Source organism: Mytilus galloprovincialis, chromosome 1 (assembly GCF_965363235.1).
Source record: "Mytilus galloprovincialis chromosome 1, xbMytGall1.hap1.1, whole genome shotgun sequence".
NCBI lineage: Eukaryota > Metazoa > Mollusca > Bivalvia > Mytilida > Mytilidae > Mytilus > Mytilus galloprovincialis.
In genome coordinates this window covers 8979429-9085140 of record NC_134838.1, presented here as the reverse complement: position 1 = coordinate 9085140, position 105712 = coordinate 8979429, and the positions used below count along the sequence as shown (strand labels likewise).

The window sequence follows — 105712 nt, the reverse complement described above, 5'->3', positions numbered from 1 at the left end:
TTGCTATTTTACTTTTACTTTCTAATACAAATCTCTAGAATTGTTTTTTTTTTTTTTTTCTATACGTCCACAACATTCTGAAAAGCACTCATGTTGTATTCCTTATCCATAACGATGAAAACTGTGTGTAGACTTGTTTCTTTGGGGAAATGTGTTAAAAGTACATTTATGAATCAACATCTTCCAGGCTGCAGTCACACCTAATCACGGTGTAGATACTTTTGATGATTGTTTCTGTATGCAGAATATTCACCTAACCAGTCCCTGATTCCTGGTAATTTGATCTTAGGTGGACATGAAGAGGTTTTTCCATCCCTTCACAGTCCGGGGGGTTACTGACTGTCCTTTCGAGTATAACTGTGCCGACATCACTTGCCAAAACATACCCTGTTCTAACCTGAAAACATTGAAAAACACCCTGTTCTAAACAGAAATATTGAAAAACTTACCCTGTTCTAGACACGCTCAGAAAATTTATACCCTGTTCTTGGCCGTATAAAATAGATGCTGTTCTATACCCGGGTTCTAGACTGTATCTTAAACAGTTAAATAAGTGATCCTCTTCTAGACAAATACTTTGTTTAAAAAAGACCCTGTTATCACCAGCAGGGCAAGAAAAAGCGACACTGTCCTAACCAGCTGGACATTAAAAGGGGACCCTGTTCTTACCAGCAGGGCATTTTAAAGACACTCGTACTTCTAAAAATAAAGAAAGTAACCCCCGTCCCGGTCTCACAGTAGCAACGATATCAGTTCTTACTGCCACTTTATTATCCGTTTCATTTGTATAGCTACCAATCATAAGTTATCACTGCTCCAGTTGCTTGATGACCTTGAAGATGTGTGTGTTTTTTTCATTAACATTGGTCTTTGCGATTTTAAAAATGTCCTATATCAATTAGAAAATCTTTTTAAGGAATACTTCAATAAACTTTCTATGCGTATTTCTTTTGCTAGAAGACAGGGCTACTTCAATTCTTTCTATAGAAATGGGAAGATGATGTTGATGTAAAGATGAAACCAGTCATTCTGCAGCTTCGGGAGAAAGAAGTTGGTTCTTTTTTGGTAGAGTAAAATGAGGTCTCATCTGCTTCGCAAGCATCAACCAATGCCATTGACAAATTTATTCAGTTCGACCATCTCTTTGGGATGGATCTTAAAGTAATACTACAATTGATGAAACTTCTTCTTTATGGATGATGTTAGGAATAAACTTTTTTGCTTCACCTTCTTAGCCTGAGACGTTATCATCTACTAATAAGGCTTCGTGTGGATTTCCATTTCCACAGCATCTGACATTTCTCATAATTCTTATCCGTACTTTAATAACATGACAGATGCTCTGCAAACTATCAATGCTAGCATAAGTTATTTTGATTTCAGAAAATGAGACCAACAAGCCAACAGCTAGGTTTGGCATCCCTTCGTTTACGAAAACAATCGTAAAATGTTACGTTCAGGGCAATGTTCGTTTAATAGTTAGTCTTGCTTATTTTTACTGGTTTGAACGACACGTATTCAATCAGTGAGTTGGATATGATAAACATAATTTCAGGGGATATTTTCCGTTACATTTATCAATTTATCAATGACTAATGTGACAATATGATGGGCTTCAAAATATATATATATATATATCTATAAGTACGTCTGAGTCATATATACATATTTATATTCTTAATATGTTTAATAAAATTCATTGAATAAAATAACACAGGGAAATATCTATCAAGTAAATTATACAAATAAGTTTTAGACTGATGGTTTTAATTCAAGGTCAAAACTACATGTCAATACAAGTACATGTGCACATTGAGGCCAAATGCTGACTAGTTACAATAACAATTAATTAAGGACTTGGACGCGTATTCTACAACTATAAATTGTCCAGATTGGTAAAAACATGTCAATTAAAATCAGCTTGATAGATATTCATATGTGTATCTTTAGAGTAAAAACTATTAGTGTCAAAGTAATAGAAATTTTGATAATCTGTTATACTAGCTAAACCTCTCACTTGTATGACAGTCGCACCAAATTCCAAAATATATGGAAAAAAGATGTGTGAACAAACACAAACAGACATAATAGGTAAAAATGTCAAACACATGGGCATGGCAGTCAATATTGTTTTATTATCTATAAATCACTATAATAAAGGTAATAGTAGTATACCGCTGTTCGAAACTCATAAATCGATAGAAAAAAAACATTCCGGGTTACAAACTAAAACTGAGGGAAACGCAATAAATATAAGAGGAGAACGACACAGCAGAAACACAACGTTAAAATGTAACACACACAGAAACGAACTATAATATAACAATGGCTATTTTCCTGACTTGGCACAGGACATTTTTGAGAGGAAAAAAAATGGTGGGTTGAACCTGGTTTTGTGGCATGCCAAACCTCCCGCTTTAAAGGCAATGTTAAATATAACATTAGAATGACAACATAACATTACAGGACTACAATTCAAATAAATAGGTGGACATATAGGACAGAGAAACACGAATAATAGCTAGCAAAAAGCACCAGGTAAATATTAAATACGCCCACAAAAGACTAATCATTGACGATTAGATGAAAAAAGTTCGAAAGCCAAAAGCAAGTACAAAGTTGAACAGCACTGAGGACCAAAAGTTCAAAAAAGTTGTGCCCAATACGGCTAGGGTTTTCTGCTTGGGATAAGACAAACAAATATGTAACAAAGACACACAAAAAGGCATACCACATTTTCTTTTTTTATATAAAGACAAAGCACATCATCAAAACTGGAAGACAAGAATACACAAATTCACTAAAGCACAATAACAAAATAACGGGATGTATACAGAGCCACGTCATATGTATCAAGGGAACCACAAAAAGGAATATAGATAAAGCACATTCGCAAAAATGAAAGACAAGCATACAAAATGTATCACAGAACATTAACACAATCACGGGATGTATAAGCACAGAGTCACGTCATATTTATCAAAGAAACAAAACATACCAGTATTATGATATACATGACCTTAAAAATATATGCTGGTAAAAAAAATATGGAATTCAAAATTCAACAACTGGAAGACTTATAATTTAAAAGAAGATATCGACGGACACAACTGTCAACGTCATCACACAAAGTTCGTTCACCAAACAGTCGAGATTAGACCAACTATAAATAATCTGTGACTGTACAAACACCAAATTATGCCACCAGATATACATAAATAATGAGATCAGGTTCTCCAAAACGTTAAGCGCCTTTTTTTATGGAAAAATATATATATTTTTGTGCACATATTCCTTGGCTTTATGAAGATTTTTTCCCAATAAAACACATTTTATAAACTTATATTGATTTTAATAAGCATGTATAAATCTTCCGAAAATAAAAGTCCTATAATAAATTTTATTAACACATATATTTCACTTTTAAAATTACACATTTATTTTATATAAACTAAAATAAATACTTTTGTTTTTTTAAAAGAACATTGCAATTTTTACGCGCTTCACTTATTTGTTTTTTTATAATTTTTTTTTTATTTATCATGGATTAACAGGCATTTACATAAATTATCTATAGTGGCACATAATAAAGCAAGCAAGAAAAATAAGTATAATTAAGCAAATAAGAGTAAACAACAAAAAATACTAATAATACGATATGATATAACGGAATATGGATGAAGTATAACATTTTCATCAAAAAATATATAGTGATAAAGGAAATTACATTTCAAGCACATCTATACATAATAATTCACTATTAAATTAATTAATGACTTTGGATCCTCAATGCTCTTCAACTTTGTACTTGTTTGGCTTTATAAATATTTTGATATGAGCGTCACTGATGAGTCTTATGTAGACGAAACGCGCGTCTGGCGTACTAAATTATAATCCTGGTACCTTTGATAACTATTTGTCCCAGGGGTTCCAGTACATGTTATAATCTTTCACACTCATATTTTTTGAGGAAATATGTTTTTCTAAAATTTAATTTTCTTTGATATAGTTTTTAAGTCCCTCTATATGAGGTTTTTCCTCTTGCATCTTTGATCTGTATAAAAATTACTAGTAAAATGACTTTATTTTTTATAAAATTTAGTTTATAGTTATCATAAAGTCCAAACATGACTATATCTACATTTAGTGGAATTTCAATATGTGTTGTTTCAAAAATCCAGGCATTCAGATGGTGCCAAATGTCTGCTACAATATGACAGCCCCACAATAAGTGCTCTATGCTTTCTGGTTCTTCCTTGCAAAATGTACATAAATTACACTGTACACGGTTCATCTTTAAAAGTAAAGTATTAGTACCTGAAATACTGTGAATAATTCGGTATTGAAACCAACAGAGCTTGGTATTTTTTGAAATTTTAGTGACACAGTTATGGATTTTTTTCCAATCTCCTACAACGTTATTCAATATACCCTCCCATTTTCGCTCAGCTGCTATTACAACTGGTATCACACATTGATTTAATATATTATACATGTCTTTTGAACCTTTGTTTGACTTGAAAAAAATGTTAATATTAAAAGGTAGCAAAGCTTGTTGTTGTTTTCCCCTTTCAGTGTTGATTCTCATAGATTGTAACCATTTTTTAAATGCTACTTTAATACCATAAAATTGTAAAAATGTGGGTTTAAAAGTATATATCCGTTCAAAATCTTGATAAGACAATATATTTCCTTGCTTATCTAGAAGGTCATTCACAGTCCATACCCCGTTTTGTGCCCAACTTCTATAATAAACACTGACGTTATCAATTTTAATGTTCTCATTATTCCATATAGATGCAGATATGACTTCCTCAAAATAGCGAGGATGTCGGAATCTCGACATGTTTTTCCAGGCACAAATAACTTCTTTCCAAAAAACGTTATCTAAATTTTTAGTTGTTCCAAAATAAGCCAACTCTGTAAAATTTATATTTTGTGTAGTAGTAAATAATTTGATCCACTTTGAATTTGAATTAAATAATCTTCTAACCCAGGTCAATTTTAGCCCTTGTATAAAATTTCTCAAATTAATCATTTTTAAACCACCTCTGCAGTATTTTTGACATAAGAGCTCCCGATTTACCTTGTCGGGTTTACCATCCCAAATGAAAGCATAAATTTTACTATTGAGTTGTTGTAGTACATTTTCATCTGGACTTGGGATGGATAAGAACAGATGATTCAATTTTGATATAATTAAAGATTTTATAATAGTTATTGTACCAAACGGAGTAAGCGACTGTTTTGACCATTTTTGTATAATACTTTCTATTTCATGAATTCGAGGAGCATAATTTAGATTTAACATTCTATTCAAATCAACACAAAAAGTGATACCCAATAATTTGAAGGTACTGGAACCCCATTTCAATCCTCACTTTACGCATATTTTATCTTGTCTATGTTTTTTACTTCCTATCCATATAACATATGTTTTATCTAAGTTAATTTTCAGTCCTGATATCTCAGAATAGAATTGTAAGATACGGAGGGATGTATCTAAAGAGGAAGGAGATCCATCTAAAATAAGTGATGTATCATCAGCATATTGAGACAATATAAACTCTGTATCATCTATCGTAATATCTTTAATATCATTACTTCTGACTAAAATGCCAAGTATTTCTGAACATAGCAAGAAAAGGTAAGGAGACAAAGGATCTCCTTGTCTACAGCCTCTTTCCACACGAAAAAAATCTGACAGACAACAGTTTTGAGTTACTGTTGAAGAAATATTATTATAAAATGTTTTTATCCAGTTCATGATGGATTCTACAAAATTAAAATATTTAAGTGTCTCAAATAAAAATGACCAGGAGATAGAGTCGAATGCTTTTTCAAAATCAATCAAGAGTAATATACCAGGGATGTCATTTTCCTCCGTGAAATGTTAAATATCGTATATTAGTCTACAGTTTTCCCCAATAAATCTCCCCGGAATAAAGCCTGTTTGGTCAGAATTAATTAGTTTGTTAAGAACTGACTTTATTCTCTCTGCTATACAGTTAGATACTAATTTAAAAGTTGAGTTTAAAAGGGTAATTGGACGCCAATTTTTTAAAAATTGTCTTGATTTACCTTCCTTTGGGATACATGTGATTACTCCCTGCTTCTGTGTGACAGACATTTCCCCTATTTCATATGCATCATTTATTGACCTGAAGACAAATTTTCCAATATCTATCCAAAAAACTTTAAAAAATTCTGCTGTGAAGCCATCTGAACCAGGGCTTTTATTTTTTTTCATCCTTTTTAATGCTTGTGTTAGCTCACTAAAGGTAATATTACCTTCTAAAGAATCTTTTTCATTATCTTTTAATTTAGGTGTTTGAAATGGTAATTCCCTTGATAGATTGACATCTTTTATACACTCTTGTCTTCTGTAAAGCTTCTCATAAAATAATTTTGTTTGCGTCAATATATCTTTTTGATTTTCTACTACAGTGTTATCATTAATTTTTTTAATAGTTTTATTTATAAAATTTTGGGTTTCTAGGTTACAAAAATAATTAGTTGGTCTCTCTCCTTCTTCAATCCACTGGGTTCTTGACCTAACATATTAACCTTTAATCTTGTTTTGTCGCAAAATTCTAAGTTCACATTTTTTAATCTCTATTACATTTATATTGTCCTCAGTGATTGTGTTTTGTTCTAGTTTTTGTATTTCCTCTGTAAGTTTTTTTCCTGTTTTACCCTTTCCCTTTTTATATATGTCGAATAAGAAATAGTCTTACCTCTGATCTCATTGAGAAGTGTTTCAAAAAATAATTGGTCACTGATTGTAAATTGTATATCAAAATCATCAATAATACTGTTTAAAGCATCTCTGCTATAACCTAGCACTGCATATTGCTCAACTGTGCTAATAATTGTTTTTTTAATTAATTTTACATATTCAGTATCTTGAAGGAGAGAGTTGTTGAATTTCCAGAGGCCCCTGCCTTTAATAAACTCATTTATCTTTAAAGTCAAAATTACTGGTGAATGGTCTGATCTGTAGCTATTGTCAATGTTTATATCACATATGTCATCTATAAGGCTTTCAGAGATCAAAAAGAAATCTAACCGTGATTGTTTAAATGGAATTTTTTTTCTCCATGTAAATCTTTTAAGATCGGGGTATCTCTCTCTAAATGGATCCACAAGAGTCTTATATTTTATAATTTCTAAAATTTTATCCCTTGATTTTGGATTATTTATATGTTTATAGTTATGGGTATCTAGGTCAAAAATCTGAACAAGATTAAAGTCCCCACAGATCAGACACAGTTGATTATCAAAAAAGTCTATGATTTCTGTTAGTTTGTCATAGAAGCAAGGATTATCAGTATTCGGCCCATACACATTTATCAGAGTAAATCTCTTGTCTTCAATATTAATATCCAATCCCAACAAATTGCCATCCTCATATTTTTTAACTTGGTGTATTTTATATTCAAAATTATTTTTAAACAGGATAGCAACTCCTTGTTGATTAGATGCGTAAGAATTGAAAATACATTGACCTTTCCACTGGTTTCTTATCAGGGTTTCATCTTGTTCTACAAAGTGTGTGTCTTGAAGACAATATATATCAAAATCTTTTGAATGCAAATAATTAAAAATGTCCCCCCTTTTTCTCTCGTTTGAAGTCCTTGACAATTCATGAGACATTATTTTAATAGTTTTACCCTCCATTACAATAATAAATCTTCAAAGAATTGAAAGTGGATAACTGCCAACACAAAGGAATGAAAGGTTTAGTTGAGATATCAGGACTGTTTACATAATGCTCTATTTGCTTCAAAAATATACCATACATGTGCCAAGTAACAAAATTCCATATTTTATATAAAATATATACATGAAATAAACAAAAACAAGTTAAAGGGAAACACATTTAAAAGACTAAGATATTTCATATTCTAATACAGATTTACACTTGTGGTCAAGGGGAGATAACTTAAATTTGTTTTAGTATATTTAAGCTTCAATGTATATTGATCTACATCATTATTTGTAATACATGTCACTTTCTTGACATCTTTATCATAAAATATTTATTCAAATTGGTAAACTATATTATACATTGAATAATGAACAGGATCAATATGGCAAAAGAGAAGAGATCATACAAGAAGCACGTTACCACAAAATGTCCATTGTTTTGTGCTCTCTCATCTGATCTGGTCAAACTTGCCTAAAATTTATATCACCATCAGTACTGCATGATGTCATCTGCAATTCACATCTTAATGTAAGCTTACACAAGGCATTATAAAGATAGTCAAGAGAGATCTAAGAATCACCAACATATAATACAGCTCACTTAAACTGACAGTGATTTCCTCTAAAAATTCATGCTTGATGTATAGTTTAAATCCAAAGTTTTTGTTTTGAAAATGTAGAGTTAAGTGGTAATGATATATGAATAAAGGATATATACTTCATTATATTTTACTTGTTACTATCAATGTTCTGACCGTTACACTGTTGAGATGTAAAAAGATTTATATCTTGCGTCAAAAAAATTAAAATCATGAATTTCAGTACTAATTTTATTGGACTGTTTAAGAAAATTTTGTCTTACATTTCTGTAATTGTGTATGTACAAGTTTTAACCATAATGCTGCCCATTGACTAAGCTATACCTCAAGCATACATTTAATTAATATAAAATGAACCAAGCAAAACTAAATCAACAAATTTAGCATATAATATTACATATTGTAGCATATCTATAAGTATCTAGAACAAGCTATGACATGCATTTACTAAACATATGAAAAAAGCAAAACTAAAACAACAGATTAAGCATTCATAAACATGTAGCATATAACTATATATAACAAGCTAAGGCATGCATTTATGCGACAAAAAGGGAAAGCAAAACTAAGATTGCAAAGTAAGCAGATTAAACTATTCCGCTAAAAGTTAAGCAAAGTCAAAAAGCTAAATAAAAAGAAGAAACCAAAATGAACACAAAAACCTTTTTTTTTCTTTTTTTCTATACTTACTTCAAATGTTCATATCAAAGCCTGCAAAAAGAGATCTAACATTACAGCATCATTGATTTACTTAAATTATAGTACTTTTTTTTTAATAAAGATTAATGTAAGAAAATATATGTACTGTAAACACAAAGATAAATTAATTATTAAATTTTGTATTTATAAACTTTGTTTTTCTTAGTGTATAAATGTTACAGACAATGAACAGTTATTCCCATAACGACCATTTTTCTGTGTTGTTTTTACGGGTTTCTAAAGTCATATGGGCCCCTTTTGCTCTAATACGTGTTTGCACTTTGTCCCTTTTTCTAATTGTGAATGCGTTATGAGATAACAAGAATCTTTCCTCCTTCATAGAAACTGGAAGGTCATCTAGTAGGCGAATCTTTGTTCCCTTCAAGTTATAGGCTTTGGACATTACAAGTTGTTTATCCCCAAAATGTACAAAACGAACAAGAATAGGCTTTGGGCCCTTCCCATGTGTTGGAACTCTATGCGCGTTAGCAAGCGGCATGGAATTGGCTTGTGGAGCATCTCTAAGCAACTTTTCAGAGAAAATCAATTTTTTGTTTGAATAGCTTTTCATTTTCTAATTCTTGAAGCTGTAAATCCATACCTTGGACACCTCTTTCTACTTATTTGTGTTATATTTATATATAAAATAAACGGAGTCCAATGGTGAAGTGCAAATGCACCGCAACTATAATATGTAATACTTTAGTTTCAACGATTCTACTTAATGCAATAAGGAAGAACATGGTTTGTCATATGAAAGGAAATACATACTTGACATTGAAAAACGTATATAACACATACAAAGGCAGAATATTATTTTAGAAGCATTATCTACTGAATTTAAGCTTATTGTTCTTCATTATGATATCATTGATTTATTTTCAATAATTATCTTGATCCTCTCTTCGAATAATTTAAAATGATTTTTTCAAACAAAAACATTTTGTATAATAGAAATACATGAAAATATCTTGTTAAAAATTATTTGTTTGTTCCTAACATTTTGTACATCAAAAGACATTGCTATAAATGATTTGTTCAGGAGCAAGAGGGGACAACTGGTACGACAATTAATAGATAAGGAAGCTCCTTGCTAAACTGGAAAACAAAGCATGGAGTTCTTTATAATGTATTGATAGTTTGATACCCATAAGTTTGTAAACGTAGTGTAACGGGAATGGAGTTTCCCCTGGCTTCGTTTTCTCGTTGTCTACCCAAGTTCTGGGATATTGGACAACTATAAAACCACGTAAATATAAACAAGATGTTTATTAAGATAAATACGTTATGGTTGAGTATAAGTTACATACAAGAATAATCAAATATACGGTGGTGACGAGTCTACTTGTCATTGTAGAGTTAGTTACGATATTGTTATCAGGTCATTAAAGATTGCATATTTTGGCTTTAATATTGATTCACTTATAGGGTCTTTGCATCGGAACTAATCACATTTATTTAAAAACAGTTGTTGGCATGCATGGGTTATGTTCTTCTCATATATTTTATGATAATATGATACTAAACCCCTCACGGGAGGGATTGTGCCTGATATTCATATGATGAAGACCTAATCTTTCAATCAGTTTAATTGAGGTCTGGAGCTGGCATGTCAGTTAACTGCTAGTAGTCTGTTGTTACTTATGTATTATTGTCATTTTATTTATTTTCTTTTGTTACATCTTATGACATCGAACTCGGACTTCTCTTGAACTGAATTTTAATGTGCGTATTGTTATGCGTCTACTTTTCTACATTGGCTGGAGGTATAGGGGGAGGGTTGAGATCTCATAAACATGCTAAACCCAGTCACAATTTTGCGCCTGTCCCAAGTCAGGAGCCTCTGGCCTTTGTTAGTCTTGAATGATGTTTAATTTTAGTTTCTTGTGTATAATTCGGAGTTTAGTATGACGTCCATTATCACTGTACTAGTATACATATTTTTTAAGGGGCCAGCTGAAGGACGCTTACGGGTGCGGGAGTTTCTCGTTACATTGAAGACCCATTGTTGGCCTTCGTTTGTTGTCTGCTCTATGGTATGGTTGTTGTCGCTTTGACACATTCCCCGTTTCCTTTCTCAATTTTATTCCATATTTGCAAGCCAAACGGTATGAGTGTAGACTGCCCTGAACCCGGTGAATGACGTCATACTTATAGTTCCTAAGAATAACGAGCCCGGCCGGGCCGGAAGTCAGGCACGTGCAAGAAGCAGGTAGTCCCGACAAGAATAATTACATGGACGGTCTCGGGAGAAAGAGTTATGGAACAATAAATAATACTAACATTAACCAATTTTCCCGAATAAATAGAATAGAAAAGTAAACAAAGTGACCACAGTTACACTAGTATCTAGTTATCGTAGAGTTTTTATTTTTCCTTACGATAACAATATTATTATTTTATGAATTTAGATGAGTTTTTACATCATTTCCTTCTATAACCGTAATTATGAACTGTTTCTACAAATTTTAAAAAAAAGCTTCATCACATCAAATTATGTGTATGAATATTAAGCACATCATGTTTTAAAATTAAAAAAAAAACGTTTGAAGAAGATTCGTTTAGTTACAGGAAATACACACTTAGTAATCAGATCAAACAATATGTTTAATTGCGTTCCATCAACGCTCACTTCCATATTTCAACATGTGACAGTCCATCGACATAACATCAAAAGGTCAATAGGACCATGTACATTGTACGTATAAGTCTTTCTATCACATGTGTTGGGAAAAAACAACAAACACTGATAACATAAATGAATAATTCAGGAACAGTTTAATTTGTTTTACGCAGATGTACTGAAATTGACTACTTTTCCTATTTTGGTGGCTATTGGAGGAGTACTTAATTTGCAGTTTTTAAATTATTATAAAATCAATACCACCTGCAGTACAAGGACACGATTATTTATTCATATTTTTTATATTGTTCATATGTTGCCGTAATAACAAAAATGGACTTTCAATTCCTGCAATCGTTTTTATTAAACATGGATGAAATGATAACATTTGCCATCATTGGAAAAGAGGGACATTGTGTTTTCTCCGATGGGATATTATGTACTGAACAAAAGTTATTGGATAAAATAACTTACAGCATGGAAAGTTCAGTTTTAAGCAAAATACCAATGTTCACGTTAATTGTAGAAGACGGTGAAATATTTCGCTGTATCAAAACCGGACAAACAGGGTTCTTAGGAAAAGGTGACACAGGAAAAGTGTTAATTGCTCAAATATCAGAATCAGTTTCTATTATTTTCCTTGGTGAAGCGAACTATAATGGATCCTTCTTATATAAGATTACACGTGCATTGAAAACCCATGAATTATTGAACAACGGGAATATTGATCAAATGAATGTGACAAGTAATAGTCCTAGTAATGTTAGATTACAAGGATAATATTGTTTTCCCTAAAAGTATGGATACTTATTGTTATATTAACAATTGTAAATTAATTATATAGTGTTACGTCAAGTAAGCATAAGTCGTATCTTCTGACTGATTGCGTACACGAATGGCGGGTGCTGTATGCAAAGCAGAAGACGTAAATCATTTCGACGCAAATGATCTCGCTTCTGTTAAAGTTTGTGCGATTTCATCAGTTTGATTGTTACCTATTGTATTTTTAAAAGTTGGGTGACATTTTTACATCGTTAAAATACTGTTGCCTAAATTTATCTAATATTCATATTGACTTTAAATATACAATGTCTCATTACCATTCGTACCACATCTTTTTATAGCCATTACCAAACTTTATTTATCTATTACCGTATAGGGGATACATTTTTGTATCGACTTGTGAAGCTCAATCGTTCGATTTCACCCTCTCTGACCCTTATCCTGAACCCGTATATTCTAATCGTAGGTCTGTTCAGTGTCCCTTTGGAATTTCATTCAATGATGACAACCTGGATCTCCCTTCACTGCATTGTAAACCTAAATTACATAGTGTCCTCACAAACACCTTTAAAATTAAAACGATCGGTCAGAGTACATACCATGTAAGTCTCATTCCTCTTGCAATAGTATTAAAACGATTGGCTTTTCTACCATTAACAAAAATTTCTCAATTGCAAACTAAAAAACAAATCGAAAGAATCGAGCCTATAGAATGGTCAACGTCGATACAAGTATCTTGTTTGGGGGGGATAAATAACTCTGATTCAAACCAAATATTCTCAAACTTACATTATCATGATGCTATATTTCTTATTTGACATCATATATTTTTCCTGACTTAGTACAGGCATTTTCCGAAGAAAGTTTGGGTTAAATTTGCTTTTAAAGCTATTTTTATGACACTTATTTATAGTTTCGTCATATTGACAAAGATTGGTGAGCATGAGAAATTGTACACAAAAATATTTATTCCTTATAACATTAATCAGTTAAAGCCTTATTTTGTTTTATGTTCACAAACATGTTTCGTGCATTTTACCTTTTAACTTTGTGTTCTATGCGATGAAATCATACTTTTATGTTCGAAGGAAAATTGTTGAGCGCCTTTATTAAAAAAAAAACCAAGATGTTAGATGATTTAAAAAGAGAAAAATATTCACCCGATTTCAAATGAAGTGGATATATGGACGTATATGAAAACGTACGACCTTTTGTCTTATATATAAAAGTGTGTGCATGAATAAAAAAATAACATATAAACTGAACACTGCATTGATTATACGACAAAACAACTGAATAGCTGATAAACTGTTAGCTTGTAGTAAGATAAAGCAGTTGCAAAACATAAGTCGGTTGACATATATATTATTATCCTTGTTATTGAAGTACTCGTTTGGTCACATCCCTGGAAAGGGAACCAATGTCTTATTGTTTCAGCTTAATATAAATTTAGCCAACTGTGGCATAAATGACAGTGAAGTTCGTGAAAACCAGATTTTTTTTTTAGAATTTTGCTTAAGTAATAAAATCAAAACTAAAACTTAACAGTAAAACTTTGCACACAAATATTTTTGTTAAAATATTCATAATCATATTTTTTAACAAAAAATTAATGGGGCGAGGGATGGCGCCACATACAAGTTCATGCAAACAAGTCGAAAATGTTGAAAATCTTTAGGATAATGGCCGAAAATAGAATCTAATTTATGCGACTGTCATACAAGTGAGAGGTTTTTCTTCGGAGTTCAGTATTTTTGTGATTTTATTTTTTCCTGTTTTAAACTGTTTTTATGAATATGAAGCAGATATACAGTTGTTCATACTGTACTTAAAAGTATTTTGCATTTGACAATACAGGCACATTAGATTTACTAATGTTACTGGCGTACTAATTTGTTTTGAAAAAGTTATAGCAAAAAAGTGCTGACGAGATTATATAAAATTGTGTATTGCATTTAATACCAGTTTCTTCTTTTGTCATCATGAATAAACGATTGGTTGATGTCATCTGACTCATTGCAACAAGGGTAAATGCTGGTTATACAATTGCACTATCCATAGGCTTCCTGCATCTCTTTGAAGAATGCAGATTCTTTTGCATCATTCCCACTTCTTGAGTTCGTTTCCACTGTATTGCGGAAGGTATTTGTAATGTTCGGCCACTTCTGTTCACACTGCAGATATGTGAAATTGTTTGTCAGATTGTTTATCTTTTCTGTTATATTTTACCATATAACCTTTTTTTCACTATCTTGGTTGTTACATTTTTCATTTCAACTGATTTCCACAGCTTCCCCGAACTTTATGACAGAGTTACATCAGAGTTACACATCTTCTCCTGTTGTGCCAGGTTTAGGCTGTGCTTCCCCGGATGTTCCAGATTTAGACCTTGTTGTACCAGATGTTTCTGCTATTTATGTACTGCTAAAATAAAGGACATTTTAACCAAAACCAAAATTATTACGGAAGTATTTCCCTATATATACTATCAGATACGTGTACAAACTAATCCATGTATGTTACATAATTATTTTTTAGTATTGGTTTAAACAGTTATATCTAGCGCTGAATACCATTTTAAAAAAAAAGGTGATAATATTTAAGCACACTTTTAATTTTTTAATTCCATTTACAAATATAATAGCCTTCTGATTTTAACCGTGTGAGTGAAACAAATATCTGGTAAAAAGAACGGAAAAGTTGGGATACGGGTATCATTTGGTCTAGTGATCTCTAGTTTTAAATTAAATTTGAATTTTTAAGATAGCAGGACTTTTTTAGAATTAGACAACGTGTAAATTAATACTAGTTTTATGACAAAAAAGATGCAGGAAATAAATGTGAATTTATTTGAAAACAGATCATCGCGCGGAATAAATGACCTGACCTACCAACAGATAAAATAAGTTTTTCATATATGCCTATAACTGTGGAGGGATAATTCTTGAAGTTTGACCTTTCAATTTTTAATCAGTTTTATGCAATAATTACGTTCGATGTTTGCTTTTACGTAAATCCTATTTCTAAAGTTTGTAAATTTATGATATTATTAAACATGATTACGATAAACAAGTCAAAACTTTACAGATAAGTATACATGCTTGTTTCATGACATCAGTTGTTAAAATATAGATAGCATATGATCTAGTTATTATAATAAAGTATGCAATCATGTTCTGTGTAAAAAAAAGTTCAGTAGAATGTTATTTCTACCTAAAAAAAAAGTGATAAGTTAAATTAATGGTCTGCAGATCTTGAAATAGAAGGACATTTTGATTATTTTGCGTTGCGATTACTTACATTTAATATGTGGACACCACATCATATTTCTGAAAGTCATATTTAGCATCATATTTAGCATCAATAATCAAAAATTGATTTTAATTGATGTGAATTTCTTTATAACAATATGTGACACTCTAGCGACAAGGACATTATATCTCGGTTTTATATTAAATGGGATGTTGTAATGTACACTGATTTAATATTGGAGGAAGGAGAATACACTATTCTGAAATAAACTGAATATCGAATATTATAACAATTATTGGAGAAATATACTTGGAAAAGAAGCATATATTGAACGTTCGCAGTGGTATAATAACATAAAATATAGCCTTGTTGTATTATTGAAAATTTGCAAAATCAAAAACATGGACAACCAATTTCTACAATCGTTTTTAGTAAACATGGATAGTATGACATCATTTGCAATATTTGGAAAGGTGGAAGGATGCGTTTTGTGTGAGGGGAAGCTCAGCTATAATGAAATATTGTGTAATCAATTGGTATGTACCATGGAAAGATCAATTTGCAGCAAAATACCAATTTTCAAATTAACTGGAGTAGATGGAAATATATTTCAGTGTAATAAAACCGGACAAACAGGATTCATTGGTCAGGATGCTAAAGGAGAAATATTAGTGGCTCAAAAATCAGAATCAGTTTCTATTATTTTTATAGGAAAATCCAACTATAACGGATCGTTCTTGTATAATATTACACGTGCATTACGGCAACATGAATCGTTGAACAATGGAAATATTGATCAAATGAATATCGCGATCAATAACAACAGTGTTAGGTTAAAAGGATAGAAATATTGGTTGCTATAGAAATATGAATATTTTTGAATTTTAATGTACTTTACAACAGGTGACAACAGATGTTGGTAACATTATTAATCTTGTATATAAACATAGTAATGATTTTTATGTGTCATAACTGCTTTTATATTTTTGTAAGTTCATGATGTCGCTGCTGTTTATGTTCATTTTTATATAAAATATAAGTGTTATCATAGAATTGTTTATTTTATGTGATTGTTTTACTTAACCTTAAACAATTATAAATGAAGCTTTACTGTATGGAACAATTTTATTCGTCAACAAGTGTTTTCTTGAAATGTTCCAATATAACAATGAACTATAAATTAATTCAATCTTATATACTTATTGTGATTCAAAGGTCAATGGGACAGCAACATAATGCCACGAATAATCAAATGAAATCAAGAGATTATGATACCAGGGTCTACACATTATGGCATCTCGATCGTCCCGAGTCAATAAATCCGACAAAACCTACCACATATATATAATATAGCAAGACCTTGTTGAGAAATATTCCGTATTAACTTCACAAATAATACATGGTGGTCTTGGTGATTAGATTCTGCTTACTGACGTTGTTAATTATATTAATAACGTGTTATATTGTTCTTTTATTTGCCTTTATTAATATAACTTTTTGGTTTGGTCTGTTTTTGGTGATATCCATTTAACGTGGCTCGGTACTTATGCATCCCGTCAATGTGTTGTTTTTATAATCTTGCATTTTTGCTAGTATGCGTTGTCCGTGTGACTTATTGTGTTTCTTTACATATGACGTGGCTCTGTACTTTTAATCATCCCGCCATTATCTCTACCTGTGTGACGTTTGCATTCTGACGTCAAACACGCAATTCTACGCCAGAGTTGATGGTTATCTAGCCATTCGGTCACAGGACTTAAAATATTTCAATTCTTTATGGGTTGATTTAACATACATAAAAAAACTACAAAAATAAGTAAGCAATGAACGTGATTGTTAAATTTGATATATGCTTTTTTGTGCTTCTTTGTTAAATATTTGTTTGATTTCGTTCTGATTGAGACTGTGACACGATGATGACTGATGTACCTCTATTTTGACAATTTTACCTATTATGTCTGTTATGGTCACGCATCGTTATAAATATAATGGAATTTGATGCGACTGTCATACAAGTGAGAGGTTTAGCGCTATAAAACCAGGTTCAATACACCATTTTCTACATAAGAAAACGTCTGTACCAATTCAGGAATATGACAGTTGATGTCCATTCGTTTGGTGTGTTTTATCTTTTGATTTTGCCATTTGATTAGGGACTTTCAGATTTGAATTTCCCTAGCAGTTCAGTGATTTTGTGATTAATTTTGTATACACAGTTAAAAAAAGTATTCAGATATGACTTGAGACAACCACTCACAAATCCTTTGTTTCGCCGTAAAAGCTCACGAATATTTGGCAGGAGTTAAAAGTATTTAAGATATCGACCCTCACAATTTATTTTTGTTCAGTGGTCCTGTTGCTGGTAGCTGTTCAGTGTGAGTTGGTTTAATCTACCTCAACCTTTACGCGATATGGTCGTAAGAAGGCAAAAAGGAGGGTGTTTTAATCTGTGTAAACCCGATCACATTGTTTTCCTATACCAAGCCGTCTATCTGGGCCAGTTTTTGTTCGTTATTTTTTACTTGTCTTTTCATGAGTAGTCAAATGTTGGAGGTTTGTGTTGTCTGTTGTATCGTCAAATATACTAGTTATTTCTGGTGTATTATATTATGTATTAAGAAAATGTACACGAGAGATTTTAAAGTTAAAAAAGTACAGGAAAGTCACGCAACTCTTAGATAACGGTATAACATATATAACAAATTAAACAAAACGATTATAAACAATGCAGTATCGCTTAAAAACTCGGAGTAGATGAGAGCAAACTACTAACCAACTGATATTAAAACATACTGATATGTTCACTAGTATCGGTGGCTGTACTCCTAGAAGATTTTATACAACAAAGTCATTAACAAAACAAGAAAACAGGATCTTTTGCAATTCACGTTTCCGTGTAATGGGGATTAATTCATTAAAAAAAGGTGGATTTTCGAGCTTTCATGCAACATCTCTTAAATATTTTCACCAATTTGCAAGAAACTTTGGTGAATTATTTATGTCTATTGATGTGAGCTCCTTTTTAATTTTATGAATTTTCGAATTTATATTTCCGAATTATGAGGTATCTATTAGAAGGGGGGATTCCAGCTTTCGGACTAAAACTCAAAAGAGCTTTGAGCAGCTCTCGTGAAACTTACGTGAATTGTTAATGTCTATTGACGTAAAATCACTTTCAATTTTTGTAAATTTTAGATTTTAAGTTTTTTAATTATTATTTTTTAATTAAAAAAGGGGTGATTTTTCAATTTTCATACATTTTTTCAAAGTGCTTTGAAAGGTTTTCCTGAAACTATGCTAACTGGTTTATGTCTATTAAAATGACCTCCCTTTATTTATTTTTTTTAATTTCTGATACACATTAAGGTGTTTTAGAACTTTGTTTTTTTGAAAAAGCGAAGTGCATATCATGTGCCCATGGTGCATCTCTTTATCCTGAATCGCTGGGAAATTGATTTGATACAGTTTTGATCCCATGGTAATTATTTTTACAAAAAATTCCATTCAAGCTATTTTTCACCTAGTCAATTCAAAATGTAATTAAAATCTGTACCTACATATTTTGAAATTTTATTCTGATTGTGGTGTTCCTGCTGGTAGCTGCACTGCAGGTTTATATGTTCAAGTGTTTACAACATACATAGGCAATGGATGATTTTTTTGTAACTGGAGCAAATCAGACTATCTGATAAGTACATTGTTCGTTGTTATATGGCTTCCTTTTATTTCTGCATTTTCGATTGAACTTGGTGTTTTGGGTTTATGTGGCCTGTTGCACTAGTATATTTTGTCGATCCCTGTGAATTGTTCTTTTTCGAGAATTATAGATTGTTTACAAATAAACTGTATATAGTGTGCAAGCAGTTCATGTTTGTGTTTCTTATGTTGTTTTGTTGGGTCTTTTAAAAGTTTTGTCATAAACTGTAGTTCATAAAAGTAAAGGAATAAATATGCAAAAAAGAGGGGCACAGATAGTTCTCATCAGAAAACCAATCACTAGGCAGAACCTTCGTCTACAAAACGATCATAAATATTATCCAACAAGAGCACACACGCTGAATGTCAACATGGTTATCATGATTGAATTTCATACCATATACTATTATTGCATAAAGTATCAGAGAAAGAGTCCTAAATACAAACAATTAGCAATGGACTAATAAACATTGACAATGAGATTATTTTCAGATGAACCCTGTCATGCAAACATGTTCACCTAACAATAAATCCAGAAACCAATCTTGAAGCTGAAGCCAGATTTCAATAATCAGGTGTAAATAGAGAAACAACCATTAAACATCATCACTGCAGAGATTAGTTTCCAGTAATTAATCATTTATCTTACCTGGAAAATCTTTCTTAACATATCAGTTTCTGTTAATTTCTATTTATGCCAACTTTACAAATTAAGATGGGTGACATTTGTGTTCAATAAGTCACAAAACTGCCAAGTAAATTGTAATATATTCTATTTAAAGTTATGACTAGATTTAGCACAAAAGTGATATACATGTAATTTGGAAACTTGTACCTTTGGAATGATTACAAATATTTTATTGATGTGATTCATTTTCTGTAAATTTGCTATTCCGAAATTGTTTAAATCATTCCAAAAAACTTTAGGTTTTTCACCCACATAAAATTTGTATAACTAGTTGGAATTTTTGGTTTTCAATGCATTTAAACTTCAATACTCATTTTGACATTCAGCTGTTTTGATTTGAGCACTACTGATAGTCTAAATCATATAGTCGAAATATGTACTTATTTAGGTTCACCCTTAGTTACACGTTTGATCTATTTGACGACTTTTACTGTCTAAGTGGGTATTCTTTATTGTACCCATAAATAGATTTCACACACTTCAGAGTATGTAACCACTTCTCATAACTACATATCAAACAAAAAAACTTAATACATTTTTATTGCAAAAATAAGGTTATATTATAACAGTATTACATTAATTAAAAATGTATTGATTATCAATGTATAATAAAAATCACAAATATACCAAACAACTTTTGAAGATGCAGTATGTCAGCCTTATACTGGTAATTATATAATAAAATATTATTTGGAAGAAACTGCAGATATTAACACTTCAAATGATGAAAAAAAAATTGTTATTTATAAAGAGAATCATTACTTTTAAAAGTAAAACTTACTAATTTTTTGTTTTACAGTGTAGGAAAATTGCACATTAAATGTCTTCTTTCAGACAGGAATGTTAGTGTATTGTTAAAGTAAACTTATTAATTATTATAAAACTAGCTCTATAGGTTAAATAACTACAGATACTTTAAATATTAATTTAATTACAGCCTCTACCCTAAGAAAACGTTTTTTGGCTCTAGTACAAAATCCTTTTAAGTTCCAAAAATAATGTAAACTAAAGAGTATGTGACTACTGATCTTGTTTATTACTGAAATAAGCTTAGTGACTAACCACTTCAAGTAGCAGGTCCAGATAAAGCAAAAAACAAAAAACGATGAAAATTCCTAATTTTTGTGCAAAAAGACCTTCTTTAGACTACCATACTTAGATCAGGATCACTCCAAACTCAGCTCTTTTTAAATTATCCTGTTGTTCACTGAGGTCCACTTTACATGCAGACTACAATGATATACATCTATCAGGTCTAGTTAGGGTGAAAAATGAACATTTTTAAACCTGACAACTTACTTTGCAGAATCAACTCAGATTTTATTCTTGTAAGGTTTACAAAGAAAAGTCAAAAGATGAGATCTATTACAATGGTAAGGCAAACATTAATGTTCATTTCAATGAGTTACAAATACTTAAAGGTGTTTTTATTAGAAGTCCAATGGCATGGTCATTTTTTCCTCTTGTCAAAAGAAAATCAGAGAACAGAGAGAAAATTTAACATTATATTGATAATTTGAAATATGACCAACTGAAAACAACATATTTTTAACAGTCAAAGAAAGTTCAAATTCATTTTTTTGTGTTAAGATTGTGTTACATCAACTGATGAAATCGTGTCTTTTAGTCATCTGTCACCCCTTATATGAACGTGTAATGAATTATTATAACCACAAATATAAATTGCCCCTAACTATTGCAAATTGTGTATAACAAAGTATAACTTCAAAAACATTAATTTGATAGTTGAATTTATACAATGATCAATAATTGTTTATGGTCGTATTATTTCTACAGGTTGTTACATATAAACAAATTTGTACATCTATAAGTCAAATATATCACAGATATTTTATAACAAAACAATATAAATGCATATATCAAATTCAACATGACCAGCATGTTATGTTAACAAATAAAAAAAGTTTGCTGTTATTTGTTTCAGAAAAGATTCAAGGTGACCTTAAAAGTTTTCCAGCTGCCTTGTTCATCTGTTCTCTGATCACCAATCACATCTTCATTCCTAAAATAGTAATAAAAAGATTAAACCATCATCTACATCTATGTTAATAAATATTCTAGGTAAACATTAACTGTTTTAATTTTATCAAATGTCTATAAAATTGTAAGGTATTTAAAATGTCATTTCTTCGGTGTACCTGAATCAAGATGCTAATAATATAAGTAATATTGAAGAATCTAACTTGATTGTTTTTGTTGCTTTTGATACATGTATATCATACTGCTTGTTTACAGGGTGTGTGGGCTTATCATTATAAAGACAGCATCAACACAAAACAATTCTATAATTCTAAAAAAAATCAACAAAATTCAAAGAGCTACCCTTCATATTGTCTACACAACGATAACTTTATTCAAACAGAGGAAGTTTTTTATATGTATACCTTTTATTTTACAAGTAGCTAGCTTTATTCAGATTATAACATTACATTATTGATAAACATAGCTGTTGAAATCCTACGCTAAAGCAGAACTAAGGTATATCTAAGGTATATATTTTATCTTAGTAATTCCAGTATACTCTTGTAATTTGTGGCTTTTTACAGTCAATGCTCTTTTAAAACTTCTACAGGGATCTTAACCCTTTCCTCCATAATGACGCTTTTTGACGCCACCCCCTTTACTCCATAATGACGCCTTTTGACGCCTGTGTAGTACCTCATTTGAAACGCTTTGACTACAAAATGTCTGCATCAGACTTAAAAACATTGTATCCAATATGAAAAGGATATTCATGAGGATATCTGATTTGAATTTCATTGATGAAATATTCATTTTCACAATGCATTAATACTTTAAACCCGATGATTTTTTTTATATTAAAAAAATCCTATGCAAATCAAGTATGTAAGAAAATAAATTCCATGGAGGAAAGGGTTAATAAAATTGAGCACTTTAATGAACTAGTGTATTGATGGAATGCATTGTGTTGCATTTGAAGGAGAGCCACTAATAAGAGGGTCTTATCCTATTATCTAAATTTATTTGATGCATATACTTAAAGTACTTGTAGCGTAAGTAGTTTTGTTTGTCAAAGGTTAATGAATATCTATTGATGTGGTCTTGTGATACTTTGGCATAATGGTTTTAAGGTTCAAATATTAACTACTTTTGCAGTATCAAAAAAAATGTCCAAAGTCTCCAACCAGTAAATAAAAACAGTATTTTTTATTTATGAATATGAATCCCAGGTTGGTGTTTAATTTCTTGCTGTGATTATAATTTGAAATGAACCCAGAGAACAATGCTTCCTCCTTAAACAATCTTAACAAATCTTAGACTCCTCAACTTTATCTTGGACTCAACAATATGTTGAGATATGACATCTAACCAATTTTGCTCTTACCTCAATAATTCCTTATTACACACAATATAAATATCAGCTGCACTTCGAAGAATTTTTAATGCTATCTTTCTTTTGACATCTTGGGCTGAATCAGTATCTGTTAATGTTACACTATAAAACACAAACATTGTAATCATAAATATGTTTTAATTATTTTTCAATTACATTTATCGAAGCAATAAGATGTAATTGATTAGTATGTATATTTAATTCTTTCTTTCTTTGTAAGAAAAGGTGTTGCATTCCTTGATGCTTTATGACTGGGTTGTCTTTGGCAGAAAGACCTATGCAGATTTTCACCTCTCTTTATCCCATTGGTAGGGTTCAATACTAGCTGGCATAACTAACAAATACAGGTGCAATTAATCTGCTGATATATGGTTAAGTTTGTCACTTATGGATTAAAATTATGGGATTTTCCTTAATACTTACCAGGTAGTTTTCCTCCATAAAAACAGTGGCATAGTAATAATATAAGTGTCTAAAATAATCATGGTATACTCCGTCAAATTGAACAAGGGATGTCTTTTAGCACAGTTATTGTTCATGCAATTTACTTTTTTCTATATTTTATAAGTTATTTAAATTAAGGATTAGTGGTAGGATTGAAAATGAGACAGCTACATTGTATCCAGTCCAAAGGATGTATTCTGCTATGCTAAATAAAGTATTATTGTAATTTTTGACAATCTTAAACATTCCTTCGTATTTTCAAATAAAAAAAAAAACCTACTGTATCTGACTTTTGTTTGGTGTAGATGAGAGTTCTTCTGCCAGTCTTTCTTCTTCACTCATTTCTGGTAAATCTATATCTACAAATATGCAAAACTTATTTCATGAAAATGAAACTTGATGTAATGTACTAAACATTCAATTAACCCTTTCATGTGTAATATTATCATGTTTATTGTTACAACAATCAGATCTGGTCAAACATTGATTTATCTCCCTTTTCCTAATACATCCTCAGAAATATTGTTTTCTAAAGTGGGGTTTTTAAAAGATAAAAATGTACAAAAAGTGGGAAGAATTAAAATAAAGAACAATATTTGAAAATTGTTTCAACAGTTGTTCTAAGAATCCTTCATTTACTACTACATGTAATACAATAACAATTTTATCATTTTAGGCACATCAAAAGCAAAATTATTCTCACTTAAATGTGCGTTTGGAAATTGAATTATAATGGTTTACTTTTACAAATTGTGACTTGGATTGAGATTTGTCTCATTAGCACCCATACCACATTTTTCGCATATCTAAAACAAACCTTGTTGGTTAAAAACCAAGTTATAGTAACAAGTGTTAGGTTTTCTCATCTGAGGCCAAGAATAATCATCGCCTTCTTCCTTTGTCATGGTGGGTAAAGTTTTCTTTCCATCTATAGCATTCCATCCACGACCATAGACATAAAATAACTTCTTATTTTTACAGGAAGCTGGTCCTTTTGTGACATGAAGGAATTTGAAATCCTCTTCTTTTGATGGATCAGCATCTGCAATACAGGAAGAGCATATTATCATTTTATGTATAATTTCATTTGAAATGTTATAACAATGAATAAGTTGTAACCATCAAGAGAAAAAAATTTAAGTATCCATACCAACTCACAGTCAGATTGTTTAATGCATGATACTAAGAAACATGCTGTCAAAGCAAAAAGCAAACATCTTAACTTGGGTTAACATGGCTAAACTAGACAATTTCATTGGATAATTTAAATAGGTTTAAATGCTTTTCTGAAAATGGAACATTGCATTTGTTCACAATAGAATAAATGGAATAAATACATAACTGATGTGTTTTTCTTAAATTGAAATTGAATTTTCCATCATTTTTATAAAAGTCCAGATTGTACTTGCAATTGCTAAATATGTGACAATTTTTTTCTGGATTTTATATAATTGACATCCCTCTAACAAATTTAACCCCGCCACATTATTTATGTATGTGCCTGTCCCAAGTCAGGAGCCTGTAACTCAGTGGTTGTCTTTTATTATGTGTTACATATTTGTTTTTCGTTCTTTTTTTTTATATAAATAAGGCCATTCGTTTTCTCATTTTTGAGTTGTTTTACATTGTCATATCAGGGACTTTTATAGCTGACTATACGGTATTGGCTTTGCTCATTGTTGAAGGCTGTACGGTGACCTATAGTTGTTAATGTCTGTGACATTTTGGTCTCTTGTGGACAGTTGTCTCATTGGCAATCATACCACATCTTCTTTTTATATATTAAAAAATGTACCTTTTCTAAAGTCATTTAATCGAGGATGGTAGAAATAATTTTTCTTATCAACTTTCAAATCTCCTTCAAATGGCCTCTCTATACGGCTAGATTTATTTTTAGGTTCTCCTTCATAGCTTCCATATCTGTATCTCACAGAACCATGTTGTACATCTATCAAGACTGGTACATCTATCCTCTGTGTCTATGTAAAAAGAAATGAAAAGTGTAATTAGGCATTGCAAAGTATAATCCATTACATTGTATATCCATTACATTGTATATCTTTATCAGCGGTACCTAGAGCTTGGTTATTGTTATCAATTTTTTTTACATATATATAAGCATTACCTTTTCTGTCTTTTGGTTGGGTTGTTGTCTCTTTGAGACACATTCCCCCATTTCCATTCTAAATTGTATTACCTATATATACCGGTAGTAAAAGCGCTTCATACAAAATGTACTTCGGTCAATACATTTACACCCCAATGAATAAAACTGAGAAAGGAAATGGGGAATGTGTCAAAGCAACAACAACCCGACTATAGAGTAGACAACAGCCAAAGGCCACCAATGGGTCTTAAATGTAGCGAGAAACTCCCGCACCCAGAGGTGTCCTTCAGCTGGCCCCTTAAAAAATATGTATACTAGTACAGTGATAATGGACGTCATACTAAACTCCGAATTATACACAAGAAACTAAAATTAAAAATCATACAAGACTAACAAAGGCCATAGGCTCCTGTTATTGGACAGGCTCAAAATTACGGCGGAGTTAAACATGTTTATGAGATCTCAACCCTCCCCTATACCTGTAGCCAATGTAGAAAAGTAAACGCATAACAATATGCAAATTAAAATTCAGTTCAAGAAAAGTCCGAGTCTGATGTCAGAAGATGAAACAAAATAAAATAAATAAAATGACAATAATACATAAATAACAACAGACTACTAGCAGTTAACTGACATGCCAGCTCCAGACCTCAATTAAACTGATTCAAAGATTATATATTCATCATACATGTATGCATATCAGGCACAATCCCTCCCATTAGGGGTTTAGTATCATACTATCATTAAATATATGAGAAGAACATAACCAGTGTCATGCCAACAACTGTTTTAAAAAATAAAAATTAAATGTGTTTAGTTCCAATGCAAAGACCCTATAAGTGAATCAATATTAAAGCCAAAATATGCAATCTTTAATGACCTGACAACAGTATCATAACTATATCCCTTCTTAATAAGTCAGTTTAAAGGTTTTGTAAGCTTTTGAGGTGAATACTGACATTTTTGTGCTTTGAAAAGAATATTACCATAAAAGATTGGATGTGAAATACCTGAACGTATAAGATGTCAGTGATATTGTTTGCCTTAATTATATAAATTAATGGAGAATAAAGGCTTTTTCCGCTGGAGAAGAATCCCAATTTGAAAAAAAAGGCTTAAATTTATTCCCAAAAAGACAATTTCTTTCTCAAACAGTGCAGTCTCAGTAGTAATTGTGCATAAATACAAACTGAAAAACACTTATTTATACATTTTTCATGCCTAACATGACTATATGTGCAGGTTTGAGGGTCTATTTATGTATCATTACTGACAAAAAGGGGTCTTATTTCAAAGCAGGGTTTGAATCTTGAAAGGGGGTCTATCAATTGAAGTTTCAGTCAAATTCATGGTTTATTCTTAATTTTCCAATTTGATGAAAATTACACATATTTTCCCAATAAAAAATGTGTAAGGGTTCCGCGGAACCCAGTGTCTCGCCTACTTTTGCTGTTAATCACAGGCTCAACAAAAATGAGGATAAAATCAATAAAAATATTCATCTAGATACATGTACTAGATTTTGATCATAAACAAGCTTCTGTATAAGAAAGTTATTAAAGTTTTTAAAACTTTAACCACAAATTGAAAGTGTTGTTAACTTGAGGAAAATATAAGTTCATTTAAAAGTAAAATACGGAAAAAATAATTTTTTTTACAAAATTTACTTCTGGATACAAGTCTTATGATCATAAACAAACTTCTGTCCAAGTTTGGTATAAACCCAGGATAGTTTAAGAAAGTTATTAAAATTTTAAAAAACTTTAACCACAGAGTGTAACACATATAATGATCGAATAACACTTGAAATTTTAATGTTAGCACATATTTGTGACTTTTAAACATTGATTATTAAATAATAATATATTATCGATGTATTTTATAACTTACAAATGATTTTCTGAAAGCAGATAAGTTCATAAAAAACTTTTAAAATTTAGTGTGTACATCGAACATGGCGGCCACGGAAATCACAATGGCCGCCATGTACGATGTACACACTAAATTTAAAATGATCTTTATGAACTGTTTTGCTTTCTGTAAATCATTTTTAAGTTATAAAATACATCGATAATATATTATTATTTAATGATCAATGTTTAAAAGTCACAAATATGTGCTAATATTAAAATTTCAAGTGTTATTCGGTCGTTTGTTATTTTTAACTTGGTGTGTACTGGTTAACACACGCGCACAGTATATTTGCGTTATGGAATTTCCGACTGCAGATTAACCACATAGAAGTAGAAAAAGTAGAAGATTACAAGTGTTATTCGGATAATAACAGTGTTATTCGGTCATTCGTGTTACCCGTTAATTAGGGATGTGAATTTTTGTATTGTTACAAAAAGAAGCATTCAATTCTTAAAATAAAAATTCACAAAAAATAACGAATTACAAATTATCCATAAAAAGTCGATTCGACTGTAAATATGTGGACAGTTCGACACAATTGGGCTAGATCGACATGAAAGCCGAAGAAATGGGGGGAGGGAGAAGATGAACCCTTGAATATAAGGCAGCAACCATTTGATTTTCTGGGGGGGGGCTATGGGTTTTTTTTCTGGACAAATTTTTTTCTCGACAAGTCGAAAACTATTTTTTTCTTTCAATTTTAGCATTACATATAGTGGCAGCTGAGGGTGAAACAAACAATTTTTTTTTCTCAGAATCAAAAACAAATTATTTTTTTCTCCAAAAACTGGAAACAAACTTTTTTTTCCAAAAAAAACCATAGCCCCCCCCCCCCCCCAGAAAATCAAATGGTTGCTGCCTAAGCTGTACTCAAGTTCATAATTACTTTTTTCTCTTTTTTAGAAAGCTGATCTGAATAAAGAACTCTCGGATTTGCAGTTACTCCAACTGTTTGGTTAGAACTGGCTCCTGCTCCCATGTTTTTTAGACTCAATTCATTTTTTATGTAGAAAATGGCGTCTTTGACAACACAGAAACGGAAACTCAAGAGTTGTCTCCCATCGGGCACTTGTACTTTTAAGCGCGGGAATTTTAAAACTGAAACTATGTCTTAATTGGTGTCCAGGAATTATACCTTAAAATTTGTTTACCTGTTACTTTTAGAAGTCCCCTTTTTAATCAAAGAATACGACTGACTTAGTCTTAACCTTAAGGATGATTGCGGTACACACATAAATGGCCATCCTTGACCTGTTTACTCTCAGACTGCCGCAGTAAATTCCTAAAAGTGATGCATTCGTTTTGCTGTGAGGCCGGGATGTTTAAACTTTATAAATGCATTGTGCAGGGGCGGATCCAGGAATTTTGAAAGGGGGGGCGAAAAATTTTAACTTCGCCGAGCGGAGCGAGGCGAACAATTTTTGGGACCTTTTGGGGGCCATGTAAAAAAACATAAAATAAGTGTAAAATGCACATTTTAAACGGTTCCTAATTTGAGCATGTATATTTTATAGTTGCTGTAAAGTGTAAGGGTTGGACATTTTTCATGCTGTATTCTCTCTATTAATTGTCTATCATATAATTATAGTATGGACCCAAAGCTATGTACTGCTATATTACATGAGGGACTTGTTAGTAAAAAATAGACATGAAAAAATCTCGTTTGTTGTATGTTAAGTTAGAATAACCTCACAGATTTCTTTTTGTAAACCAGATATACGCCGGGCTATTCAATGAAATTTACAATACGACCGACACGATTTAAGAAAGACAAACAAGTACTTTTTATCCAAATGTTTGGTTGATATGTTTCACCCAACAAAATTAAGGGAAGTGAGGGGTTTCAAATTGACCAAAGGCTCGAATGAGTCTAAAATGACAAAGAGTTTATGAATGACGGTCGACAAATAGAGACATAAAGGCCACACCCAGCAGCCGGTTGCAGTTTGGTCTTGAAAAAAGTATTAAATATAACAGTTCGCAACTTCAGCGAAACAACATTCCAGTCACACATGCAAACCCCCGCCCCCAAAAAATTACGCTCGTTTTTTTATTCATCATTTTAATGCTAAGTAATTCTGTTGGAAATTTTCGTTTCAGCAAAAAGGTGGACAAGATTATTGTTTTCAATCCAGATACGTCCAGAATTTTTGTTTTTAAAAGGCAAAAACCAGAGTCAGATTTTTTCTTTCAAATATATATCTCGCACTGCCTTCTCAAACAAATAGTTCGTTCCTTAGACTTTAAATCTATCTAGAGCTTATACTGACTGGGGATCATCATTCAGCTATGTTATTTCTAGTGAAAATAGGCTGGGGCGTTTGGGGTTACACATGTTTTCGTAGGTAAACACTATTGCTGTGGAACTTTTTATCATGAAAGTGTAATAGAGTATAACTTTCTGTCTCGTGGAATTGTGAAATAGAAGTCAATACGTTCTTGATCAATCCTGTTTCGCTTTGAAGATGTCATGATTGTCATCCTCAGTCTATCCATGTGTTACTGTAATTTGAATTTCAAAACGACTGAGCGACGTTTTTACGGCGAACTGGTCAACTCCACCATAGCAAATCACATGAGTTTGACATAATCAGTAAATAACAGCAAAAAATATCATTATAAATAAAGAATTTCGCATAAAAAACAAATACACGGGAAATGGCAAAGTTATCGAAGTCTTGTCTGATTAATCAGTTTACAAAAAAAAGGGTCCAAGCAAAGGGGGGGTGGGGGGGCGTACGCCCTCTACGCCCCCCTCTGGATCCGCCACTGCTGTGTATATCGGTACTATGTTCTCTGCAATTTTAAGAACCATTGCACAATCTAAACGAGGGGACTTTTACACACAATCTAAACGAGGGGCCTTTTACAAAGCGAAATTTCTCCCCATTCAGCATTCCCTCATTTCCAGGGACCGTCCTATAAGTAACCACCATTCATTCCGGTCTACTGTTTTTGTTTGCCTTTTGTCCTTAATATTCGTAAAATATTTGCCACTGGTTGTTAAAGTTAATCGATTATCTGAAATGAATTAAAGGGAACATTCGAGAGTTTTTTCCTAATCATCTAATTACAGTACAATATTGGGAATGGTTTATTTCTCCCACAAGCTAATTCGCTGATCAGTCTATCCGAAGAGAAGTTACTTTATTTTTTCAAATAAGCTTTTGGGGGAGTATAAGGGTATGGACAGTGGCATACTGAGTTTATAACAAAGTATTTACAAATGTTCATACTTGTACATGTACAATGGCGGATCCAGGGGGGGTCCGGGGGTTGGAACCCCCTTTTTTGGACGATCAATGCATTTGAATTGGAGCATATAGTTGGACCCCTCCCCCCACCTTTACTCTGGGTTGGGACCCCCCTTTTTAAAATGGCTGGATCCGCCACTGATGTATGTAGATTGCACTGAATTTTCTTATATCGTTCACCATTTCAACAATCCCAATTATGTATGATTAATAGTGTTCCCTCTTTCTTCAGATTTCTGCCGTCACGTAAAATATGACGAAAACTAGCTATAGGCTAGATACAACTTTCCTTTTGAGTTCTTACCTAGAGCCCGTGACCACCGCACCTTGCTGACTTCTGTAGTTAAACAGATAATCAGACAATTGGTATCTATGTCTCTGGTATCACATTATTGTACACAACTCCAGTTTATTTCACATCTTTTGCTATCTTTAGTTGATTTTTAGTCATTACAAACATTTTTTTTGGATAATTAAAAAATAAAAACAAACGACTTTCTTGGAACATTTTTTTTTGTTCTTTTTATATAGCAGCTTAGTTATAATTTTTTTTTTTCCAAGGAAATGTCCAAGGGAGATTTAAAAGTATAAGTAACACAGTTCAGTTGCGAAGGGAATACGGAAGAGCACATGTACACGGATAAAAACAGACTAGATATAGGAAGATGTAGTATGAGTGCCTATGAGACAACTCTCCATCCAAATAACTTTTATTTTAAGTAAACCATTATAGGTCAAGGTACGGCCTTCAACACGGAGACTGTTTATATATAGTTACGATATTGTTATATTCATTACTGCTCCAATAAACAATGTTGTATTTATTCTTAATCATTATCGACCTTAATAGGCAAATCCATAATAGTTTGACACCATTGCTGAAGGGCAGAACTTCTTTATCTGATTTTCTATATCTAGTTTCTTTAAAAACAAGTTGATTTAATAGTAAAAAAAAATTAAGACCGATTTGTAAAACAAAAATTAACCAGATTAATTTATTCGTCTTATCCTTTCATTAAACATGACCTCGCAAGTTCTTATTTTCATATTCATAAGGGGATATTTATTTTACCATGGTTGATTTATTCACAATACCTTCATAGTTCAATTGATGTCACGTGCTTGGATAACTAGACTATAATCCTAAATATATCTGGTCAGTACGAATCAGAAAGTTGTTAGTGTGAGAAAACTCAGCAAACAAAACAACTAGTTTTATATGTATATTTTACCTTAAAGGCTTCTCTTTTGGATATTTGTTGTACTTTTTGTAAAGCGTGCTGTCTTTTGATAGTTTACAAAATGGTAACTGGAATAACTTCATTGATTATTTTATGTACATTGTCGGGTGTTGCAGGACACATTGCTTTGAAATTTCCACCAGCACGGAAATATGCTTTTGATTTCATGGATAATATCAGGACTATAGCACCATGTGGAATTCCAAAAGGTAAATAATGTATTATTCTTGTAATTATATTATACAGTATTGAAAGGAATGCCAACTCCTTTATTGTAATAGAGAAACGGGTATTTAAATTCTATATTTAAACCGTTGTTTTCAAAACAAAAACAGTTTGTCTGACTATGAATAACTTGTCTAACAAGTTATTATAACAAGCTTTTAATCCATAATTTTCCATTATTAAAATTGTTACATGACATTATATCATATTCAATTAGAATGAATAAATAAAACAAATTGCACGTTACCAAATTTAAAAGTGTTGTATGCCTTATAATGGTAAAACGTGTCCTACGTATATGAAAATATATATAAATTAATGTTTGATTTTTTTCTATTTCTTAACAAAAATCATATCGTGTGAATCGGTTTTGAACGAATAACATGATAAGACTCGGACATATATAGTTTGTGTATACATTATGTCGCTGACATGATGGTCTGCTGGCAGACATGAAAGACCATTATTAATATAGAATTTTGAACAGACTTGAAAGACCATTATTAATATAGAATTTTGAACTTTAACAGATTTAAAAAAAAAATCATGGACTACGGTTAATCTAAGGATATATTGCAATGGAAGATCGTGTTTCTTCACAGTTCATAAAACAGACAGTATGACTATATAACATTGTTCATGCATGTATGCATATATTCTAACAGCATGCTGAGAGTCATCTTCACTAGCCAAGGGTTACGATCTATTCCACTCCCCTTCTTTGGCTAGTGAAGATGGTTGAGAGTATTTGCTTTAATTATTGCTATTGTGTTATAAGATGTTTATTATGTAGATACTTTTGTGCAATATATAAATAATAATGTGTTATGTTTTACAATCAACAGGTCTTGGACCCGTAACGGATCTATTGACTGAAGAGACAATCAATATCCAGTGGCATACACCTTATCCACACAAGGTTTGTTGAGTATTTCTCGATCAATGTCCAATGGCATACACCTTATCTACACAAGGTATAATTTCTCATTTTGTTCTGGTGTCATAATTGATGGCCAGGAGTCGATTTCACAAAAAACTTACGACTAAGATTGGTTTTAAGTCATGAATAAATCAGTTTACTTACGATCAATCTTAGTTGTAAGTTATTTTTTGTGGTGTTATATGCAGGATATTTCCAACGACTTTGCTATCATTTATTTTTTTTTTATTTTTTGCGGTCTACATGTAAATTCCGTTCAGTGTAAACTTTTTTCTGCTATTAAGTTTTCACGTGTCATCTTTTTATCTGAAGCCGTTAAGCTAAAACAATCCACACTTTTGCAAAACAATCAACGGAAGAACTTTTTCATTAAGGCTTCAGTTATAAAAAAAAAAAAAAAAACATGACATCATGAAGCCACCAGTTTTATGCACAATAATCAATGGTATAGGTCCCTAAAATCGTCTCAGTTTTCCAATCAGACGGGAAAATACCCAAAACGAGATTATGAGGATTCAACATTCTTTTTATGTCCCTTTTTCGTATTAGAATGTCTTTTTATCTCCCTTTTACGTATTAGAATGTCTTTCTATCTCCATTTTACGTATTATAATGTCTTTTTATGTCCCTTTTACGTATTATAATGTCTTTTTATGTCCCTCTTACGTATTAGAATGTCTTTTTATCTCCCTTTTACGTATTAGAATGTCTTTTTATCTCCCTTTTACGTATTATAATGTCTTTTTGTGTCCTTTTTACGTATTAGAATGTCTTTTTATGCATATAAAAAAGAAGATGTGGTATGATTGCCAATGAGACAACTATCCACAAAAGACCAAATGTCCCTTTTACGTATTAGAATGTCTTTTTATGTCCCTTTTACGTATTAGAATGTCTTTTTGTGTCCCTTTTACGTATTAGAATGTGTTTTTATGTCCCTTTTACGTATTAGAATGTCTTTTTATGTCCCTTTTACGTATTACAATGTCTTTTTATGTCCCTTTTTCGTAGTAGAATGTCTTTTTGGGAAAAAATGGAAATAGTATATAGAATACAGATATAGTTATTTTTAGTAAAATATCCAAACCAGTTATTCAAACGAAGTTGATAAATGTTTTTAAACGCTAATGGAATCTGAATATAAAAAAAAACTTTAATGATTTACTCTAGATTTACTTGAAAGAGCGTTAACAATTATACACATATCAATAAAACCAAAACGATTTCAACACTAGTCTATACATTGCTTTTGAAGACAATTTTATTTGATTTTTATTTTGTGAAATTGTTGAGCCTATCTCGACATAGGGATAGCGATCCGGCGGCGGCGATGATAGCTGACTTCTTAAAATAGCTTTATATGTTAGAAGGTGGAAGACCTGGATGCTTCTTACTTTGTATATAGATGCCTTAACGTTACGAAGTTTCCGTCTGTCACATGTCCATTGTCCTTGATCCCATTTTCATGGTTCAGTGACTACTTGAAATATGTTAACTATGTTTGTTGTATGGAAGGATTGCAAGCTGTACATGTCTTCGGATGTTCCTGGCAATGGTTCATCAGACCTTGACCTCATTTTCATGGTTCATTGGTCAATGTTTAGTTTTCTTGGTTAAGTCTGTTTCTTAGAAACTATTTAAGCAATAGGTCAATTATATTTAGTGTATTGAATCAATGATTGCAAAGTCTGTATGTATTTCTCATTTGGTTTATATGACCTTGCCCTCATTCTATTGGATCATGTTAAGTTTATGTATTATAGGTGTAGTAAAGCTTTCTACTAAGAACAATCAACATAATATGAATGGCTAGTAAAGAAGGCGAGATATTTCAGCGTGTGCACTCTTGTTCAAAGTATTTGTAAGACTAGTTTGTAAATGATTTTGTAATCAGGCATACGAAAACCATCGTACGAGCAATATTGTCTCCACACACTTTGATTAAACACTCGGGATAAATACATGTAGTTTTGTGAATTAATGATTTTGATCTTAGATTTTTTTTTTGTAAAATAAGCACCATGACTTGCAGTTAAGATATTGCATGATAATCGGAGATTTACTAACTGTTAAATATATAATTTAAATTTACATGGCCATTAAACTGGGCCTGGTAATTATTTATTCTGCGATGGATTGTTAACCAAACTACCCTTAAAAAAAACTCATGGAGAGTGGAGACTGTCCCTGAAAAAAACTTGTAAAATCTGTAATCACGGAACATGGTTCACTGAGAACAACTTTGGTGCATGCTTTTGTATTCAGCTATTATTCAATATTTGAATTCTCCCAAAATAGACGAGCATGCAGTAGTGCAAAAAGTGCCCGGGCAACATAATTTCAAATCATATTTCTTGTGAATTCTGGGGTCAGTCAGCTTTCCAGCCTTCCTTGGTCACCACCTGGGATAATATTACTAGTCCAACTCTTCATTGATCATAACAACTTTATCTCCGACGAAATGATAACTTGGACAACAATTTCCTCAATTACTCATACGAGATTAATGATCATTTTATAACCCCATCAGTTCTACACACCGTTTTATCAAATTAATATGAAATATAGATAAGTGCATCTGGAAAGTAACTACCCTTTTTATTTTAAAATTAGTAAATATATTTCCGGTCTACTATGTGTCATCGTCATACTCAAAAGTCTAAGACTGGAGCCCAATAGACCAACTACTTAAGTATTTACAACAATTGAATGCAAGACATCGCCGTATAGATAGATATATACACTTTACATTGTGGCTTGTGTATTAAATCTTTATTTTGCCTGACACTATTAACGACAAGAAACGACCCCGTCCCCTGTCATGATAGGAAGAGACAGAACTTTAGAAAACAGATGGTCCACTAAACCAGTAGTCCTGTGCTATAGCTGAGACTACAAAGACACTTGTTTCTATTCATTGGTAGAAGCATGTGCCTGTGTGAGACTACTATAATTTTTATAGCCATGTCAAGGTCTCCTCATGCTTCCCCAAAGTGACGTGTCTTTTTTATAAACTTATAAATCACAAATGATAGTCCACACTAAAATAACTGCTTGAGATAGAACATCAGTAAAACCCTCATTCAAATCTACTAACAGTGTTAACCATTTCAAGGAAATATCAACTTTTATTAATTACATGTATTACTTTATATTAATTTTTTCCATGATTTTTTGGCATCTGACATCAATGTTGAATATTTTTTTTTTATGTTATGGTATTCATTTTTAGTAAATAATATATTTTGATCATTCCCATCTGGGAACAGTATATCTGTGTTCCTGTTCTTGTTCCCATACTATGACTTCGTAGGCGGACCAGGTGGGCCTGGGGGTCTGAGGCCCCCTTTTGTGGGAAAAATTTGGTCGAGTACACAGGGAATCACTGAAGCATGTTTGGAGTGGGGCCCCTTTAGGTCAGTCAGTGGGCCTCCTCTTATACAAAAGTCTGGATCTGCCACTGCTTTTTGTAAGATATTAAATCATTGATAAGTTATAATAGTTTAGTCAGTCAGTTGAATTAAAACTTCAAATTTTCAGTTTTACTATGAATGAAATGATAAATAAGTTACTGGTATTTATGTTAGATATATAAGTTACTGGTATTTATGTTAGATAAATAAGTTACTGGTATTTATGTTAGATAAATAAGTTACTGGTATTTATGTTAGAAAGGAGGCCCTACTCCAAACATGCTTCAGTGATTCCCTGTGTACTCGATCAAATGATAAATAAGTTACTGGTATTTATGTTAGAAAATGTCAGTAAGTATGTTTCATATGAACTGCAGAGGAAAAGACAGCTAAACATTCTTTATACCATAGCTTAGAAAATTGAGGAAGAATGGTAACCTTTACATGATTTGAATATTGAAGATGTAAATAGTGCAGGGTGGATCCAAACATTTTTTAAAGGGGTGTTCCAACCCCTGGAACCCCTGGATCTGCCAATGTAGCTAAGCTTGATAGCCTACCATGGCCACCATTTTGTTCCCAATACAAGAACTTCTACATTTATTTATAAAAATAACTTTACTTACATTATAAATGTATTAAAGGGAAACTTCGCAAAAAAATCAAAAATTGATATTATGTCCATTCTGTATAAAAATTCTCAAATTTATATATATTAAAGTTTTATTTCGCTAGATAAGAGATAACCATCGATTTTAAATTTTGAGTATCAATTCTCTGCGTTCCGCCATTTTGTCATCTTCTACAATAAAAAATCATGATATGTCTATAAACCACAAAGGACCAAAACTACAGTAACCGATGTAGTCGTAATTGCGTATCGATATCTTGTCAATCGTACAGTTGTTTTATCTGACTAACTAACTTGATACGGAAAATGTTCTTATTTTTTTTAAATAACCATAGTCTGTTATTTTTAAAACTGTTAATATTGGAATTAGTTAAAAAGTCAAAGTTCAAAACTTAAATAAGTGTTCCGTGAAAATTGTTTTCGAAAATCTAATTCGTTCATAATTCTTTAAAGTAATAAACTTTATTCAAGTAAATTCGGATCTTCCCTCATCTTATCACCAGCATGGCTAAAGGTATTACTCCCAAAGGTATTGTGAGGGGTGAGGTGACACGTCCAGGTATTCAAGCGATTTCCTGTCGGGCTTGCAAGTTCATGCATCGTTTCACTTCTGTAGGTATTGATCAGTGTACACGGCCGATAACTTATAACTTTCCATTTTGAACTATCAGGTGTATAATATACATCTCTATCTTGCGTGTCCGAAAGTGATATAATATACTAGTCGTTACTTAACTCATACGCTTGTTTATAAATAACATTTCTGGTGTAAAGAATATTATTTATAAAAATATAAATAATACCCCCAAAAAAAAAGATTTGAAGAAATAAAAATCTATTTACATATTTTTTCCAAGGGTTAATTTGGGAAAATGTAATATATACTCGTTGTCAATAGTAAAGGACAGATTGTATACATTGAACATAAGATAGAAACATACATTTTGTGCAAATTGGGGTAAAAGCTTTGTAAATAGACTAGTCCACGTATGCCAACAGTATGTAATCAACGAATTCGATAGACTATAGTAACCCAAAAGAAGAAGAAGACGAAGAAGAGAACCAATTTGATTTAAATACAGGTCGATATGTAACTTGCTTTGGTTCATCGAAGTTATGAACATAGTAAAATCACAGATTTATATATCAATTAGATTGTTCTCGAATAAAGGAAGAAATTCGTCATCATCACAATTCCGACATTAATGTAATATACATGCAACTGGACGTACACTAATAATCCCCAAGGGATGTGAATATTTTCTAGGAAAACTATTGAGTATTAAAGTTTCAAATCAATTTCGGGATTTATTTTCTTTCTTGATATTCAATGACAGCAATTTAAAGAATAAACTGCTCGTCCGCTTTAGGGGTATTCTTGCCAGTTGAACAGACTTATCATTACATTCAAAAATAGGGAAAGATGACATTAAATTCGTTGTCTTTTGTTTTTTTAACATCGTTGGTCAAATAGCTAAAGTATTATACGTTAATAAGGACGTTCCCCATTATGAATAAATTTGGTTGACGTTTTTCACACTTGAAAAGAATATCAATTCGTAATTTTTCGATTCCATTCCAAGAAGATCCTTAAATTTCCTGTCAATTTTTTTAAATATCTTTTTTTTTCAAATAGCTGAAGTATTCATGCGTTGTGAGATTTAAAATATTTTGATGAGAACAATAATTCCTAAATAGTTAAATAAAGATCGCTTTGGATGGACTAAATTATACGATCATCCATTACCGCAAAGTCAGCTAATTGACAATGTAAAACAATTCAAACGAAAAAATGAACGAAAAACAAATAGGTAACACATTAATAAACGACAACCACTGAATTACAGACCACTGACTTGGAACAGGCACATACATAGATAATGTGGCGCGTTAAACATGTTAGTGGGATCCCAACCCTACCATAACCTTGGACAGTGGTGTCACAGTACAACATATGCACGAACTATACAAATCATTTGAAAAAGACTTAACTCATCAGATGGATAAAAATACAAATACTATAAATACAAGTGGAAGTTTTCGTTTTTGCAATTTGAGAGTAAATGATGTATCAAACGTCCAAGAATATGCATGTAATATGTGTCACTGGATATAAAAAAAAATCATCCTCAACACATAAATCAAGGACAAGGGGTGTATATCATTTCATTCTAACACATGAATTCAGTTTCCTGTCTTTAACCGAAAATTGTTTATTTCTTAGTAAATTAATTTATTTGGATTCAAATAAATAATAACACCAAATATAATTAAATAATTCCACGGCGATCTATTTTCATTTGTCACCAACTTGAATATGTATTTCAAATGTGTGTATTAAATGCTCCCTTGTTTTATAATCCACTGATCCGAATAGACAGTCACACCTGGCAAGGTGTGCCCTAGAGGCGTGGTTAAATACCGAAGTGCAAATAACAATTTACCTTTCAACAAGCCATCTACGAGTATTGCCACAGAACCGTGAATACACACATCGTATAAACCTAGTCATAGCAGAGACAGAAAAAGGTCAATAAGAGTAAACCAACATATTGTCTTTACAGATTATTGTACTTTAATTTGTTCACATTATCAGTCCAAAATGCATTAATTAAAAATGAATTTATAACTTTTGTGTTGTCTAAAAAATTATTCGAATATATACGTTTAACATAAAAAAAATTTATCTCATGAATGTGTACAATTGCACGTCTGTGCGTTTTATCTTCTTATTATCGGCTGGTTATTAGATAAAGCATAAGTCATCGGCGCGCTTACGATTACGTTAAAATGTGATTAAAAACCAAGACTTTTAATGATTGTATTTTAAATCCCGGCATGCAAAAACCAGGAGAAAACGTCACGACCTACAGGAAGTTGTTAATATTTTTCCATTAATTATTGAATTTCTCCTTTATTACTGTACATATAGCGATAAAACTTTGTGAATATATATATTATGTCATAATGAACATATTTAAACCATAAGTAAAAAATCGCGAATTTTCCCTTTAATATAAGTACATGCAGTGATGCAGAACATTTTATGTAACCACATATTTGTTCATGCTGTTTGTTTTCCCTGACAAACTGGTTTTGTAATTAGCCTTGTCTATATACTTAATGTTTGCTCATAAATCTATAATCTAATTAAAAAATATTTACTTTAAAAGAGAGAAAACAAAAATTATCAGAAATCAGTCATGACAGTTTAAAGAATTATTTTAGCTGGTTTTGTTTTTAAATTTGATCAGAAAAGCTTCAACATGCTCTTCATAAATCGAAAAATATTATTGGGAATTTCATACATTGATATATATTACCTATATAAATGTAGTCCTATACATTATTTACACATTTTTTTGTTTCTATATAACAGTTTTTAAGGAAAATGATGTTGCACAATATCTGCTGAAAAATAAGAATATATGACATGAGTAACATAATAAATGATTATAAACAACCTTACAAAAATCTTTATGATCATTTCGTGAAGCTTTTTTCACTGGGCTTATTGGAAGGTTTAACATTTGCTTAAAAGAAGAGGCCAAAATTGAAATCTAATAACTAAATTTAATATCTAGTGATATCCAATTCTTACTCTTGGTGAAACTACAGCAAATATTGTATGTTAATTGTTAAAAGATATCTATATTTTTCCTTAATAGGGAGGTTACAGAATAGCTTTGTTGGACCATAATGAACAAGAGATCCAGGTGTTTACACCGACACAAAATGGACAACGTTATACTGGTGCAAATGATCCAACGTAAGTTAATGTATGTTATTAAGGTTGAAGGGTAAAGACTACTTCATACAGTTCTTTAACATGTTTAATGTTGATGTACTGTTATGAGATATATAGCATTTCAACATACCTGCCAACTGTCACTATTTGTGGGGGATTTCCCCCATGGAGGCTCCCAAATTGAAATTTTGAAAGAGCAATTTTGTCCACAATTTCAAACAAAACAATTAATTCACAATGACTTTAGGCTAATAGAAGTATGAAGAAGCCAAAAAACAACATAAAAATGTATTTGAAGGCCCCCTAGAAGGTTTTTTAGGACTATAACAGCCATATTGCACGCAAAACCCCCATGGGGATTTAGAAAAGTTGGCAGGTATGTTTCAATGTAGTCCTGTTAAAAGTGTAAACCTACTGGCTGTTGAATGTGTAAACCTACTGGCTGTTGAATGTGTAAACCTACTGGCTGTTGAATGTGTAAACCTACTGGCTATAATAATGCAAAATGTTACTGTTATATGCTTGTAAATATACTAGCAAGAAATTTTAATGTAATTGTAGAGCATATATTCCTTCCACCTGACCATCTGGAAATCAACAGTGGCGGATCCATAAATTTTCAGAAGAGGGGGTCCACTGGCGGCCTAAGAGGGGGGCAACGCTTGTCATGCTTGAGTGATTCCATATATAACCAACCAACCGGACCCCCTGAAAAACTCTCTAAATCCGCCCCTGATCAAACCAGGACTCAAGGCACAATAAACGGTTCCTCTACCAATGAAGCTAACAAAGTTCTCAAAAAACAATTTATTAAAAACTATAAAGTCAAGAGAAGCACCATTACATTGTAATGATACATATATATATATATATATTCACTTATTATTTTATCACAGAATCATGCATGCAGTAGCTCTGATTCTTATCACAGAATAATTATAAAAGCATTGAATAACAATTTATTATATATCGCTTTTTTTGTCAAACAAAATGTTGTGTTATACTAAATATAAGACAGTAACCTAACAGTATATGTATACTGATTTTTATTAACCAAACTATTTGACAATGTTGACTGCTGACATATTTTTGACTTTTTTCACCTATTATGACTATATTTGTTTTGTTCACGCAACATTGTCAAAATAATGGAATTTGATGCGACTATCATACAAGTGAGAGGTTTAGCTAGCTATAAAACCAGATTCAATCCACCATTTTCTACATTAGAAAATGCCTGTACCAAGTCAGGAATATGACAGTTGTTATCCATTCATTTGATGTGTTTGAGCTTTTAGTTTTGCCATTTGATTATGGACTTTCCGTTTTGAATTTTCCTCAGAGTTCAGTTTTTTTGCGATTTTACTTTTTTTATGTAATTTATATAGGGTGAAAATGATAGGTTGTAGACTTCTAAATAAGATAAAGTTGAAATGGTGATTTACCAGTCAAGACTTTCTACTTCTGTATTAAATGTGTGAATCAACATTGCTTACAAAAAAGTTTTTGATTTGTTTAAGACAGTTTTACACTTTTTTGTTTGCAGAACTTTGAGTCATCAAATAACCTTACCAAATACAGAATGTCGGAATTGTTCGCTTCAGCTGATACGTCAAGCTGGAGAATGGTCAGCTGGGAACTGTGGAGATTACATATTCTATTCCTGTGCAGACGTCAATATACTACCATGTAAGTTGTCTCTCCTTACCAATTTCTTCTTAAACTCTTTCTAAAATTGGAGTAAATTTGAAAAATCAAATTACTCATTGCCTATACTTAATTAAGTGAATTTAAATAGAATATCTTAAGATCCAACCTTTTTCTTTGTTTTACTTGAACCATATATTATACCATTTCAAATGGCTTCCTTTTATGGTACAAAAATAGGACATTTCTGATTTTGAAAAGGAAACAGTATTCACATGTGTTGGGATGGTTACAATTGTTGTTAGATTTTTGTTGAAATTGCAGTCTGACTTAAAACAATTTGACCAAATCATTATTCAAGATTGTTTATATATATACAATATTAGGTCAATGTCAGGAAAATATAAACTTTTTTGTATGAGACTGAGAAACTGGGGAAGGACAAGATTCTACTGAGCCCTTCCCCAGTTCTGTGCGAATTACAAAAAAAAATATATTTTTATGACATTGACCTAATATTGTTTTTATAATGCAACTTTTATTAATACATTGATAGCTTTTTAAATTGTAACAAAAATGCCAAACTTATTTTAATTCCATAATGGACCATTGACTGTTGAGAAAGTGTTCCATGATGAAATTGACATTATACAAAATATAGCTATGTTACTATATTTAGGAAATAAACACAGGTGGTTGCAGTATAAAATTGTAGTGAATAACATAATTGTCTTTAAAAATGTTCATTCTCCAGTTTATTTCATTGTTAATACATATCAATAACTTCAGATAAAGAAAAGACTAATTATGAGCTTGTGGATGTAAAAGCCATTGTTTTGTAATAATCATCCTCAAATCAAGAATACAAAAATGATTGATTGTGTAATTTGCACTAAAGGCACACCTCTATAGACTAGTTAATTTTGACGGACGTATTATGGTATACAAATGTCCGGTGTCCATCTGTCTGTCCAGCGTCCACATGTCACACCGTAACTTGAGAACCACTTATCCAAATTTCATGATACTTAACATAGTTGTTTCTTATGATGTTCAAACGATCTGTATACTTTTTGGTGAAAACAAGATTTTAAACTTTTTGAGTTACAGGACTTTATCACTAAAACAGGGGTGTGTTTTTATCACATGTTGCATTGTATCTCAAAAACGATTTATGATTGTTGCTAAAAGTTTTACATGCTTCTTAGTTATATTAATCTAAAGATCTGTATACTTTTTGGTGATGATTTAAAATTTTATTTTAAAGTTATTGAGTATTTTGTAAAAAAAAAAAAAGGGGACGTTTTCACATGTTGCACCGTATCTCAAAAAACATAAATGATTCATGCTTTAAAAAACTTTACACACTTCTTAGTTATATCTACAAACGTTTTGTCATGATTCAAAATTTTATTTAAGAGTTATTGAGTGTTTTTGTAAACAAAAAAGGATGTTTTCACATAAAACTTCAAACAGAAGACTACAGGCTTATGTCAGGCTTGTGGTGCAGCTGTTTATTTTGCTCTAGTTTGATTGGGCATACCTCAATAGTTATTTTATAGCTCTAGTTTGAGGGGGCATACCTCTATAGTTCTTATATAGCTCTAGTTTCTCTCTCAAAACTATTTCCACAACTTTTTATTACATTTCTCTAACCAACAAAGTGCGTTTAGGATAATTTGTATTTATTGGATGCTTGATTTCATGATTTAGACAAATTCTTCATATTGTCAGAAATTCATATTTTGTTAAACACTAGAATTTGTTGTCTTATACTCAGGAAATCAATCTGTACATAATTTCTATAAAGGATTGAATTAAAGAATATTTTGATAATGTTTTAAACTTATCAATCAATATCAATTTCAAAAATATTTTTAAGACAGTGACACATGTGTTGTTTTACTGAATTATTTTTACATTGATTGGTAAAGTCTTTTGATTTCAATTGGAATGATTTTATAATAAGGGAAAAAAGTGTTAATTTTTTTTTCATTAAATATATATTTTATGAGAAATCAAGGTCTTTATATGGACAACAATTACGTTTTTGCTTTATCGTTCTGAAAAGAATATCAGGGAACATTGGAACATTATTAATTTTAGTACAAATGTACTATTTATTTATTTACATATGAAACGAATAATCTAAAGTATTTGTTAGCCTTACATTTTTTTTTCCAGATCATTCATGTACTGTAAATTGACACAAACTTTGTACAAAAGATTACACAATTTTTTTTTCTGCATCATCTGGGTTTTTTAAATTTAAATCACGATTTTCTCTGTTCTTAATGGCTGCAAATCGTGACAGCTACCAACAAAAATTTCAATAAAAATTTCTTTTATTTAAGTTAAAATATTATTCTCAGTGATTATTGTACCGTGCCTTTTTTAAATGGATCAAATTCTTTTTGCTGACTATTGTCCTTAAAAAAGAACTTATGAATTAAATGATATATTGGGTATACATTACTGAGCAACTTATTGACACAGTGACATTGAGAGGTCACCATACAACCTTCAGAAAAAGGCAAATGAGTATGGTATTAGCTCCAAAAAGCTCCAACTGTAAATAAATTTAAAGAGATGCTCCCAATTTAGTGCTCTTAACATTGTAAGAATAAAATATATAAAATAAATGCATAAGCCCAGGTAAAAGTGATACTGCATTTGCAATTGTAATTTTCATGCAGCTATCAGTACTTTCTGGAAATATTACCAGAACTTTTACTAGAAGATAAGGAAAAACATAAGAAAAAAAATCAACCAAGAGTTTTCTTATATTTATCTAATGGTTGCTATAACAATTAAAATATAATCACACTTTCTTCAATTTGGCAAAACTACTTTTACTTTTGTGAATAGAAATAAAAATTATAATATAAAAAAAGGCTTTATTTTCACATAATTTTATGTTTATGACTGCAGAAATAATGTATCAAAGTTTTGACTCATTTTAATCACTTTTTAAAAAGTTATATGCAATAGAAATTTTCATTCCAAGGAAATTGGTTCATTTCTTTTGTTGTTTAGTATACTATAAAGTAGCACAGATTGTAAAATTTCCTTCAGTGATTAGAATAGTTAAAAGATGTTATATTCATGAAATTGGGATAAAGATGAAGTTGCTAATGTAAATTTTTCTGGCATCTCAGAATTAGACAATAGTCAACACAAAAAGTAGAACTTCTTGGGTAGTTGTGTTGTAAATCAAACTGTCCAAGTTGAGGGTATGTCATATGGGTTTCTTCGTTGGAATCTTTAACAGATTATAAAATATGTTTTCTTCTACTTGAGTATTTATAAATTTTATGTGGATAAGTCTAGAATAAATATGCCTATACATAATATACTTTGATACATTGTAAATAACTGCAATGATTTATTTCAGCAAATGTACCAAACAGGAGATGTGGCAGTCATACGAACATGGGTAGTATGTGTATGTGTAATAGGACTTACTTCGGAGAACAATGTACTTTTAAAGGTCAGTAGTTATAAACCAACTGTGAGGTTAATCGTTTATCCTACCCTATTTATTTTCTTTCAGTATATGCTTGAAACAAGTGTATATATTTGATCTCTGTTACTATTATTCATAGAGGTTCATTTGAGACAACCATTGAGTTTATACCCGGCTTGAATAAGTATATATATGTTTGGTCTGATCACTTTTATTATTATTTATAGAGAATTCTTGGACAAACTAAGATTGTTTGACCAATAAAGACTGTCACAACCATATAGTTTGTACTTGACTGGAAACAAGTACATGTATATATATATATATGTTTGTTTTTGCCTAATCTCTTTTTAATTGTTTTTTTTTGTAGAGGATTGTTTGACCAATGAAGACTGTCACAGCCATGGAGTGTGTACTCAACTAGAAACTACATTTTATCCCAGACAACAATGTTTCTGTGATAGAGGATGGCATGGCAGACATTGTCAGCATAGTAAGTTCTGAAAGGCTGTTTTTATATTATGTCTTACTTTTGCATTTGATCAATTAACATTTAAGTTGTGTCTTGTTAGTAGATTCACATTCATGACTTATCATCCTGAGAGAAAGCTCTCTAAAGTATCAAATATAAACATTTGGTCAATTAACATTTAAGTTGTGTCTTGTTAGTAGATTCACATCCATGACTTATCAGCCTGAGAGAAAGCTATCTAAAGTATCAAATATAAACATTTGGTCAATTAACATTTAAGTTGTGTCTTGTTAGTAGATTCACATCCATGACTTATCAGCCTGAGAGAAAGCTATCTAAAGTATCAAATATAAACATTTGGTCAATTAACATTTAAGTTGTGTCTTGTTAGTAGATTCACATCCATGACTTATCAGCCTGAGAGAAAGCTCTCTAAAGTATCAAATATAAACAAAATACTAAAAAGAAATTAAATTGAGAATGGAAATGGGAAATGTGTCACAGTGACAACAACCAGAGTATATTTGTTAAGTTAAAACATAGAATGATAAGTCCTGGTAGGATTGTTTTTTTTTGCTTCATGTCCAGTGGCAAATATGTCTAATACATATTCAGGATGGATTGCAACTTTGTTTAATATCATTTTACTCTTACTGAAATACAAATTGGTGAGAAGTTAAAATACTGTATTCATGCAAACAAAGCTTCACATGTAGTTTAGTTGGACAATGAATTATTTCTAGTCATAGACCAATATCACAGTAAACCATTTTGACTTATTTAGATCAACAATAATTTCAGAGTCATCAAAAGATTCAGAACAAAATGTCTACTTTTAAAAAAAAATGATACTTTATTTAGGATCTGCTGTTGCTGGGAGGATTACAGATTTCTCAAGTTATAAAATGACAGAGCTTTCACCAGAATTCAATCTCTACCATAAAATTCTTCCAGTAAGTACAACATAATTCAGGGATTGGGTTCACCTTAATAATTTGATGTAGAATACATTGTCATTTAATCTTTGTTTTTGGTATTCAATATCATTACTGTAAAATGTGGTGAAAAAGTATATTGGTAGAAACAGCAAAGAAAAAGGTTCACAATTCAACATTACCATGGTATATTATTTGATCTGAATTTCATTTTTCTGTTCTATAATGGAATAATCTAATTTTGGATGTAACACTTCTTCTGATTAGCCGACAGTGTTTTGTCTATCAGCTCATAGACATAATTTTGTCATGTGACTGTGACGTTGTCAACGTTTTTTCATGATTTACTTTGGCTTAAGATGGAACTTTTACAATTAAATTATAAGGAATGACTGTAATATTTTTTTGTCTTTTCTGAATAAAATTTTTAAAAATGTGGTGCACACTTTAAAATAACCTACTAGATTTGTTATTCAGTGTGCACCACAATATTTATGTTATTTCTTCATAGACAGAAAAAATATTACAGTCATTACTTAAATGGGTGTATAAAATGTTTTCCTGTCTAAACATCTGCCTATATGATAGTCTATCAAGTTTCTGTCCGTCTGTCTGTTGTTTCTTCACATTTCAGAATAAAAGTAGTGGTTTAAGGTAGTCACCATGAAGTTGTGGTCACATCTGCATAAATTTTAGTTCTCGATACATTAAGGTGAAAACTTTTTAGAATATATGAAAAGTTATTTTTTGACTGAGATTTCACTGTTTAAGGGACGCCAGTTGATTTGTTAATTTTTATGTTAGAAAAGCACTTATCATCACAATGATACTTTACCAGAGAACTCGTCAGGGTGTAAACTATCCAAAGTATATGTTAAATGTATAGTGTGGCTGATTTATGATCATATATTCATGGGTAAACTTCATGTTAGGGAGATAAATTTGAATACAGTGTTAAAACCAATTATCTACTTTATTTGTCTTTTTATAAAGGATATTTTGGCCATAATATTATGCTTCAGTAGTTGAAGGAGAAGTTTTTTTACACTTCAAATAGATTAATTTTGATGTAAGACAGTTATTTTTTCACATTTTCTACCAAATACACACCAATACCATCTACACCAAATGTTCGAATGTGGTTTTATTATAATCTGAATTTACACAGAAAGCTATGAGCTATCCAAAACGTAATGTTAAGGCTTAACAGAATCTATTTATCTTCCAAAATGCCTGCAAATCTTGAGCTGAATTTTTTATAATTGAATTCTTCGTGACCAATCTTTCTAAGAATGCAACTGAGAATTTTATTGAAGGTGATCAATATCTCATTATCCATTGTCTTGGTTAACTGACTCTACCCATTTAATAAATAATTAATGAATTTTTGCAGTTTCGCCATATTAGTTTCTCTTAAAAAGATATATACACCTCACCTTTCATAATTAGAATAAGAGTAAGAATTTTATTAGTCTAAAATCCAAACAATAGGATTGTTATAAAAATACAAAACAAAAACAAAAAACAAACAAACAGACAGACAGACAGACAGACAGGCATATTAATTACAAAACGATAGACATTAAACACTACAAACATGTATCATTGAAAGAAAAAAAATATAGATTATTAATATTAATTATAATACTATTTTTGACAGCATGCCTCCTCTTTAAAATTATTAATTCAAATATTATGCTTATATAACATTATAAGTTGAGCCATCAATTACACAGTTCATATATTGACATTATAATTGTTTCTCTCATGATACATTTCACTTATATAGTTAACAATAAGTAAAATATCACATTCTTCACAGGAAAATATAAAATCAAATTTGTTTTTTTCACTCATTGAATTAAAACTGGGGACAATACTAGGAATTTCATTAAACATTTTGATCCTAGTTTTATTAATTTCTGAACATGTTATTTCATATGGATTTTCAGAAATGTACAATAATATAAACAATTCCTAGAAATATACATTTAATTAGCAATAATGATGCATTATTCGGTCAATTTTATTGTTACAACTTTTCCCAATTATGATATGAGAAAGAAACTATCTTTATGTGAGATTCATTATCTTAAATGCTTAAGTATTTCACAAAAAGGGACTTTTTTGGTCTTGTAAATTCAACAAAATAAAACACTGCCTGATGTCATTAATAATCACATTTTTGAGCAACAGAAGTAAGGCTTTTCAGAAAATGTAAATACAAGCCAAGCTTGAATGCAACATCTTTAAAGAAATATAATCAGCAATATTTGTTTGATTTTTAGCAAAAATAAGCTAGTTGAAAGAGCCATTGGCTACATAAATTGATGGTGGAGCACAAGTGTTGGTCAATATAAGTTTTTTTTAAACCAGTTTCCAATGATTGGACAAATCCGTTTAAGCTGTAATTCTTTGTTTTAGAATGATGAAATAGAAATGGTCATGAGAGTGAAATCTACAACATGGGTTGGCATTGGATGGAGACCAACTAGTAAGTACTTTATATGTCTCAGTCGATTCATCGTTAAAACATGTAATTGAATCATGCATTTAAATGTCACTTACAGTTTTATTTAAGTTCAAAGTGTTAATTTGCATTTAGGGGCCAGCTGAAGCCAGCCTCCCTGTGCAGGATTTTCACACTGTGTTGAAGACCAATTGATGTCCTCTGACTGTTTTCTGCTTTTTGGTCAGGTTGTTGTCTCTTTGACACTTTCCTCATTTCCATTCTCAATTTTATGTAGAATTAGCCAGTTCAAACATGTAGGATGTTTGCAGGCATCAAGGTAAATCATCTCCTAATTTTACCCACTATATAGTTTTGTGTGCAAACACTTGATTTCGCATTAGTTAGTTTGACTAAATGTTGATTGATTGATTGTTGGTTGCTTTACGCCGCATTAGCACAAAAAGGCTATATCGCGGCGATTGACTAAATGTAGAATATCCTCAGAGTTGTAAAAGAACAGAACTATACATAAGAACACCTTTCATATCATTTCATTTTCACCTGTTTGAAAAATTCTCAATAGTTCACTGAATAAAATCAAAAGAGAAGATAGATGTGTTTTAAGTTTTGTTTTCACAGATGCAAACTTAAAAGGTTATTTTATATTCTTGTGTCATAAGTGGAAAGTGCCAATGCATGAAATGATAAATTACTTAGATATTCATGCATGGAATATCTAATGTTTGTTCTAAGGAAGAAAAATATTCTTATTTTATTATTAAATTGATATATACATGTAGTCAGTATTGAGTACATACATATCTTAAGGTTCATGTGTAACACATGAATTGTCAAAGTGATTATTTGGGTAAAATTGGCATAACTTGTTTTTTGTTCTCAAATATATATATTGATCTTCAATATAGCAGATAAATACTCATTCTGTGACCTGTAGTTATAATATATTATTTTTAATTGATGCTCCTGTAGGTAGTTATTAGGGCCCCGCCTTTAGGCGGGTTGCCCTTTAGTGATCAGTCTGTCCGTCCGTCCGTCCGTAACACTTTAACTTTGTGTCCGCTCCATATCTAGAGAACCATTATGATTTCATACTTTATACTTTACATGTTTATTAACCACCACCAGAGGGCGTGTCATGATGTATGTACAACTTCCTAGGTCAAAGGTCAAGGTAAAAAAACTTTGGTTTCAGTTGACAACCCTGTGTCCTGTGGTGAAGATCGTGTCCACTCTATATCTTGAGAACCGTTATGATTTCAAAGTTTATACTTGACATCCATTTTAACCAACACCAGAGGGTGTGTCATGATGTATGTACAACTTCCTAGGTCAAAGGTCAAGGTCAAAAACTTTGGTTTCAGTTGACAACCCTGTGTCCTGTGGTGAAGATCGTGTCCGCTCCATATCAAATTTGACCAACACTATATTTTGAGAGGACAGCTGTTATTATTTCATACTTTATACCTGACAAACATTTTCAACTTAACATATATATCAACCAACACCAGAGAATGTGTCATAATGTATGCATCCTAGGTCAAAGGTCAGTTTGTTGGTCTGTCCATCCGTTCGTTGTTCTTAACAAATTGTGTCCGCTCTACCTCTCGAGAACCGTTAATATTTCATACTTTATACGTGACCATCTGTCTGTCGGTTTGTACATGACACCAGAGTGTGTGTTACCAGAGTGTGTGTCAAAGGTCCGTCCGTCGGTCTGTCCATCCGTTTGTTGTTCTTAACAAATTGTGTCCGCTCTACCTCTCGAGAACCATTAATATTTCATACTTAAAGTAAAATCCATATTTTTCAAAAAAGTTGAAGCCCCTTAGCAATTTTTCATTTTTTAACATTTAATTGGCATTCTTTTTTGTTGGGTCATAATAATTATATTGAAGGCATAATTCTAAAAATATGTGACAAATATCAATTGGGCAGCACCTTTAAACATATTGTTCAAACATCAATCCATATATCCAGAAGTCACCTTAGAGTAGTCTGAGAGAGTAGTCAACAATGAGTTCACATCATGCAGTCATATCACTATTAGACTATGAAAGTAAGTTGAGAATATTTATCAGTTTTAACTTAAAATCTTAGAATAAAATCACACATGAGACTATGTAATAACTTCAAATAATGCTTCATATCAGATTATCCATACAACTTATTTACCCCACGTTATTGACAGCGGGGCCCACAGAGATGGCTCCCATCTCAATGGTATCTAGTTGTGTCTGAGTTAATTAAATAAGTTCTTAAAGTCATCCTAAATTCCTATTTAATCTCTGAAGAAAATCTTAGGTACTTTATGGTATTACAGTGCACCTGATATATTTTTTCGTTTTATATGGTTCTTGCATAGAATTTGTCATACCTTTCCTTTATCATTAACTTAATCGATACTAATACACTTTATACAATATTTAATATCTACTGCCATTGAAAACATCCTCTTTTATTTTTTCTCATCCAAATAAAAGAGGATGTTTTCAATGGCAGTAGATTTTAAATGTTTTGAGAATCTTTCATAGAAATTATTTGGACAAATCAAAGGTTTTCTTGTGAAAAAACTAAGTAAATCCCTCCATTTACAAAAGTTTTTATTCTGCATGATTTTGAGTTAGTCATTATTTATTTTTGGCTAATATGAGTGCACCAGAACCAGAATTATGTAATCCTGGACTTTTAACAAAATTAAATAGTTCATGTAGGTTCAACCAAACAAAGACTTGTGCATTCTTTTTAAATGGACACACCCGATATATCACGACTTTGTGCTAATTAAATGTCATATTTTTAAATTTAAACTTACCAATCATATAGATGTCAGTGTGTGCTTTATTATAGATGAATACAAATAGTACATGGTTTATTGTAATTATAATGAATGCAGTTACACAGTACAAGTTTTGGCTTGATTTGATGTTAGTTTGACAGGGGTGTTTCCAGCCATTTAAAAAAAGGGGGTTCCAACCACATGTCTCCATTCAAATGCATTGATCGTCAATAAAAAAGGGGGGGTTCCAACCCCCCGGACCCTCCCCCCTGGATCCGCCACTGTTTGATATTGATGTATCAATTCCAAAACTTTCATTTAAACCTTTTTATGTAAGTTGATTTCTATACTTATTCATTCAATAAGAGGGGTTCAAAAGGAAGTCTTTTATGGAAAAGTAATGTATAATAAAATAGATTGCAATTCAGCTTTAGACAGGGTAGGGGCAAATGGGGTACCCTAAAGCTTTATGTTATCAGCATTTATATAAGTTAATTTTTTCCTTTTTAATTCTCTCAAATAAATTTAACATTTGATTTTTCCATATTTATCTAAATTAACTTATTATAGAGGTTTTCAACAATTTCCATAACTTTAATTGTAGTGTAAAATGTAACCCTGTTCTCCTATGATTTGTTAGGGAATAATAATTTATTAGATGTTCAGCAATAAAGTTTTTTAAACTTTGACTTTGATTATAAAAAATTAACTAAGAACTGACATTTTCCCCATTTTTATCTATACTTACTCATGATAGATAACTAAGCCTTTCCCCCTTTATATATATTCTAATAATTACATTAGATGTATGTTTCATTATAATACCTTATTCTGATTGGCTAACTGCACTTCACATGTTATACCTTAAGCAATTGCATTACACAATAAAACTTATCATTCATGATAACACAAGGTCCGACAATAAAGTGCACAGGTGAATTGAATAAAAAACTGATAAAAATCGTGTTTTAATGATCCTAGCCAAAAAAATGTAATTATAAGAATTGAATGCTTCTTTTTGTAACTTCATATGGTTGTAAAAGCGTTGACTGTGCGCACATTTTTAGAATGAAGCGTTCATACAAAATGTACTTTGGTCAACGCTTTTACACCCCAATAAAGTTACAAAAAGAAGCATTCAATTCTTAAATAAGAGTTCAGTGATGTAGAAATCCAAAGTTTTTTTTAAAGGTTAAAAGTGCATGTCACGGTTTATGATAGGAATGTTAAAAGACCTGTTGTGAATAAAAAAGAGATGTACACAAGATTAACATATTCTAATTTCAACAGTACTTAATTTTACGATGAGTAATATTATACTTTAAATATAGTAACAATCGTGTTTAAAGTATAGAAAAGAATTATGTGCAGTAAGTCCTATATAGAATATCAACTGTATAGGAGGTATTTAATACTCATTCAAATAGCTCATTTTTTGGCAATAAGAAAATAGTGTGAGAATTTGATTTACTTTTTAATCTCCTTATGAACCTGAACTTGTCTCTGTAAAAGTTGCATTTGAAAGAAAAAAACTGTGTACTGATTGTAAAGTACTTTCTGTTTGGTACCTTTTAGGTGTTCCACTTATGGGAATAAAAATAGTGTTAATAAGAAAAGTTTCAGGGCCTCTTATAATTTGTTATGCAGTTTGGGTTTTGCTCATTGTTAAATTCCATAAGGCGATATGTAGTTGTTAGCTTTTATGTCATTTGGTCTCCAGTGAATATTGTCTTATTGGCAATTATACCACATCCTATTTGCTATGGTGTTGAGATCTTAAAAGCTAATTTGAGCCAACTAATCAGGTGTTTGTCCCAAGTTAGGAACATTGTCAGTTGTTATCCTTATCTACATGTTTTTTGTGGTATAGGGGATTTAGTGTTGATGGCCGATCTATTGGTGATCTCTACAGAATTAGTTGATGGCTCTCACTCTTGAGAATTCTGAATTTTATACATTGTTTAGACACTTGTCTACTGTTAAAAGACAATATGACCATTAGATGTGTTTTTGTCTTTTGTTGTTTTCGAGTTACTGTCTAATTAACTTGAAACCAATATCTCCTTGTAATTGATATCCTGAATGAAATATTTGCCACTGAACTTTAAGCAAACAAATAATCAATCAATCTGTAATATAAATAATTTGAATGTTAAATCATCAAAATTGGTATGTAACTTATAATGCTTATTTGGATGTAAAGGTTTCTAAAGAAAAAATGTAAATGCTTATTCTTAAATCAAAAGATTCCAGAATAGTTATGAAAAGTTTTATATAAATTAATATTCAGTGTCAGTTGTATAATCTTTTGTAACTAACTGAAAATTCTTATGTATTTTTTTTTAAAACTATGATATTTGTTAAACAAGTTATGCCTGTTTTCAAATGGAGCTTATAGTAGATATTTTTTTCTGTTTCTTATTGTCCCTTTCATATTTACTAAGAAGAGTTTCAATTCTTCTGTAACACTCTTGTATAGTTTACCAAACAGCTTCAGTCTTGCATGCAATCTTTGTTAAACATTTTAATAAGTTCAAGCTCAGTGGTCACAGATCAAGGTCATATCTTGACATTTAATCTAATAGAGATTCACTCTTGCTTTCAAACATCAACAAATGCTTAACTATATAATGAGCCTTTTAAAGTTTATGTTATGATTGATTGAATGATGTTGTTTACATAGTACATTGGTATTTCTATCATAAATTGAAGATGTGTGTAGTGGATTATTTTGGAAGAGTTAATATTTCAGGATTTTTATTGCCAAATTTAGTTGGAAAGGCTTTATTTTGTTGTTTTACTTGTTTTCCTTTAAAACAAAATTACCACCAGTATAGAAGGGAGATTCCATTTAACAAATTAAGAATTTGAAATCTCCCTCTTTGGACTCTTTTTACCTGAGATGGTGATAAAAGTTCCTGCCCCCTTTGTCAACAAAAAATCTCCCTATGTTTATCCTCGCTCATCTTTTTGAGTTGTTTTAACAATATTTTTATTTGAATTTCACAGAATTGCAAAAACAATTTTTATTTTTATTTTCTATTTCAGGTTTTAGATCTGGATGTCAATATTTCCCACATATTCCTGGAGTGGAACCAAGGCCAACAACTGGGCCTGGACCAACACATGAACCTGAACCTGAGCCATCACGTGAACCTGAACCAGAGCCAACTACCTGTGGTGGGAGATGGAAGAACTGTGACAGTGATCAATGTAACTACCATGCTCGGTGGGAATATGATGCCTCTAAAGATGAAATCAAATTTACATTGTCTGCAATGGCTACACAATCTAAGTGGGTGGCCATTGGATTCTCTGATGACAAAGTTATGGTGAGACATGAGCATTTAGTTGGTGTTTTTTGTGAATTTGTGTACCTTGTAGTTGTAAAAAATTTCATTCAGAAGAAATAACATAGAATTTCACTATTTAAGACAAACATTATTTTTGTAAAAAAAGCCTACCCTTTCAAAGATTGCTGGACTCATGGTATGAGGATTATTTTATTGTTACAGCTACCCAATGACACCCCCCCTCCCCCCCCCCCCACACCTCAGTATAAAAAAAAACAAAAAACAGGTATATGAAGGTAAATAAACAAGCAGTTTAACAATAGACGAGACTGTGTCAATCTTTGAATTGTCCAACAACTTATAATGAAATTTTTATTTTTGGATATTATATTTTGTATTATCTTTACAAAGGTAGACACAGATAATTAATCTTTAAAAGAATAACTCAGTTGCTATTTAACATATTTTGTTTTTATTTCTTTTATTTTGATTTTAAACATATCTGATTCATTTAGAGGTAAAAATGATTGAGCATCAGGTACAACCTATAAAGCTCTCTCCATAAATTACATGTCTAAGGTGTAAATCAAATCTTAACAACTGTATTCAAAATGATATTATATATTACTTTTCTTTCAGCCTGCAACTGATGTGTACATGGGATGGATTGACAATGGACAAGCAATTGTATCTGACAGGTATTGGACTCATTGAACAAGCTCTGTATCTTTTGGGGCTCAAAATAATCATCTATTGATTCTTTAGTTTTCAGATTAGTTTCATTAAAAATTAAGATTGACTAGATGTTATTTTTATAGCTTAAGAAAAATAAGTACACAAAGAATTTAAACAGCAACAATACATTAAAACAATTTGTACGAAACGAGTGACTGGTGAAAAAAAATGTTTATCCAATTCTTGAACCAATGCATGTATATAACATAAACTTAGTCTTCTGTACACAATTTTATCATTTTTTATGCAAACATATCTTATAATCGTCATTTTTTTTCTCTGTTATGATGTGAAAATATGGCAGCTCATTATTTGTCGTGTTTTGAAGCCGTATTTTACAGATTGTCACCTTATAGTAAGCAATCAACAAAGAAGCATTGGTATTGAGCATGTGTACAGCATGTACAATCAGATAATAGTTTATTTCAGTGACAGATCCATGCGTATTGCGATCACCAGGTTTTTACGAGAAGGGTCAATCTTAGGTCACTTTCATACAGAAAATATTTCTTCAAATTGCTTCCTGGAAGCAAGCAATTAAAAAAGAGTAAATTTCTTCTAAATGTGGACAAATTAAAGAATTTTCTTCTGAAAAATGAATATACTGTAAATTCAAAAATTATTGCATGCATTTATTATTGCGATTTTGTCATTTTAAATTTAAATGCGATTTTATTTTTACTATTTTGAGAAAAGTCCTGCTTAATTCAGATAAAATATTACAAAATGTAAGTTTTAATTATTGCGTTTACAACTCTGTCGCATTATTCAAAATAATAAAAACCTCGCAATAATTTCCGAATTTACAGTATACATAAGTCTAATAGTGCAAACTATCCATTTTGTTATAAATAATATGCATTAATTTTTTTTAATTTACGGTTTCATACGGCTTTAAACCATCAATTGCCTTCTTATAAAAATTATAGAATAAATATTTATACTAGTATTAGACCAATTTTAATTAGTGCTTTGCCCATTATTTGAAAACTGTCATAGACAAACTGTAGAGAACACAAGTTATCATTAATTCACTACATGTATATACAAATAGGTCAAATAAGTTGTTTGCAATAATTTGGGTATGCATGTATGTCTCTAAGAATTCATTAAGCGGGCACATAGTGACAATGTACTTTTATGAAGTAATGACAATATACTTTTATGAACAGATGGGCCACAGGGAAGTTTACTCCTTCAGTAGATCCTACCCAGAATATCAAAGATGTCCAGGGAAGTTACACCAACGGTATGGCCACCATCAGCTTTACAAGAAAGAGGAACACTGGTGATAGCACATTTGATGTTATGTTCAACGACACGTATTGTCCTTATTTCCTTTTCGCCTATGGTGGCGACGTCTCAAAGACAACATCAGGAGGTTATAGTGTAACCTATCATCAAGCAAGATATTCTTCTATGGAGCGTATATGTGTCAAAGCTTGTCGTATGTATTTATTCAGGATTACATTATTAGAGACATTTATTCTATGCTATTCTCTGTCTGCATTTACATTTTACAGATGTGAATTTAAAAGTAAATTTGAAGTTTGAAAAGAATAAATGAAAGAATAAATAAAATAATTTGTGGATTTCTTATGCCAAGAATACTTGAAAATATAACTTTGCAGAATTTCTGTCATTTCATTTTAGCTACACCAGAACCAGAATCTGAAAATACACCAGTGCCAGAATCAGAAAACACTCCAGTACCAGAGTCTGAGAACACGCCAGAACCTGAATCTGAAAGCACACCAGAGCCTGAATCTACACCAGATCCAAATGTACCTTGTGGTAACAGATATGCGCAGTGTGTGAGCGGAACTTGCTATAATTCTGTAGTCTGGAATTATAACAGACTGACCGATGAGATTACATTTACTGTATCAGCACAAATGAGTTCTTCACAGTTTGGATGGGTCGGTGTTGGATTTACAGATAATCAAGCTATGGTATGTTTGGTGTCATCAATCTTTTCTGTAAAAAACTGTAACATTCAGTGGTTTTCAGTACATCTGAATTCCTTAAACATATTATATAGATATAGGAAGATGTGGTATGAGTGCCAATGAGACAACTCTCCATCCAAATAACAATTTATAAAAGTAAACCGTTCTAGGTCAAGGTACGGCCTTCAACAAGGAGCCTAGGCTCACACCGAACAGCAAGCTATAAAGGGCCCCAAAAATTAGTAAGGTAAAACCATTCAAACGGGAAAAGCAACGGTCTAATCTATATAAAAACGAGAAACGAGAAACATGTATGAACTACATAAACAAATGACAACTACTGAACATCAGATTCCTCGAATGTTTCATCGAATGAATTCATTTTTGAAGAAATATCTGACCAAAAATGTAGTTTTTAAGCAGTATTTTATAGGGTAGTAATTTTTTCAAACTTTTCTAAAATATGATTTTATTGAGAATAATTTCAGTGTAATTTTTTTAAGGCATACACATAAATTTGATGACCTCTACAGTCAACATACTAGTCTGTCTGTTAAAAAAGATAGAAGTTGTAAATAAATTTGACAGGGAATACAAAATTTGTCATTAACCCCACATTTTTTAAAAAGGACAAGCAAATTAATATTCAACATGAAAAAAAGTACAATGTAATAGAACAGTATAGAAAGGAAGCAGAGAAAATATCAAAGGGACAACAACCAACCAAGGAGAAGAAAACAGCCCATGGCCACCAATGGGTCTTCAAATCAGTCTTGCTTCAGCTTGAAACACATTTATAGATATATATGTGAATTTGTGGTTCTAGGCATTTGTTGCCATCTTGTTGTGTCAACAGACGCCTGATTGACAAAAAACTTGCAGTAGCACATCATTTTATTTCCTCTTGAATCGACTCAATCACCACAAGGAATTTTATATACCTGATTTTTGTCGAGCCTTCAACTTTAGTTGAAAAAGAAAGATATAGCGATCCTACATTCCATCGGAGTTGTTGGAGTCGTCGGTGTTGTCGGTGACGTCCACAAATATTCACTCTGTGGTGAAAGTTTTTGAAATTTTAATAACTTTCTTGAACTAACCTTGATTTCTACCAAACTTGGACAGAAGCTTGTTTAGGTTCATAAGATAGTATCCAGGAGTAAATTTTGTAAAAATAAAATTCCATTTTTTCCGTATTTTACTTATAAATGGACTTAGTTTTTCTGCCAGGAACCATTACATTCACTCTGTGGTTAAAGATTTAAAAATTTTAATAACTTTCTTAAACTATCCTGGATTTGTACCAAACCTGGACAGAAGCTTGTTTATGATCATAAGATAGTATCCAGAAGTAAATTTTGTAAAAATAAAATTCCATTTTTTTTTATTTTACTTATAAATGGACTTAGTTTTTCTGCCAGGAAACATTACATTCTGACTTTGTGGTTTAAGTTTTTAAAATTTTCATAACTCTCTTAAACTATCCTGGATGTGTACCAAACTTTGACAGAAGCATGTTTTTAATCATATGATAGTATCCAGAAGTAAATTTTGTAAAAAAAAATCAATTATTCCCGTATTTTACTTATAAATGGACTTAGTTTTTCTTCCAGTTAACATTACATACAGTCTGCAGTTAAAGTTTTTAAAACATTTTTAAGTTTCTTAAGCTAGCCTGAATTTTTACCAATCTTGGACAGAAGCTTCTGACAATCAAAAGATAGTAACGGGAGGAATATTTTTATAGATTTTTTTCATCATTTTTGTTGAGTGTGTGATTAACAGCAAAAGTAGGCGAGACACTGGGTTCCGCGGAACCCTTACAAATTTTTGTTTCCCTTGAGAGCATAAAAAAGCGAGACATCGGTATGCTATTTCTGGCGGCGGTGGTGGCGTCAACAATGTATTAGTTTGTGATTAGGACCCTCAGTCATGGTCTATTGACTTTGAAACTTATTTTATATGTATTAGTTTGTGATTAGGTCAGTTAATGGAGAACAACTAGTGGTAGGTCAATGATATTTGGTATGCAGTTGTATAAGCATTGGTATATCTTATTTCCATGGAGGTTTTGCTTAGTTCACATTTATTAGTTTGTGATTGGGTCAGTTCAAGGAGAACTATTAGTGGTAGGCCTTAGTTAATTGGTATTCAGTTGTATAAGCTTTATCACATCTCATTTCCATGCAGAATATTTGCCTTGTCCTTCAGTCATGGTCTATTGATCTTGAAACTTTTGCTTAGTTTACATGTATTACTTTGTAATGAGATCAGTTTAAGATGAACTGCTAATGTTAAGTCAATGATATTTGGTATGCAAATTAATTGACATTTGAAAGTACCAGTATTTCCGTGGAGATTATATAGCTCCACCCCCTCTTCATGGTTAATTGACTTTGAAACTTTTACATAGTTTACAAGTTGTATTTTTAAAGGTTGTGTTTAGGTTTGTTTTAAAGGAATGACTTATAATAAGTCAATGATATTTGGTATCAATGAACTAGTATTGGCACATCTCATTTACATGGAGATTGATTAGCCACATACCTCTGTCATGGTTCATTAACGTTAAATTTTTGCCTAACTTATGTAACATGTTAAAGTATTGCTATTTTAATTTCAACATTTGCATAATTAAAATTACAAAAAAACGAGACTTTTCTCTGTGACAACAGTTTGTTATGTTTATGGTAAGAGGTAAAATTTCTATTAGTGAATAGTATACTATTGAAAAGAAACTGTTGTTAAATCTTCTAATTTTCTTATGTACCATTTAGCTTCAAAGGGGAGAAGTCTCAGGTAGTATAGCAGTCAATTTGTAAGGGAAATCATTTTAATCTAATTAATCACAAAAATGATTAATATTATTCATATTTTGTATTTTTTAGTCCGGTGCAGATATTTACATGGGTTACTACAACCAAACTGATGATTCCTATGTTATTAGAGATCGGTAAGTTGATGATTAATGTGTTATGTCTAATGTTATCGTAGATATACTGTGGATTTACTATTATTGGTGAGATACCAATTTTCGTGGATTTCGTGGATACCAGTAAACCACGAATTTAAATGTTCAATGAATTTCAAATTTTCTATGAGATTGTATGCAGACTTTGGCAAAATTATGAATTTAAATATCCACGAAAATGCAAATTTTTCCCAATCCAAGAAAATTGGTACCAATGAAATGTATCCACAGTATCAAGTTTTTGGCAACTACAACAATGTATTAAGGAAACATCACTTATACTTTTAAAAGTCCATTTGTTCACCAGTGTCTTCATATGCTTTCATGGTTTAAAAAATCATATTTTCTAAATTTCTAATGCTCATTTCAATTTTATCTTAAGTTCCAAACGCGAAAAGGTAATTTTTGTCAGTTTCATCTTATCTACCTTGTTTTCTTGGTTCATTATGTTATGTAATATGTTAGGTGTATATGTGATATATGTAATATATGTAGTTAGTGTGTTTACTCCTAAGGTGAGGCATTATGTTTTTTGCTCACCTGGTCCAAAGGGCCAAGTGAGCTTTTTTCATTACTTGGCGTCCGGCGTCGTCTGTGAACTTTTACAAAAATCTTCTCCTCTAAAACTACTGGGCCAAATTTAACCAAACTTTCCATAATCATCATTGGGGTATCTAGTTCAAAAAATGTGTCTGATGACCCAGCCAGCCAACCAATGGCTGCCATGGCTAAAAATAGAACATAGGGGTAAAATGTAGATTTTGACTTATAACTCTGAAACCAAAGCATTTCGAGCAAATCTGACGTGAATAAATTAGTCCATTTGCCAAGTCCCGTAATTGACCCTGTAATTAGATACCCTTTTTTCAGTTGTTTCCCTTATGAGGGACATTAATTTTTATTAACAATGGAGAGCTAGCTGAAAGAGCAAATTTACCTGTGCGTAATGTGAGTAATCTATAAGGTTTTGAAATCTTTTAATTACATTTATTTGTTGTTAAGCTAAATACTTACGACATCAGAAATTATTTTCATGAAAAATTAGTTAAACCGCTGATACATCATTTTCAATTCATCATACTTTGCATTGGCAAAAGCCAATATTGTCCGGTATAGAACCTGAGTCTAAGATTGACAAAGGGAAGTAATTTGTTTAAAAAGTGTGTAATAACAGAATCAAATCGGTAATACGCAAATGGACTATTGTTTATCAAGTCAACATCTATCTGCCCTGAAATTTTCAGATGAATAGGACAATTGGTTGTGGGTTGCTGCCCCTGAATTGGTAACTTTAAGGAAATTTTGCCGTTTTTGGTTATTATCTTGAATATTATTATAGATAGAGATAAACTTAAAACAGTAATAATGTTCAGCAAAGTAAGATCTACAAATAAGTCAACATTAGCAAAATGGTCAGTTGACACCTTAAGGAGTTATTGCCATTTATAGTCAATTTTAACAATTTTCATAAATTTGGTAAATTTTGGTAAATTTTTACAAAATGTTTTTCTCTCTAACTGCTGGGCAAAGTGCATTATAGATAGATATATTGTTAATAGCAAGAGTGTTCAGTAAAGTAATATCTACAAACACATCACCATCACCAAAACACAATTTTGTCATGAATCCATCTGTGTCCTTTGTTTAATATGTCTGTCCCGCTTCAGGTTAAAGTTTTTAAGCAAGGTATTTTTTGATGAAATTGAAGTCCCTTCAACTTGAAACTTAGTAGTACACATGTTTCCATGGTATGATGTTTATAATTTCAATGCCAAGTTAGAGTTTTTACCTCAAGTTCATGTCCACTGAACATAGAAAATAGTAGTGCCAGTGGGGTATCTGTGTACTATGGACACATTTTGTTTATTTCATGGATAGATTCATCAACAAAGTCAACATCCAAACAAAATATATGCCTACAAAGAATATTTACATAACAGAAAAACACAAATCAGTCCCAATAAAATTGAATTAAGAGAAAAAAACACAATTTTTTTGCCACACAGAATTTTTTTTCAACTGTATTTTATATTTTTAGACAAGCCAATGGTTATAACAAACCTGCTAAAGATTCTATACAGAACGTTGTGGCACTGGCTGGAAGTTATGATGGTACAACAGTGTCCTTCACCTTCAAAAGAAAGAGAGTTACCAATGATACCACAGACTATCAGTTCTCAGATACAAAATGTCCATACATTTTGTTAGCCTCTGGGGGTGAATATGATACAAGTACAGACGAACCTACAAACAAACATGATCGCCGATTTGTTTCTCCAACTAAAAAGTGTATCAATACTTGTAAGTTTTATGTTTAAGATCTTTAAGGACAGACAAGTAACAGTGCCAAATGCCAAGCTGTTTATTGTAAACAGTGATTCAAACATTAATAAAAGTTGATTTCTGACAATATTTACAACATTGTTCCTATTTTTAAAAAAAATTGTGTTTGACAAATTTAAACTGGAAAATGATCATGTTTAAATTTATGCCTTCTTAAATGTGTTCTATTTATAACCAAAATTTTATAAAAAAAAATATGCCAATTTCAATAGGAACAATCCCATCCCTAGATTTTCCATCATCTATCATGGAAAACTGCATGGAATTCCATGGAATATTTTTCCATGGAATTCCATGGAGTATTGGAACCTGTTTTCCATGGAAATCCATGGAAAATAAAAAGAGAAAAAAAGGAATTAATAATATTTCCATCTGAAACATTTTCCATGGAATTCCATGGAAAATATTTCCATGAAGTTTTTCCATGGAATTCCATGGAAATATATTACATAGAATTTCTTTTTCCATGGAATTCCATGGAAATATTTCCATCATTTCCTTTTAAAATGAATTGCTCAAATTAACCTTTTGACAATATACCCTGTTTAACAATATCTGTAATAATGAAGATAAAAAAAAACTAGGTGCCATGCTTTTTTCGGTTTGGTAAGGTCTTTTGAGTCTTACAATGGTCAGTAATAAACAATAGACTCAAACATCATTTTAACCTTTAATTCAAACTCATTTAATGTATTATAATAAATACAACAAACAAGAAAAACTTTCAATACTGGTATATGTTTGCACTGCCTTTATATCAAGAAATTAAGGTTATAAATGTCACTTATGTCAGCACCAGGCTTCAGTAGATCCATCTTGTAGAACAGCATTAACCATTTTATTGGAGTTTCATTTCTTCCTCATGATACCTAAAAATAATTTTACTGTTATAAATAAAGAGATGTTCTTTAAATAATGACATTATTAATAATGGTTAACAACTTTTAAAGTCTTTGTCCTAAATATTTTTTTCCATAATTATTGTATATAAATGTCTTCATTGGTATTTTCCATATATTTAGAACTTAGTGTTGATCTGCAGTTTGCTGTAAAGATACACTTTTTTTACTTTTATGGATCTATTTCTCATTGGCAACCAATTTCAACGGATCTTAAATTTTATAACCAAATTACTTCATTAGTGGATTATTAGTTATTATAATACACCATATACAGTTTGTCTTGTCTTAATACCCAATCATTATAATTATAAGTGAAAAATCTACTATAGGTGTTTTCATGATGTTTTTATGTTGAACTAAAGGAGCTTGCACACACTTAAAATGGTAGAATCTAATTCAGTGTACTTACCAAAAAATATGCTCTAAATCCAACTGTCAATGCAAGTCATCAGAGAATAAATCTGCACTATTCGATGTCAAGAACTATTTGGAACTATTTAATCTAAGTCCAATATAAATTTTGCATTTTGTTCAGGAGAGAAGACATCTTTATTTGTTGCCTGCATATCCATTGCAAGTTCAAATTTTCAATGTGTTGGGGGATGTATGAGGAGTTATCTGATTTCTTTTAAAAGAGTCACAATTGAATACTGTTATTTACCAAAATCTTGGATATTTTATATATATTTTAATAAAAGATTGTCCATTTATTGTTTATTTACCATTTTTATGTTTTAAGTAATAATAATTGCACAAAAATGTATAAATCCATGTTCTACCCTACATTTGGCCTCACACTGTATGGTCATATCATTTCCTGTCTTCTACACAAAGACCAATGAAAACCAGATGGCACTTTACATTTCTTTCACTGTCTAATTGATGATAAAGAATTAATGTATGTAATTTGTGTACATTTTTTCCATGACTTTCCATCTCAAAAATATTTTAAGTTAAGATTCTATAATTTTTCCATGTTAAAAATATTCTAAGTCAAGATTCCATCCTCTTTTCCATCTCAAAAATATTCTAAGTCCACTTTCCATCCTCTTTTCCATCTACAAAGTTTTATTAGTCTACTTTCCATCCCATTTTCCATCCAAAAAGTATTTTTTCCATGGAATTCCATGGAAAGTTTTCCATCTTATCATGGAAAATGATGGAATAAGTAACACATATAAGTTTTCCATCTGACATGAATTATTTTTCCATGAAATTCCATGGAAACTCATGGAAAAAAACAAAATTTCCATCATTTTCCATCATTTTATCATGGAAAAAGTTGAACTGCATGGAAAATCTAGGGATGGGATTGCTAAAAAAAAAAAATCAACTTTTTATGATTAAATCAGTATATATTTTAAACAGACAGAAAATATATTATTAATATTGTCTTTTATTGAATATGTACAAAATTACAAGCAGTTCTTTTTAGTAGGAACATGTATTTCCATCTATTTAAAATATTTTTTTAACTCATGTAAATTAATCAGAGGGTGATAGATTTCTCTTAGAAAAAAATCAAAGGTTCCTGCAAATAAACTACACAGAGAACAATAACTATTGTATTTATTCAATGGGACAATAGAACTGACAAAAGTTTAAATAAATTGACCAATAGCAGATGAATCTGTGGAAAATTTTCATTTGGTTCACAATAAATCAAACTGGCAGTTGAAATTTAAGGTGGCTCGCGGGTCTTAATCAAAATTTTATTTTAATATAGGATTTCGCTATATTTTTCTACAAATGAACTTTATCTTATACTTAATAGAAAAATAAAATAAAAAGATGGGGTCACTGTTCATTTACGCTCACATCTGCCTTCGAAAGAAGCATACATTTTTGTAAAGTTACTTTTTTCCTGTTGAACTAATAGGAGAAAAAAAGGTAATATCGAAATAAAAAAAGAATTAAATTACAGAAATCACTTAAATTTTACAAAAGTTTAGTTTAAGTACAGCTTATTTGAAAATAATAATAAAAATATAGGTCACCGATGAGTTAAAAAAGATATTTCAATTTTAATGCCAAAAAAATTGCATTTTTGCACCAAAGGGAGATAATTTGGAGCTTTTTCGATAATAAATACATTTTAAAAGGCATCTGGGAAATTTGTGTCAGTAGATGGTTAAAAAAGGGGTTTATTAGCAGTACAACAGTTGCATCAGATTATATAAATTTTACAAGGTTGTACATGACTTACAGTTGCAAACTTTTATCATTGTTTTCTGGTTGCATAAAATAAGACAATAAGACAATATTGTATTAAATTTAACATAGGTGATACCAGCACAATGACAAAAGCAGGATATTGCCCTAGAGTAACCAATCAGATGATAGGTATATGTGTGGAGGAGTGTTCATCTGATGACCAGTGTCCAATGAACAAGAAATGCTGTTATAATGGATGTGGTCACACATGTACAGATGGTAGGTTTTTGTTACACATTTAATTTTTGATAATTGAATGTTCTTTGCAACAAATTTTCCTTTTTGTTAAGACAGTGTACAACATTAATGTCCTAAATGCAAGACATACAAATCCTGGATGCTGTTGTAAGGCTTGTTAGGTCCAGTTTGTGGTTAAAGTGTTTCAACATCAGTAACTTTGTGAAATCCTAATTAAATTTTATGAAATTTGGACAAAAGCATGTTTATAACCAAAAGACAACTGCAGAGCATGATTTTGAATTTTACTTATCAATGGACTTTTTGTCTCGTTTGCGAACCATAGGTATTACCATCCGGCAGCAACTTCGTAAAGTATTTGTTTAAAGCTTTATATTTCAGAAGGTAGAAGACCTGGATGCTTCATATCTTGTTTATTCTAGGAAGTTCATGTCAATCATATATCCAATGTCCTTGACCTCATTTTCATGGTACAGGGACTGCTTGAAAAAAAAAGAGTTTTCTTATCATATGAATATTTCACTTAATGTCTCCCTTGACGATGTCATAAAGTGGGACATAGGTATGCTGTTTCAGGCTTCGGCAACGACGACGGCGGTAGCGTCAACAATGTATTAGTTTGTAATAGGGCTAGTTTATGGTAAACCACAAGTGGTAAGTCAAGGATATTTGGTATGCAGTTGCATTAGTATTTGCACATCTCATTACCATGGAGATTATTTGGCCCTGCCCCACAGTTATGGTTTATTGAATTTGAAACTTTTGCTTAGTTTTCATGTATTAGTTTGTGATTAAGTCAGTTTATGGGGAACTACTAGTGGTAGTTCAATGATATTTGGTATGCAGTTGTATTAGCATTGGCACATCTATTTTTGTGATATTACTTTTACCTCATTACCATGGAGATTATTTGACCCCGCCCCCTTAATTATGGTTTATTGACTGAAATTTTGCTTTGTTTACATGTATTAGTTTTGGTGTAGGTTTGTTTAAAGGGAACTACTTATGATAAGTCAATGGTATTTGGTATGAAGTTGTATTAATTAACATTGGCATATCTCATTTCCATGAGATTGTTTAGCCATGTACCTGCAGTCATGGTTCATTGACTTTGAATAATGAATTATGAGTAATTGGATAATGATATGTGGTATATTTGTTCCTTGCAAGGTTTCAATGTCTGTGACAGACATAATTTATCTGACCTTGACCTCATTTCATGGTTCAGTGATCAAGGCTAAAGTTATGTGATTAGGTCTGTTTCTCTTATACTATAAGCAGTAGGTGAACTATGTTTTGTGTATGGAATGATTAAAATGGGTACATGTCAGTCTGGCAGGTTTCATCTGACCTTGACCCCATTTTCATGGTTCATTGGTAAATGTTCACTTTTTGTGACCTCATTGTCAATGTTCAGTTTCTGTAAGGTTTTAGTTAAACCTTTATCTTTAAGACTTTAAATATAAAATCAATGGTCGGTAATGCAGGCAAGACATTTCAGCATGTGCATTCTTGTTTTACAGTTTACTTCAAATTCAGGTAACAGAGTAAATTGTTTATCTATACATAAATCATTGCAGCAAGCACACAAACACCGGAACCAGAGAGAACACCTGAACCTGAAGTAGTGGTAACTGGTGAGCCAGAGGGTGAAGCAAATCCAACTGGTGAACCTGAGGGAGAAGGGGAGACAACTGCTGAACCTGAGGGAGAAGGGGAGCCTACTGGTGAACCAGAAGGTCAAGGATCATGTGGAAGTCGACCAGCTGGAAGCTCTGACACCACTGGAAGTATGTACAACTTTATTCAAATTTTAAAAAAAGAAGCATGAATGTGAAGTAAACGACCTTAAAAATAATTTTATTTTCAATGGAGGACTCATTATGGGCAAAATCAGTACCATGACTAGTATTTTAAACAAATTATAATGCAAGTGGTCAAGGATTGTCAATGATAAACTAGTTAAAAACAAAAATTCTTAAATGCATGCCATATAAATGAAATGTGAATATTTTGAAAAAAAATTTAAAGTTTCTTGTTGAAAAAAGTAGATTTTGACAATTGAGTCTTATTTATGAGTTAATTTGACTTAAATTTCATATTTATTATCTTTATGAAGAAATTCTGTAAAGATAATATTTTTAATGAAATTTTTGTTATTGGTGATTTATCAGGTGGGTTTTTTTCTGATTAAGTTTGATCTTGTGAATTGAAAAGAGGAAAAGACTCAATTTCAAACATTTTTGCAATGAACTCTGCAAATATGCATTCCTTTGATATGTCTGCAGATGAAACAACTTTTCCTAAACAATTTGGAAAAATATTAGATTTTTTCTGTTTAAAAAAGACATAATTTTAGAAATAAGTCTTAGTCTTTTCCATATAAATTGTGCTTTATCTGTATAATATAAGTCTTTGACTGAGTGGTGTGATGTGTCAATTGTTGTAATCATGTCATTGAACAATTGGTTTTTACTGTGACGTTGTATCTAACCATCAAGACATAGAAAATGGTCTCTATTGACATGCGTTCATGTCTAGGCAGCAATTTTATTTTTGTAGTTTCATTTATTTTTGTCAGGGTATCAATTTCGTTGATTGACAAAAACTGACACTTTAGTGGATACTTAATTTCTTGGTTTTCCTAACGCTGCATTCAAGCCAATGGATATTTTGCAATTCGTTGAACATTTAATTTCATGGTTAACCTGTACTTACGAAATCAAAAGAAATTGGTATCCAATAGAAACTAATGAATCCACAGTATTAATATTTATTTGTTTTTATATTTATTGTACAATTGTTTTTTTTTTTAGATAATCCACATCCTATGGACTGTGTTGACATGGTTGTGGGAACAGCTAGAGGAAACAGAAGTAGAATTGGTGACTTCTACGCTCACGGTAGATCTACACCTATGTATGATTCATTTTATGGAGGAAAGGAAAATTTATTAGGAGCATATGGATATGAGGAGAATGGATATACAACAATAATCTTCAGGAAAAAGATGTCAGGTAAATCAAGTATAGCTTTCTTTGTTTTAAAACTTAATGCTGTTTTAAATTAAAAAAAATATATAGCTTTCCTCTATAATGGATAGAATAAAATCAATGGTGGTGTAGACAGATTTTTTTTTAAATTTTGACAGTTTTTACCATTTGGACAAATACAGCCAGCTTTTGGTTACATGTATTTTCCTTTAATTTAAAAGTAAAAACAATAAAATGGTTGGATTGAATTCATCTCAAATTCAAAAATTTTGCATCCTCTATCTTTTAATATGAATTAAGAAGTTCCTGTGATATTCTTATGGGTTATTCTCATGAAGAATATACTATATCTCACAAAATTTATATTTAATCTATGTTTTTTTAAGCGATGGAGAGAGCTGACTTACCTATTCTAGATGAACACATGCATGTGATATGGGCACGTGGACAAGATCAGGGAGATTTTGTACATTTTCCAGCGACTGGTATTGATGGGGTTCCTGCTTCTTCACTCAATATTCCAAACTATTACAGAGACGATGAATTTAAATACCATGGTCATAGTTCTCATAGAGGGGTCACCAGAATCAACTTCAAAGGTAAAGTTAGTCCTACTGTTTCTGGATGGACCTTTTCCACATATTCATGTAAAAAAGTAAAAATCTGAAAACTTTCTTAATCCACTTACTCTTTTAACTTTTTTTAAGTGGCATTCATGACTTTAATTTCTGTAGATGTGCATCTAGTGTACAATTTAATTTTTGTAGACATTCATCTAGTGTACAAAATTATAACCTGGTATTTTAGATGACTTTTTTTATGATTGGATACTGTAATTGAAAATTAACTGTATTGCGATAATATTGAATGAGTTTGAGTTAGTTTAATACTATAGTGATGATATAAGTATTTGTATTGGTAGTATAAAACATAAAGTTTAATACTATAGTGATGATATAAGTATTTGTATTGGTAGTATAAAACATAAAGTTTAATACTATAGTGATGATATAAGTATTTGTATTGGTAGTATAAAACATAAAGTTTAATACTATAGTGATGATATAAGTATTTGTATTGGTAGTATAAAACATAAAGTTTAATACTATAGTGATGATATAAGTATTTGTATTGGTAGTATAAAACATAAAGTTTAATACTATAGTGATGATATAAGTATTTGTATTGGTAGTATAAAACATAAAGCAGTCTAAGTTCCACTGGAGCCTTGAGGAGGATAAAATAAGACAGACAACCATTTTAGTATCTTCCATTGCTAACATGATTTTTTTTTTAACCTTTCAGAAGGTGTATCATCTCCACCACCCAATAGTCAGTGTGGTGGTTCCTGGGGAACATGTTCTAATGCTAATTGTCATAGAGTCACATGGAAGTATGCTAATGACGTTATTTATTTTGTACGTTTCAGAAGGGGCAGCTACTCCCCCACCAAATGGTCAGTGTGTTGGTTCCTGGGGAACATGTTCTGATGCTAAGTGTCATAGAGTCACATGGAAGTATGCTAATGAAGTTATTTATTTTGTACGTTTCAGAAGGGGCAACTACTCCACCACCAAATGATCAGTGTGCTGGTTCCTGGGGAACATGCTCTGATGCTAATTGTCACAGAGTCACATGGAAGTATGCTAATGAAGTTATTTATTTTGTACGTTTCAGAAGGTGCAGCTACTCCACCACCAAATGATCAGTGTGCTGGTTCCTGGGGAACATGCTCTGATGCTAATTGTCACAGAGTCACATGGAAGTATGCTAATGAAGTTATTTATTTTGTACGTTTCAGAAGGGGCAACTACTCCACCACCAAATGATCAGTGTGCTGGTTCCTGGGGAACATGCTCTGATGCTAATTGTCACAGAGTCACATGGAAGTATGCTAATGAAGTTATTTATTTTGTACGTTTCAGAAGGGGCAACTACTCCACCACCCAATGGTCAGTGTGCTGGTTTCTGGGGAACATACTCTGATGATAATTGTCACAGAGTCACATGGAAGTATGCTAATGAAGTTATTTATGTTGTACGTTTCAGAAGGTGCAGCTACTCCACCACCCAATGGTCAGTGTGCTGGTTTCTGGGGAACATACTCTGATGCTAATTGTCATAGAGTCACATGGAAGTATGCTAATGAAGTTATTTATTTTGTACATTTCAGAAGGTGCAGCTACTCCACCACCAAATGGTCAGTGTGTTGGTTTCTGGGGAACATGTTCTGATGCTAATTGTCACAGAGTCACATGGAAGTATGCTAATGAAGTTATTTATTTTGTACATTTCAGAAGGTGCAGCTACTCCACCACCAAATGGTCAGTGTGCTGGTTTCTGGGGAACATACTCTGATGCTAATTGTCATAGAGTCACATGGAAGTATGCTAATGAAGTTATTTATTTTGTACATTTCAGAAGGTGCAGCTACTCCACCACCAAATGGTCAGTGTGTTGGTTCCTGGGGAACATGCTCTGATGCTAATTGTCATAGAGTCACATGGAAGTATGCTAATGAAGTTATTTATTTTGTACATTTCAGAAGGTGCAGCTACTCCACCACCCAATGGTCAGTGTGGTGGTTCCTGGGGAACATGCTCTGATGCTAATTGTCATAGAGTCACATGGAAGTATGCTAATGAAGTTATTTATTTTGTACATTTCAGAAGGTGCAGCTACTCCACCACCAAATGGTCAGTGTGTTGGTTCCTGGGGAACATGTTCTGATGCTAAGTGTCATAGAGTCACATGGAAGTATGCTAATGAAGTTATTTATTTTGTACATTTCAGAAGGTGCAGCTACTCCCCCACCAAATGGTCAGTGTGGTGGTTCCTGGGGAACATGCTCTGATGCTAATTGTCATAGATTCACATGGAAGTATGCTAATGACGTTATTTATTTTGTACATTTCAGAAGGGGCAGCTACTCCCCCACCCAATGGTCAGTGTGGTGGTTCCTGGGGAACATGCTCTGATGCTAACTGTCATAGAGTCACATGGTCATATGCTAATGATATGATAACCTTCAACATTACTGCAGACTTAGATAACGACCAGTGGGTTGGCATTGGCTTCAACACTATGAGAGCTATGGTAATTTTAAACAGCACCTTAAATTGAGCTTATTTGTTTGAGGTTGATATTCAGACAAAGAAATAAGATTTGAATAACTTTTGATACCTTACTGAAATAGATTTTAAGAATATAAAAGTTAATGTACAGGATACTATTTATTTGATTTTAAATTCCATCTAAGACAGCAAAAAGTATGTTAAAACAGCTTACTTTTCATACTCCAATGGCTCTTGTTGAAGTTTATGCATGATGGCTCATTGATGAAAAGATCATCATTTTGGTCAAAATATGTAATCCTATCAAATTAGGATATAATGATATTTAATGGCCAGACATACACTATCTTCCATTGGATATCCTACATTGATAACATATACTTTCAGTAAATGTAGTCTTTCAAATCTTGGATACAAAAGGCACAACTTTGAAGTACCGCTAGAGAATATATTAAGATATCCTTTGTTTATTTTCAGAGTGGAGCAGATGTGATAATTGGATGGGTGACTGCTGATGGACAAGTTACTTTAAGGGACATGTAAGTTTTGAAATATTTTCAAAAATTTATGATCAAGCTAGGCAGGTTTTTTTATGCCCTGCCTATGATACTAAATGGGCATTATGACCTCAGGGTTGAGTTCAATATCTTAGCAGCTACGTAGCGGCTACGTAGCTGCTATCAATATCTATGTAGCAGCTAGTCTATAGCTACACATTTAATAGTCAAAATCTACGTAGCACTACATAGCAGCTACGATATTGAACGTGGCCCTGGTCTGTGCATCAATTAATAAGTCTGTGCCATATCAGGTTATTTTTGTTTTGGTTAAGGCAGTTGATCATGAAGATGTGATCACATCAACTTGAAACTTTGATAAAACATGTTCAGTGTGATGTAAACTTTTGTAATTGTAAACAAAGTAATTTTTTGACTCTGAAATTTGTGATTTAAAATTATTTAGAATTGTATGAATATTATAATTGATTTGATAATTGTAGGAAATGTCCCACATCATATGGTAGACCTACGGCTGATACAAGCCAAGATATCTCTGAAATACAAGGATCAAGAACTGGACGTAGAACAACCTTGTCATTCAAACGTCCTCGGGCACCAAATGATGCAGCTGATTTCAGTTTCTCTGAAACCAATTGTGGATACCTCTTTTTCCCAAAAGGAGGCAGTTTTGATGCTACCAGTATGTCAATCAGCAAGCACGACCAGACACCTATTATTTCATCAAATATGATATGTTTCCCTTGCCAAGGTTTGTGACTCTTGCTCTATGTGAAACTTTAATGTTTTTTTTAATTCTTTTTAAAGATTTTTGTATTGAAAACAATATCCAAAAGGGTGAATCTATAAACAGCAAAATTTTAAGATATACAAATGTTTCATAAGTTGCTCATATCGTGATAACTACTTTGTGGACTTGGACTATTCTTATCCTAAACTTTATGAAAATAAATAATGTGATCTGGGATTGAACAAAAATAATTTATTGGCATTATTTTCACTTGAAAATACTCATAAAACTAAAACTAAATACATATATCTGATTATCTGATATAAATAACATGTTTCCAAAAACAAATTTGGTTGCCAAAAAAATATGAAAAAATACATATCAACAATGGTATACATTTTCCAGGTTAGCAATTGGGGATCTTCAGAGCCTCTCGTTTTGACATAAAGTCATGTGGAAACTTTTGTATGCAATATTGTGAAGGCTGTATAATCCACTGTGAGACAGAACAAAAATTGCACAGTACAGTATACTGATTCCTTAAATTTTTGCTAATGCAGTGTAACCTGTGTTATCCGACACACTGGAGGACCAGAAAAAAATGTTAGATTAAGCAGGGTGTAGGAAAACTAAGGTTATCACTGCAAGGATAGGCATATTTTGAGACCATGAAAATGTGTAGGTTACAGCAGGATGTTTGAATACTCAGGTGTTGGATTAGGCAGGTTACACTGTATACTGATAATATATTATTTGATTTTACTTGTTTTACAATTTACACATAAACTTATATATGTTTTTGTTTTGTTATGTAGGTGGAACCCAGCCTACCCCAGCAAGTCATATGTATACTGTAAAGTTGAGACTTTTAGGTGTACCATATATTGGTCAATATGGAAATGTCAATTCACAGGAATATTTGAATCTGAAAAAAGAAGTTGAAAATGAGGTATGTATTTTTTTTTCATTCTATATGGTACTGAGTGTGATATGCCTAAATATGCCGAATATCTCACACATATTGATATTTATACTTGGTGGGAGCAGGGTTGCATGCTGAATTTCTAGTACATATTGAGGATAAAATTAAGTAAGAAAACAATATATTGGTTAATTTGACAAAGTTATTGGTCAGGTCAGAAGGGGTAAAGAGTTTTAACGTTCACAGACAATGAATTGTTCAGTCCTATACATGATTTGTTGGTCATTATGAAAACTTGTTTGCCTTATGGTTGTGTTAAACTTTCAAGTTATTTGAATAAAAGATACTCTGTGATGATATTAAAAAAAAAAAATTATAATGTTCTCTGATAGTAAGCTTTAGATTTGATTGCAACTTTCTAATATTTTCCATATTGATAACTTAAGTTAAACAATATAAAGCAAAGTTAATAAGTTACATGTCTATTAGAATACTAGTTAATTATTATTTATTTATTATCTAATTTGAAGATTACACAGGTGTTTGCTGACAGTCGTAAATTTCAATCAGTTTGGATCATACGCTTCATGTAAGTGCTTATTTGTAGTTTTTGTCGAGCCTGCAACTTTTGTTGCAGAAAGCTCGACATAGGGATAGTGATCCGGCGGCGGCGGTGTTAGCTAACTTCTTAAAAGCTTTATATTTAAGAAGGTGGAAGACCTGGATGCTTCATACTTTGTATATAGATGCCTCATGTAACGAAGTTTCCGTCAGTCACATGTCCAATGTCCTTGACCTCATTTTCATGGTTCAGTGACCACTTGAAAAAAAAGTTCAGATTTTTTGTAATGTTGAATTCTCTCTTATTATAAGTAATAGGATAACTATATTTGATATGTGCATACCTTGAAAGGTCCTCATGTCTGTCAGACAGTTTTCACTTGACCTCGACCTCATTTCATGGATCAGTGAACAAGGTTAAGTTTTGGTGGTCAAGTCCATATCTCAGATACTACAAGCAATAGGGCTAGTATATTCAATGTATGGAAGGACTGTAAGGTGTACATGTCCAACTGGCAGGTGTCATCTGACCTTGACCTCATTTTCATGGTTCAGTGGTTATAGTTAAATTTTTGTGTTTTGGTCTGTTTTTCTCATACTATATGCAATAGGTCTACTATATTTGTTGTATGGAATGATTGTAAGGTGTACCTATCTAGCGGGCAGATGTCATGTGACCTTGACCTCATTTTCATGGTTCAGTGGTCAAAGTTAAGTTTTTGAGTTTTGGTCTTTTTATCTAATACTATATGCCATAGGTCATCTATATTTTATGTATGGAAATATTTTATGATCTTTATGTCAGTCGCACAGGTTTTATTTGACCGTGACCTCATTTTCACAGTTCATTGCACAGTGTTAAGTTTTTGTGTTTTGGTCTATTTTTCTTAAACTATAAGTAATAGGTCAACTATAGATGTTGTATAGAAGCATTGTTAGCTGTACATGTCTGCCTGGCATGGTTCATCTGACCTTGACCTCATTTTCAAGGTTCATTGGTCTTTGTTTAGTTATCTTGGTTAATGTTAAGTTTATGTGACAGTTGTATTAAAGCTTAGCTTTATACTTAGGACTATCAACATAATATCAATGATTAGTATAGAAGGCGAGACATTTCAGCGTGTGCACTCTTGTTAGAATTTAGACCATTCCTATTTTGTATAGCGTTGCTCCATTATCTGAAATTTCTGTCAAGTAGATTGATGTTGTCCTTGACCTCATTCTCATGTTTCATTGATTGAATAAAAAACTGTCAAAAAAAAATCATCATCAAGATCTTTTTAATTACTGTGAGTAATAAGTTACTATTGAAAATTCAGATTTTTTTTCATTCATTAATAACTACAAATATTGTTAAATTGACAAAAGTGTGAAATAATTTTCAGAAAATGCTCAATACAAATAACACTAAAAAGTTAATAATGCAAGTTTTTATTTTAGTGACACATGTCCCATAACATTTTTTGCAATAATTCTAATCATTCCAAAAGTTAGTTCACTATTGTTTTAAGTCAGATACATTTGATCAATTACAACAGTTTAATACAACAGAGTTATATCAGATCAAAGAGATATTACTGTATAAAGTATTATAATAATAATATTGATATCAAGCAGATTTAATGTTTTTATATTACTACACAGATCAGGAAGTGTTATAGCTGAACTTGGTATTGAAATGGCAGGCAATGAAGCAGAGACTAAGGATGAAGTAAACAGGATGTTGTTAGCAGTTTTGGCAGAAGGAAGACTTGGTGGATATACAGTTGATAAAGGTTATAGTCTAGGACTTGGAAATGCTCAACCTGGTATGGATACTTTATCACTAATTCTCTTGGAGTTTCTTGGCTCAACCTGGTATGGATACTTTATCACTAATTCTCTTGGAGTTTCTTGGCTCAACCTGGTATGGATACTTTATCACTAATTCTCTTGGAGTTTCTTGGCTCAACCTGGTATGGATACTTTATCACTAATTCTCTTGGAGTTTCTTGGCTCAACCTGGTATGGATACTTTATCACTAATTCTCTTGGAGTTTCTTGGCTCAACCTGGTATGGATACTTTATCACTAATTCTCTTGGAGTTTCTTGGCTCAACCTGGTATGGATACTTTATCACTAATTCTCTTGGAGTTTCTTGGCTCAACCTGGTATGGATACTTTATCACTAATTCTCTTGGAGTTTCTTGGCTCAACCTGGTATGGATACTTTATCACTAATTCTCTTGGAGTTTCTTGGCTCAACCTGGTATGGATACTTTATCACTAATTCTCTTGGAGTTTCTTGGCTCAACCTGGTATGGATACTTTATCACTAATTCTCTTGGAGTTTCTTGGCTCAACCTAGTATGGATACTTTATCACTAATTCTCTTGGAGTTTCTTGGCTCAACCTGGTATGGATACTTTATCACTAATTCTCTTGGAGTTTCTTGGCTCAACCTGGTATGGATACTTTATCACTAATTCTCTTGGAGTTTCTTGGCTCAACCTGGTATGGATACTTTATCACTAATTCTCTTGGAGTTTCTTGGCTCAACCTGGTATGGATACTTTATCACTAATTCTCTTGGAGTTTCTTGGCTCAACCTGGTATGGATACTTTATCACTAATTCTCTTGGAGTTTCTTGGCTCAACCTGGTATGGATACTTTATCACTAATTCTCTTGGAGTTTCTTGGCTCAACCTGGTATGGATACTTTATCACTAATTCTCTTGGAGTTTCTTGGCTCAACCTGGTATGGATACTTTATCACTAATTCTCTTGGAGTTTCTTGGCTCAACCTGGTATGGATACTTTATCACTAATTCTCTTGGAGTTTCTTGGCTCAACCTGGTATGGATACTTTATCGCTAATTCTCTTGGAGTTTCTTGGCTCAACCTGGTATGGATACTTTATCGCTAATTCTCTTGGAGTTTCTTGGCTCAACCTGGTATGGATACTTTATCACTAATTCTCTTGGAGTTTCTTGGCTCAACCTGGTATGGATACTTTATCACTAATTCTCTTGGAGTTTCTTGGCTCAACCTGGTATGGATACTTTATCACTAATTCTCTTGGAGTTTCTTGGCTCAACCTGGTATGGATACTTTATCACTAATTCTCTTGGAGTTTCTTGGCTCAGCCTGGTATGGATACTTTATCACTAATTCTCTTGGAGTTTCTTGGCTCAACCTGGTATGGATACTTTATCACTAATTCTCTTGGAGTTTCTTGGCTCAACCTGGTATGGATACTTTATCACTAATTCTCTTGGAGTTTCTTGGCTCAACCTGGTATGGATACTTTATCACTAATTCTCTTGGAGTTTCTTGGCTCAACCTGGTATGGATACTTTATCACTAATTCTCTTGGAGTTTCTTGGCTCAACCTGGTATGGATACTTTATCACTAATTCTCTTGGAGTTTCTTGGCTCAACCTGGTATGGATACTTTATCACTAATTCTCTTGGAGTTTCTTGGCTCAGCCTGGTATGGATACTTTATCACTAATTCTCTTGGAGTTTCTTGGCTCAACCTGGTATGGATACTTTATCGCTAATTCTCTTGGAGTTTCTTGGCTCAACCTGGTATGGATACTTTATCACTAATTCTCTTGGAGTTTCTTGGCTCAACCTGGTATGGATACTTTATCACTAATTCTCTTGGAGTTTCTTGGCTCAACCTAGTATGGATACTTTATCACTAATTCTCTTGGAGTTTCTTGGCTCAACCTGGTATGGATACTTTATCACTAATTCTCTTGGAGTTTCTTGGCTCAGCCTGGTATGGATACTTTATCACTAATTCTCTTGGAGTTTCTTGGCTCAACCTGGTATGGATACTTTATCACTAATTCTCTTGGAGTTTCTTGGCTCAACCTGGTATGGATACTTTATCACTAATTCTCTTGGAGTTTCTTGGCTCAACCTGGTATGGATACTTTATCACTAATTCTCTTGGAGTTTCTTGGCTCAACCTAGTATGGATACTTTATCACTAATTCTCTTGGAGTTTCTTGGCTCAACCTGGTATGGATACTTTATCGCTAATTCTCTTGGAGTTTCTTGGCTCAACCTGGTATGGATACTTTATCACTAATTCTCTTGGAGTTTCTTGGCTCAACCTGGTATGGATACTTTATCACTAATTCTCTTGGAGTTTCTTGGCTCAACCTGGTATGGATACTTTATCACTAATTCTCTTGGCGTTTCTTGGCTCAACCTGGTATGGATACTTTATCACTAATTCTCTTGGAGTTTCTTGGCTCAACCTGGTATGGATACTTTATCACTAATTCTCTTGGAGTTTCTTGGCTCAACCTGGTATGGATACTTTATCACTAATTCTCTTGGAGTTTCTTGGCTCCACCTGGTATGGATACTTTATCACTAATTCTCTTGGAGTTTCTTGGCTCAACCTGGTATGGATACTTTATCACTAATTCTCTTGGAGTTTCTTGGCTCAACCTGGTATGGATACTTTATCACTAATTCTCTTGGAGTTTCTTGGCTCAACCTGGTATGGATACTTTATCACTAATTCTCTTGGAGTTTCTTGGCTCAACCTGGTATGGATACTTTATCACTAATTCTCTTGGAGTTTCTTGGCTCAACCTGGTATGGATACTTTATCACTAATTCTCTTGGAGTTTCTTGGCTCCACCTGGTATGGATACTTTATCACTAATTCTCTTGGAGTTTCTTGGCTCAACCTGGTATGGATACTTTATCACTAATTCTCTTGGAGTTTCTTGGCTCAACCTGGTATGGATACTTTATCACTAATTCTCTTGGAGTTTCTTGGCTCAACCTGGTATGGATACTTTATCACTAATTCTCTTGGAGTTTCTTGGCTCAACCTGGTATGGATACTTTATCACTAATTCTCTTGGAGTTTCTTGGCTACAGTCTCATCAAAGGTCGACAGTCTCAAATTTTGAATGACCATTGATTATCTGTTTTTAACCGGATTTTTGTGACAAAAATGTCGGTTATTGATTTGGGGATGTACGGCGGGCGGCGGGGCGGGCGGGCGGCAATCAAATGTTGTCCGTGCATTAACTCATGAACCGTTCAACCAAAGCTTTTAAAATTTTAATATGTTATTACTGACAACTATACGATGGTCAAGTTCAATAATGGCGATTTTGACTTTTACCGTTCAGGAGTTATGGTTCTTGAAAGATTGAAAAATGGAGTTTCCAGTCGTGTCCGTGCATTTATGCATGAACTGTCCTACCAAAGCTTCCCAAATTTTAATATGTTGTTACTGATGACAGAATGGAGGTCATGTTCAATAATGACGATTTTGACTTTTACCGTTCAGGAGTTATGGTTCTTGAAAGATTGAAATATGGAGTTTCCAGTCGTGTCCGTGCATTTATGCATGAACTGTTCTACCAAAGCTTCCGAAATTTTAATATGATGTTACTGATGACAAAATGGAGGTCAAGTTCAATAATGACGATTTTGACTTTTACCGTTCAGGAGTTATGGTTCTTGAAAGATTGAAAAATGGTGTTTCCCGTCGTGTCCGTGCATTTTCTCATGAACCATTCAACCAAAGCTTTTGAAATTTTAATATGTTGTTACTGATGACAAAATAGAGGTCAAGTTCAATAATGACGATTTTGACTTTTACCGTTCAGGAGTTATGGTTCTTGAAAGATCGTAAAATGGCGTTTCCATTCACGTTGTTGCATTTACTCATGAACCATTCAATCTAAGCTTTTCAAATTTTAATATGTTGATACTGATGACAAAATGGAGGTCAAATTTGATATTGACGATTTTCACTTTCACCATTCATCAGTAATGGTTCTTGTGATATTGCCAGGACACAAATAAATGTTAATAAATCCGGTTCGCTGTCGTTGTGACAGCCTCTTGTTCAATATTTTCCTTAGCAAGTTCAATGATGTAAGGTTTTAATGCCACATTTTTTTAACTCAGCTTTGAGTTTGAAAACACATATTAATCTAAAGCGTAAAATGGAAAACTATCATAGAAACTTATCAATGCTAAATTAAAGAAAATAGCGATCAAGTATAATAAGTTGCATTATTTCATTGTTTTCATCTCTTATGTAACAAAAATGTTTTTTTTAACCCCCTCCACCCCATCTCCAAACCCCCTTTCTGCCATGTGAAGGTGGCATTAAGGTACAGACATGGAAAATTGATGTGTTTTTGGTGGTAGTAAGCATTGTGGATAAGGGACATAACTCAAGGACAAAGAAAGTGGTGTCACCCAAATTCTGAACACTTCTTTTTTTTTCAGTGGAATTACCAACCCAGTCACCAACTGAAGAAGAAGATGAGGAGATACACATAGCTGTATGGTTTATTGTGGCAATAGCTGGTGCTACCCTTCTACTTATTGTGGTATTTGGGATCTGTAACTGTATGAAACAGAAGCCAAATCAGTCAGAGGTAGATAATGATTTTTTTAAATAAATTACAGTCTCTCATCTTTAATCTCTTCTTTTAAAAAAAAAAAACAAAAAAAAACAGGTTATATTTTAATTCTTTTAGCATGTTGTAGGAAGGTGAAATATAAGCTGTACCTGAATAGACCTAAATGCTATTTTTGGAAACTTCAACACTAGACCAGAGAGTTTGTGACACTTGAACTATTGTTGTTATACATAACTTTTCTTTTTGTATGATTTTTTTAATATTTTCCTCTGACATCAGAATGTCATCAGTGATGTCCAATATTGCAGACAAATAGCAATAAGGTGTATTCATCAGGAGCGGATCCAGCCATTTAAAAAAGGGGGTTCCCAACCCAGGATAAAGGGGGGTTCCAACCACATGTCCCCATTCAAATGCATAGATCATCAAAGAAGGGGGTATCAAACCCCCACCTCCCCATTAGATCTGCCACTGTTCATTGTTATGATTTGTTAACTGTTTCTTTATTAATAAGACTTCAAGGGAAAGTAAGGGTAACAGTAAGTGAAAGTTAAGCTAGTTTGTAAAAGGCAAAGTGTGTGTTGTTTTTTTTATGGCCCTGCAACGAAGTTGTCGGTGCCATATAGTTTTACCCTTGTCAGAAATTCTGTAATTCCGATATTCAGAAATTCCGTAATTCTGTCATTCTGTCATTCCGCAACAAACCATTATTTTCTAAACGCCTTCAGATATTGGGCTGATTTTTGGTATGTGAGTTAACCATGATGAGTTTAAGTTTCGTGCCGCTCTACTAATTTTTTCCGAAATTACAGACTTTGGACTTAGAGAAATTGTTGAAAATCACAGTTATACAGACTTTTTCTAAACACCTTCAGATATTGGGCTGATGTGAGACTACCATCATGTTTGTGTCCACATGTGTTATTGTAATTGCAGATTTTTCAACTTTTTGGGACGGGCCATTCGTGTCGCTTTGACACATCTAGTTTAATATAAAAGTAGTCATGAAAGAGATATTTTATAAAGATTTAATGTTCTTATACATGTAATGACTTAATTTTTATGGTCATTTTGCTGAGTAGGTCAAATGTCAAAGGAGTAGGTCTGGTAAGGGCCGGTTTTGGCCTCAAATTTCAAGTTCATCTGACGAAAGATGTTGGACACTTTTTAAACACTTAAATGTCTATTTCAATTGATTCAATTATTTTTTGTGAAAGATTTAAACTGATTCACTCATTAAAAATGCTCCGATTCTAGCTTAAATATGAAAAATCTATCAAATATGCCAAAAACTGTCACTTTTCAGATGGTTTTTGTCAAAAATGAAAGTGGCCGCATCTGTGTTCATCCTCGACCTTTATATATGTTATGTATTATCATTAAACACAACTTACATTTCAATATAAAGAATGAACACGACTGCAGCCACTTTCATTTATGACGGAAACCGTCTAAAATTTATCTAAAATGCTGAAATTTTGAAGATTTCAGTAATTTAGCATGATTTACTGATGCAAGTACCCGATATATGTGTACCGTAATGACAAAAACAGCCCATATTTATGCAGCAGAGGCATTATACTTTCCAAAAAATAACTAAAAGTTTACATTTAAACAATTTTGTAAAACTGCTTTATTTTGGGGCCAAAAAGGGGTCTTACTGAACCTACTCCTTTACTGTCTTAGATAGAGTAAAACTTTGGGAAATATTTTGTTTCCTGACATTATCAGATCTAAACTCCCCTCAACCCTTATACTGTGAATTCATTAATATTTGTTGGATACCAAATTTTCGTGGATTTTGTGGGTACAGGAGAACCACGAATTTAAATGTTCAACGAATTGCAATTTTTCTAAAGTAATGTATGCAGACGTTGCCAAAACCACGAAATTAGATACCCTGCACGAAGATGCATGTTTCCTCAATCCACAAAAAATAAATGAATCCACACAGTGTCATCAATTACCATCATGTTTTATAACTTTTACCAGACTCACTGCAAAAAACCCAGTACTTGACACAAAAACACTTTTTACTTCTACTGCAAATCCATGAAGATTCAAACTCAGCTCATGGTTTTATTGTCGAGCCTGCAACTTTTGTTGCAGAAAGCTCGACATAGGGATAGTGATCCGGCGGCGGCTACGGCGGCAGCGTTAGCTCACTTCTTAAAAGCTTTATATTTTAGAAGGTGGAAGACCTGGATGCTTCATACTTTGTATATAGATGCTTCATGTTACGAAGTTTCCGTCAGTCACATGTCCAATGTCCTTGACCTCATTTTCATGGTTCAGTGACCACTTGAAAAAAAAGTTCAAATTTTTTGTAATTTTGAATTCTCTCTTATTATAAGTAATAGGATAACTATATTTGATATGTGCGTACCTTGCAAGGTCCTCGTGTCTGTCAGACAGTTTTCACTTGACCTCAACCTCATTTCATGGATCAGTGAACAAGGTTAAGTTTTGGTGGTCAAGTCCATATCTCAGATACTATAAGCAATAGGGCTAGTATATTCGGTGTATGGAAGGACTGTAAGGTGTACATGTCCAACTGGCAGGTGTCATCTGACCTTGACCTCATTTTCATGGTTCAGTGGTTATTATGAGTTAAATTTTTGTGTTTTGGTCTGTTTTTCTCATACCATATGCAATAGGTCTACTATATTTGTTGTATGGAATGATTGTTAAGTGTACATGTCTAGCGGGCAGATGTCATGTGACCTTGACCTCATTTTCATGGTTCAGTGGTCAAAGTTAAGTTTTTGAGTTTTGGTCTTTTTATCTAATGCTATATGCCATAGGTCAACTATATTTGGTGTATGGAAATATTTTATGATCTTTATGTCAGTCGAGCAGGTTTTATTTAACCATGACCTCATTTTCACGGTTCATTGCACAGTGTTAAGCTTTTGTGTTTTGGTCTATTTTTCTTAAACTATAAGTAATGTGTCAACTATATATGTTGTATAGAAGCATTGTTAGCTGTACCTGTCTGCCTGGCATGGTTCATCTGACCTGGACCTCTTTTTCAAGGTTCATTGGTCTTTGTTTAGTTATCTTGGTTAATGTTAAGTTTATGTGACAGTTGTAATAAAGCTTAGCTTTATACTTAGGACTATCAACATAATATCAATGATTAGTATAGAAGGCGAGACATTTCAGCGTGTGCATTCTTGTTGAGGTATTCCTGAGTTATGTCCCTTTGATCATTGTTAGTTGTGTGGATGCTGATATGATGGTAAAAGATAATCTGTTTCTTTGACTTTAAGTTCAATGCTTTTCTTTACATACGGTTGTCATATTTTCAAAACAATGTATCTGGACCAGAAAATTGCAAGATGGAACTCACTGCTATTAACAAATTCATCTTGGGTAGTTCTTCAAAAGTATTGATTTGGATTTGGGCCGACAGGGTTAAGAATAACATTTTTATAACTGAAAATTATATTTTTTTAAAACAAGCAACCTGAAAATGTCTGCTGGCTATGGTCTTTGATTTGTTTGATTAATTTGATATTCTTAATTATTTTTTACAGAAATATAAACAGTTTCCTAATGGACAACAAACAGGACAAGGACAACAGACAGGTCACGGAAACCAGAATAGAATGGTTGCAAGTCAACAATATTATCAACCCAAAAAAGTCATTTATGTTGAAAAACAAGCAGTCAAACCACAGCCTTATGAACAATGGGTTGCTGAAAACCAACAGAAGATGCATTATGAAAATCCAGGCTATGAACATGCAGAAAAGGGGGAATATAGAATTGAGACATCATTTTTGTAAACAAAACAGTCAAGGCAACACATTTTGATTTATTCATGTAAAAAGATGTCTTTAAGATCGACAATATAGTTTTCAAACTTTGAAAAACGTTTTTATAAAGTCACATTCTTATAACAGTATAATATTTGGATACAAATCAGTCCATTTATAATTGCTATCAGGGTTCATAGATTTTAAGTTGTTGACATAAATAATTTGTTTGTCAGGGTATCCACCAATTTTAAATTGTTACTTTTAAAAAAGATAATTTTTAGACAAATTTGTATTCATTGAAAAACTTTTCAAAAGTATTCTAAATAGGCGAGTGACTTTAACCATAAAATTAAATTTTTAATGCACCTACCTAACACAGGGCTAAATTATATATCATTTGAAAGCTACACATCTGTACTATCTGTTTTGCCCGGTCGTAAAAAAATTGTACGGTGCAATTTCCGTCAAATCAAGATCAAAGGTCAAGGACGAATAAGTGCATATTTTTTAAGATTTCAGCCTGATTGCATAATATGACTTTCATATACTAAATTCACATATGCAAACAATTTAAACTTTTAGCAGAGAGATTAACAGTCATTATTCAAATGCATTTTTTAATATTTAAAGCGTGTTTTTAACATGTTTGACAGAGAGCACATGTTTCCTGAAATTCGAGTAAAAGTTAACAAAATGTGTGAAAACCCAAATTTTTCTTTCTAGTGCAAATGCTAATCAATTAAAACTAAGTAAAACCCTGTAATGACTATCAAAGAAGTTTTTGACATCATAAAATTTCCTAAAATTATGCTTACTTCTAATAAAACAGCAAATCATAACAACTCATACAGTTGCCCAAAATACCGCCATCTGCGAAAAACAGCTTTTAAGCATTTCTTCCTATTTAAACATTGTATGTGGTCAATATAAGATTTAATAAACAAATTCTTAAGAATCTGAAAAATTTAGAGTAAAAAATATGTGCGCGAATCATCTTATTGCTTGAAATAAAGGGGGTGAAACCAAGAGATTGCAATCTGCATTGTAACTACCAGACTGAAATAAACATATCTCGACTTTTCTAATTGTTTGATTTGTAGCTTCATTATAAATATTGATGTAGTGAAAAGACCTTTTATTTATTTAATGTGAATTGAAAATCTAGACCAAAATAAATAGAAAATAAATTGATGAAAATTGAAATTTCAAAGAATTTCAAAAACAAGTAAACACATTATAAAACTGGACTACTTGATTGCTTAAATTCTGTTGTTTATTGTTTACATGCATTAATTCATCAAATAAGAATAATTTTGAAGAAAAAATATCCATTAATACGCAACGATTCTAGTTACAACTAGACTTCCTGAATAGCTTGAATGACTAGTTTATTTTTCATACGAGAATGACTTCATGCAAAAGTTTCTGATGACGACTGACAAGAAGCTATCATTATCTTGAAACTTCACTTTCCATTATATAGATGATGTCATCTCACTGAATAGTGTAACATTTGTGACAATGTTGGACTCGTATTTTCCATTGAAATTGAAAATAAAAGACTCAACAAATATAGTTTACTCTATCACGTATCTTGAAATCGATGATGAGGGTTGGTTGAGAACAAGTTTTACGACAAAAGAGATGAGCATAAAACAACCCATAAAAACACCCCTTACTACCAAATTATAAACTTTTCATTTCTATGTAACAACATTATAGCAACGCCTGCATATCTATACTACTAAAGGAGGAGACCGATTTCATTGAGCCTCAACTCCTCTGAAATAAAGGCAACTATAGTATACCGCTATTCAATGGTCATCAATCGATTTACTAGTAACTGAAATAAATCCGGGTCACAAAGCAAAAACTAGGAAAACGCATCAACTATAAGAGGATCACAACGATATAACAGAAACACAGAACTGCTACAAAAACAAACGCCAACATACAAAGAAACAGATTATTCGATACCAACTGCCATATGCCTGACTTGGTACAGGACATTTGAAGAAAAATGGTGGTTTAAACATGTTTTAAACCAGAGTTCAAATGCAAAGTTGAAATCATCCCTTTCAAAATTTCATGGACGCCACTACGAGTTGGTTGACAATTATGAGGTATCTGTTTCGCCACTGATGACGACTGATAAGTTCCATCGACGTAACTAAATTGCCGTCAATTCTGCCATGAATGTCACCAACCGAATAAGGCTTGGCACCGAGTTAGGAAATACATGAGCCACAAGACGGGTAAAAGAGAGCCGTGGTGTAGTGGTTAGTGCATCGGACTACTAACACAAAGGTTCCTGGTTCGATTCCCGTTCCGTGATGAAAATTTCAGGGACTGAATTTTCGGCTCTTCCTTGACACCATTTGTGAGTATGGTCTTGAGGAAACGATGAAAGTCCGTCGGAAGGGGACGATAAATGGCTGACCCGTATTAAGAGAGAGCCATATCTCTTGCACGTTAAACACACCTTTGTAGATTTCGAAAAAGAGGAGGCTAATGCCGCTACAAGGCAGCACTCACACCCGCAAAGTGGAAAGCGAATAATTTAAGTTCCCGATCCACTATAAATAAATATGTTTAAACTAAGAAGGGTGTCACATGTAGAACATGATCTGCCTACCCTTTGGGAGCCCCTGAGTTCACTCAAAAATTTTTTGGAGGGGTTTGTGTTGCTCAATCTGTAGTTTTATATGTTGTGTTTTGTATACTGTTGCTTGTCTTGTTCGTTTTTTGCCCGGCTTTGTCAGTTCGTTTTTAATTATTAGTTTGATGTCCCTTTGATATATTTCGTCATTATTCAAGTAGTAAAAGGTTTAACAATTATAGATCAGTGTAGCTAAATGTATCATGATAACGATTTGGTTCTATATATATATCACCGTTAGCAAATTAAGTTATTTTCGCGGATATTTGTCTTATTGCGTTAATCTTCTTCACTTTACTTTGAGGTGTTTTTTGGCCGATTTTCATTACTGCAAGTTAATGTCTTTAAAGTAAAATAATACCAAAAGGACAATCAACATCTCAAACCATGAATCAAATAAAGTTAATTAAAACCATGAACAAAATAAAATTAAAGTCCAAGAGACGAACAACATTCCAAAAAAACACAGCATACCATGAAAACGAACACTCCTAAAACAGCGAATGATCTTATGAGGTCAGGAAGGGTATTTAACTTTTTCATTTTGTTATTTCACAACTGCTTATAGTGTTTTACATACACAATGACATGCATTTGTATTTTTAAAGCTTATGTAGAACATACTCAAAGCATCTTTTATTCAAATAATTAAAGCGATTAAACTTCGAAACACATTTAATATGACTTACTATAACATGATTTTAAACTAAATAAGAAGCAGCCGCATTTTATTTAGTTCGTTTACATCCCGCTTTAGGCAACCAAGGGTTTCTAAACAAGGTCACTTATTTCAATGTTGCCTACGATTTAGGGGCAAAGTAATATTTGCATTTAAACATGATTACAAAAAGTAAAAAAGTTTGACTTCGTAAAAAACATATTTTAACCTCAATTACCTCGCATATATTCTTTTCTTACTTTAAATACCCCTTCTTTTATTATGGAAAATCATTCTCCTCCCTGATATTCACAATTAGCGATGTGCTATTTTAACATAGATTAACAAAATGATCGCTATTTGCAGATGGCAGATTTTTGGGCAACTGCAAACACTTCAATAGAAGGCTGTTCCATGAACAATAATTTATAATTGCATCTTAAAATTACAAAACAAATATTCCTTGACCTAAAACATATACATTGATCTATTTTTTTAGCATACAAATATCGATTCCCCAAGATATTTTTTGCTTTTTGAATAATTTTTAATTTTTTTAGGATTTGTGATAAATTTCAATTTTCGGGAAATTTTGCGCATCGAATCTCGTATTTTTTGTTTGATTTGGAAATTATGTATCATGTTCCATAAAGTTCATATGATCTTTTGGAAAATTTTATGGTACAAGAATTAAAAAATGGCGTTTTATTTAGTAATCGCAAAAATTGGAATGTTTTTTCATGACCTTTGACCTTGATTTAACAAAAATTGCACCGTACGATTTTTTTACGACCGGGCAAAACAGAAAGTACAGATTAACAGCTTTCGAATGATATATAATACAGCCGTGTGTTAGGTGGGTGCATTAAAGTCGTTAACTAAGCGTCTTTTTGAAATAAGTCACTCGCCTAAAAGGAGAAAGTGTTTTTCTGAAGTAAGAATGTATTAAACTGCTTTTTAGACTTAATAGATTTTAGATTATTTTTTACATTACTTTATATCAACATACTTTGAAATTAGACTTTTATGTTATTTGGTCAATGGGGTGGAGATTATTGTTTATATTTTCATGTTTTACTAAATATGCTGGCGTATTTGGAATTTTTCATTTCTATCTCCAAGAGATGTGTATTCATATCTTTATATTTTTATATTGTCCATATTTTTTAACAATGTGTTTTTTTTTATAATTTTATATGATTGATTGAAGTCGTAAATATCATTATGAAAATGTTATGCTTAATCTATTTTTATAATGATATACACGTAGTACCAAATATTGGGTAGATCTCTTTTAAAGTAAATATGTAATATTTGGCTCTTTTGGCATTCACTCTTAAAAGAATATCTGAAAGGTAGAGCATTTATGAATAGATTTTTAAAATATTTCATGCTAATTTGTATTTAGAATAAAAAAGAATCTTAATGTTCTGCAATCTGTTCAGAGGTGCATAAACTGATATTGTACTTCCATACAAATGACAGAAAACCTGCCATTCATGAAAATTAACTCAGAAGATTTGATTCAAATTATTGCTTATAAATACATGATATATCAATACGATAGTGTATTTGGAAGAACCTCTCGAGGATTAATATAATTCTTAATTTTTGATCAAGATTTCATTGGAAAAATATTATATTTATCCAGATTAACTAAGAATTTGGTACTACAATGTATATTATAAAATGTTTATTGCTCATGGTATATGATATTGCATAGTTATCCAATACACTTTTCTGCTCTGACAGGACAGTCTTCTCTTTTTCTGATTTTTTTCTTTAAGGAATAATTATAAAGCCAATTTTTAATGCCAACTACATTCTTTAAAAAAAAAAAACTGTAAATTTCAAACAAGTTCTAAATTTTATTGTATTGCAAAAAATGAAGATTTTATGTTAAATTAGAATCTTATAATTTTAAAACTACTCACTTTAATGAGGGCTATTATAATAAAGTGAATGGAGAACAGCAAAATGTTCCTTTCTTGAATATGAGCTATGCATGTTTAAACATTAGTAAGATTATACTGTCAATATTTTTAAAGCTGGTCTAGCCTTAGTGAGGTGTAAAATATTGATAAATATAATGCCTACTGATTTTTAAATTAGCAGAGAACACGATATGAATGATTTTTTTTTATCTGTAGTATTTGATATTTATATAACAAGTATTTCCTTTCACAACTTTTCTTTATAATATCTCATATGTCGAGTATTACTGATGTATTTTTAAAGTAAGAGATTTTTTTCTCTGATTATTTTAATTTTATGGCACGGTGACGATTTTCAACAATGCTTTATTACAAGTATATGTTTAAATTGAAGTATTATATCTCCTGTTTTTGTAAATGAAGATCTTACAACTGGCTTATTTTTTGTCGCATATCAAATCCTTGTCATCTTTACTAAAAAAATAAAGCTTATCAATTAAAAGCTAGTTGGTGAAAGCCTTATAGTGTCCACTCTTAGGGATATCTAATGCCCAACCATCGAATAAAGTGACAAAAAAAAATGGAGAGGGATATATCTTACTACTTATATAGATATATATATTGCCATCAAAAAAGTTAAATTCAATTTTTATTATGAATTTTCCAAATCTAAAGAATTTCTTATTTTTGTAATGAAGAGTTGTCCAGGGTTGAACAAGACAACCAATTATACTTAAAAAGAAGTAAGTTTAACATAAAGACATATTCTTTAAGAAGAAAATTATTTATTGTGCTGTTATAGTCATCAAAGATGGGTACCATTACTGGAAAGAAATTATCAAGAAAGATCCAGTTCATAAATAAACTAAGATTGTCAAAGAAATATATGAAGAGTTCAGAGATATATCACTTGAGAAAAGTTGGGATAACAACTTAGACAGAGCGTTGCATGCAAACAAAATAATGACATATTTAAATAAATTTATAAAAGAGCAGTAAATAGTTGATATATGTAGCATAGCTAGTAATACACACAGTAAACACACCAATAGTCATTTGAAAACCAATGAAACATCTCTTCATTCTCTTCGCAGCAGTATAATTCGAATAAGGCAAACAATGAAATTTATTAAAATATAGCTTTATGCAGAAGTAAAGTGTCATGTGCCATTAATTTCTTGTTTCTAATTTAAGTTTATATTTTGTATAAATAAAGCTTTTATCATGCACTGTGTTATTTTAATGCCAAATCTCCAATGTTATCTTGTCTGTGTTCATTTGTCTTATATTAGGTTAAAGTTTATGGTTAAGGAAGTAAATACTCAACGTGTGGTCACATGGAGGTTAAACTTAGCACACATGTTCATTATGATGGTAGGTTTTTAAATTACATGAAGAATTTAACTTTAGTCCAAGATTTCCAGGTTAATTGAACATGGAATTGTGATAGTGTATAATTAGTACATTCTTGGGTTATAGTTTTGGTTTAAGGTATTTCACCATCCAGTTAAGATCACATCAGCTTAACAATTTTGATTTTTATTTGATCAAGGTTGAAAGGTGCAAGTGTGAGCAGGGTTTGATTGTTAATTTTTAAAAGATTTCAAATCTGTGTACAAAACGCATACCCCATTTACAAATATAGGTTATTTCTTAAATGTAACATTTAACAAACCTTATTGTCCAAAATTCAAACACTTCATCTCAGTTGACCAGATTTTGTTCATTTGATCTCCAGTTGAATGTTCATGCAATATTTGGTCACAGAACATCAAGCAAACAAGAACCAAACAAAGATAGGCAGGTACCAACAATGCTATGACAAGCTTAAAAAAGAGGGACGAAAGATACCAAAGGGACAGTCAAACTCATAAATCTAAAACAAACTGACAACGCCATGGCTAAAAATGAAAAAGACAAACAAACAACAGCACACACGACACAACATAGAAAACTAAAGAATAAACAACACGAACCCCACCAAAAAACTAGGGGTGATCTCAGGTGCTCCGGAAGGGTAAGCAGATCCTGCTCCACATGCGGCACCCGTCGTGTTGCTTATGTGAACATTCATGAAAGGGAAGGGGATTGTATTTACGAAGTAAGGAACATATCCGATATCATTTGTGAAACGGTTAATCCATAACGGTCAACCAACTCATGATGGCGTCCGTAAAATTTACGAAGGGATGATTTCAACTTCACCATTTGGAACCCTTGGTTTAATAGCTTCCTTGTGAGCAGCAACCCTCTATCAAGAAAATCATGATAGGAAATGCAAGCACGGGAATATCGTATCAATTGGGAGATATATACCCCGTATGCAGGTGCTGCTGGAATGTTGCTACTTAGAAATGCAAAGTTCACAATTGGAAAGCTGAAATCATCTCTTTTGTCGTAAAGTTTTGTTTTCAACCGACCCTCATTGTCAATTTCTAGATGTAAGTCAAGATATGAGGCCGACTTAACTGTATCTGTAGTATCCTTTATCTCTAGCTCGATTGGATAGATGCGTTCCACATAGTCACCAAATTTTGAATTATTTAGTGAAAGAACATCATCTATATAGCGAAAAGTAGAGTTTAAGAGGTGAAAGATACCAAAGGCACATGCAAAGTCACACGTCGAAAATTGATCTGACAACACCATAGAATTTAAAAAACAAAAACAAAAGACAAACAACAGTATACCAAACACACATCATATAAAAAGAAGTAACGATTGAAGAACACGAACCCCACCAAACACTGGGGATGATATCAAGTGCTCCAGAACATATGATCACATATGGCACCCGTCGTGTTCCTCGTGCATTCAGTAATAAACTAATTCGGTAGGTCACATTCGATGAAAAGAGGACAGGATCTGGGATTATAACAATTGGAACATAACCGTCGTCATCTGTGAATCAGTTTACTATCCATAACAGTATACTGAAAAATACTATTTTTCAATAAACGGAAATGGATATTAAACTACACATTTCTTGAAAACAAAGAAATATTTATGCCAACGTTAAAATGTTAATAGGCACTGGCTACGGTTACATGGAAATGTAACAATAATAAAAATATTATTGTTACATTGGAGACTAAATGCCGGAATGCATGGTTGGATAAGGACCTGTTTAATTACGAATGTAACAATAATTATTGAGGCTACGGTTACATTGCGTTATTGTTACATGAAACTAGAGGCTCTCAAGAGCCTGTGTCGCTCACCTGTTAATGTGTTTACTGATGTCGGCCATCTTTGTTGGTAGGCGGGGTCATTAGACACTCTTTTTAAAAATGATACCCTAGTATTATGATTGTGGCCAAGTTTGGTTAAATTTGGCCAAGTAGTTTTAGAAAAGATTTTTATACAAGTTACAAAAATGAGGAAAAGTTGTTTAATATTGACTCTAAAGGGCAATAACTCCTTAGGGGGTCCTCTAACAATTTTGATCATGCTGACTTATTTGTAGATCTTACTTTGCTGAACATTATTGCTGTTTACAGTTTATCTCTATCTATAATAGTATTCAAGATAATAACCAAAAACTGCAAAATTTTCTTAAAATAACCAATTTAAGGGCAGCAACCCAACAACAGGTTGTCCGATTCAACTGAAAATTTGTGAGGGGATATATCTTATTCTGATGGACATAAAAATCTTGAAAGATTTGCCCTAAATGTCTTGGTTTCAAAGATATAAAGCAAAAACTGCATTTTACCACTATGTTCTAATTTTAGCCATGTCAGCCATTTTGTTTGGTAGGTTGGGTCATCGGACACATTTTTTAAACTATAAACCACAATGATAATTGTCGCCAAGTTTGATTAAATTTGGCAAAGTAGTTTTAGAGAAGAAGATTTTTAGAAAAGTTACAAAAAATGATGAAAAGTTGTTAAAAATTGACTATAAAGGGCAATAACTCCTTAAGGGGTCGACTGGCAATTTTGATCATGTTGACTTATTTGTAGGTCTTACTCTGCTGAACATTATTGCTGTTTACAGTTTATCTCTATCTATAATAGTATTCAAGATAATAACCAATAAAGGGCTGCGCTTTAGCGCATGATACGCCCGTTGCTCTTTTAACTTGTCTTTTATGCTTTAAATGTATTGTCCCAAAATTGGAAAATCCCCCCTTTTTTAAGCATAAAAATTCATAACACGGAAATGTAAAATCTGAAATTTATAAAAGTTGAAAGGGAGCTTACATCAATAGATATAAACAATTCACCAAAGTTTCATGGACATTGGTGAAAGCCTTTTTGAGTTATTGTCCGAAGTGTTAAAAATCCCCCTTTTTTTATGAATAAAGCCCCATAAATCCAAAACTTAAAATCTGAAATTAATAAAAATTGAAAGGGAGCTTACATCAATAGATATAAACAATTCACCAAAGTTTCATGGACATTGGTGAAAGCCTTTTTGAGTTATTGTCCGAAGTGTTAAAAAAAACCATTTTTTTTTATGAATAAAGCCCCATAAATCCAAAACTTAAAATCTGAAATTAATAAAAATTGAAAGGGAGCTTATATCAATAGATATAAACAATTCACCAAAGTTTCATGGACATTGGTGAAAGTCTTTTTGAGTTATTGTCCGAAGTGTTAAAAATCCCCCTTTTTTTATGAATAAAGCCCCATAAATCCAAAACTTAAAATCTGAAATTAATAAAAATTGAAAGGGAGCTTACATCAATAGATATAAACAATTCACCAAAGTTTCATGGACATTGGTGAAAGCCTTTTTGAGTTATTGTCCGAAGTGTTAAAAATCCCCCTTTTTTATGAATAAAGCCCCATAAATCCAAAACTTAAAATCTGAAATTAAAAAAAACCGAATGGGAGCTTACATCAATAGATATAAACAATTCACCAAAGTTTCATGGACATTGGTGAAAACCTTTTTGAGTTATTGTCCGAAGTGTTGAAAATCCCCCCTTTTTTATGAATAAAGCCCCATAAATCCAAAACTTAAAATCTGAAATTAAAAAAAAACGAAAGGGAGCTTACGTCAATAGATATAAACAATTCACCAAAGTTTCATGGACATTGGTGAAAGCCTTTTTGAGTTATTGTCCGAAGTGTTGAAAATCCCCCCTTTTTTATGAATAAAGCCCCATAAATCCAAAACTTAAAATCTGAAATTAAAAAAAAAACGAAAGGGAGCTTACGTCAATAGATATAAACAATTCACCAAATTTCTTGGAAATTGGTGAAAGTGTTTTTGAGTTATTATCCGAAGTGTGGACGACGGACGGACGGACGGACGGACGGACGGACGGACGGACGGACGGACGGACGGACGGACAACGGTATACCATAATACGTCCCGTCCCGGGCGTATAAAAACTGCAAAATTTCCTTAAAATAACCATTTCAGGGGCAGCAACCCAACAACAGGTTATCCGATTCGTCTGAAAATTTCAGGGCAGATAGATCTTCACCTGATAAACAATTTTACCCCATGTCAGATTTGCTCTAAATGCTTTGGTTTTTGAGTTATAAGCCAAAAACTGCATTTTACCCCTATGTTCTATTTTTAGCCATGGCGGCCATCTTGGTTGGTTTGACGGGTCACGCCACACATTTTTTAAACTAGATATCCCAAGGATGATTGTGGCCAAGTTTGGTAGAATTTGGCCCAGTAGTTTCAGAGGAGAAGATTTTTGTAAAAGTTTACGGACGACGCACGACGGACGACGGACGCCAAGTGATGAGAAAAGCTCACTTGACCTTTCAGGTCAGGTGAGCTAAAAAAGCAATGTACGATGGGACTAGTAATATGTACTAAATAATAAAAGTTGAGAACATTTATTACATACATTTATAACATACAATTTATTTACTGTGATTTTTTATTTACAATGACAATTTCTACAAATCCAGTAAGTTGTTTTTAAAGTCCGACACATTTTTGATGAACGAAATGTATACGTCCTCCACGGATACGTGTACATACAGAATTTCTTAGTATTTAAGTTAAATACTTTAACAGTTTGACAGTCACACTCCTAATCTTGAGTAGTATCTTTAAGAACATCAAAACCAAAATACGTAGTAAAAATATTCAAGTTGTACACCATTTGTTGAATAATAATATTTTATTATTTATCAGTATTAAATTACAAGTATTGTTTAATACATATGAAAGAATGAAGCAATACAACTATAGAAGATTTAAGTTTAATCAATCTAGCGTACATTGCTGTTTTTCATGTAACAATAACGTTATGTAACCGTAGCCTCAGTAATTATTGTTACATTTGTAATTAATCGGTTCCTCACCCAACTTTGCATTCCGGCAATTAGTCTCGAATGTAACAATAATATTTTTATTATTGTTACATTTCCATGTAACCGTAGCCAGTGCCATGTTAATAATGTTATACAAATAGACAGGAAATACGAAAACAGATTTGAAAAACATCAATAAATATAATTTAATCTGCTAACCGAGTTCCTGTGATTCTAGTACAGAAGCGGAGTAAGGAATGAATTGCCGATATAATTTGAGTATCTCCAAAATAAATCACTGACAAAGTGCATGCTAATGTAAGGGAACCGTCATATTTGATTTAATACTTGTGCACTATATCATCAGTTAAGATTCTTTGAAAGTTTCATTAAATTGGCATAAGGGTTCATGTAGAGAAGCCTATATAAATGTGTACTATAGTGTGCAGTTGACGAAGTCGATTTCATCCCAAATATCCAGACGAAGAAATGAAATACGAGCTGCAAAATGGACAAAATGCTAGTGAAAGTGTCACAAAATTATTTCAAGCGGCCCATTAGCAGTTGAGTTGATATGCAAAAGTGGGACAGAAGAAAGAACGAACGGACACTCTTTCTATCAATATGTACGGTTAAAAAAGCGCGGTTATGTCTATGATTGCATTCACTGTTCTTTTGCTTTGCGTCTTGTTAAATAGATGTAAAGATTTCGTTTCATGAATTAATTATACACATCAAATTTCTTTTGAAATATGACGTTATTTATTATCTCTGCGTAAGTACTGTCACATCATTTTAGTTCAATTTGAAATTCATTTTGTTTTACCGATTTCATAAATACAGAAAGTGGATGAGGGGCGAAAGATATCACAGGAACAGTCAAACTCATATATCGAATATAAACTGACAACGCCATGTTCGTTTTCTGACCAGTTAACATGTCAGTACACAACATATGTTTATCAATTTATGATATAAAATGTTGTTCTCATTGTCAGCAGACGTCAAGAATAGAGAAAAACAAACCAACAACGCTTTTAAGCTACACGACGGGTGCAACATGTGGATCAGGATCTGCTACCCTTCCAGAGCACCTGGGATCACCCCTAGTTTTGGTGGGGTTCGTGTTGTGTCATGTGTTCTTTTGTTTGTCTGTTTGTCTTCTTTCATTTTTAGCACGCCGTTGTCAGTTTATTTTCGATTTATGAGTTTAACTGTCTCTGGAATCTTTCGTCCCTCTTTTAGACTCTTTATATTGCATATAACATGATTAATACTAGGTGAAAGAAAACAACTACGTTTCACTATTATAAGCACTTCTACTACTAGAACCGGTATCATTATTCTTCAGCCATCAAAACTTTGGACCTCCCGAGTATACAATACGTCAAAACTCTGGTCTAAGATAAGTTGGTTGCAAAGTTTAATATTTTCCAACTGTAGAACAGTAGAGTTAATGTTAAGTGCTTCATTAAAAAGTTCCTTTGCTTCTTCTAAAAGATCTACTGGCAAGCACGCATACCCTGTCATGGAAAGGCTGTCATATCTATAATCTGGAGGTACGTTGTGAACTAGGTTTCGCATCTTATACACCTTTTGTATTGCTTCTTCTTTTCTTTTAAGTTTAAAAAGAGTCCGTACTAAGAAGTAATAGGCAAACAAAACAGCAGGGGCAGTAATTTGTTCATGTGAAGCAATGTGTCGTTGAATACTTGTATCTATCACATCAATGTCAGTTATATCATAACTAAGCAACAACCAGTCCTCAGTACGCTGTGTTAATTCAATGGCATGGGTTGCTTGTTCTAAAGATTCGTCAAATCTCTCTTGGGTGTACAGGAAGTGTGCATACTCAGCATTATGCGTAACATTGTTTATAAGACCCACTGCAGTTTTGAAAAATAATTCGGCATTCTGCAAATCTGTTTTCTTGCGTTCCTCCCAAAACGACAGCTTTGACCATCTCAAAAATACACAGCCAGTGTTATGAAATAATGTTGCAATTTCTTCATTATCCATTTCATATGAGGCTAAAATTTGTTTAATTTCGTGTATTTCCTTCAATTCGATTAAAACAGCAATTGCTTCACATGCGTTGGAAAAATCTTTTGATTTAATACAGTCAAAGCAGTATTTTAAGAGGTGTTTGACTGCAAATGATTCGTTGGTTTCCTTCACACATTTCAATGTGGCAATCTTTTTGAGTAAAGTAACTACTTTATTTCTCTGGTTTGGATTTGATACTAATGGCAACCCAGCATTGTAAAAATGATACACGAAAAAATCTGTTAACTTTTTATCAGTCGTTGTGTCATAACCATGTCCCAGCATTGCGTTTAGGTCTTCAAATTCATAGCCTTTGAGTGGACTCAATGAAAAGAAAAATCGAGGATTTTCCATAAGTTTTGATGAAGAAAATATGGAGGATACCGGATCGTGTTGGATTTTGGTGATCTTTTCGAGAGTTTTTTGTAGAGTTAGACTATCTAAATGCTGGATCATATTATGTTTGGGCACAAAATAGTTGCTGACAGTTTTTATCTCGATAGCTAAACGTACTTCATTCAGATATGTTAAAAAACAGGTTGCCAGGTTCTGTTGAGACCAAACCTCCCGACTCAATGGTCCTCTTTCTAGCATCCACCACAAAACCGATTTTAAGTGATACGATGACAAGCCATCTTCCACATCTATTTCTTTCAGTAGTGTTTTTGTAACTAATAAACACTGCTTTTCCTTCTGTGATAAGACTTCAGCCAGTCTTCGTTCTGATAAATTGAAGGACAATCTCCATTCTAAATCAGGGTTGTCACCTTTGATGTTTCCTTTCGCTACCACATGAATGTCCAGCTCTGAAATCTCCTTTACAAGTTTTTGCTCTGGCCAGTCATTGGGTCGTACCCTCCCTTTCCATTCCGCGGCGTTTTTCGGCCATTGGGATAATTTCAGTGCAAATACAAGATCCACTGATGAAATGTTGTCTGCGTCTGGTTGAATTATGTTGCGGTTTGGGATCTGTTGCGATGGCCCCGATATTTCCACCGCCATTTGCTCGTGGTTGATATGTTTTTGAAACTCGAGTAAAAACTTGTTGCTTGAAACAAATGTTTCCCTAGAAGTCTCATCAATCTTCAAAATGGCGTTTGGAAAAATATGTTTGCTATTTTGATTCACCAGTAACTTTACATACATTGGATCCCTAGTTTCCCTAATAATAGCTACGGCTTCGGGTGGAGCTGATTTATCTTGGGGCCATGCTACATAAACATGTTGCGGTACAAATATAAAATCAAAGTCAGTATTATACTGAAATGCTTGATCTTGAATTTTGGTTAAAAACAACTGATCAGCAACACTTCCAGCTCTGATAAAATCAATATCAGTCATCCATGGCAGAATTTCACGAATTCTTGATTTTGTAGTTTCAAAATTCAATGAATTTACCTTTGGTACCATTCCTTCTGTGAATAGTGATAGTTCCAATAAACAATCAAGCATCTTTAGTTTAAAAATGTCTTCTGGTGTTGTTGTCATGACGGATTTAGTTGTTTTACTGTCAATTTTCTTGGTATAATTGATCTAAAAACAATATTGAATAGATTAAAGTATGGTAATTAATCTTCTCTGTATCAAACTTAACCCCGACCTAAAAGGAACGATGCAAGAATTGACAAGCCATGCATCTTAAACCCGGCCAACTTTCAAACCTAGATATATTATACACATCTAGATATATCCAACAGTTAAAATGACATTATGGTGTCTAACAACACATGTATATATATAATATGTATCTCTGGATCTTCATAGCGGTTATAGGCTGATATTCCCGGGTCAGTGTTTTATATCTTCCGATCCGTTAAGATAACCAATTAAGTTTTATTTTTAAATATTTCAATGGTTGACATTGAGAATAAAAGTAAACTAAAAGTTTCAGCCTAATAATTAAGTCAACCGAATCTATTTGAAGCTTGATTGGCTGAGACAGTAATGTGATTTGCTTTTTTCTCGGTAGACATTACCATTAGTGTCGAAGCATACATAAAGTCGTTTAATACGAAGGAAAAAGAAACGCATCACTAGAAAAAAAACTCAATTTAACCACTGTAACATCATAGAAAAGAATAAAATGGGAAAAATTATATTAGTAAGGAATTAAATGCCAAATCGTACGAAATGACGAAACAGAAAACAACGAATAGGAGAAATTTCGAACAATATTTGTGATACTACATTTTGATATGCGTAAAGAAAGTAACAAAAATACCGAACTACGAGGAAAATTCAAAACGGAAGTCCATAATCAATTGACAAAATCAAAAGCCCAAGCAAATCAAACGAATGGATAACTGCGATATTTCTGATTTGGTGCCGGCATTTTCTTATTTAGAAAATGCTGGGTTAAACCTGGTTATAGCTAGCTAAATATCTCACTTGTAAGACAGTCGCATAAAATTCTATTGTATTGACAACGATATGTAAACGATGGTAGGGGAGCAAGTGGACACGCATTAGCAATGAACGCAAAACTTGCCTCGGTCACATGAAAATGTAAAATCATACCACAGAGCAGTTATACCAGACATTGAATTTAGAAAAATGACAGTAAAAAAATATAGGAAAAAGTTTTGAAAATTAGGACATAAGAAAAGGAGAAATGGGTTGAAGAACATGAATAACATTTTCACAACGTGTTGTTTTACCAGGAAAACAATGACACATTTGAATTGCATTTCGATAAGTTTAAGGAATGGTAAAGCAACAATGAAAAAAACAACATTGAGAATTGAAAATTATTATGAAGATGCAGTCTAAAGTTGAAGAACAAAATATGCACCAAATATAGGTGGTTGGTAAGCAATAGTATTATACCCTCCATGGTGAAATGGTTTTGTCAATGAAAAGAAACATGTGCTAAAAGAATGGAAAAAAAGACATATGATTAACTAACACAGTTCATTAGAAAAAGAAAAAAAATCAACAAACCGAATTTTTATCACCATAAAACAATTATAGCGTTCCGTTCGTGAATTTAAAAGAGAGTTTGCATCAGGTCCAGTTGGTTTTATCAGAGAATTCTTGAACCTTTAAAATATTATATATCACCAACCATTTAATTGCAGATGACGCTTCGGGATGACATTCACAGAAAACTTTAAAACAAAATCTTTAGGACGATCTAAACACTATGCCGAAATAGAGGAGTCAATGGAGAATGAAATTATGCCAGTCTCGAAAGTTCATTATTCAATTATGCAAGTAGCATTTGACAGACTCATTATATCAAAAGCATGGAACGAACGATTAAAGTTCAACTTTAAGAACTGACCAAGTGCTTTAGCATTAATGGTGATATATCAATTCTAGAAACTTAAGCTGTAGAAAGCTGAATTTAACTGTTAAACTTTGGAGAGAAAAGATTGCCTTTATTATGTCTATTTTGTTCACGCATCGTTGTAAATATACGGAATTTGATACGACTGTCATAGAAGTGAGAGGTTTAGCGCAATAAAACCAGGTTCAATTCACCTTTTTCTACATTTGAAAATGCCTGTACAAAGTCAGAAATATGACAGTTGTTGTCCATTTGTTTGATGAATTTTGTCATTTGATTTTGCCATTTGATTAGGGACTTTACGATTGAATTTTCAGTATTTTTGAGATTTTACTTTTTCAGACAGTTAGGAAAATATGAAATTAAGAAAAGAGAGTAACAACTAGTATTTCCTACCTTACACTGTCAGATGATTGAAATGTATATTGAAAAGGAAGTTTAAATGGAAATTGGTCCCAAAACAATTCTAAATATACACCGATATCTTATCAAGTGTTACACATATTGAACTGTATGATTGCATTTATGTTTTAATGAAAACATCGTCGGCTTTTTTTTGTGACTCTTTTTAAGGCTTTTATTTTTTATGTTATCCATTTACCAAGGTCGTTTTAACACGAGTCTACAAGGTAATGACAATAAAATATAAGTACCAATCTAAGCAACCAAGTATAAATTAGCGAGTGTGGAGATTTAATCTTAATTAGACAAGTTGCATAAATACGAGAAGAGCTCAAAACCAGTACACACGTTCATGGAGTAAATACTAAGTATGTACATGAGATGTCTTGGTGTTAGATTATAAAAATATTGGACGTTTTGATAGACAAAATATTTGCTGAGTTTGGTGGATTGATATTTCAACAGACATGCAGTCGATATTCCAATGAGTACTTATTGTGCACCCCGTTAGCCTACTTGTTTGTATCCAGATGCAGCAAATAATAAAGGGCATCTCACAAAGTTCTATAGTTTAAGTTTTATGTATAAAGATGATGTCTCGACACTCAAAACCCTACCAAAACTAAAAGGTCTGCAACATATTTCGGTCTTTCACTTGATCTTGACACAAATTTACGACTTCAAAGATATTCATGTACGTGATGATAACAACTTGTCAATTGTAAATTTCCCATTTCTTAGCCGTTAGATACCTTTGGCCCCTTTGTACGGTATTTGTATACATCTGTATTAAGATTGGCGCTCGTACCTTTCCACACTTTAAAAGCTTCATTCAGCTGTTGGCTCCTGCAACTGAAGTTGCTCCAACAGATTAACAAGGACTTGAGAACAACTGAAATCAGCACTTCATAAATTTTACGCTCAACATCCGAAAATGGTGGCACAATACGATGTGTTTAAATTCCTAAATCCTGACACACATATATTTAAATGTCTCTGCTGAATCTAAACTTCCAAATGACATGTTTTCCCTGTCTTATGTCTTTTTCAGATACTCTCGACCCATACTGACTTTTTGACTGATTGTGGAATCGCATCCATAGCAGGAAAAGCTTTCACTGCCGCTGCACACGATCTGATCTCCATTTAGAGTTTATGCGATTTACTCGGTATTTGTCTTTTTCACATTGATGTGGAACTTAATGTATTAAGGTGAATTGAAAAAAATATTAACAATAAATAATAGTGACTCTAAGGAAAATTGAAAACGGAAAGTCCCTAATCAAATGGCAAAATCTAAAGTTCAAACACATCAAACGAATGAATAACAACTGCCATATTCCTGACTTGGCAAAGACATTTTCTTTAGTAGAAGTGCTGGATTAAACCTCGGCAGTGGTTTTATAACTAGGTAAACCTCTCACTTGTATGACAGTCGCATAATTTCCATTAAATGACAACAATGTGTGAACAAAACAACCAATCAGATGAATAAAAATGTCAAAAAAGGGGTACGGCAGTCAACATTCACAAACATCCAATCAAAAATTTACCACAGCAAAATAACACAATGACGGGATGTAAAAGTACCGAGTCACGTTGAAGGGATGTTTTTGTCAATATAATTGAATTTTATGCGACTGTCATGCAAGTGAGAGGTTTAGGTAGTTATAAAACTAGGCTTATACAACATTTATTACAAAGGAAAATGCCTGTACCAAGTCAGGAATGTGACAGTTGTTAGGGAACAACCATCAATTAAAAAAAAAATGAGAATGGAAATTGGGAATATGTTTTTGTCTCAGTCACAAAGAA

General features: G+C 32.2%; 3 protein-coding genes across 3 annotated transcripts; 1 reads left to right on the top strand and 2 right to left on the bottom strand.

The window, feature by feature from the left end:
- Positions 1-21474: 21474 nt before the first annotated feature.
- On the bottom strand, positions 21475-28943 carry LOC143064742 (uncharacterized). The gene is made up of 6 exons (XM_076237814.1): positions 28778-28943; positions 25666-25849; positions 24688-24912; positions 24151-24229; positions 23418-23528; positions 21475-22073 (listed from the first exon to the last, which is right to left on the bottom strand). Exons 1-6 carry the CDS (start codon positions 28868-28870, stop codon positions 21992-21994), a joined length of 774 nt encoding a protein of 257 aa, XP_076093929.1. The 5' UTR covers positions 28871-28943; the 3' UTR covers positions 21475-21991.
- Positions 28944-32272: 3329 nt separating this feature from the next.
- On the top strand, positions 32273-93157 carry LOC143064737 (uncharacterized). Its single transcript, XM_076237799.1, has 26 exons — positions 32273-32595; positions 33457-33530; positions 41264-41364; positions 42890-43032; positions 46385-46480; positions 46827-46949; positions 47790-47881; positions 50288-50357; positions 56161-56444; positions 57045-57103; positions 58313-58587; positions 58794-59092; positions 61978-62042; positions 64099-64361; positions 67589-67738; positions 69298-69507; positions 70534-70734; positions 71097-71309; positions 73628-73806; positions 74262-74323; positions 74785-75053; positions 75848-75981; positions 76485-76543; positions 78160-78323; positions 82779-82930; positions 86455-93157. Exons 1-26 carry the CDS (start codon positions 32448-32450, stop codon positions 86704-86706), a joined length of 4137 nt encoding a protein of 1378 aa, XP_076093914.1. The 5' UTR covers positions 32273-32447; the 3' UTR covers positions 86707-93157.
- Positions 93158-98881: 5724 nt separating this feature from the next.
- LOC143064729 (uncharacterized) lies at positions 98882-103952 on the bottom strand. Its single transcript, XM_076237787.1, has 2 exons — positions 103892-103952; positions 98882-101739 (listed from the first exon to the last, which is right to left on the bottom strand). Exon 2 carries the CDS (start codon positions 101692-101694, stop codon positions 99508-99510), a length of 2187 nt encoding a protein of 728 aa, XP_076093902.1. The 5' UTR covers positions 101695-101739; positions 103892-103952; the 3' UTR covers positions 98882-99507.
- Between the last annotated feature and the right edge of the window lie 1760 nt (positions 103953-105712).

Bases quoted from the DNA above. Each gene is read 5' to 3' on its own strand.
- LOC143064742 (XM_076237814.1), bottom strand. From the start codon at position 28,870: ATGGGAGCAGGAGCCAGTTCTAACCAAACAGTTGGAGTAACTGCAAAT. The intron at 25,850-28,777 runs GTAATTATGAAC...CTTTTTACATAG, and splicing joins TTTCTAAAAAAGAGAAAAAA to ACACAGAGGATAGATGTACC. The intron at 22,074-23,417 runs GTAAGAGCAAAA...TTACTATTTTAG, and splicing joins TGTAATAAGGAATTATTGAG to GAATGAAGATGTGATTGGTG.
- LOC143064737 (XM_076237799.1), top strand. From the start codon at position 32,448: ATGGTAACTGGAATAACTTCATTGATTATTTTATGTACATTGTCGGGT. The intron at 47,882-50,287 runs GTAAGTACAACA...TCTTTGTTTTAG, and splicing joins TCTACCATAAAATTCTTCCA to AATGATGAAATAGAAATGGT. The intron at 56,445-57,044 runs GTGAGACATGAG...CTTTTCTTTCAG, and splicing joins TCTCTGATGACAAAGTTATG to CCTGCAACTGATGTGTACAT.
- LOC143064729 (XM_076237787.1), bottom strand. From the start codon at position 101,694: ATGACAACAACACCAGAAGACATTTTTAAACTAAAGATGCTTGATTGT.